The sequence below is a fragment of the Phyllobates terribilis genome, unplaced genomic scaffold (genome assembly GCF_046119375.1).
Source record: "Phyllobates terribilis strain yellow unplaced genomic scaffold, ASM4611937v1 Scaffold_1__5_contigs__length_1240528914, whole genome shotgun sequence".
NCBI classification, from domain to species: Eukaryota; Metazoa; Chordata; class Amphibia; order Anura; family Dendrobatidae; genus Phyllobates; species Phyllobates terribilis.
Window position 1 is genome coordinate 1145395867 of NW_027362761.1, and position 144179 is coordinate 1145540045.

A 144179-nucleotide genomic window follows, 5' to 3' on the forward strand; every position below is an offset into this window, starting at 1 on the left:
AATCAATCAAAGACCATAAAAAATACAATGCACGAGAAACCATATTTTTTCAGATACATTCTACATTTACAGTTATCCATGCCTCCTGTCACTTGTAGTTCTCCAATGGTTGGAGTGCAACAACTTTCCAAGCAAAAATCACACCCATGAAGTATGAATGGCCTCATTCCTGCCAGGGAGAGTATACAGCACTGCTGGTGTTTATTCCCTGGATCAAGGTGGGACATTGAGACCCCCAGAGAAGTATGAGACAAGAATAACCAATCACGTATGTCATCATCTATATGGAGACCCCCGATGACCTTTATGCATTAATAACATATACAATATGCAGAATAAACAATGCGATAACAATAACAAAGCGCAATAATAAAAGTAACAATATGGGGGGTAACTTGTATCCCAACCAGTCCAGATATATCATATACTTTATACCAGATCATGAGAAACAATGGTGACCCCCAGGGAATGATCGGCAGCAGCACAGCGACATCCCCCTGTTATCTGGAGGCAGCAGATCATACATCAAGTCTGACAAGTGTCACCATAGATTGATGGGCAGCGAGTGTAGAAGTACATAGTAGTGACCAACCAGCAGCAACGTCAATGATGGCAACCACAAGGGAGCAGGTCAGTCACACACATGCCACAGGGCACCACTGTACTGCAAGGGCACCTAGGTGGGCATATTAATGAGTATATTGGTGGATAAGTTTACTGATGTGGTGAATGGGCATGAACATTTAGCTCTCCAACTATATAGTCAAAGCAGGCATATGGATAAGGAAGTGAGTATTCCTAGATATGTACAGTAAGCAGGCATTTACAGCTGGAAACAACATATACATATAAGTGGGCAACATCTCAATGTGTAAGTGAGCTGGTAGCCCTGGCAGTACATAGGCATCTATCAGGGCACATAGCAGAGCATGTACAGTATATGTACTCAGGACATCAACTCATTTAACTCTGCACAGACCTGTGCCAGGACATTTAACTCTGTGCACACACCTATACCAAGGTACTTAACTGGCAGTGCTTGTATATATGCCAGGGTATTTAACTGGCAGTGCTTGTATATATATATATATATATATGTGGCATTATATGGACCTGTACCAGGATAACTCTGGCAGTATATATAGATGTACATGGCATTTATATGGCATTATATGGACCTGCACCAGGATAACTCTGGCAGTATATATAGATGTACATGGCATTTATATGGCATTATATGGACCTGCACCAGGATAACTCTGGCAGTATATATAGATGTACATGGCATTTATATGGCATTATGTGGACCTGTACCAGGATAACTCTGGCAGTATATATATATGTACATGGCATTTATATGGCATTATATGGACCTGTACCAGGATAACTCTGGCAGTATACATAGATGTACATGGCATTTATATGGCATTATATGGACCTGTACCAGGATAACTCTGGCAGTATATATAGATGTACATGGCATTTATATGGCATTATATGGACCTGCACCAGGATAACTCTGGCAGTATATATAGATGTACATGGCATTTATATGGCATTATATGGACCTGTACCAGGATAACTCTGGCAGTATACATAGATGTACATGGCATTTATATGGCATTATATGGACCTGTACCAGGATAACTCTGGCAGTATATATAGATGTACATGGCATTTATATGGCATTATATGGACCTGCACCAGGATAACTCTGGCAGTATATATAGATGTACATGGCATTTATATGGCATTATATGGACCTGCACCAGGATAACTCTGGCAGTATATATAGATGTACATGGCATTTATATGGCATTATGTGGACCTGTACCAGGATAACTCTGGCAGTATATATATATGTACATGGCATTTATATGGCATTATATGGACCTGTACCAGGATAACTCTGGCAGTATACATAGATGTACATGGCACTAATGTGGCACTGTATACACCATGGCATCTAACTGTTTGCAGTGCACATACTAGAGCATCTAACTGTGGCAGGGCATACACATGCCAGTGGGCACTGATATCTTGGCATGCCATAGTACTACTGATGGCTATAGGGAGTGACATTTGTCAGGTGTCAGGTAGCCTTAATCCCATGCAGAGGTAATGCTGGCTGTGACTCACGCTGCTGTTCTCTCCGGTCCAGTGCACCATGGCTTGGTTGTGAGATGCGTCCCCCTTGAGCACAAACGAGGTGCTGAGCATGGCGATGTGATCCTTGCTTGCAGCCCTCCCGGAGCGGCCAGCTGGAGCAGCAGCATCCTCACTAACCCCATTCCCATCAACTCTGCTCGCAGCCTCCTGTAGATCCCGTGCACTCCTCCTGCTCACCCAGCCTGTGCCCTGGACCAGCTGCACCAGCAGGGAAAGGCTGGCAAAGCACAGGATGCCCATAGGAGGAGGAAGAAGTGGTGCCCTCAGTGCCATGCTCCTCTTCTGATGTGGCTGGTGACAGGCAGGGGATGTGTATGCCAGATAGATAGATACTGGAGAGAGAGGGTGGGATTGCAAACAAAGCAAGGTTTTCCTCCTTACATTGGATAACACTGAGCTTTCACAAGTGGAGCTGTCAGTGGAAAAGGAATGCGGGCGCCATCTGCTGGTGAAAGTGTGCAATGCCTCTGTAGTGTACATTGTAGCAGATACCAGAGTACAGTAGTCCTGGTAGTGCTATGTACATCCCCAACTCACATGATATAACATATACTTAGCAGTACAATAGGAACCCTTCTGTGACCAGGCTTTAAGGCAAAGCTTCACCTTTCACCTGCTGCACCTAAAGGAAAGATCTCAAATACCTAAGGGTACAATCTCAAGTACCTAAGGGTACGATCCCAAATACCTAAGGGTACAATCCCATGTACCTAAGGGAACAATCCCAAGTACCTAACGGTACAATCCCAAGAACCTATGGGTACAATCCCATGTACCTAAGGGAACAATCCCAAGTACCTAAGGGAACAATTCCAAGTACCTAAGGGTACATTCCCAAGTACCTAAGGGTACAATCCCAAATACCTAAGGGAACGATCCCAAGTACCTAAGGGTATGATCCCAAGTACCTAAGGGTACGATCCCAAGTACCTAGGGGTACAACCCCAAGCACATAAGGGTACAATCCCAAGTACTTAAGTGTACAATCCTAAGTACCTAAGGGTACGATCCCAAGTACCTAAGGGAACAATCCCAAATACCTAAGGGAACGATCCCAAGTACCTATGGGTATGATCCCAAGTACCTAAGGGTACAATCCCAAATACCTAAGGGAACAATCCCAAGTACCTAAGGGTACGATCCCAAGTACCTAAGGGAACAATCCCAAATACCTAAGGGAACGATCCCAAGTACCTAAGGGTATGATCCCAAGTACCTAAGGGTACAATCCCAAATACCTAAGGGAACAATCCCAAGTACCTAAGGGTACGATCCCAAGTACCTAAGGGTACAATCCCAAATACCTAAGGGAACGATCCCAAGTACCTAAGGGTATGATCCCAAGTACCTAAGGGTACGATCCCAAGTACCTAAGGGTACAATCCCAAGTACCTAGGGGTACAATCCCAAGTACCTAGGGGTACAATCCCAAGCACATAAGGGTACAATCCCAAGTACTTAGGTGTACAATCCTAAGTACCTAAGGGTACGATCCCAAGTACCTAAGGGCACAATCCTAAGTATGGTATCCATAATATCTACAAAACCGCAGCAAAATAACTATAAATAATAATTAGTTGCAGAATAAGTTGTGAATCCGCAGCTGATTTTCTGCACTCAAAGGGTAGGTGCAGGTGAAGATGGTGTATATGGAGCTGTTTGGACCACTACTGGAAGCCAGTGAGCCAATGACCACTTCATCCCTCATGCTGAATCGGTAACTCTATTCCCAATGCCAGATGATCAGGCCACAGCCACCACTACCTGACAATTGGCCTACAAGAACTTTTTGCAACAAGCACGAGAAAATCAGAGAAAAGTCGAATAGTTGGTCAAAACTCTGGAAGACTGTTTCAGTAATAATAATAATCTTTTTATTTATATATTCTGCAGCACTTTACTATTCAGACAATTTTAGGAACTACAGTTAGGTCCATATATATTTGGACAGAGACAACATTTTTCTCATTTTGGTTCTAGACATTACCACAATGAATTTTAAACAAAACAATTCAGATGCAGTTGAAGTTCAGACTTTCAGCTTTCATTTGAGGGTATCCACATTAAAATTGGATGAAGGGTTTAGGAGTTTCAGCTCCTCAACATGTGCCACCCTGTTTTTAAAGGGACCAAAAGTAATTTGACAATTGACTCCAAGGCTATTTCATGGACAGGTGTGGGCAATCCCTTCGTTATGTCATTCTCAATTAAGCAGATAAAAGGCCTGGAGTTGATTTGAGGTGTGGTGTTTGCATTTGGAAGGTTTTGCTGTGAAGTAAACATGCGGTCAAAGGAGCTCTCCATGCAGGTGAAACAAGCCATCCTTAAGCTGCAAAAACAGAAAAAACCCATCCGAGAAATTGCTACAATATTAGGAGTGGCAAAATCTACAGTTTGGTACATCCTGAGAAAGAAAGAAAGCACTGGTGAACTCATCAATGCAAAAAGACCTGGGCGCCCACGGAAGACAACAGTGGTGGATGATCGCAGAATAATCTCCATGGTGAAGAGAAACCCCTTCACAACAGCCAACCAAGTGAACAACACTCTCCAGGAGGTAGGCATATCAATATCCAAATCTACCATAAAGAGAAGACTGCATGAAAGTAAATACAGAGGGTTCACTGCACGGTGCAAGCCACTCATAAGCATCAAGAAGAAAAAGGCTAGACTGGACTTTGCTAAAAAACATCTAAAAAAGCCAGCACAGTTCTGGAAGAACATTCTTTGGACAGATGAAACCAAGATCAACCTCTACCAGAATGATGGAAAGAGAAAAGTATGGCGAAGGCGTGGTACAGCTCATGATCCAAAGCATACCACATCATCTGTAAAACACGGCGGAGGCAGTGTGATGGCTTGGGCATGCATGGCAGCCAGTGGCACTGGGTCACTAGTGTTTATTGATGATGTGACACAGGATAGAAGCAGACGAATGAATTCTGATGTATTCAGAGCCATACTGTGTGCTCAGATCCAGCCAAATGCAGCCAAACTGATTGGTCGTCGTTTCATACTACAGATGGACAATGACTCAAAACATAAATCCAAAGCAACCCAGGAGTTTATTAAAGAAATGGAATATTCTTGAATGGCCAAGTCAGTCACCTGATCTCAACCCAATTGAGCATGCATTTCACTTGTTAAAGACTAAACTTCAGACAGAAAGGCCCACAAACAATCAGCAACTGAAAACCACCGCAGTGAAGGCCTGGCAGAGCATCAAAAAGGAGGAAACACAGCGTCTGGTGATGTCCATGAGTTCAAGACTTCAGGCAGTCATTGCCAACAAAGGGTTTTCAACCAAGTACTAGAAATGAACATTTTATTTACAATTATTTAATCTGTCCAATTACTTTTGGTCCCTTTAAAAACAGGGTGGCACATGTTAAGGAGCTGAAACTCATAAACTCTTCATCCAATTTTAATGTGGATACGCTCAAATGAAAGCTGAAAGTCTGAACTTCAACTGCATCTGAATTGTTTTGTTTAAAATTCATTGTGGTTATGTCTAGAACCAAAATTAGAAAAATGTTGTCTCTGTCCAAATATATATGGACCTAACTGTATATTCAGGTTCAATGTGGAGGCTTTGGTTTTATACATATAGTCATATATGTAGGCTTATATACCAATGCAGACATATAGACAGCCTGACATACAGACGTACACACATATACAGGTCTTATACATACTTACACACTTACATACACAGGTAAACACAAGCACATACATACACACAGAACCATATATGTATATAACTGGGAATGCGTGTCTCTGTCTGAAGCCTTTGTAGACTGCGCATGCGTGACGCGCAGTCTGGCTCCAGAAAGAAGACCGCATCCAGCCGTTACAGGTAAGAGGAGTGTGCATGGCACTGGAGATCGCAGCATGCGTAGACACTGAACGCATATCGCGATCTCTGGCACCATACTTAGATACTTACCTGACCGGGAGGAGCGTTGCTGCAGCGCCTCTCTTCACCGGAGACCGGGGCAGGAGTGAGGCGTCGGATCGGCGCATGCGCATAGCGCTACATTTGCAGTGTGTCTTCAGCAAAATGGCGCCGGACAGCACAGAGCTCCGGCGCCGGCAGAACAGGACGCAGCAGCGCTGGAGCACAGGGAAGAAAGGAGAGTATAAGTGTTTATTTTTTTGTATGTGTGTACAGCGTGAAAGGGATGAGGAGGCCACACATACCAGGATTGGGGGGTGAGGGGACCATGCATACCAGGATTGGGGGGTGAAGGGTACCACACATACCAGGATTGGGGGGTGAGGGGACCATGCGTACCAGGATTGGGGGGGGTGAGGGGACCATGCATACCAGGATTGGGGGGTGAGGGGTGCCATATGTGGCACCCCAGGGGTCCGGTTGCCACAGTGGCATTGCCTCCCTCACAAAAGGTGATGCCATGCCTGGAAGCAAGCATGGGTTCCCTAATTAGGTTTTGCTAAGCATGCAACACTGTCCTGGCTCCAGACCAACAAGGGGAGCACCTCCCCTTGGCAACTGGGATATGGGGACGGGGTTAGTTTGACTTAGTGTGAGGAGTTGAAGTGAGGACGTCGACGAGAGAGTAGCTGGGGAGTGGAGCTGTGCGGCAGTTCACCCCAGAAGGAACCACCACAGAGGAACCGGACACGGGAGTCCGAGGCTGTGGGGCACTGAAGGCCCAGCAGCAGAAACCGGAGGGCAGGAAACTGCAGGTCTCCTGGCCCCATCAGACGCCCGGAGGTTCAGCAGCACCGCAGGGCCCAGCACCGCCACGTGGGAGCAACACATCAGCAAGGTCCGAGCTGCCTGCCACACGGGTGAGCACAAAGACGTTGCACTCAGGGACGAGGGCCACAGCACAGCTACAAGCAGCAGGGCCAAAGAGATTAGTGGAAAGGGAAGGCCTCCAACTTCATCTGGTGAGGTGGATTCCTTACTTGCTTCCAGGCTGCCCGGACTTCCACTTCTAGCCAGTACCCTAGTCCCGGTTTGCCTAATCACTGCCAGTAAAGATAAGAGGAAACCGCCATTAAGTTGTGGACTGATTATTGCTGTGCCATCAAACCCTGCACTACAACGCCCAGCATCACCTATAACATCTACACTGCCCTGGAGCTAAGCTCTACCTGTGGAGAGCCACACCAGCTTTGCTGCACTAACATCAGCTCCAGAGGACTGCTCCGCAGCGGTGGCTCCCTTTAGCCGCATACCACAGATGGCATCACGAACTTTGTACATAAAAACTATAAAATCCCCTTTTTACTGACTGCCCTGGGTCACGGACCGGATCACCGCCACTGTGACATCTCCCCTAGCAACGACCGGCCCGGCACCGAGTACCCCACAGCCCAGGGGGCGCGTCACATATATACCAGGATTGGGGGGTGAGCTGTGCCATACATACCAGAATAGGGATGAGGGGTACCATACATACCAGGATAGGAATGCGGGGCACCATGTATACCAGGATGAGGGGTACCATGCATACCGGGATATGGATGAGGGGTGAAATGCATACCGGGATTGGGGATGAGGGGTGTCATGCATACTGGGATTGGGGGTGGGGGGTGCCATGCATACTGGGATTGGGGGTGAGGGGTGCCATGTATACCAGGATTGGGGGTGAGGGGTGCCATGCATACCAGGATTGGGGGTGAGGGGTGCCACACATACCAGGATTGGGGGTGAGGGGTGCCACGCATACCGGGATAGGGGTGAGGAGTACCACGCATACCAGGATAGGGGTGAGGAGTACCACGCATACCAGGATAGGGGTGAGGAGTACCACGCATACCAGGATTGGGGATAAGGGGTGCCACGCATACCAGGATTTGGGATGAGGGGTGCCATGTATTCTAGGATTTGGGATGAGGGGTGCCATGCATACCAGAATTGGGGGTGAGGGGTGCCATGCACACCAGGATAGGATGGTGGAGACAGGATGGAGATAGCGCAGATACCAGGAGGGGGGCAGCACATACCAGCATGGGAGACCATATACCAATAAAAATGCTCGCCACCTGGGCGTAGAACGGATTCAATAGCTAGTATATTTATATCAAGCCAGTGCAGCCTGAACAAACAGTGGAGAGCAGGAACAGGAAATCAGAAGGAATCAGTAGTTCCTTTGCCTTGCAGAGCATCCCCAGGACACCATCACTGAGGGACTCCTGAGTCCCGCACTCAAGTCTCCTCTGAGTGAGTGCGGCCTTCCACAGCTAAGTGTTTGCAGCTGTCGGCACTGCATCCAGACAAGTGAGTGGTTTGGACATCCATAAACCCTCTGAGCGCTTCGATCCTGTGCAGCCGCCAAACCACTTATATCATTCAGGACCATCAATGGAGGGACCAGCCCAGGGGACAAATGTGCCCGGCCTAGCCCACCCTTGCTGCCCTGCGTCAGACATAGTGACAGAATTAGAAACCAAAAGCAATGAACTGAAATATAAGTTGTTGTGCATGCAGCGTGTAAGCGCATGTTCACACTGGCCACTAAACAGACCAAACTCAAGACAAAACCCAAATGAACAAATACCTGCAGTAAATAAATAAATAGCAATAGTGCATGGCCCTCACACACAGTATAATGGCCACACAGTAGGCCCCACCATACAGCATGAAGTCCTACCCAGCTCCGCCAAAATGGGGAGAGCTGAATTGGGATGGGGATGCGGAAATTCATTAACAGAAATGGCATACCTAAGATTTCTGGAGAATTACATGGAGCCGCACGCCACTTGTAAGATGTGCCTGATTCATTAAATGGTGTGTATCTCTGACTCTGCTTACCCGTTCATTCACACTGGCGTGTACTACACCAGTCTTAGTAAATTGGTGCCCCTATACTCACCTAATCCCAGATCCTGGGTACAGTCAACATCTCCAGCACTGTCAGTGTCTCGGCACAGGCAGAGCCATGCATTAATGACATCATGCCACTGGCGGCAGGACTCTGACATCCTGTGCGAACTCCAGCCATTCTGTAAGCCAAAGGGCTAAAGTGATCTTCTACCTACAGAATGGATGCGGTAGGGCAGGGAGACCATGTCCCTCTGCTATACCGCAGGGTTAACTGTATTGTCTGTTGTTCACGCCGATATAGTTAAGACTGGTGAATGCTCTGGTTGGGCCCCTCTTTGTGAATGTGCTGAGGGCAACTGCCCAGTCTTGGACTGGTCCACAGGAGAACAGGAGAATCCTCCGGTGGGCCACCACCCTCTTATATGAGCAGTCGTTGGCACAATACACTTGAATTACTATGTACAGACAAATGCAGCAACTTATTCATTTACCAATCTACCCAGTTCATTGTTATATACATTTGTGATTGAGGATAATGTCACATTTGCATGTAGCTGAAAAGGGGGAGCCCTGGAGTTGGTTGCTGGTGGGTCCTTGGCACCCCAGTCTGACACTGCAACCACCCCTTCTGCTACTCCCAGTGGCTACGCTACTGTTTAGAAGTAATAATAAATGGACACTGCATAAAAATACACTGCTCAAAAAAATAAAGGGAACACTTAAACAACAGAATATAACTCCAAGTAAATCAAACTACTGTGATATTAATCTGTGCACTTAGGATGCAACACTGATTGACAATCAATTTCACATGCTGTTGTGCAAATGGAATAGACAATAGATGGAAATTATTGGCAATTATCAACACACACTCAATAAAGGAGTGGTTCTGCAGGTGGGGACCACAGACCACATCTCAGTACCAATGCTTTCTGGCTGATGTTTTGGTCACTTTTGAATGTCGGTTGTGCTTTCACACTCGTGGTAGCATGAGACGGACTCTACAACCCACAGAAGTTGCTCAGGTAGTGCAGCTCATCCAGGATAGCACATCAATGCGAGATATGGCAAGAAGGTTTGCTGTGTCTGTCAGAGTAGTGTCCAGAGGCTGGAGGCACTACCAGGAGACAGGCCAGTACATCAGGAGACGTGGAGGGGGCCGTAGGAGGGCAACAACCCAGCAGCAGGACCTCTACCTCCGCCTTTGTGCAAGGAGGAACAGGAGGAGCACTGCCAGAGCCCTGCAAAATGACCTCCAGCAGGCCACAAATGTGCATGTGTCTACATAAACGGTTAGAAACCAACTCCATGAGGGTGGTATGAGGACCCGACATCCACAGATGGGGGTTGTGCTCACAGCCCAACACTGTGCAGGACACTTGGCATTTGCCACAGAACACCAAGATTGGCAAAGTCGCCACTGGCACCCTGTGCTTTTCATAGATGAACGCATGTTCACACTGAGCACATGTGACAGACGTGACAGAGTCTGGAGACGCCATGGAGAGCGATCTGCTGCCTGCAACATCCTTCAGCATGACCGGTTTGGCAGTGGGTCAGTAATGTTGTGGGGTGGCATTTCTTAGGAGGGCCGCACAGCCCTCCATGTGCTCGCCAGAGGTAGCCTGACTGCCATTAGGTACCGAGATGAGATCCTCAGACCCCTTGTGAGACCATATGCTGGAGCGGTTGGCCCTGGGTTCCTCCTAATGCAGGACAATGCCAGACCTCATGTGGCTGGAGTGTGTCAGCAGTTCCTGCAAGATGAAGGCATTGAAGCTATGGACTGACCCGTCCGTTCCCCAGACCTGAATCCGATTGAGCACATCTGGGACATCATGTCTCGCTCCATCCACCAACGTAACGTTGCACCACAGACTGTCCAGGAGTTGGTGGATGCTTTAGTCCAGGTCTGGGAGGAGATCCCACAGGAGACCATCCACAACCTCATCAGGAGCATGCCCAGGCGTTGTAGGGAGGTCATACAGGCACGTGGAGGCCACACACAATACTGAGCCTCATTTTGACTTGTTTTAAGGACATTACATCAAAGTTGGATCAGCCTGTAGTGTGTTTTTCCACTTTAATTTTGGGGGTGACTCCAAATCTAGGCCTCCATTGGTTAATAAATTTGATTTCCATTGATGATTTTTGTGTGATTTTGTTGTCAGCACATCCAACTTTGTACAGAACAAAGTATTCAATGAGAATATTTCATTCATTCAGATCTAGGATGAGTTATTTGAGTGTTCCCTTTATTTTTTTGAGCAGTGTATATTATTTAATTTCACATTGTTATTGTTTTTAATAAAAAAAATGTGATTGATTTCAGCTAAAATTAGAAGTGAGCGAGGGTCTAATAAATAAAGTATTAAACATATGTATCTTGTTCAGAGCAGCAGATCAAAGCTGCAGCTCTGTACAATTAGTGTGATCGATATGCCGTGTATTCTGCTCATTGTGAACGGAGAGAGCGCAGCTGACTCCCGAAATGCTACATGCAGCACCAGCATGGCAGCCATCATCTCTGACCCTTGTGTTGGCAACTCGGATGATTAATTTTTATTCATGAAATTCCTACCATGGTGGGTGCAAGATAAACAGAACACGGCACTGAATATATTAACCGTAAGCCTTTATCATAATGGAGTCTTTATCAGAAAAGGTACAAAGGAATTTCCTAAATTTAATGTGGCTGACCACAAACTCTTGGCATGAATTTATATGGGATCTTTTACCTGTCTTCAATTACTTCACCGGTTCATATGGCCTCATCAATGTCAATACATGTGCATTGTAGTTTGTCTTTATGGACAAATTACACTGGGGTTTAAGATTCAGTTTATAAAAAGAGAAAAAAAAATTGATACTGTAGAAATCAAGTTCAGTAACAAAAATTTTTGAAATTCGTCGAAATTTGTGAATTGTGCACAATATATACCCAATGGGAGTAAAAAAGCTAAAAGTAGGAGAAAACCACCAGAGCTAAATAGAGCTGTAAGGGGCACAAAACTGACAAAAAAAAGCGTTTAGGCAACTAAAATAGGAGGGTAGAGACGAGGCATTAAATAATTATAGAGAGAAAAATAAATTGTGTAAAAAATCAAATCAAGGAAGCAAAGATTGAGACAGAGAGACTCATTGCTAAAGAAAGTAAAAATAATCGAAAAATATTATTCAACTATATAAACAGTAAGAAACTAAAAAATTATAGTGTTGGCCCCCACAAAAATAATCTGGCAGAAAGGGTGGAAAAGGAAGAGGAAAAGGCACATGTACTAAACCCCTTTTTCTGTACAGTATTTACAAGCAAATCCCATAACAGATGACACGATCAGGGATACCATAACTTTTATATTAAATGTCTCCTGTTTAAATAGGTAGTATGGCGTCGCCTCAAAAACGCTTAACGTAGATAAATCACAGGGTCAGGATGGTATACAACCCCGAATACTGCAGAAATTATGCACCGTGATAGACAGACCATTATTTCTAATATTCAATGAACCCATAATAACAGGTTCTGTACCACAGGACTGGCGCATAGGAAATGTGGTGCCAATATTCAATAAAGGGACAAAATCTCAGCCTGGAAATTATATGCTGGTAAATTTAACCTATACTGTGATTAAAATCCTCTAGGATCTCCTAAAACATGCTAACCTGGAGTATATCAAGAAAAAAGCCTCATGACCCAACATCAAGATGGGTTTATGAGGGATCAGTCCTGTCAAACTAATCTGATCAACTTCTATCAGGAAGTAAATTTCAGACTGAACCAGAGTAAGGCTGTGGATGTTGTCTGAACTTTTCAAAGGTGTTTGATACAGTGCCACATAAAAGAATGGTACATAAAATGAGAGCATCCCATTGCTTACCAAGGGGAAAATATGTGTAATTGGGTTACCATCTAGATCGGTGATGTGAAACAGAGGGTGGTTATTAATAGAATACTCTCTAATTGGGTCTCAGCTAACAGTGGGGTATTACAGGGGTCAGTATTGGACCGTCTTCTTTTTAATATATTTGCTAATGACCTTGCAGCAGGCATACAGAGTAAAGTTTCAATATTTGCAGATGATACTAAACTCTGCAAGGTAATCAACACTGTGGAGGGGATAATTTAAAATTACAAAAGGATTTATGTAAGCTGGAGGCTTGGGCTGAGAAATAGCAATTGAAGTTTAATGGAGATAAATGTAAAGTCATGCACCTGGGCCAATAAAATAAAATGTACATTTATATACTAAATGGTAAAACACTGCGAAAAACTGCCACTGAAAAGGACTTGGTCATATGGGTAAACAACAAAGTCAACTTTAGTGGCCAGTGCCAGGTGGCTGCTGCCAAGGCAAATAAAATAATGGGATGCATTAAAAGAGGCATACATGGCAAGAACATAGTTTTGCCTCTATAGAAGTCACTAGTGCAGCCACACTTAGAATACTGTGTACAATTTTGGGCTCCAATGTAAAAGAAAGGCTTAGCTGAACAAGAGTAGGTGCAGAGAAGAGCAACCAAGGTTATTATGGGAATGGGTGGACTGCGATACCAAGACGGGCTATTAAACTTGGGACCATTCACTTTGGAAAAAACAAAGGGTTAGGAGAGATCTTACTACTATGTACAAATATATGAGGGGACAGTGCAGACAGCTTTCTAATGATCTTTTTACTCTGAGGACTGCGACGCTGACAAGGAAGCATCCTCTACGTCTAGAGGAAAAAAGTTTCAATCATAATCACAGACAGCGAATCTTTACTGTATGAGTAGTGAGAATATGGATTCTTTACTATACGTGCAGTGAGATTATGGAACTCTGTGCCTCATGATGTAATGGTTGATTAACTAAAAAAGTTCAAGGAGGCCTAGATGCCTTTCTTGAAAAATATAATATTACAGGTTATGGGTACTAGATTCTGTGACGGATGTTGATCGAGAGAACTAATCTGATTGTTGTATGTAGAGTTGGGAAGGAATTAATTCCCTAATATGAGGCAATTAGCATCTGCCTTGTGGGGTTTTTGCTTTCTTCTGAAACAATATGTTAGGGTTTTGGCTGAACTCAAAGGACTTACGTCGTCTACCTTTAACTGTTAAAACTCTGAAACTATTAATTCAATTGGATTCAGACCAATGACCTAAAAAGGCTGTGGCCATGTTACAGATAGCACAAGACAGAGGAGAAGGATCACAGATTTCAGAAAATTATAGACAAACTAAGTATTATTTCGTTCAGGCACACCTATCATGGAATAACACATGGACACTGTAATGCACACGCCCGGGCTGAGCGGCGTGTGCGTGTGATTCCACTGGACCGTGCCGGAGAGTGAATGCCTGGAGGGGCGTAACTAGGTATTCACCCGATCCGACCAGGGTCGCACGACGGCATACGACGCCAGTGCACCAAGGAGGAACCGAGCAGAGGGACCAGGTGCTACTCCAGGACAGACCCCGGACACGGCTGTTGACCCACACAGGGGAATACAGGAACAGACAGGTTAGGCTGGCACACAGACTGGTGGGAATAGGCAGGCACGACTGATATGCAGGCAGGTGGGCATGCAGGCAGGGGGGTACAGGCAAGCACGGCTAGAGTGCAGACAGGAAGGCACTAGCAGGTAGGAACACAGGCGGGACAGGACCCAGTACACACTGGGACTCAGGAACAGAACCACAGATGTGGCGGACAAACACAGCAGAGTGAGGCCGCCCAGAGAGGTGAGCGAGAGCAGGGCAGGACGAGACCGCCTGGAGCAGTGAGCAAGAGCAGAGCAGGACGAGGCCGCCTGGAGCGGTGAGCAAGAGCAGAGCAGGACGAGGCCGCCTGGAGCAGTGAGCAAGAGCAGAGCAGGACGAGACCGCCTGGAGCGGTGAGCAAGAGCAGAGCAGGACGAGACCGCCTGGAGCGGTGAGCAAGAGCAGAGCAGGACGAGACCGCCTGGAGCGGTGAGCAAGAGCAGAGCAGGACGAGGCCGCCTGGAGCGGTGAGCAAGAGCAGAGCAGGACGAGGCCGCCTGGAGCGGTGAGCAAGAGCAGAGCAGGACGAGACCGCCTGGAGCGGTGAGCAAGAGCAGAGCAGGACGAGACCGCCTGGAGCGGTGAGCAAGAGCAGAGCAGGATGAGACCGCCTGGAGCGGTGAGCAAGAGCAGAGCAGGACGAGACCGCCTGGAGCGGTGAGCAAGAGCAGAGCAGGACGAGACCGCCTGGAGCGGTGAGCAAGAGCAGAGCAGGACGAGACCGCCTGGAGCGGTGAGCAAGAGCAGAGCAGGACGAGACCGCCTGGAGCGGTGAGCAAGAGCAGAGCAGGACGAGACCGCCAGGAGCGGTGAGCAAGAGCAGAGCAGGACGAGACCGCCTGGAGCGGTGAGCAAGAGCAGAGCAGGACGGACAGGGCTCTGTTCACACGGAACAGACAGGAAGGGAAAGGCAGAGCCAGATACCCACAGGGTACTTGCAGTGAAGTAGCGAGTGGACCACAAACTCACAAACGGGAGTACAGAGACAACAAGCAGGAGTTAGGTACGAGTTCAGACTCTGCAGAAAAAGGAAAGGAACGGACATAGAGGCAAAACAGGTTAGGAGAGAGTTCAGACTGGAACTGAATGTACGGAAGAGACCGACACTGCAGCGGGATACAGGAGCGGGTCTGGGAATACGGCCCCCAGAGAGATGGGACGAACAGGCAAGGAGCGTGTTCAGACAGGACAGACAAGATACAGGAGCGGGTCTAGGTAATCGGCCCCTAGAAGGCGGGAGGAACAAGCTAGGAGCGTGTTCAGACAGGACAGACAAGATACAGGAGCGGGTCTAGGTAATCGGCCCCTAGAAGGTGGGAGGAACAGGCTAGGAGCGTGTTCAGACAGGCCTGGAAATACAGCCTCCAGGATAGGCAGACAAGAGAAACACAGAACGGGACCTGGCACCTTCAGAGTGCAAGCACACACTGAATGAAACACAATGCTCAGGCAGGGATTGATTGGAGCAGCTGGGTTATATACCAGGTGACAGACAGCAATAGGCTGAGGACGCACAAGGGGTGTGCCTACAGCAGGTACAAAAAGCAGGAAGTGATCGGGCGCTGCCCTTAAGCAGCAGAAACAGACACAAACAGACAGCATGGAGGGAAGCCAGAGAGACATTCTGGACTGGAGATCAAGTGCGCGCTCTTGCACAGTGGGAGATGGACCACCATGCAAGGGCGCCGCCAGGTATGTTACAGACACGATTATTCTTTTTCCTGCGTGTCGGCCACAGCATTTATTTATTACCGTAACACAGGGGTACACAACATTTTTTGGTCCAAGGGCCACATTGCCATACTGAACCAATCACGAGGGCCGTATTTGTTTCAAAGGGGTAGTTACATGAATACATCACCAGAACCAACATCAGTGCATTAATACATCACCAGAACCATGAGTATTTGAGAAGGATTTGGAGAGTTTCTGCTAAAAAAAAATCAGTGTGAACACATGCTAACTTAAACTGAGTTTTTTGGAGCAGAATCTCGCCAAATCCTCCTCGTAATTTCAAATTACTAACTTTTGACACTTTGTAAGTTTTAACATAGCCCTCAAACACGTTATGGATTGCTACATGTGTACAAGATGAGAACCACTGTTAGCAAATGAGTGCAGCCCCAGAACCACCATCAGTACATGAATGTAGCATCAGAACCATCATCAGTACATGAATGCAGAGCCAGAACCACCGTCAGTACATGAATGCAACATCAGAACCACTGTCAGTACATGATTGCAGCACCAGAAACACCAGCAGTACATAAATGCAGCACCAGAACCACTGTCAGTACATGAATTCAGCACCAGAACCACCCTCAGTACATGAATAAAGTGCCAGAGCCACCGTCAGTACATGAAAGCAGTGCCAAAAACACCCTCAGAACATGAATGCAGCACCAGAACTACCATCAGTACATGAATGCAGTGCAAGAAATACCGTCAGTACATGAATGCAGTGAAAGAAACTTCGTCAGTACATAAATGCAGCACCAAGGTTAGTACAGTAATCAATTGTAATGTCAGGTCAGACCCATTTACATTTGTATTGCATGAACCTACAATTCCCAGTATGTCCTTAACAATAGTGAGGAGATGCTGGTAGTTGTTATTACAAGCCATTATCAGACTAAAGATCATACAGGAACCACAGCACTGATGAGACGTAGTCAGTATCACAAAAAAAATTACATCCAGGTACCTTATAAGTGACATCTTCTCTAATTGGAGTCATTCCCATCCCTTTTGTCTCCAAGTAGCACAGACGCCATGATGAGACTTTATGCCCAGAGCTTCTCTCTCTAGACTTTAAACTTCTTTGTTTTCAGCAGCACATCCCGACATGGTGCTCTTAAATATAAAAGCATCATTATACGTCTCCATAAATACAAATATCTCCCATGCTCTGCAACTGAATAAATCATTTCCACTCACTGTGCTCACTGCACAAAATTCCCCCCCACACACATTGCACTTCTCCAAAATAAACCCCCACACTGCCCCGTTTCAAAATATCCCACACACACTGCCCCTCTCCAAAACATCCCCCATACTGTCCCTCTGTATAATATCCCCCCCACACTGCCCCTCTCCAAAATATCCCCCACACTGCTCCTTGATATATCTCCCCCACACAAGCCCTCTCCCTAATGTCCCCCACATACTGCCCCTTTCCAAATCTCCCCCAAAATGCCCCTTTCAAAGTCCTCCCCACCCCACTGCCCCTCGCCATATTATGCCCTCTTTCACAATCCCCCCTAATTGCCCCATAATGCCCCCTTAAAGTCCCAAATTTCCACATCATGTCTCAAATTTCTCTATAATGCCCCCCATAATTTCCCAAATTGCTCCATTATGTCCCCATAATGTCCTAAATTACCTCATAATGTCCTCAATTGCCCCATAATGTCCCAAATTGCCACATTATATGCCCTCGTAGTAACACTACCCTTTCCTCCCACGTCCTCTCATCTAAAATAACATGACATTTCATTTTCGGCTCCTACGTGGAGCGCTTAAAAGTGGCCATCGTCTCCTCTGCCTGTGCGGCCCCGGCAGCAATGTGATTACGTCAGCAGCGTGCTGAACTCATCACGCTGCCGCACGTCCGGGCGAGGGCTGACGAGCGCATTCTCTGCCCCAGTCCTGGCGCCGCAGTGTTCAAATGTATTCACGTCTTTCGGATGCAAATGCATATGAATATGGGAAGAAGGAGCGGCACCTACCAGATAGCTCCGTAGGCAGCACAACATTGTTTGGCAGCCGCATTCGGCCCCGGGCCGTATGTTGTGCAGGCCTGCCGTAACACAATCACTGAGCTGATTTCAACCTTGGTCATGGCATCGAATGTCCGAATCCAGAGAACTCTGAACGTGGGCCAACAAATAAACCAGGGTATACAGCCAGGAGAAGCGCATGTACTGGCGACTCCCACCCAACAGAGTGCATTGTCGGGCCCCGATCCTGATTGGCCCTTATTCACAGGATATGCTCCAAAACTTTTGTAAGCAAAAATTCAGGACTCAATTCATCATTTGCATTTTATTGAATTAATTTTCCTTTTTCTTCAAAATAGTGCACGAGTTTCATGAATTTGGTGCAAAATCAAAAATGCTCTTTATTTTTGACTTTCACCATTTTTGCAATTTTTCAGCACCAAAAATCCTTTAAAAAGTGTCACCTTTCTTTAAAAATGTGTCACAATTAAAAACTTCACCAGAAATCTTACTCCAGGCAGGGACTGGAGTGAGATATACCAAATAAAATGCGACATTTGGAAAAAGTCGCATTTCATGAATCTGTCTAAAACATCTGGATAAGTAAAGTTGTTAAGTAATAATCAAAAAAGACTTAAAAGTTTAGAGACTAAGGTGTAAATAATAAAGCCACAAAAAAACGAGCAAACTAGACCAGAATACTGGAGCAACAGCAATGGTGAATTGGGGGCCTCAATGTGAACATATCCTAAGGTCAGGGGTGGGCAATTAATTTTCCCGAGGGGCCACATGAGAGACCGTGACTGTTGGGGAGGGCCGAACCAATAGGCTGAAATTAATTCTGCTCAATATTAATATTAACATGAGCATGAGCCCCACACAGCCTCCCCATGTCCAGCATGAGCCCCACAAAGCCCCCCATGTCCAGCATGAGCCCCACACAGCCCCCCCATGTCCAGCATGAGCCCCACACAGCCCCCCATGTCCAGCATGAGCCCCACACAGCCCTCCCGTGTCCAGCATGAGCCATACACAGCCCCCCATGTCCAGCATGAGCCCCACACAGCCCTCCCAAGTCCAGCATGTGCACCACCCACCCCCCCATGTCCAGTATGAGAGCTCGAGAGCCTCCTCATGTCCAGCATGACAGCCCTTCCAAGTGTCCAGCATGACAGCCCCCCAGTGTCCAGCATTAAAGCCCCCCAGTGTCTAGCATTAAAGCCCCCCATGTCCAGCATGAGAGCCCCCCCTGTGTCCAGCCTGACAGCCCTCCCTAGTGTCCAGCATGAGAGCCCCCCCTGTGTCCAGCATGAGAGCCCCTCTGTGTCCAGCATGACAACCCTCCCTAGTGTCCAGCATGAGAGCCCCCCTATGTCCAGCATGAGAGCCCCCATGTGTCCAGCATGACAGCCCTCCCTAGTGTCCAGCATGAGAGCCCCCCACTATGTCCAGCATGAGAGCCCCCCTGTGTCCAGCATGAGAGCCCCCCCTGTGTCCAGCATTAAAGCATCTCTTGTGTCCAGCATCAAAGCAAAGCCGTCCCTGTGTCCAGCATTAAAGCCCCCCCTGTGTCCAGCATATACTTACTTCACTCCCCGTTTCCCTGCGCTCCTGTCTCTGATGCACTGACTCTCCACAGTGTGCAGGCTGATGCCATTGTGTCAGCTGTTTCTAACGCTGATTGGTGGAAGAGGGAAGTGGCGGCCCCTCCTCCACCAATGCATTCACCGCGGATTGAGACCACGGATTGAGACAGCGGTGACGGTGTGCAGGCGGGCAGTGACGGCGAGCGGTGACGGCGTGCGGTGCAGTGCGGCCCGTGGGCCACTGTTATCAGCCCTTCGGCTGTCTCGGTCCGCGGGCCGGACTGGAACAGCCAGAGGGCCAGATGTGGCCCGCGGGCCGCACGTTGCCCAGATCTGCCTAAGGTGATTTTCTATGCTAAGGTGATTTTTGTAAGCCATTTTTTGCAGCCATTGATTTGACAGCGTCAGACTTGGAGCTTATTCCACAAGGAATCCACATCTCTATTACTTGTCGGAAAAAAAACTCATATGAACAGAAATGTGGATTTCCCCTTGAAATCAACAGGACGAGTATTCAAAAAGTAGACATAATTAAAATTATAGAAGAGGTATCAATAAAATGATATGTTTTAGACTAGAGATAATTAAGCTCTCATATTGTCGTTTTTTGGTGATATGTAGGGGCGTAACTACCGCTGTCGCAGTGGCTGCCACTGGGGTCAAACCCGGCGGGTGAGGGGCCAGCCGACGCCAGGAAATTCTTCAGCTGGATGTGTGTCGTCAGATCCCATCCTTTAACAATGTACCCCATCATGGGCTCCTTCTTGGTATAATGTCCCCCTTCCTAGTATAATGTTTCCCTTCCTAGAATAATGTCCCCCATCCTGGGTCCCTTCCTAGTATAATGTCCCCCTTCCTAGTATAATGTCCACCTTCCTAGTATAATGTCTCCTTTCCTAGCATAATATCCCCCATCCTAGTATAATGTCCCCCTTCCTAGTATAATGTCCCCCGTCCTAGTGTAATGTCCCCCTTTCTAGTACAATGTCCACCGTCCTGGGCCCCTTCCTAGTATAATGTCCCCCTTCCTAGTATAATGTCCTCCTTCCTAGTATAATGTCCCCCTTCCTAGTATAATGTCCTCCTTCTTAGTATAATGTCCCCCTTCCTAGTATTATGTCCTCAATCTTAGTATAATGTCCCCCTTCCTAGTATAATGTCTCCCTTCTTAGTATAATGTCCCCTTTCCTATTATAATGTCCCCCATCCTAGTATAATGTCCCCCATCCTAGTATAATGTCCCTCTTCCTAGTATAATGTTCTCCTTCCTAGTATAATGTCCCCCTTCCTAGTATAATGTCCTCAATCTTAGTATAATGTCCCCCTTCCTAGTATAATGTCTCCCTTCTTAGTATAATGTACCCTTTCCTATTATAATGTCCCCGTCCTAGTATAATGTCCTACTTCCTAGTATAATATCCCCCTTCCTAGTATAATGTCCTCCTTCCTAGTATAATGTCCCCCTTCCTAGTATAATGTCCCCCTTCCTAGTATAATGTCCTCAATCGAAGTATAATGTCCCCCTTCCTAGTATAATGTCTCCCTTCTTAGTATAATGTACCCTTTCCTATTATAATGTACCCCATCCTAGTATAATGTCCTCCTTCCTAGTATAATATCCCCCTTCCTAGTATAATGTCCTCCTTCCTAGTATAATGTACTTCCTAGTATAATGTCCCCCTTCCTAGTATAATGTCCTCCTTCCTAGTATAATGTACTTCCTAGTATAACGTCCCCCCTCCTAGTATAATGTCCCCCCTCCTAGTATAATGTCCCCATTCCTAGTATAATGTCCCCCATCCTAGTATAATGTCCCCCTTCCTAGTATAATGTCCCCTGTCCTGGGCCCCTTCCATTCTTCTCCAGCACATTTTAAAAAGAAACAAAAGATTACTCTAACCTTCCCTTTCTCCCATGATGTGCGGCGTCCTCCTCTACAGCCGACACAGAAGCCAGCAGTTGACTTCGGTGTGCCGGCACGGACAACGCATGACGGCACTGCCACAGGCAAGCCGACGTCTGCTGCCAGCCTCTGATTGGCCGCCAGCTTCTATTGCAGTGCAGGGAGCGGGAGGGTCTCTGCACCGCAATGCATTTTGCCTTAATGAAAATCCGAGGACATATATCCGGGAGAAATTGGCATCAGCGCCCCCCCCTCCCCCTTCACCCCTACATGGTCCCGGTAGTGGTCGCTCCTTTCCGACACTACGATCATTACGCCTCTGGTTATATCTTTGCAAAGAAGCATTTTTTTTTAAATGATACCAATTGAAAACTGATGTTTTGTATAGTTAGAGAAATTGGGTTTTCATTATGGGATGCCATTTTTCCTGTGCACGTCTTATTCTCCTTTCCCTGTTATATATTTGTTTTCCCCGGGCGTGGGTCTCACTAGGAATAAATGTAGTTTTAATTTCCTTTTTTTCCTGGAAGTTGTCATTTTTATTTATTTATTGTTTATCCAGAAATTGTTACATAGTGAACTTATTGTTCTCATTTCACATGTAAATGATGTTTGATCCGATATTCTGTTGCAGCGGGTGTGTTATAGTATTTATTCAGTATTCGCTTGTAGCATTATATGTTTTGTAATAATAATAATAATAATAACAGGGATAAAACAAAACACTAAAATATTTCCAACTTGTACACATTGAATAAGGATGCAAAGTAGTAAAGTCTAGACAACCTTTATTAGGAGTAGATATATGTAAAGAATTGAGACTAGTACATAGAAATTCAGGGAGCCTTATAGCAAAGGTTCAAATTGGTGACCCTACGTCCCATGGGCCCCTAGCTGAGATCCCAAGATCACGGGCCCAGTAGAAGTCAAGTGGCCGGTACATCACTAATAGTAAATGGAGGGCTGCTGATATCATTGTCTTGACAGCCAGGAGCCTACTGAAGGTCCCCATGTCTGCCATGATTGTACACATATGAAGCTCAGCCCACGGCTGGTCATCATAGGAGAGCAATAAATAAAAAATGTAAAAAAAACAATTAAAATTATTTTTTCAATGTCCATTTCACCCCCTTTTATTGGAACTTTATTAAAAGTTTATTACTTTTTTTATTTTAGTTTCATTAAACTTTATTACTTCACATGTAAAGAGCCATGGAATAAATGGCACTAGAATAATAAATAATAATAATAAAATATACAAAAAAAAACCTATATGGAATTATAATGGCATCAATAAAATCTAATGCTTATACTGCCAAAAGGCCTGATACAATGTTCTCAAAAAATATGAAAAAATTGAAAATATAGAGGGGTCCACTGTCGCCCAAAAGCCTGTATGATCTTGGGGCTGGCCTCCTCTTTTTTGATCATTCAACTAACCGGGAGGTTGCATGCAGATACAGCTACTGGATGGTAATTGCTACTATTGTCCAGCAGAGGGCATCATTGCACAGAATATGGAATATAGGACACCTGACAAATCAATAGTAAAGCCCTGCTCTGTTCAGACATGGAGAATCTGCCCCACATTTTTGTACATATCGATTAGCGTTTACATTTTTATTTTCTAATAAAAGAAATGTAGTTTTTATTCTTTTCTACTGTAAACTCCAATCATCCTGAATGATATTAGAAATTTATGGTACAGGTTCAGTTGTGACAATACCCAAAATAATATTCTGTATCTGTATTAAAAAATATGTCCTTTTTTTTAAAAAAAAACAACATATCACTGATGAAAGCCTGATAGTAAAAACTGTCACACTGACCTAAGACTGTATTCACACTGAGTTGTTTTTTTTTTTTTTTAAATGTTTTCTTTTTTTGAGCGGTAATTTTCCAAAAAGCTTGCACATATATATTTTCTTCTGGTTAGCCAATAAAGGTATTACTTCAAGAAGAGATTTTTTTTTACCTTTCTTTTTTTTACCTGAACAGGTTTTGAAAAACACCAGGTGGGGGGAAAAAAAAGTCACTTTGAGACAGATCCTGAAGGAAACTTCTACAAACTAGGCACTGTCCAATCAAAAGGCTGCAAATAACTCTTTAGGAAAAGAAACGCTCCCCCAGAACCTTCCACAGGCGGAGTCTTTTTTTTTTTTTTTGGAGCAGAAACTGCACCAAGACTTGCTTTTTCAAGGAGATTTTTGGGATGGATTTGGAGAAGTTTTTGAGATGGATTTGGTGAATCTCCCCTTAGTTTCTGTTCCAAAAACTCTGTGTGCGCAAAACCCCTCTCAATCTCTGCTTCAAACAGACTATGTGATCCACTGAGAGAAAACTCTCCAAATCTCAAAAACTTGGAGTTTTTGCTCCAAAAGCTTAGCAATAAGACTCTGTGTGCACATAACTTTAGGGAGAGTTTCCAGAAGCAGTTTTTTTTTCTTGAAAACTTGAGGTTTTTGAACTGCTAAAAAAAACCAAAACATGATAACCTTATACTGATAAAATCCTGATCCAAAATACTAAGTTCATGTTCAGTATTCGGTCAGTATTTTACATCAGTATTTCTAAGCCAAACCAGAAGAGGAACAATCAGAGGAAAAGTATAGTTCACACATCATGTTTTTTTCAGCGTTTTTTTTTTTCTGCAGCAAAACCTGATCTCTTGCCAGGAGATTGTTCAGGATTTTTCTTGCTTTTTTGCTTTTTTTTTTTTTTTTGCCTTTTTTCAGCATTTTTTTCACTGTCCTTTTGTTTCTTTTATGCCTGTACCTAAAGTTCAGTGAAAAAAAAAAAAATCTTATTCTGGTTTAGGCACAAAAAACGCTGAAAAACCTGACACCTGCGGGTTTTTTTCACCACCCATTACTTCCAATGGGTGAAAAAACGCTGAAAGAAGTGACATGCTATATTCTGCGAAAAAAAAACAATGCAAAGCACAAAATAAAATAAAAAATAACAAAAAAAAAACCATGGTGTGTGCATGAGATTTCTGGAATCTCATAGACTTTGCTGGTACTGTAAAACGCTGCTGAAAATTAGCATAAAAAAAAACACTGAAAAAAACATGATGTGTGAAAGCCTATAAGAAACACATCAAAACTTCTGCATTTATCACCCATTTTTGATTTTGGCTTACAAATACTGATGAAAAATACTGAACGTGTGAATATGACCTTACGAAAATCAGTTTGAGAAAAATCAGTGAGGTCTGAATGAGCCCTTACTGAAGATTGCCGACCGGTAGAGAAGCTGGGTTATTTGTGAAGGATTCTCCAGAGGAGGGGGAGGTGCGCATAGTGGTAGGGAAGGAGCCCTTGATGTGTGTGATTTCTGTCATCCTCCCCATATAGTCATGTAAATGAGGCCAGCTCTGTATACACAGGCGGCTGAGGAAGAAGAAACCGAAAGCTGCTCTGGAAGAGAAACCTGAAGACTCATTCCAGGTCACAGATCTGCTCCTCACTTCCTGGCTGCAGATACACCATGGCTCTGGGGTTCCCAGTAGTGAGTATACAGCTGTATACGCTGCTCTATGGCCGGACGCTCAATGTAGCCCAACAGCCAAAGTTATAAGAGCTTAGATACATTCCTCAGCTGAGAGCAGTGGGGGTGTACTTATATATACAGAGTTATTGCCTCTGAATGTCATTCACTGGCAGCGAACATATGTCTTGGAAATAGTGAGGAATTGAAACAAAGTAGATTAGAAATCTTAGGTTGTAGCTGAGACTAGTGCAGAAAGTATTGTATCAATGTTATTGTAACAAAGTATTATCCTAATTGTTGTCCGTGTATTGTTATATTGTTACTGTGTCTGTGTATACGGGAGGATAGATGTTATAAGTGATACTATTTAATTCAACATAATTCCGTTCCATACATTTAATGCATCGATTTAAAAAGTAATTCTGATCCTCGTTTATCGTAAATCTTCATCAAATATATATATATATATATATATATATATATATATATATATATATATATATATATATATATATATATATATATATTTTTATGGCTGTGTTCCCTATGATGTTGCAGCATTTCTGCACCCATTAGGGCTCGCTCACACTCACGAATAAATCGGACGAATGCAATCCGATTAAAAAAAAAATCTGAATGCATTCGGTCCAATGTTATTCTATGATCGTGTGCATGCAGAATTCAGATTGCACGCACCCATATAAGCCTACGGGTGTGTGTGAAACATCGCACTGCACTCAGATGTCACGCCGCAGAAACGCATTAAAATCTTTTGTTAAGAGGTCTGGGATGTTCCCCAATGATAATCCGCATGTGCTGTGCACATGTTATGGAAATTTCCGCTGCGGATTATCATTGCGGAAAAATCCGCAGCTCAACTAATTTGGCTGCAGTTTCGCGGCGAAATCGCGCCCATTGACTTGCATTGAACCGCAGCAAACCCACGTATATACATGCGGATGTTATGCGGTTCAATGTGCGGTTGGTACCCGGGTCTGGAGAAGAGGAAATTCTCCTCCAACCCAGGTACCATGGTACCTGCAAGTTAAAAAAGAATTATAAAGTATAAAATAAAAAAAAATATTCATACCTCTCCGGCGGCCCCCGATCTCCTCCCGGCTGCGTCTTCTCTCCTCGGCGTCCCGCAGTGTACTGGCAGGACCTGCAGTGACGTCATTTAGTCAGCTGATGGTCACGCGACCGCTGACATCAGGTGATGGGCCGCCGAGGAGAGAAGACACCGCCGGGAGGAGACCGGGGGCCACCAGAGAGGTGAATATAAGGTTTTTTTTATTTCTTTTTACTTTTTAATTCTTTTTTTTACTTTAGATGCAGCATTTGAAGTAGAAATTTCCTTTAAGTTGGTCACACAATATAAATCCATGCCAGTTGCATGGATTTATATTGTGTGACCAACTTGTCAAGCTTTATCCAAGTGACGCTCAAAATCACTTGAAAAAAACGCATGTAAAAACGCATGTAAAATCTGCATGCATTTTTTCTGCCAAGGAGATGCAGAAATGCTCAGGAAATTTCTGCTTCAAATCTGCATCGTGGCCACATAACCTTAGGCCACGGCCCCACTATCAGTATTTGGTCAGTATTTTTTCTCTGGAGTGGGAGCCAAAACCAGGAGTGGGTGATAAATGCAGAATTAGTGACTTGTTTCTATTATACCTTTTCTCTGATTGTTCCTCACCTGGTTTTGGCTCCCACTACTGAGAAAAATACTGACCGAATACTGACCAAATACTGATAGTGGGGCCATGGACTTAGTCATGTGCTGACTAGCTGCTCTTCCTAGTTTTCTCAATGTTCAGAGAAAAACTGAGAGAAGCAGGAGGAGAAGTTCATTGTCACATGACCCTAAGTATGAAAATCACATCTGAGTGCAGTGGCCATGTAATGACTGCTGGAACCAGCAAGCAGAGCTGAATCCTGACAATGAGGATATTACATACTGTTAGGATCGGCTACAGGGCTTCAAGGTCTTGTCCAGGTTTCAGATGAAAGTCTGCAGTCACTTTGTGACTGCAGGCTTCTGAATTCTCACAGCGCATGCACTGCACACTTTTAGGATTCTCCCTTGCATAAGAATGTGATTTGTAAACTTCTGGCCACATTCCGACTAGACTTCTCCAGCCTCACTCAATTCATTTTCATTTAGTATGGGCGACACGGTGGCTTAGTGGTTAGCACTGTTGCTTTGCAGTCCTAGGGTCAAATCCCACCAAGGACAACATCTGCAAGGAGTTTGTATGTTCTCCCTGTGTTTGCGTGGGTTTCTTCCAGGTTCTCCGGTTTCCTACCACAGTCCAAAGACATACTGATAGGGAATGTAGATTGTGAGCCTCAATAGGGACAGCGATGATAATGTCTGTAAAGCGCTGTGGAATTAATGACACTATATAAGCAATGCATAATAAATAAATTGAGTGAGGCCACGCATGTCTAGTCGACACGAGAGAATCCTGACAATGTTTATTATCAACCGTATTCCGTCTCGTGGCACTAAAAAGAACGTTGGAAGATGAATCTGAACATCACAGAATAGGAAATATTCTGATTGGATGCTCAGGCGAGCTAATAATATAGTCAGGAAAAGCATGCTAGCAGATAAAAACAAAGTCTGAACAACCTTGAGACAATATTATTTTTGTCCAACTATAGCCCTAAATTTGCTGCTATAAAAAACTTTGTTAAAAAATATATTCCCATGCTATATCAGGATACTAATTTAAAGAGAATACTTTCCAATCCTGTTAGATTTATAGCTAAAAAAAGCACCCACTCTGGGCAATATTTTGTCCCCCAGCTTATACCTCAATAACAACTCACTTCCCAAAAAAACATGGCTACATACAAAAGGTTTTTATAAATGTGAACATTCTATTTGCACATGTTGTAAACATGTTGAGAATACCCTGAATTTTACATCCTTTGCTTCTAAGAAAACCTATAGCATATCCCACTTTATCAACTGTAATACGTCCCTTGTGGTTTACCTTATCTCTTGTAACATCTGTAGTATTCAATATTAAAAACCGTTAAAAACGCGCGTCAGACGGCACTTGTCTGATGCTGCTAATAAACTTAGAAGAAAATGCACGTCAGCCGCCACAAAACAGTTCACGATGAAACATGGAGGAGATACTGCATGAGGTCACGTAGAGGAGGAGACCACTGTAGAAAGCTACTTAAAAGGGAGTCCTGGTGGATTTATATTTTAAACACGAGAAGGACACAAAGCATAAATATCAGACATGATCTTATTTATCATTATGATTGACTCTGTCCTGTGTTTTTCATGCACATTTCTGATAATTTTCCTATTCGTTTTGTTTTTATACAGTTTTCATTGTTTTTATATGTGTTCACATGGTGTTTTCGGATGGGTTTGGTTGACCATGTGGTCCTGATAAGATATGACATATAACGCTGACTTGGTTGTCTCTTTCGTATATGCAAAGATTAAAGACACACAGTCTGAAACGCGTTTGCCACGCTAGCATTTCCTGTGTGGTTGTGACATGATTGTTATATTTTTTTTTATTTTGTTTGTACCTAATAAGCTTGTTGGTTGTATGAAGATCCTGACACTGGAATAATCCTTTATCTCATTATTAAGTAAATTCGGTTACTTGTGATTTTTTTTCATGGCATTTTTTAGTGCATTTTTATACACGTTTTGAAATTTGCACATAAAACTCAGCGTACCCGCAAGAGAAATTGACGTGTTGCAGATTTGAATGAGATTTCTAGAAATCCAATCCACTCTACTAAAATTCTAAAATTCATTTTGGTAACTTACCCTTTGTGTTTCAGAAAGAGATAATCCTCAGATGGGGCCAATCAGGAGAATATGGCGGATGATCCACAATTTCATTGAGTATTTGCAGGGCAATACCAGACTCTTGGAAAAATTTTCCTGAAGGTCCAATTTTCATCTGCATGGTTAACTTTTCTTAATCACAATTTCAATATGACATAACCTTTTTTTTGCTAGAATTTAGCAACGGGATTTATTTTTGTTTGCAAGAAATAATCACGACCAACTATTTATCAATACTTCCCACGAGCATATAGTGTGTGATTATATGTATAATGTGTATCGTGAAAAGTGAATCAAGAAAATCTAAAATTAATCAATATTTGGTGACCAAATATCATCAAAGAATAATCTTTTCTTGGTACACTTGCACACAGTCAGGGATTTTGTAGGATTATAATCAGGTGTATGAGTGCCCAATTATACCAAACAGGTGATAATAATCATCATTTTTATATATAGGTTGAAACACCATCATTAATTCTACATTGTGCTGATCTAAGATAAACTGGCAAAAACCTGGTGACAGATTCCCTTTAACTGAAAATAGAAACAGCTGTGCAGGAGGCATAAAACTGGGTGGGCAACAGACAAAATCTGCTAAGGTAAGGTTGTGGGAGACAGTTTCATGTCACAGGTCAACCACCATTACAAGACTGATCACAGCAACAAGACACAAGGTAGTTATACTGCATCAGCAAGGTCTCTACCAGGCAAACATTTCAAAGCAGACTGGAGTTTCAAGATGCCTAAAAAGTTAAATTTTAGTTTCATCAGACCACAGGACATGTCTCTAAAAATTAAGGTCTTTGTTCCTGTGTGCATTTGCAAACATTAATCTGGCTTTTTTATGTTTCTTTTGGAGTAATGGCTTCTTCCTGGCAGAGTGGCCTTTCAGCTCATGCTGACACAGTACTCGTTTCACTGTGGATATTGACACAATCTTACCAGCTTCCACCATCGTCTTCACAAGGTCTTTTGCTTTTGTCCTTGGGTTGATATGCACATGTCGGACCAAAGCACATTCATCTCTGGGACACAGAACCTGTCTCCTTCCTGAGTGGTATGATGGCTGGACATTCCCATCTTGTTTGTACTTGCATATAATTGTTTGTACAGATGAATGAGGCACCTTCAGGTATCTTGAAATTGTACCCAAGGATGAGCCAGACTTGTGCAAGTCCACAATTATCTTCCTGATATCTTGGCTGATTTCTTTAGACTTTCCCATGATTCTACACAAGAGGGGATTGTAGGGAGAGAGAATAGGAAGCGCAGGCTTCTAAGTGTAGTAGTTAGATTCCAAGGGTATATACTCAGTATTAATCCACTCACCTATTTGGTGTCTTGAGGTACTGCATGTAAAACCAATCAGTGGATCACTCCATTCCTCTTTCCATCCAGTTTGCAGCAGAAATCTGGGAGCTGATGAGAGCACTGGACAGTGTTTTCATGGGCGATACCACTTTGTAAATGTTTTTCCCAGCAATATGCGCTCCTGAAGGATGATGATGGAACTTGATATTCGGATTCAAAGATAATTTTTATTTCAAACTAAAATACAACCGGTTTCGACTTCTTTGAGTCTTCCTCAGGTAGAACATCATGCATATAAACACACATTTTATAGCAGATATCCCTGCTTGTCATTTTGGGTGGGGACTGAAAGATCTGTTTTTCGGACACACCCAGATACTCAGATATGCAGGATTTTGCACTCTCAGGAATCTAACAAAACCCATATACTAAATTGACTTTCATACAGTTTTTTTCCATAAAAAAATTTTTGCACAAATTTTTTTCACACAGAAAGTATTTTCTTTTCTAAAAACACTATAAATATAATTTTACCATATATAAAATATCTTTTAAAATGTTATTAAATATACTAAAAGTGTGAATTCATACAGAAATGTAATGTCCTGCTAATATGTGCATTATGACAAAATTTAAAACCCTTTCTTTCTTCATATTATAGCCATTTTCAAATACAATTTTGTAAAAAATAAATAAATAAAAAAATAAATAAAATGAAATAAAAAATATATATATAAAAACAAAAATAATAATAATAAAATAATAAATAATAATAAAAAATATATTTATGTGTGTGTGTGTGTGTATATATATATATATATATATACAGTACAGACCAAAAGTTTGGACACACCTTCTCATTTAAAGATTTTTCTGCATTTTCATGACTATGAAAACTGTACATTCACACTGAAGGCATCAAAACTATGAATTAACACATGTGGAATTATATACTTAACAAAAAAGTGTGAAACAACTGAAAATATGTCTTATATTCTAGGTTCTTCAAAGTAGCCACCTTTTGCTTTGATGACTGCTTTGCACACTCTTGGCATTCTCTTCATGAGCTTCAAGAGGTAGTCACCGGAAATGGTTTTCACTTCACAGGTGTGCCCTGTCAGGTTTAATAAGTGAGATTTCTTGCCTTATAAATGGGGTTGGGACCATCAGTTGTGTTGTGCAGAAGTCTGGTGGATACACAGCTGATAGTCCTACTGAATAGACTGTTAGAATTTGTATTATGGCAAGAAAAAAGCAGCTAAGTAAAGAAAAACGAGTGGCCATCATTACTTTAAGAAATGAAGGTCAGTCAGTCTGAAAAATTGGGAAAACTTTGAAAGTGTCCCCAAGTGCAGTTGCAAAAACCATCAAGCGCTACAAAGAAACTGGCTCACATGAGGACCGCCCCAGGAAAGGAAGACCAAGAGTCACCTCTGCTTCTGAGGATAAGTTTATCCGAGTCACCAGCCTCAGAAATCGCAGGTTAACAGCAGCTCAGATTAGAGACCAGGTCAATGCCACACAGAGTTCTAGCAGCAGACACATCTCTTCAACAACTGTTAAGAGGAGACTTTGTGCAGCAGGCCTTCATGGTAAAATAGCTGCTAGGAAACCACTGCTAAGGACAGGCAACAAGCAGAAGAGACTTGTTTGGGCTAAAGAACACAAGGAATGGACATTAGACCAGTGGAAATCTGCTTTGGTCTGATGAGTCCAAATTTGAGATCTTTGGTTCCAACCACAGTGTCTTTGGGTGACGCAGAAAAGGTGAACGGATGGACTCGACATGCCTGGTTCCCACCGTGAAGCATGGAAGAGGAAGTGTGATGGTGTGGGGGTGCTTTACTGGTGACACTGTTGGGGATTTATTCAAAATTGAGGGCATACTGAACCAGCATGGCTACCACAGCATCTTGCAGCTGCATGCTATTCCATCCGGTTTGTGTTTAGTTGGACCATCATTTATTTTTCAACAGGACAATGACCCCAAACACACCTCTAGGCTGTGTAAGGGCTATTTGACCAAGAGGGTGTAGAGAGCATGTACGTCTAAGGTTATGAACATGTAATCTTCTTCCCATACAAAATTTTCACATTTTTATTAATTGACTGGAGTCTAGGAGAAAAGAAGGTAATTTTCTAACTAGATCCTGTAAGTGCAGATCGATGTAATGTGACAGTTGACTGGTTAGTGACCCTATACCCAAAATGATCGTTCGTCCGGGAGGTTTCACAGGGTTTTTATGCACCTTTGGCATACTTTTCTGTGTGAAAAAAATTTGTGCAAAAAAATTTTTATGGAAAAAAACTGTTTGAAAGTCATTTAGTATATGGGTTTTGTTAGATTCCTGAGAGTGCAAAATCCTGCATATCTGAGTATCTGGGTGTGTCCGAAAAACAGATCTTTCAGTCCCCACCCAAAATGACAAGCAGGGATATCTGCTATAAAATGTGTGTTTATATGCATGATGTTATACCTGAGGAAGACTCAAAGAAGTCGAAACCGGTTGTATTTTAGTTTGAAATAAAAATTATCTTTGAATCCGAATATCAAGTTCCATCATCATCCTTCAGGAGCGCATATTGCTGGGAAAAACATTTACAAAATGATTCTACACAAAGAAGCAGTGTGTTTCAGGTGTGCATTAAAATACATCCACAGGTGTGTCTCTAATTAACTCAGATGTTGCCAAAAAACCCCATCAGAAGCTTCCAAACACATAATATCATCATATGGGCAGTCCAGAATTGTTTAAAGGTATAGTAATCTTAGTGTATATAAACTTTTGACTTAGCAGTAAGTAATAAAAATGCCTTTAAACATTCTCTCTCATTATTCAGAAATTTGGCAAATATTAAAAACTATGGCAATCCATGTCATTTTTTACATGTGGAAAATGGACAGATGCAAAAGTTTGGCCACCCTGCATGGTTAGTAGCACCCCCTTTTTGCAAGTATCACAGCTTGAAAACACTTTTTTGTAGCCAGACAGGCGTCTTTCAATTCTTGTTTGAGGGATATTCTTCCATTCTTCCAGTTATGTGATTTTCCTAGATCGTCTTGCATGCACTGCTATTTTGAGGTCTGGCCACAGATTTTCAATGTTGTTCAGATCAGTGGACTGTGAGGGCCATTGTAAAGCCTTCAGCTTGCGCCTTTTGAGGTAGTCTGTTGTGAATTTTGAAGTATGTTTATGATCATTATTATCCATTTGTAGAAGCCATTCTCTTTTTGACAGATGGTGTTATGTTTGCATCAAGAATTTGTTGAAATATCATTGAATCAATTCTTCCCTCTATCTTCCCCGTGCTATTGGCTGCAAGACAACCCCAAAACATGATTGATCCACCCCCATGCTTAATGGTTGGCGATATGTTCTTTCCCTGAAATTCTGAGCCCTTTTTTTTTCCACACATACCTTTGATCATTGTGGCCAAAGAGTTCTATTGTAACCTCATCGGTCCACAGGACTTGTTTCCGAAATGAATCAGGCTTGTTTAGATGTTCTTTTGCATACTTCCGACTCTAAATTTTTATGGTGAGGATGCAGGAGGGGTTTTCTCCTGATCACTCTTCCTTGAAGACCATATTTTACAGGTGTCTCTGAACAGGAGAACAATGTACTACAACTCCAGGGTCTGCTAAATCTTTCTGAAGGTTTTTTGCAGTCAAGCGGGGGTTCTGATTTGCCTCTCTAGCAATCCTACGAGCAGCTCTCACTGAAATTTTGCTCGGTCTTCCAGATCTTATCTTGACCTCCACTGATCCTGGTAACTGTCATTTGTTAATTTACATTTCAAACTGAGGAAAGGGCAACTTGAAAAAGCTTTGCTATCTTCTTATAGCCTTCTCCTGCTTTGTGGCCCTCTACCATTCTCAGAGTGTTAGGCAGCTGCTTAGAAGAACCCATGGCTGCTGTTTTTTTTTGCACAAGTTTAAAGGAGGCTGGGTTTTTATAAGGGTATGTGCACACGATGCAGAAATGCTCAGGATTTTTTCCTGAGCGTTTCTGCATCTCTCTGGCAGGAAAAAACGCATGCGGATTGTACATGCGGTTTCCTGCCAGGGACATCCGGATGTGAAGCGGTCTTCACTTTCATTTCCGCATGCGGGTTGACAAGCGCTTCCCAAGCGATTTTAGCATCACTTGGAAAGTGCTTGTCAACTTCACACTATATAAATCCATGCAACCGGCATGGATTTATATAGTGTGTGATGTCAAAAAATAAAAAATAAATCTATACTTTACCCTCTGATGGCCCCCGGTGTCCTGCTTCATCGGTCCCGGCTGCCGGCAGTGAAGACTTTAGGACCTTCCGACGTCAGCGTCACGTGACCCGTCACATGACTCTGACGTCAGCGAAGGTCCTTCTTCATTCAAACGCGAAGTGCCCGGGAAGCCGGCAGGACGCAGCGCGGGCCGTCAGAACGTGAGAATATATATATTTTTTATTTTATTCTTTTGGTACCTGGGTCTGGATGAGAGTTCTCTCATCCACACCCGGGTACCATCCGCACATTAGACCGCATGAAAAGCGCATCAACATATACAGTGATGCGGATTCCATGTGGTCTAATGCAAGTCAATGGCGGCAAAAGAGCAGCGTTTCCGCAAAATTAATTGACATGCTGCGGATTTGTGGGCACAGCACATGCGGATTTCCATTGGGGAACATTGCTGCCCTTCTACCATGCGTTTTTCATGCGTTTCCGCGGCGTTTACGCAACTGCAAAAACGCCGCGGAAACGCATGAAAAACGCATCGTGTGAACTCAGCCTCAAGCTGGGAAATTTGCATCACCTGGCCTTCCCTAACAATGATGGTGAACAAGCCATAACCCTAACAGGCTAATTAAAGTCTTAAACCTTGGTCAAAGTTATCTGAGCACACAAATCTCCAAGGGTGCCCAAACTTTTGCATTGGCCCATTTTCCTTTTTGTAATTTTTAAAATGTAAAAAATGACAAATTTTTTTGAGACTGTGTATTGAGATGCTCTATATTAAGGAAGAAATGTGCGAGAAGTTGGGTACCCGCTATCCTGTGTACATAGTTGCCATTCAAAGGCAGTGTAGTAAAGCTTCATTTGTTAAGAACCAGTGGTCTCCTTTCATGAACTGGTTAACTGGTCCTGGCTAACCACCTTTATCGGTTACATGAGGCCCTACGACACTAGTCCACACACCCAACCAGGACCTCCACCTTCACGTAAAGTGCAGGGCGCAACAGATGAGTGCCTCATCCACTGTTATCACTCTGTGCCACATTACATGACCATTGGAAACCACACCGATCAAAAGAATAGGAAAATTTTATGCCTATTTCAAAATCGAATAGCAGGTCGGGTGTCTGACCGCTGCTCCATTCATCCTGTATGATGCTGCTAGGGAAAGCCAAGTGCAGAGCTGGAATACATCGGTAGTCTACCATGACACTTCATTCTAATAAGCATAAAAGTTCCCCATTCTGCCAATTAGTGCCTGTCCCAGCAGTCGGACCCCCACCAATAAATAAATTCTCATTTATTCTATGAATAGGTGCTGTGGCACGATTTTCTATCTGGTGTCCCAATACATTTCTATGGATTTAGAATGGGACGTCATCCTGAACTTATGTCTAGCAGGAGAAAAAAACGATCAACATTTGCATTAAAATCGCCTGATTCTTATCTTACGCCGGGGGCAATGGGACTGAATAATTAATGGAACTTCATAATTAAAGGGGTTGGGACTCAAGTCTGCAGTCACGATATGTGACTACTGACTTGTGAATCCTCACAGTGCGCAGTGTGGGCACTGTCAGGGGTCTTCGGCTCCAAAAGCAGGCCAGTGAGTGATCACAAGTTTAAGATTTGTATACATGCAGTCAGGTGCAAACTAGTCATATGTGACTTCACTCAATATAAATGAACTGAGTGAGGCCGGACACGTCTAGTTGGACTGTGGCAGGGAGTGTGCAAATCACATTCTTGCGGTCAAATAATAGCCCACTCCTGGTACTGGAGAATCCTGACCATGTGCGCTGTGCGGATTTACAAGTCTGCAGTCATATAGAGTGACTGCAGACATAAGCCCCAAGCCTGGATAACCCCTTTAATAGGTGTAGCCAACACTTTTCTCCATATAGCGTATATTTATTGTATAATATGGTGCTCATTATCTTCTATGTCGGTCGTCACTCAGCTTTTATGGAATCCTTTATAGTTATTCAGCAATTAGTAAAAGGGATATAGAATATATTAATGCATAATCAGGCTGATTAGGATTTTGGCTGAGAACCCGTTGTGTATCTATTTTTTTTAACTTAATTATTTTTTTTTTTAATCAGAATGATGTAATTTATGTAATATAATATTGCCACATTACAGACCATAATATCTCATTGTTTCAGATATGACCCTGCAGTCCAATTAAATTATGAATACATCAGGACACTTGCCAGGATGGACGCAGTATACGGTAGGTGCTTATGTGTCTGTAACTAGTACATGTATAAAGTGCTGGCGTAATTTTTGGACTGCTGGAATTTCCATTGTTCTGAGAATGAAGATGTGCTGTTTTAGGGTTGTCTCCACACCCCCCACCTTCCACCTCCAATAAAGTGGTGGTAAATGCTAGTCCCCTAATAAAACACATAAGCTTGTGGAGCTGGTTTGTCCTTTACTCCCTTCCTGCTGTGGCTAATTTTTTAATTTTTGCGCTTTCATTTTTTCCTTCCCTTCTTCTAAGTGTTATAACTTTTTTTTATTTTTCCATGACATCGCCATATGAGGGCTTATTTTTTGTGGGACGAACTGTAGTTTTGAATGAGACCGTTCATTTTACCTTACAACGTACTGAAAAACTGGAAAAAAAAATTTAAGTGCGGTGAAATGGTGGACAAAAATTTTTTTTAGTGTACATATAATGTTTTCATCCTCCTTTTTTTCTTCTTTTTTTTCTTTTTTTTTTTTTTTTAAGTGTGGCGACCGAAAACCAGCAATTTTGGCATTTCCTTTTTTTTTTTAATACTGTATAGGTTAAATAATTTTACATTTTGATAAATTGGAGTTTGTGGATGTGGAGATAGCAAATCTGTGTAATTTTGTACTTTTCAATCTTTTTAATATTTTAGTCCCCATAGGGGACTTAAACCTGTGATGATTTGATCAATCTGCAATACCACAGTTCCATTTAAGTCCGTCTTTGAGTTACTGTCCGAACAATTTTTCTCTAAACGTGTACATAGTTTGCCTACTGTGATAAATCTACCCCAGAGCTTATATAAATTCATTCAGTCAGAGCCGTGTCGAAAAATCCCCTTTGGCTAAACTCTTCATATTTTTTTTTTTTTTATATTTTTAATTTTTTTAGAAAAGAAACTCTAACCCAGGATAAGGCACATGTTAAAAACAAACACTATTAAAAATTACAATGAAGTGCCCAAATAATTACAGTTATCTACAGTGCCTACAAGTAGTATTCAACCCCCTGCAGATTTAGCTGGTTGACACATGCGGAATTAACTTGGCATTGTGACATTTGTACTGTAGATCAGCCTGGAAGTGGGAAAAGCACTGCAGCAATTTTTTTTTTTTTTTTTTTTAAAACGTTAAAAGTTAATTCAGAGTGTCATTTATTATTCAACCCCTCAAACCACAAGAATTCTGTTTGGTCCCCTTAAAGTATTAAGAAGTAGTTCAGGCACCAAGAATAATGAGCTTCACATGTGTGGATTAAAGATCTCTTTTGCCAGCCTTTTCTGACTATTTAAGACCCTCCCCAAACTTGTGAACAGCACTCAGACATGGTCAACATGGGAAAGACAAAGGAGCATTCCAAGGCCATCAGAGACAAGATCGTGGAGGGTCACAAGGCTGGCAAGGGGTACAAAACCATTTCCAAGGAGTTGGGCCTACCTGTCTCCACTGTTGGGAGCATCATCCGTAAGTGGAAGGCTTATGGAACTACTGTTAGCCTTCCACGGCCTGGACAGCCTTTGAAAGTGTCCTCCCGTGCCGAGGCCAGGCTTGTCCGAAGAGTCAAGGCTAACCCAAGGACAACAAGGAAGGAGCTCCGGGAAGATCTCATGGCAGTGGGGACATTGGTTTCAGTCAATACCATAAGTAACGTACTCCACCGCAATGGTCTCCGTTCCAGACGAGCCTGTATGGTACCTTTACTTTCAAAGCGTCATGTCAAGGCTCGTCTACAGTTTGCTCATGATCACTTGGAGGACTCTGAGACAGACTGGTTCAAGGTTCTATGGTCTGATGAGACCAAGATCGAGATCTTTGGTGCCAACCACACACGTGACGTTTGGAGACTGGATGGCACTGCATACGACCCCAAGAATACCATCCCTACAGTCAAGCATGGTGGTGGCAGCATCATGCTGTGGGGCTGTTTCTCAGCCAAGGGGCCTGGCCATCTGGTCCGCATCCATGGGAAGATGGATAGCACAGCCTACCTGGAGATTTTGGCCAAGAACCTCCGCTCCTCCATCAAGGATCTTAAGATCGGTCGTAATTTCATCTTCCAACAAGACAACGACCCAAAGCACACAGCCAAGAAAACCAAGGCCTGGTTCAAGAGGGAAAAAGTCAAGGTGTTGGAGTGGCCTAGTCAGTCTCCTGACCTTAACCCAATTGAAAACTTGTGGAAGGAGCTCAAGAATAAAGTCCACATGAGACACCCAAAGAACCTAGATAACATGGAGAAGATCTGCATGGAGGAGTGGGCCAAGATAACTCCACAGACCTGTGCCGGCCTGATCAGGTCTTATAAAAGACGATTATTAGCTGTAATTGCAAACAAGGGTTATTCCACAAAATATTAAACATAGGGGTTGTATAATAATTGACCCACACTTTTATGTTTAAAATTTAATAAAATTCAACTGAGCAACATAACTTTTTGGTTTGTAAGATTTATGCTTCTGTTCATAAAACCTACTCTCGTTTGCAGTTTGAAGGCTCTAACTTATTTGCATCTTATCAAACCAGCTAAATCTGCAGGGGGTTGAATACTACTTGTAGGCACTGTATATAAGACCACCATACAGTACTTAAACAATATCACTGTATGAAGTCTGAGTAATAACATCATAACATTCTTAAAGATGACCTGTCACTTGCCATGAATATGTATTTTTTTTTCTCCCTGGTGTAAATGCCGATGTTCTTTAGAATCTGGCTTGGTTTTTCTTATGTTCCTGTGCCTCTCCGTACCTGAGATGTGGTTCCTCTTTCTTGTAAATAAATCTAGTCTTGTTAGCCAAGTGGGCGTGTTCCTCAACTCTTTGTGGGAACCATTTGAGGACCACACCCACTTGGATAAAAAAAAATTATATACAGGAAAGAGGGGACCATATCTCAGAAATGAAGACGCACAGGAACAAAGGGAAAATCAATGCCAAATTAAGGAGAAGTATTTGTGCCAGGTCAAATAATATAACCATTAACTGATAAAGCCATTTCATTATATTACTTTGTGGAAAACCATTAATTAAAAGCGTAAAATTAGTTAAAATTATTTTTTATAAATCAATAGTACAGAGAGTAGACAATTAAAGGAACATAAGGCTGCGTGCCCACTATGCGTTTTTCAAGCTTTTTTGCCGCGGAATTTCCGCAGCGAAAACGCTTGGTAATACGTGCCCCATGGTTCCCAATGATAATCAGCATGTTCTGTGCACATGCGGCGTAAATTTCCGCTGCGGATTATCATTGCAGAAAAATACACAGCATGTCCATTAATTTTGCGGACACGCAGCGTAATGGCCGCCATTGACTTGCATTGGACCTTGTGACATCCGCATCACTGCATCTGCACATGCGGATATCACACGGTTCAATGTGCGGATGGTACCTGGGTCTGGAGGAGAGGAGACTCTCCTCCAGACCCGGGTACCATAGTACCTGTTAAAAAAAGAATTTAAAATAATAAAGATTATACTCACCTTCCGATGGCCCCCGGTGTTTTCTCCCCTCCGTCTGGTTTTCTGTATGGGTCGCGATGTTGTGAAGGACCTGCCATGACGTAATTGAGTCATGTGACCTGTCACATGACTCAATGACATCACCGCAGGTCCTTCACAACACCGCGAGCCGCCCAAGACACCAGACGCAGCGGAGAAAACACCGGGAGGACATCGGAAGGTGAGTATAATCTTTTTTTTTTATTTTTTACCATTCTTATTCTTTTTTTTTTTAACTAACTTGGTCACACTACTATAAATCCATGCCGGTTGCATGGATTTATATAGTGTGACCAAGTTGTCAAGCACTTTTCCAAGTCATGCTAAAATCGCTTGGAAAAGCGCTTGATAACCCACATGCAGAAATGCAAGTGAAGAACGCTTGACAAACGCTTCTACCTGGCAGGAAAAACGCATGTAAAAACCGCATGCGTTTTTCCTGCCAGGGAGAAGCGGAAAAGATATGCAGCATTTCTGCATCGTGGGCACTTAGCCTTAGGCTCCTTATCAGACTCGACCCTTCCTCTCCCTCATGCACTGATCATTTCATCTGGATTCTACTGATCCAATCTCGGTGAATATAAATTACCAGCTCACTGAGGGATCAGATAACAGTTAATGCGCATAAAGGTCAATGGAGAGGAGAGGGATTAGAAGAGAAGCTGTAGAGTGAAATAGACACACAGACCTGTGTTGCTGTTTTCTAGTAAGTGCTTTATCTGAGCCCAGAGCTGGGTTCACAGATACACTGCTTAGTCCTGTTATATAATATCCTTCACATTGCTGTTGCTTCTGAAGTTGAGCTCCAGAGACACAGGAGAAAAAGTATTTCTGAGTATGAAAGACATAATAGGAGCTAGTCTGCACCCACCAGCTCAGAGACAACTGACAATTAGAGACTAAGAGCCCATGTCCTCAAGATGTTTCTACCAGAATTCTTGCAACAAAAATCTTGAAATGTTGCACGAACGTTTTGCAGCATTTGCTGTTTTTACACCAGTCACTGACAGCTTTGCCAAAGTGGTTGGAGCTTGGAAGTGTCATGGTGAAGCCCACCCAGAAAAATCATCAACATTTTTGCCAGTTTAGTGGTGTAAATTATGCCAGAAGTGTGTTATTTTTGCCAAAGCTATGAGATGCACGTAATGCATTCAAGTGTCATGTGCCTTTTAATGAATTAAGAGCATCTTACTCCAGTAGTTATTTCATTGAGACTAGTGTACAAAAAGTTAGTCTTAAAGGGGTTGTCCACTTCTCAGACAACCCCTTCTCAATCTGTATCTTTGCCCCCAGTAAAATAACAACACTTATACTCCTCTCTGGTGCGGGCAACGTTCCAGTGCTGTTAACATTGTCTTTCCCGTGTCTTACTTGCGGCTTCACGGTCTCTGCCTTCGGACAAATCACATACATCAGGAGGAAGTGAGAGCTGCTGCTTTCTCGCTTCTCCTGATGAATGTGATACGTCTGAAAGAGAGGAGAGTGAAGCCAACACTGATTGGCAGCAGGGATCATGTGACGTAACAGTATCACGTGAGCCCCGGGAGAGACAATGTTGACACTGCTGAAACATTGCTGGCACCAGAGGTGAGTATAAGTGTTATTTTACTGGGGACAAACATGAGGATTGATAGGGTGTTGTCCGAGTAGTGGACAACCCCTTTAATGAATCAGGCCCAGAACCTACACAAGGAAAAACTGGTGAAAAATGCAGGATACAAGGATACAGCTCATATAATGGCCATAAATAGTGTTATTCCCCATGTATATACACAGTACAGCTTATTCTGAAAAGTCACCTGAAATGACAGGTATACGTACAAAAAACAAATAGTTGAATCTTATTTTTAATTTCTCCAACACATCAAAAAATGAGGTTTTGCAAGTACAGACAAGTGTGGGCAGGAACAGAAAAGTGCGGCTGCCAGCTAAAAAAAACAAAAAAGAGGCTTGGCAAATATCTTTTACCTTAATCACGTATTTGTGTCTACAGCTCCTAACCTAACATGGTCCTCTCCACAGAATGCAGCCAGGTCTCGGACAATGTAGCCATGGCGGACATCCAGTGGTTTTATGCCAAGTCAAAGGTCCCCATTTGTCTAGCAATAACTGATAGCTTTCACTTTCTGAGGGAACTGAAGGACGCCAAAATCCTGACCGGAGAAGAGTCGCTGGTAAGAATAATGCTTTATTATCAACGAATATGATAGATAATAGAACGCAATACCCCAGGGGCGGACATCCCACCATTGATGCATCCTGGGGCCACTTCTGCCTCCAAAGCAGCAAACAGCTTCTATCACAGACATATACTGTTTTAGCACAAGGACTCTCTAATGCCTGTGTCCCCTCCATGCATCTCCCAATACGTCCAGAGTAGATGTAGCCACAGCGTTTCTTCAGCTTTATATTGTGTTTTATGTTTAGATATTACCTACTACTTTTAGGAGCTCTACTTATTGTCACTGAATGGAAGTCATACATTGAAATTCCTTTTTGAACCTCATTAAGTTTTTTTTTTCTCGTACATGAAAAAATCAACCGATCCATGAGTGTGCTGGATCAGAGTTTTCGTCAGTGTGTCCATTTTTACCATCAGTGATTTTTCTCACATGCAAAAAAAAAGTGCAGATGTCCTTCTACCCATTGAATCATGATTTTCCCAAACCCACAGACTTTTATGAATGCAGTGGCTTCAGAAAATATCCACACCCCCTCTCCTTGGCATTTTCGTGTTTTGCTAACTCACAACCTCGAATTTCACTTTTTTTTTTTTTTTTTACTGTTTGCATCAGTTCATGTAAAAGAATATGCCTACAATTGTAAACATTTGGTTATTTTTTATTGTGAAGCAAGCAACAAATATGCACACTGAAGTTTTCAGTTATTTTGTCCTAACTATTCACCCCCCTATTCGGACCATTTTCCCTGTCGCCGAAAAATATCCCAACAGCATGATGCTGCTACCACCATGTTTCACTGTGGGGATGGTGTTCTTGGGGTGATAAGCTTTGTTGGTTTGGTGCCAGACATAACGTTTAGCTTTGGTAGACAAAAAGTTCAATTTTGGTTTCATGTGTCCACAGCACCTTCCTCCATACATTTGGGAAGTCTCCCACGTCTTTTGGCAAACTCAAAACGAGTCTTACAATTTTTGTGTGTAAGTAAAGACTTTTTTTTCCCAACTCTTCCATAAAAGCCACCTCTAGGGAATGTGCGGCTTATTGTGGTCATATGGACAGATACTCCAGTCTCTGCTTGGGAACTCTGCAGCTCCTTCAGGGTTACCTTTGGTCTCTGTGCTGCCTCTCTGATTAATGCCCTGCTTACCCGGGCTGAGCGTTTTGGTGGGTGGTCCTTTCTTGGGAGGTTTGTTGTAGTACCATGTTCTTTCCATTTGATGATAATGGATTTGATGGTGCTCTGGGGATCATCAGAGACTGGGATTTTTTTTATAATCCAACCCTGACTTGTACTTCTCAACAACTTTGTCCCTGACTTGTTTGGAGATATCCTTGGTCTTCATGGTGTTGTTTGGTTAGTGGTGCCTCTTGCTTAACGGTGTTGCAGCCTCTGTGGCTTTTCAGAAAAGGTAAAGTGTATATACTGACAGACATGTGACACTTAGATTGCACACCGGTGGACTTCCTGTCACTGAGCATGTGACTTATGAAGGGAATTTCTTACACCAGACATTTTTAGGGGGTTTATAGCAAAAGAGGTGAATACATATGCACATGCCAATTTTTAGTTATTTGATCCCATAAATTTAATTTAGGCCTATATTTTTCTCACTTCACCAACTTAGACTATTTAGTGCTGATGCATCACACACACATCAGATTACAAAAATATTTAAATGCAGGTTGTAGTGTAATAAAATAGGTAAAAAGCCAAGGGGGTGAATACTTTTGCAAGTCACTGTACATTGTGTGAGTCCAGACAATTCTCTATGAGCTCTAGACTCTTTTTCAGGAGTCCAAGTCGATATATACAGGAGAAATAATTGCTCTACTGCGGGGTTTACCGTATTTTTCGGACTATAAGACACACTTTTTTTCCTCCAAAATTTTGGAGGAAAGTGGGGGGTGCGTCTTATAGTCCGAACATATGTTCTGTGGGTGGTGGGGGGGCTTGGGGAGAGCGGCAGCGGGAGATGAGCGGAGCACAGGAGGCTGCAGCCACCTGCTGCAGCCTACGCTGTGCCCGCTGCTAAAGAAAATGAATATTCCCTGCGTGGGGAGCAGCGAATATTCATTTTCCTTTATGGCGCGCACACTGTAGCTGCAGCGCGGCTCCTGCTGCGGCCAGCGGTCAGTGTGCCCGCTATTAACCCCTTTACGACATAGGGCGTATTTGTATGTATGTGTGCCCTGGGACTTATGGACCAGATACGTATTTATACGCCCTGGCGATTTCGCCCGCACACAGGCTGTGCGGGCGCGATCGCCGCCGGGTGTCAGCTGCTTGTCACAGCTGACACCCGGTACTATGTGCAGGGAGCGGTCCCACACCGCTCCCGGCACATTAACCCCCGCAATGCTGCGATCGAAGTCGATCGCAGCATTGCGGTGGCAAGGGGTGGTGATCGGGATACTCACCTCCTCTTCCGGCCGTGGCTTCCAGGATGTTGCCATGTTAACCCGATGTCGTCATGACAACATCCGGGTCACCAGACAGCAGGAAGATTTTTTGGACATGCGCAGTGCATCTCCAAACTATCTTCTCCCTGTCCAGCGCTGACAGCCTGCATGGCACAGGGATGGTGCTCCATTCCTGTGCCATGCAGGCGATCAGAGAAAAAAAAGTGAAAGTCCCATAGTGGGACAAAGTAAAAAAGTTAAAAAACTGTCATAAAGTGAAAAAAAAAAAAAAAAAAAAAAATTTTTTTAAATATTTAAAAAAAAATAATCCACCAAAAATAAAAATATAATGAACCAATCAATAAATATTAGAAAAAAAAACAATAAAAGTACACATATTTGGTATCGCCGCGTCCGGAACGACCTGACCTATAAAACTGTCCCACTAGTTAACCCCTTCAGTGAACACGGTAAAAAAAAAAAAAAAAAACGAAGCAAAAAACAATGCTTTATCACCATACCGCCAAACACAAAATGGAATAACACGCGATCAAAAAGACGAATATAAATAAAAATGGTACCGCTGAAAACGTCATCTCGTCCCGCAAAAAACAAGCTGCCATATATCTCCATCAGCCGAAAAATAAAAGTTTTAGCTCTCAGAATAAAGCGATGCTAAAAAATTATTTTTTCTATAAAATTGCTTTTATTATGTAAAAGTGCAAAACATAGAAAAACGATATCAATGTGGTACCGCTGTAAATGTACTGACCCAAATAATAAAGCTGCTTTATCAATTTTACCACACGCGGAACAGAATTAAAAAAAAAAAAAACAATTCCTGAATTGTTGTTTTTTGTTTATTCTGCCTCCCAAAAATCGGAATAGAAAGCGATCAAAAAATGTCACGTGCCTGAAAATGGCACCAATAAAAATGTCAACTCATCCCGCAAAAAACAAGCCATCACATGACTCTGTCGGCCAAAATCTGGAAAAATTATAGCTCTCAAAATATGGCGATGCAAAAACTAGATTTTACAAAAAATGCGTCTTTTTAGTGTGTGACAGCTATCAATCATAAAAACCCCATATGATTCTGGTATCGCTGTAGTCGCACTGACCCGAAGAATAAAGTCGTCTAATCACTTATACGAGGAACTGCGTAAAAAATAAACTCTCGGGTTAGGTTTGTGCTAGGGTTAGGGTTGGGCTAGGGTTAGGGCTGGGTTTGGGGTTAGGGTTGTGATGGGGTTGGGATTTTTTTCAAAAGTAAGAAAAAAAGATGACGATATGGCGACTAGTGTTGAGCGCAAGTGCTCGCTACTTGAGTTTGCATCGGGTGCTCTGGTATGCATTGAGTATTGTGGGTATTTGAGTGACATGCTCGAGTCTCCGCCCCATATGCTTCGCGGCCAAAAAAACTTTGCGGGGATTGCCTGCCATGCACGAGCGATCCCCGCATGTTTTTTTTTGGGTGTCTAATAACTGTGAAACATGCGGGACAGGGACTCGAGCATGTCACTCGAGCACACGCAGTACATGGTGCATACCTGAGTACCCGATGCAAACTCAAGTAGCAAGCACTTGCGCTCAAGACTAATGACAACTTATTCAATATGATGACCTAATGTTATCAAATTCTGTGTCGTACCTCTGGGTTCAAAATGTTCACTATACCCCTTAATAAAATCCTTGAGGGGTATAGTTTCCAAATTGGGGTCACTTGTGGGGGAGCTCCACTGTTTAGGCACAGAGGGGCTCTCCAAACGCGACATGGTGTCCGCTAACAATTTGAGCCGATTTTCCATTCAATTTGTTAGCGGACACCATGTCGCGTTTGGAGAGCCCCTGTGTGCCTAAACATTGGAGCTCCCCCACAAGTGACCCCATTTTGGAAACTAGACCCCCCAAGGCATCTATCTAGATGCATAGTGAGCACTTTGAACCCCTAAGTGCTTCACAAATTAATCCGTAAAAATTAAAAAGTGGAAAAAAAACACTTTTTTCTTTTTACGGATCAATTTGTGAAGCACCTGGGGCTTCCAAGTGCTCACTATGCATCTAGATAGGTGCCTTGGGGGGTCTAGTTTCCAAAATGGGGTCACTTGTGGGGGAGCTCCAATGTTTAGGCACACAGGGGCTCTCTAAACGCAACATGGCGTCCGCTAATTATTCAAGCAAATTTTACAATCAAAAAGTCAAATGGCGCTCCTTCCCTTCCGAGCCCTGCCGTGCGCCCAAACAGTGTTTTTTCCCCACATATGGGGTATCTGCATGCCCAGGAGAAATTGCACAACAAATTTTGGGGTCCATTTTTTCTTATTACCACTGCGAAAATAAAAAAAAATGGGTCTAAAGTAACATTTTTGTGAAAAAAGTTAAATGTTCATTTTTTTCTTCCACATTCCAAAAATTCCTGTGAAGCACCTGAAGGGTTAATAAAGTTCTTGAATGTGGTTTTGAGCACCTTGAGGGGTGCAGTTTTTAGAATGGTGTCACTTTTGGGTATTTTCTGTCATAACGACCTCTCAAAGTGACTTCAAATGTGATGTGGTCCCTAAAAAAAATGGTTTTGTAAATTTTGTTGGAAAAATGAGAAATCACTGGTCAACTTTTAACCCTTATAGCTCCCTAACAAAAAAAAATGTTGGTTCCAAAATTGTGCTGATGTAAAGTAAACATGTGGGAAATGTTATTTATTAACTATTTTGTGTGACATAGCTCTCTGATTTAAGGGCATAAAAATTAAAATTTTGAAAATTGATAAATTTTCAAAATTTTCGCCAAATTTCCATTTTTTTCACAAATAAACGCAAGTGATATCGAAGAAATTTTACCACAATCATGAAGTACAATATGTCACGAAAAAACAATCTCAGAATCAGGGGGATCCGTTGAAGCGTTCCAGAGTAATTACCTCATAAAGTGACAGTGGTCAGAATTGTAAAAATTGGCCTGGTCATTAACGTGCAAACCACCCTTGGGGGTAAAGGGGTTAAAGCTCATGAATATTCTCTACAACCCACTCCCATTGGTTGTAGTGAATATCCATGGTCTTTAATAGCAGGCACACTGACCGCAGAGCGGCAGCAGGAGCCGCGCTGTGGCTTCAGTGTGCACGCTATTAAGGAGAGTGAATGGTCACTGCTCCCCACGCACACAGTCCCGGCGCGGGGAGCAGTTACTATTCTGGCACAGCACTTCACTGTGTGAGGACGCATGCAGGGATGCCATTGTCGGCTCACACAGTGATAGTGTCGGCAGCAGAGAGAGGAGGTGAGTATGATTGTTAATTTTTTGTCTGGGCTCGTGATGGGGGCTCAAGGCGTGCCATGCATACCAGAATGGGGGGAATCAAGGGGTGCCATGCATACCAGGATCAAGGGGTGCCATGGATACCAGGATGGGGGATCAAGGGGTGCCATGCATACCAGGATGGGGATGAGGGCCACGTATACCAGGATGGGGATGAGGGCCATGTATACCAGGAAGGAGGGGCCATACATACCAGGATGGGGGATATTAACAGAATTGGGGGACATTACCCCTATACCAGTGTCAGCAGCAGGCCCCCTCCCCCTTAACATTGCATCATGATCACATTTTTTGCTTACATTTTTTTTTCTATTTTCCTCCTCTAAAACCTAGGTGCGTTTTATGGTCCGAAAATACTGTAATTCACAGAGGATCTTTTTTAAAGTAAAGCAATGTAGCAAACCCTCAGGTGTGAGTGAATTTTGCTCAGGCCGATTTGGTTATTCCACTCCCAACTGAAGATATATACAGTATATCTATTTTCAATTCATTGACCACAAGCAGAGATTTTTTCATTAAAACACAAAATGCATTAGAGGCTTGTATACGTTTTATAATACAATGATTAAGCTTTATGTTAATATGACTGGACAAATGTTAAACCATTTCCATTTTTGCGCTTTCGTCTTCTCCTCCCTTTCTTCCAAGAGCCAAATTATTTTTTTTTTATAAACAACCCATATGAGGGCATGTTTTTTTGCGAGAAAAAATTCCAAGTGTTGGAAAATTTTGAGAAAAAGAAAAGTGCAATTCTGCAATTTTTTGGGGGGGAGGATGGGGGGTTCTTTTTGGACTATTTTTTTTTTGTCCACATAGCCCTTTGCAGGTTTATTTTTTTGTGTGTGAAGGTGTATTTTTGAATAACACTAAATAATTTAATTTATTTTAACTTCTAATTGTTCTGTAAAATGAGGAAAAAAATTCCAAGTGCGGTAAAATGGTGAGGGGAAAAAAAAAGCAAACATTTCTGTCATTGCTTTTTGTTTTTTTGGGGGGGTATTCCGTTGTTGCTTTTTGTGTTTTATGGGGTGTTAACTGTGTGAAAAAATGCGGATTATGCTCCATGTTAATAAGATTACACGCAATAGCTTAAAGGGAACCTGTCATGTAAAAAAAAAAATTCTATTAACCTGCAGATATGTGGCTTAACCGCTTCCCGACCGCCCACTGTACATAAACGTCGGCGCTGCCTGGGCTCTGTGCAGCGCCGACGTTTATTAACGGTCGGTGGTCCTGCAGCCCTCAGGACCCCCAGGGTCCTGCAAGTGCTGCGGGTGCGGTGCAGAGTGACAGCTCTGACAGGGGACATCATCGGGACCTGATTGGATCAGGTCCCAATGATGTTAACCCTTAGCTATAGATCACGGCATATAGAAGATAGCAAAGGGTTAACATCATTGGGACCTGATTGGATCAGGTCCCAATGATGTTAACCCTTTGCTATCTTCTATATGCCGTGATCTATAGCTATCGCGGCATTTAGAAGATAGTGAGAGGAGTGGGGGTCGTCCACTTACCTTTCCGACGGCCCCCTGATGTCTGACAGAACCTGCCGTTGTCATGGCAGCCGGAGGTCACATGACCGCCTCTGGGTCTGCCATGTACGGTGTCCTGCTAGACTTCAGCCTGCAGCTGAAGTTTAGCAGGAGACAGACAGTGTGAAACTGTCAGCAAAGCTCTCATGCAATGCAATACATGTCTATTGCATTGCATGAAAACAGTGATTAGAAAAATAAAAATTAATGTCCCATACAGCACTAAGTAAAAAAAAAGTCTAAAAAATGTTTTCAAACTGTTAAAAAAAAAATCACGAAATAAATAAAAATAAATAAATAAAATATTAAACCAATAAATCCGTATATTTATGCAAAAACAAAACAAGTACACATATTTGGTATCGCCACGTCCGAAACAACCCGATCTATAAAACTGTCACACTAATTAACGCCTTCTGTGCACACCGTAATTAAAATAAATAAAAAACGGAGCAAAAAACTATGCTTTTTCATCATATCGCCAAACAAAAAGTGGAAAAAAATGCGATCAAAAAGCAAAATGGAAATAAAAATGGTACCACTGAAAACATCATGTTGTTCCGCAAAAAAAAAGCCGCCATACAGCTCCATCAGCCGAAAAATAAAAAAGTTATAGCTCTCAGAATAAAGCGATGCAAAAAAAATATTTTTTCTATAAAATTGTTTTATTGTGTAAAAGCACCAAAACATAAAAAAAAATATACGGTAAGTGTAGTATCGATGTAAACGTACTGACCCGAAGAATAACGCTGCCTTATCACTTTTACCACACGCGGAACGGCATAAAAAAAAACCTCAAAAAACAATTCCTGAATTGTTGCTTATTGTTAATTTTACCTCCCAAAAAACGGAATAGAAAGCGATCAAAAAATGTCACGTACCCAAAAATGGTACCAACAAAAATGTCAACTCGTCCTGCAAAAAACAAGCCATCACATGACTCTGTCTGCCAAAATTATAGCTCTCAAAATATGGTGTTGCAAAAACTAGATTTTGCAAAAAAATCGTCTTTTAGTTTGTGACAGCTGTCAGTCATAAAAACCCGATATAAATCTGGTATCTCTGTAATCGCACCGACCCGAAGAATAAAGTAATCTCATCACTTATACCTCACGAGGAACGGCGTAAAAAATAAATAAAACCAATTCTTCACCTGCTACTGATTTGTTTATTATGTCTCCCAAAGATCGCAGTATGGCTCGGCACACATTTATCCTGCTCTCTGCGCTGAGCACTTACACCAGAGTTTCCGTGTAAATCTCTGAAATACGTGATTCAGACGGGACCCATGACGGAAGATTCCCTGTAATGAGGCAGATATAGGCCACTGTGGATGCCGTCTGGCCTGTGATCCCACGGTGTCAGTTTATTTAGGTGTGCATAAAAGTGCGGTTGGCCACAGTTTTGTGCGCTTCTGAAAAAAAGGACACCGCTAAGAGTGTGCAAAGCAGTCATCAAAGCAAAAGGTGGCTACTTTGAAGGACCTAGAATATAAGACATATTTTCAGTTGTTTCACACTTTTTTGTTAAGTATATAATTCCACATGTGTTAATTCATAGTTTTGATGCCTTCAGTGTGAATGTACAATTTTCATAGTCAAGAAAATACAGAAAAATCTTTAAATGAGAAGGTGTGTCCAAACTTTTGGTCTGTACTGTGTGTATGTATGCGTATATGTGTATATATATATATATATATTAAATATATATTTTTTTTTTTTGCACTTTTTCTTAATCTCCTTAAGTGACTTGGGCCTGCAATCGATTGAACGTCCATTTTTCCAGTTGAAAAGTTTTTTTTATTTTGCAGGAGTTACAAGGAGACAGTAGGACGGACCATCGAGTGGTGTATGAGAGCCTCTGCTGTATAGAGGAAAAGGACATCAGTCCAGAAGTGTTCTTTGATTTCTTGTTCCAAAAATCTTTCCTGAAAAAGTATCCAGATCTAAATCCTGTTCATGAAGGTGGGTTACATCGTCTGTAACTGTTGTATTCAGCCATGTAAACTAAGGGGGTATTCCCATCATATGACGACTTGGTATATCACTACTTCATGATCCATCCTTTTCAGAGAAAATCTGGGAAGGAGCAGCAGAACTTAAAGGATTCTCTTGAACCCAGGGTCGGCATTAAGGGGGAGACAACTGGGCAATTGCTCAGGGCTCCCCACTGCCTTGTGTGCCCTCAGCGTCTACAGCAGGAGCTACACAGATAATGGCATTACAACATTTAAAAAAATTAAAAAATACACATATTTGGTATCGTTGACTTCGTAAAAGTCCGATCAATCAAAATATAAAGTAAATAATCCGATCAGTAAATGGCGTAAAAAATCAAAACTCCAGAATTACGTTTTATTGGTCGCCGCAACGTTGCATTAAAATGTAATAAGAGGCGATCAAAATATTGTATCTACCCTGAAATGGTATCAATAAAAACGTCAGCTCAGGGTGCAAAAAAATAGGTCCTTATAGAACCCAAAATCCTGAAAACGTTACAGGGCCACACTTTGTCTAAAACCGGCCCTGATTGGACCACTTGCTTCCAAATCGGGAGGTAAGTAATACAGATGATGTAGCATCTACGGATACCTGCTATGATGGATTCCCAATTGGCAATCTACTCCAATAGGAAAGGTGTACAATACCTGCCGACTGTGCACGCATCCTGGTAGACGTATCATACACCTGGTCTATGAGAATACAATGCCAATTGTGCATAGGTCATGGCAGGTATTTGTAGACTCGGCGTCATCAACTTTGCTTACCTTCTGATGCAGAAGTGTCGCCAGACAACCCCTTTACATAGCATTGCCACTGCTGGGGTCCTGGCAATTAAAAGCCAAATGATCAAAAATTAGCATGCCATCCTATTAGGGTGCATCTGCATAAAACAAAAATATTGTGGAGTTTGCCGCAAATTCGAGGACAATCTGCAGCAAAATATCTGCATGGAAAATTTTGATGTAGATTTTACCGCATGCAATGCAAACGCCGACATCAACACAAAAAATTAACACGCTGCGGATGTAAAATCAGCACTGCAGGTGAAGTAGCAAGAAGCGCTAGTGTGACGCCCTCCCTGAGCGTTGGGGTTTTACTCGGAGCCGGGCCTTGCAGATGTTGGGGGGTGGGGAATGCAATCGTGGCCGTCACCCGGTCCGTGCCCAGAGCTGTCACATAAAAAATGGGCTTTTGGTTGAGTGGTTGTTCGACTACGCCACCTGTGGTTTCTGGTGAGGGCCACCAGCTCTGCCACAGTCCTCTGAGGCTGATGTTCTGGCAGCTCGGTTGGTACTACTCCCCACAGGCGGAGTAGGCCTCAGGGCAGTGTTAGATGAACTGTGTGGAGGGATGGTGGGTGCAGTGTCGCGCGGGAATAACCAAGCGGAGGCAGTAAATGAAGTCATCCTGGTTTTTTACTCACTTTAGATGAACTTTAGCCGCAAAGCTTCCCTCTGCTACACACGGCGTCCTGCGGCCACCAGGAAGGGGGTTCAACACTTCCCAGGTAGATCAAGAGCACCTATCAGGACCCCGTTGGTGTATTCCTCTCCTTCTCCTTCTCCTCCCGCTTGTGTTCCCCCTGGGATCCACTAAGCCGCCGGGCTTTTCCGACAGTGACGTGAAGTACACAGTCAGATATCGGGGGCCGGTCACCACTCTTGCAGCAGGAATCCCTCTGGCTTGGCCAGAGTGAAGAATACAGGTGGCGACTCCGCTCTGTCCGTATCCCCCTGGGATCCTTTTGCCTGTGCAGCCTATCTCCTCTGCTCCCCTCCAAGGCCTTCTTAGAACGGGACCCTGACCGGGCAGAGACACTGGTTAACTCTGACCCGCTCCTCGTCTCGAGGCCTGAGAACGAGGACCGTGAATCTTCAGCCAGCTACAGACTCTTGCTGGACCCTGACAGAAGACCACAATCAAAGGACCTTGAACTAAAGATGGCCATGGATTTTATATGTTGCTATAAGTGCTTCCTGTAAGTGTTTCCTCCACCCTCACCCACTACATGGTTCCCCCTATCTTTGGTTCCCCCCCCATCTCCTCTATCCCGGAACGGGGCAGCACCCTGGTGCATTTAGGCCCCCTGCAGGACAGGAGTGGTGTAGTGTTGAGTGTGAAGTGGGGTCCTGGGTGATGCTCCATCCTTACCTGGAAGAGGAGATACCACACCTCAATCTGAGGTGCAGTACCCCTGTGGCGACTGAACCCTCAGGGGCGCCACACTAGCACAGAAGTGACTAGAGGGAGAGCCTGAACAAACGCTGCCGCCTCGTCCTGTCACTGCGGTCAGGCACCAGCTGGAATAGGCGATCGTGGAGCCTATGTTCTGGAAATTGGTTTGGGTGCAAAAGGCAAAACACCCCCCTTCAACATATAAGGTTGTCTGAAAAGGGACACTGTATTAATGATCTGAAATTGCTTCATTAAAATTCGAATTAACTCTCTTTTGGGATTTCCACAGAATACACAGAGGGAAAATACCGGTACGGCATACACAGTACGGCTGATACTGAAAAAGATCCGCTGATATTTGCACAAGAAAAAGTTCAGATCTGTTTAACTATTACAGATCGATTTCCATTTCTGCATGGACTGCAAGATCTTACAATTCTCTCGGAATCCGAGTCTCTGGTAAGATTTTATATTTCTGTGTATATTTTTGTGTATTTTGTGTTTGTTATTAAGGATTAAAATGGTTAACCTACTTCTAAAAAAAATGTAAAACCAACTGAAAATTTGATCAAATAAACACTACTTGCCTCTTCTTGCCCCTGCTGATCCATCAGGGGTGATCGATTGGTCCTTCCTTCCTCCCCTATATACAGTATGATGGCCCCACAGCTCCCTATACACAGTATGATGGCCCACAACTCCATATACACAGTATGATGGTCCCATAGCTCCCTATATACAGTATTATGGCCTTACAGCTCCCTATATACTGTATAATGGCCCCACAGCTCTGATATATGCAGTATGCTGTCTCCTATCTGCAGCATGAGAACCCATAGCTCCTCTATAGGCAATATGATGGCCCCCACAGATCCTCTATATACAATATGATACCTACACAGTCCCTTATCTGCAGTATAGGAGCCCTACAGCCCCCCCTATTCACAGTATGTTTACCACAGTTCCCCTATATACAATATGATGCACCCACAGCTCCCTATATACAGTGTGAAGGCCCCAGACCCCCTTATTCAGTTATGTTTACCACAGCTCCCCTATATGCAGTATTCTGCAATTCGCCCCTGCATGCTGTTTATCAGCTTCTATAACAAATCCTGACTGATGACACCGCATTATTGCCTAATCACTGCTCAGAGTTTATCACAATTTCTGTGTTTTTGTTTCCCATTCCGGAACAAGCTCTGCATTGGTACAGAACCGATCCCATAGTTGAAACTATTTAGGAGATGGTCATGACACTTGCTGGACTTTCTTGGGCTCCCTGAAGCCCTCTCCACAGCAAATGAACCAATCTGTTTGCTGCTTGTAAGATTACCCCTAAATCTACCATTTACTGGATTATCAAGAACTTCAATGACCTTACCTGTAAAGCCCTTGTGATGCGAAACAATGATGACTGCGCGCATTTCCATGATTAACAGAAGAAAACAATGATTTCGAACTCCAGCCCCATTTTAAAGCAACCTGTCTGCTCTTATCACTCTTATCATTCAGAATGAATTATATCAGCTGCCTTGTCCCCGTTAACACTTTCTCTTGAGCTAATGAAAAGATTACTGAAATGATGTAAACAGACAGTGATGATAATATCTGTAAAGCGCAGTGGAATCTACTGGCGCTATATAATAATAAATAAGGAATATAATATTTAATAAATAATATAATAATAAAAATATATAATAATACAAAATGGGATCACTGTTCATAACAATCTTAAATTAATGCAAATTGCCACTTAAAGCAGCAAACTTTTGTAAAAAAAAATTAATTTGTGTCAGTCTCAAAACATTTGGCCTTGACAATATTCACTGCTCCTGATGAATGCAGTGCCAACCAGAAATCCATATGCAGTGGTGCCACCTATTGGTGGCTGCAGAAAGAAAAAATATTTCTAATTTGCATCAGACAAAGGGAGCAGCATTTCTTTAAAAAACAAAACATATAGTCACATTCAAACAAACACTTTTTTTTCTTTTTGGGTGGTGGAGGGAAGATGAAAGGCTGAGGGGCATTTAGAGTTTTGCTTTGGAGTCCTATGACTCCTATATATGCTGCGATACCAAGGAGGAGATGTATCAATGTAATGAAGTTGTACATAGCAAGAAATGGTTTTAACGGAGAATTGATTTTTAAATGTTATACTTGCTATCTTTTACAGAAACTTCAGGCAGACGAGCGGCCCGTCAGTCGTGTCATATATGAATCCTTATCATTAATCGAGAAGAAAGACATGAAATTAAATATCGTATTTGAGTATATATTCCAGGAGTGTTACCTGAAGCTGTATCCTGGTCTACAAGACATACTAGAAGGTACCGTAACGTCCATGTTCTACGTATACCTGACATTAAGGAGACGCTACAGGCACCGACAAAATCTCTCGGTGCCCAAAACTGGAATTTGAGAAAACGCTCCTCCATCCTCAAATCCATGAAATCTGTTGGATGGGCAGTCACTTATTTTTTTCACTGCCCCCTTATGTTCCCCACCTAACTACTAATTGCTCGTCACCATACATATTGTACAAAGCAGTACATATGGACACTCCGGGGCCCCTGAAGCAGGCTTGGACTGGCCCACGGGAGAACAGGAGAGTCCTCCGGTAGGCCGTCCCTGTGATTGATTCACAATTTGCAGAAATAGGAATAATCTAATCATTTATTAAACAAGCTAGCCAAGTGAATATTACACATAAACAAAAGTAAATTTGTGTACTAGGGTCAGGTTATTTTTGTATGTAGCTGAAAAGTGGGCCCCAAGAATCAATATTACTGGTGAGCTATTGCCAAACCAGTCCGACACTGCCCTGAAGAGAGAGTGGTTGGTCACATCCTCATTGCCATTAGAATTTGAGAAACTGTAAATGATTGTCCTCTCTATAGGCACTAGCACCATGCCCATATATCCAGGTTGGCCATTAGGTTGGATTCCTGCATGGTGGATTTGTTCCAGGGCAAATAAAGTTCTGCAAGCCCCATTCAAGAAGCTCTTCCATTAAAGTTTTTATCCTCTTAATCCATTGCAATCATCATATTATATAGCACTGTGTACTTACAATTGCTCATTTTGCCTTTCTACCCAGATAATTCTTCTCTTTTCTCTGCTCTATGTAGAATCAGTAAGTCTCTCGTCTCTGCATTTATCATTCCCATCTTCAACTCCTGACCAAGCTGTTCCGCTCCTCATCCTGCCATAGACTTTTGCAGTGATTCATGACTCGTGCAGATAATATTGACCTCCTATTTCTACATAGAGCTTAGAAGGATTCAGCTAGTCAGTTTTTAATCATGTGATGTCATAGGCCTAATGGAAAAAAATAATTAGCTGGTAGAAAGGCAAAATGAGCAATTGTAAGTACACAGTGCTATATAATATGCTCAAAACAAAAGGTAATAAAGCCGCACTCTCCTTCTTCATACAATAAGAAATCCGTTATTTCATCATATTAGTAAGAAACAGTGGAGAGCAGTGAGTGCGGGGAGGAGGAAAGGACTTCTCCATTGTTCTATATAATATGATGACTGCAATATATTAAGAGGATAAACTCCATTACGAAGTATTGAATAGGGTGAAATCCAAAATGAAAATTTTCACAAAAATTAGTGTGCTGCAGATTCTGGATTCTGCCGTGTCAGGGTTAAATGCCTTTGTTTTTGTGAGCATTTCTTTTTCAATATGTGAGTTACATTTTGAAAATCCCATTTACTTGTATTGTTCCGTAAACTGCTGCATACAGTATTTGGTGGCGCCGAATCAGCACTGCAAATCCTGAACGTGTGAACTCTGGTCTTTATGCGGCAATTTTTTGTTGTTGTTGTTCGCTAAGCCTAAGAGCAATATTACCGCCATACATTGTCCGCAGACTGGTAGATACCAGACCATATTACAGTACAGTTTTATATAATGACTCACAGATTATATCCTTTTTGATTGTAGTCAATCTTTTTTCCTTTCTTTTCCATCTGGCCCAGACCTCCATGATGACTTCTTCCAGACAAAACTCACCTGCAGAGTTTGCTTCACAGATGCATTTGATTTCCCATATTTCCAGCACCATTCACACCTACTCCCAACCTTCATAAACTCCTCAATGTTGCTACCCCCCAGCCTATTGTTGCCCTGCCCTATTTTCTCCTAATACAGCCCCTGCTCTGAGGCACAAAACTCCCAAATACAAACTGCACCCTGAAAACAATGAGTGAGCCATAGAAAGTAATAGTACGTTCTTTTTGACCGTTTTCCTTTCTTAGAAAGCAATAGTGCCCCTTTAAAATGTAATTATGCCTGTGGGTACCCCTTTAAAAAAATCAATAATGTTCCCTTAAAAATAATTATCTTCCTTTGCACTTAATGCACAATTAACGTTGTCACTTTTGTGCACCAGGAAAAAAAAAAAAGAAACTTATACTCGTCTAAGTGGGATCCCAGTCGGAAGGTGCAGGGATATTATCACACCACCTACGCAGGGAGGTTGATGGCCCCAGTGTCCTGTGGCTTACAAGATGGCAAATGGGTGGTTAGCCCCATCGGCTTCATTGGTATGGGCATTTTGTAGATGAATGCAGTTTTTTAAGTGGCACTTACCAGTGGATCTTGGACACTGACTCTGTCCCATCTAACTCAGGTACTCTACTGGCTAATACTGATAGACCAAATTGAAACGTCAGTGTATTACCGTCCAATGCAGGAACAGGTTGGGGGTCTCCTCATCTGAACTTGACAACTTCATAGAGCCATGGCCGAAAGTGTTGGCATCCTTGAAATTGTTCCAGAAAATGAAGTATTTCTCCCAGAAAATTATTGCAGTTATACATCTTTTGTTATACACATGTTTATTTCCTTTGTGTGTATTGGAACAACACAAAAAAAGAGAGGAAAAAAAAGGAAAATTGGACATAATTTCACACAAAGCCACAATAATGGGCCTGACAAAATTGTTGGCCCCCTCAACTTAATATTTGGTTGCACACCCTTTGGAATAAATAACTGCAATCGATCGCTTCCTATAACCATCAACAAAGCTTCTTACATCTCTCAACTGGAATTTTGGACCTCTCTTCTTTTGCAAACTGCTCCAGATGTCTCAATTTCGGCCATGACTGTATTTGTTTATAAGGCTGTAAAGTTCACATCAGGAGACCTGTGGCCAATCCATACTCTGAATGTGATATTGTGATACAAGGATACCAATACAGCATTATATTGTATGAAGCACATTATACGAAACGCGCGTCGGGCTGGCTGGGCATCTTGACTCCACCCTTCCCTTTGGTTGGTATTATTATATCTGACTGCAGTATATATGCATATGGTTTCACTATATATGTGCTCTCATTAGTATGGCTGCCTCCATGGACCATTAGACTTATGCTTAGTATTTACGCTATACTTTCTGCACTTGCATGCATATATATTTTGTGTGTGTGTATGTGTATATATACAGTACAGACCAAAAGTTTGGACACACCTTCTCATTTAAAGATTTTTCTGTATTTTCATGACTTTGAAAATTGTACATTCACACTGAAGGCATCAAAACTATGAATTAACACATGTGGAATTATATAGTTAACAAAAAAGTGTGAAACAACTGAAAATATGTCTTGCATTCTAGGTTCTTCAAAGTAGCCACCTTTTGCTTTGATGACTGCTTTGCACACTCTTGGCATTCTCTTGATGAGTTTCAAGAGGTAGTCACCGGAAATGGTTTTCACTTCACAGGTGTGCCCTGTCAGGTTTAATAAGTGGGGTTTCTTGCCTTATAAATGGGGTTGAGACCATCAGTTGTGTTGTGCAGAAGTCAGGTGGATATGACGCGCCCCCAGGGTCGTGGAGTACTCGGCAGCTGGGCCTCTGTGTATGCCGGTAGGGAAGTATCACGGTGGCTGGCCCGGTCCGTGACCCAGGGCGGTCAGTGCAAAAAGGGGATATACTTATATGGGGTTTTTGGGATTGTTCGTGACGCCACCTGTGGATTGCGGCCAAAGGGAGCCGCCGCTGCGGAGCAGTCCTCTGGAGCTGGTATTACGGCAGCAGGGATGGTGTGGCTCTCCACAGGTAGAGCTTGCTCCAGGGCAGTGTAGGTAGTGTAAGTTGCGCTGGGCGTTGTAGTGCAGGGGGAAAGATGGCGCGGACGAAATAATGGACAGAGGCGGTGCGGTGCAGTCATCAGAGTCTTTACTCACAATTCTTTAATTCCTCAGGGTGCACTGTCAGTTTACAGCCTTCCGCGTCGCGCTGCGTTCACCAGGCAGGGGTTCAGCTCTTCCTCAGGCAGATTAGGAGTACCTGACAGAACCCCACTTTCTCGTGTTTCTAGCCAGACCGACTTCACGCTGGGTCTTTCTCCCTCCTGCCCTGCGCTGCCCACTCTCAATCCTGCTTCGATGCTCTGAAGTCCCTCCTGTCCGTCGGAGTTCACAAACCTGCTTGACCGTCACGGGGATTAGAATGCGGCTTACGATCCCTCTGTCTTCTGACAGATTCGGGGCGTACGGGTGCCGTCCTGCACTCGCCTTACCCCCTAGGATCCCTTCTTAGAACGGAGCCTACTCCCTGCTCTCTACTTGTGGAGCAGAGCTCCTACTGAGACTCTGCTCCCAGACTGTTCTTCTGAACTGTCTTCTACTACTCAACTGCCACCCTAAGATGGCTTCCCTATTTATATCTCCTACCAAAGTGCTCCCCCTAACTACTTCCTCCACCCACACCCACTACTGGTTCCCCCTACCTCTGGGTTCCCCCCACTCCAGCCAGGGTCAGGGCTCAGCAGGAACATACATTGCGTCTTGCCCTTCCAGCCGGCCTGGAGCAGTGTAGTGTTGGATGCAGGTGTTAGGGTTCCAGGCAGCACTCCCTCCTTACCTGAGAGAAGGAGATACCACACCTCTGGGTGAGGTGCAGTACCTCTGTGGCGACTGAACCCTCAGGGGCGCCACAGATACACAGCTGATAGTCCTACTGAATAGACTGTTAGAATTTGTATTATGGCAAGAAAAAAGCAACTAAGTTAAGAAAAACGAGTGGCCATCATTACTTTAAGAAATGAAGGTCAGTCAGTGCGAAAAATTGGGCAAACTTTGAAAGTGTTCCCAAGTGCAGTTGCAAAAACCATCAAGCGCTACAAAGAAACTGGCTCACATGAGGACCGCCCCATGAAAGGAAGATCAAGAGTCACCTCTGCTTCTGAGGATAAGTTTATCCGAGTCACCAGCCTCAGAAATTGCAGGTTAACAGCAGCTCAGATTAGAGACCAGGTCAATGCCACACAGAGTTCTAGCAGCAGACACATCTCTACAACAACTGTTAAGAGTCGACTTTGTACAGCAGGCCTTCATGGTAAAATAGCTGCTAGCATGGAGGAGGAGGTGTGATTGTGTGGGGGTGCTTTGCTGGTGACTCTGTTGGGGATTTATTCAAAATTGAAGGCATACTGAACCAGCATGGCTACCACAGCATCTTGCAGCGGCATGCTATTCCATTCGGTTTGCGTTTAGTTGGACCATCATTTATTTTTCAACAGGACAATGACCCCAAGCACACCTCCAGGCTGTGTAAGGGCTATTTGACCAAGAGGGAGAGTGATGGGGTGCTACGCCAGATGACCTGGCCTCCACAGTCACCAGACCTGAACCCAATCGAGATGGTTTGGGGTGAGCTGGACCGCAGAGTGAAGGCAAAAGGGCCAACAAGTGCTAAGCATCTCTGGGAACTCCTTCAAGATTGTTGGAAGACCATTTCCGGTGACTACCTCTTGAAGATCATCAAGAGAATGCCAAGAGTGTGCAAAGCAGTCATCAAAGCAAAAGGTGGCTACTTTGAAGAACCTAGAATATAAGACATTTTCAGTTGTTTCACACTTTTTTGTTAAGTATATAATTCCACATGTGTTAATTCATAGTTTTGATGCCTTCAGTGTGAATGTCCAATTTTCATAGTCAAGAAAATACAGAAATTTCTTTAAATGAGAAGGTGTGTCCAAACTTTTGGTCTGTACTGTGTGTATATGTATATGTGTGTGTGTGTGTGTGTATATATATATATATATATATATATATATATATATATATATATATATATATATATATATATATATATATATATATATATATATATATATATATATATATATATATATATATACACACATACACACACACACACACACACACACACACACACACACACACACACACTGCGCAAAAAAATAAAGAGAACACTTAAACAACAGAATATAACTCCATGTAAATCAAACTTCTGTGAAATCAAACCGTCCACTTAGGAAGCAACACTGATTGACAATCAATTTCACATGTTGTAGTGCAAATGGAATAGACAATAGATGGAAATTATTGGCAATTATCAAGACACACTCAATAAAGGAGTGGTTTTGCAGGTGGGGACCACAGACCACATCTCAGTACCAATGCTTTCTGGCTGATGTTTTGGTCACTTTTGAATGTCGGTTGTGCCTTCACACTCGTGGTAGCATGAGAAGGACTCTACAACCCACAGAAGTTGCTCAGGTAGTGCAGCTCATCCAGGATGGCACATCAATGCGAGCTGTGGCAAGAAGGTTTGCTGTGTCTGTCAGCATAGTGTCCAGAGACTGGAGGTGCTACCAGGAGACGGGCCAGTACATCAGGAGATGTGGAGGGGGCCGTAGGAGGGCAAGAACCCAGCAGCAGGACCGCTACCTCCGTCTTTGTGCAAGGAGGAACAGGAGGAGCACTGCCAGAGCCCTGCAAAATGACCTCCAGCAGGCCACAAATGTGCATGTGTCTGCACAAACAGTTAGAAACCGACTCCATGAGGGTGGTATGAGGGCGTGACGTCCACAGATGGGGGTTGTGCTCACAGCCCAACACCGTGCAGGACACTTGGCATTTGCCACAGAACACCAGGATTGGCAAAGTCGCCACTGGCACCCTGTGCTCTTCACAGATGAAAGCAGGTTCACACTGAGCACATGTGACAGACGTGACAGAGAATGGAGACGCTGTGGAGAGCAATCTGCTGCCTGCAACACCCTTCAGCGTGACCGGTTTGGCAGTGGGTCAGTAATGGTGTGGGGTGGCATTTCTTTGGAGGTCCGCACAGCCCTCCATTTGCTCCCCAGAGGTAGCCTGACTGCCATTAGGTACCGAGATGAGATCCTCAGACCCCTTGTGAGACCATATGCTGGTGCGGTTGGCCCTGGGTTCCTCCTAATGCAGGACAATGCCAGACCTCATGTGGCTGGAGTGTGTCAGCAGTTCCTGCAAGATGAAGGCATTGAAGCTATGGACTGGCCCGCCCGTTCCCCAGACCTGAATCCGATTGAGCACATCTGGGACATCATGTCTCGCTCTTAATAAATTTGATTTCCATTGATGATTTTTGTGTGATTTTGTTGTCAGCACATTCAACTTTGTACAGAGCAAAGTATTCAAGGATCTAGGATGTGTTATTTGAGAGTTCCCTTTATTTTTTTGAGATGTGTGTGTGTGTGTGTGTATGTATGTATGTGTGTATATGTGTGCGTGTATATATATATATATATATATATATATATATATATATATATATATATATATATATATATATATATATATATATATATATATCTCTTTCATACCATATACATTAAGATAAGTCATCTCTAACTTTTTGGTTTATTCTGGGGTTCTTGAGTTGCACAGTCACCTCAGTTTCGAGCTGTAATACCCGGACGTCTGAATATTATTAATCGTTCAGATACGGGAGCCCTAGTTCACTTTGATAAATCAATGATGACACTGTATATTTCCCCACAGAACCAAACGGAGAGTTTGTTGCACCTTTCAATGGAGGACAGTACCCGTCCTTCAACATCGCCACGGATCTACTTGAATTCTTCGAACACAATAAAATGTATATATGTGAAGCTGTAAACGAGCGGTTTCCTTTTCTACATGGATTACGTGATGTTGAGCTGCTTTCTCACATACAGTTGTTGGTAAGTTGATATCTTCTCCTTAGGACTATTTGGATTTAGGGAGAAATAACCACCCAACGGAGGACTAAAGAACACAATATTTTGCTCTCCACTTATGGATACGCTTGGGGCTTTAGACGCTAAGTGTACATGACAGACGTGATGGCCTAATCCGGGCCGATATCAGTGACTCTATGATTGCTATCAGTCCACACATCTCTACAATAGTTTGCCATTTGCTTACACCCTTGGTTGGAGGGTGAGACCCCAGTTAGCTCCATGGCTTATGTATATATGATTTATTTTTATCTTGGTTCTGAAAAACTTCAATCCTGTAATTCTTATTATGAAATAATCTGTTTCTTTGCAGGAACTTCTGGCAGATAGAAGGTTGACTAAAGAGGTGCTATACGACGCGCTGTGCGACTTTCAGGATATCAGAGATGTTGAAAGCTTCTTTGCCTATCTCTTTCAAGAATTCTACCTCAAGCTGTACCCCAAGCTCCATACAATCCTGAACTGTAGGTCACCTTTTTAATGAAAAAGTATCTTGGATTTGTACTACTATTTGCATGCTGCAACCATTTATTATTGTTCTAATGTACTCATGTCAAACTCTGGCTCACAGGGTAATTATATTTAGCCCGCGATGCCAGCAATGCCCTCCCACCCCGCCCGGCACCACACTTTCAACTGTATCAGGATCCTGGTTGTGGGGGCCATTACACTGTATGGAGGACTATGTGGGGCCATTATACTGTATGGAGGACTATGTGGGGCCATTATACTGTATGGAGGACTATGTGGGGTTATTATACTGTATGGAGGACTATGTGGGGCCATTATACTGTATGGAGGACTATGTGGGGCCATTATACTGTATGGAGGACTATGTGGGGCCCATTACACTGTATGGAGGACTATGTGGGGCCCATTACACTGTATGGAAGCCTATGTAAGGCCATTATTCTATATGGAGGACTATGTGGGGCCCATTATACTGTATGGAGGGCTATGTGGGGCCCATTATACTGTATGGAGGACTATGTGGGGCCATTATACTGTATGGAGGACTATGTGGGGCCATTATACTGTATGGAGGACTATGTGGGGCCCATTACACTGTATGGAAGCCTATGTAAGGCCATTATTCTGTATGGAGGACTATGTGGGGCCATTACACTGTATGGAGGACTATGTGGGGCCATTACACTGTATGGAGGACTATGTGGGGCCATTATACTGTATGGAGGACTATGTGGGGTTATTATACTGTATGGAGGACTATGTGGGGCCATTATACTGTATGGAGGACTATGTGGGGCCATTATACTGTATGGAGGACTATGTGGGGCCCATTACACTGTATGGAGGACTATGTGGGGCCCATTACACTGTATGGAAGCCTATGTAAGGCCATTATTCTATATGGAGGACTATGTGGGGCCCATTATACTGTATGGAGGGCTATGTGGGGCCCATTATACTGTATGGAGGACTATGTGGGGCCATTATTCTGTATGAAGGGCTATGTGGCGCCATTATACTGTATGGAGTGGGGCCATTATTCTGTATGGAGGGCTATGTGGGGCCCATTATTCTGTATGGAGGGCTATGTGGGGCCCATTATTCTATATGGAGGGCTATGTGGGGCCCATTCTTCTGTATGGAGGGCTATGTGGGGCCCATTCTTCTGTATGGAGGGCTATGTGGGGTCCATTATACAGTATGGAGGACTATGTGGGGCCATTATACTGTATGGAGTGGGGCCATTATTCTATAAGGATGGCTATGTGGGGCCCATTTTACTGTATGGAGGGCTATGTGGGGCCCATTTTACTGTATGGAGGGCTATGTGGGGCCCATTTTACTGTATGGAGGGCTATGTGGGGCCCATTTTACTGTATGGAGGGCTATGTGGGGCCCATTTTACTGTATGGAGGGCTATGTGGGGCCCATTTTACTGTATGGAGGGCTATGTGGGGCCCATTTTACTGTATGGAGGGCTATGTGGGGCCCATTTTACTGTATGGAGGGCTATGTGGGGCCCATTTTACTGTATGGAGGGCTATGTGGGGCCCATTTTACTGTATGGAGGGCTATGTGGGGCCCATTATTCTATATGGAGGACTATGTGAGGACATTATACTATATGGAGGACTATGTGGAGCACATTATACTGTATGGAAGACTATGTGGGGCCTATTATTCTATATGGAGGACTATGTGGGGCCCATTATACTGTGTGGAGGACTATGTGGGGATCACAGTTGTGACATTATACTATGATGGGTCACCATACTTTGCTGGGGGTTACAGTAGGGTCATCATACTGTGCGTGTGGAGGAACTCACTGTGGGGATATCATACGGTGTTTGGGGGGGCACTTTTGTTGGCATCATAGTTTATTATCTGTATTATTTATTAATTCAAGGATTTTTATCCTAAATTATTACAAATTTAAATTAGGCCATTGGGCCATATATACTTTTTACTACTCTTATATAACATATTATATTATTCCAGTATGCCCCTTTTGTGATTGTGTTTATTATGTTCTAAAATCTATTAATTAAAATGTACTTTGTTCATGGAACAACCGCTTTAAGTTTGTTTCCATACTAAAAGGTTCTTCGTTATATTTGATGAAATAGAAAAACTTCCTCAATTGTAGACTTTTTTTTTTTTTTAATAAATATCAAGGTTGTCCTGCGACTTTGTCCAAGTTCTTAATTTTGGCCCTCTGTGTGTTTGAGTTTGACATCCCTGCTAATGCATTCGACGTAGGAATCGAGCAACTTTGCAAATGGACCACAATTTGGTGTACGCAGCTCCTACGCAGATCTATGTGCATCCACAGTTACAGACTTCAAATCCTGTGGGTAGTCTGACCCTGAAGTAAAGTTATTTGCCTCTTCTTCGATTATCTATAAGTTTGCAAGAAGCAGCCTGAATACGTGAACGCGGAATCAGGATCGAGCACATTGGCTAGTAATACATTTGCAACCATTTCTTATTGTTCCAAAGCACCTAAACTAAATAAATAATCAACTTTATGAATATTCTTTTTTTTTGTGTGTTTTTGTGTATACAGCTCCTACGCGAGCCTATATTTCTCCATGGTTACAGACTACAAACAAGGCCTCTAATTATCGGATAGTATAGTCATGAGTTACTTCACTTCCTCTACCCAATCTTTATCGTAGCTGTCAGTACAAGTGGTCTATAAGAGTATCGCATAATAGCAATGGTATGTTTAACGAAGTAACCATGGACACACACAGGTCAGTAAAGGAGCTGCATACACCAAACATTAGAACTTTTTTTTAAGGCTTCATTGATTATTTTATATTTAAAGGGGTATTCCCATCTCGAAGATCCTATCCCAATATGTAGTAGGTATAATAATAATATTAGCAAATACCTCCAATTAGAAATGTAGTATAGTTTTTCTGATTCGCTATGTCTCATTCCTCATGTGCAGGTATTGCAGGACCTTTAGGTATCCATGGTTACGGCCACTAGCAACTAGCTGTCACTATATCCTTGATCTTATCCATGGAAACCTAAGGTCCTGCATATGAGGAAAGCATCATAGCGAATCAGAAGAACTATACTACATTTCTAATTAGAGGTATTTGCTAATATTATTATTATTACACCTACTACATATTGGGATAGGATCGTAGAGATTGGAATACCCCTTTTAACATGGTTGCAAAAGTATACATACCCTTAAAAGGTACTCCCGAATCACCACCATCATGTATTTATTGATTCTTTTTATAACTTTCTTTACAAGCCATTTTATTGTCCTATTGATTTATGCATATGCCCCTAAAAATGTTTATGTCACAGAAGTAAATCCAGCTCGCCAACTGCAGTCCCACACTTCTGGAGCACGGATAGCACCAATCCAATAGAGAAAGCAGAAAAATCCAGCTCACAGATGAAGTCCAAAAAAGTGCATTTTATTTTCCAAGATACATGAAGCAAAGATTAAAATTGTGTATTCACAAAAAAGAGAATGCAGGCATCTTTCGACGCGTTTCGAGCTTTTATTTAGACTTTATCGGTGAGCGGGATTTTTCTGCTTTCTCTAAAAAATGTTTATACCTTTTGGTCGCAATATGCTAACACTGAGTGACTAATTGTGAGATTAGCAGATCACCACCCAGTTATCGAAATGATTTTTGGCATATGAAGAAATAAATAAGACAATAATAAAATGAGCTTGTTAGGCAGGGTATAAAGATAACCATAAATGCATGGTGGGGAAGATGTTAGGTTTCCTTTAATAAGGCTGAGTTCAGGCAAAGTTATGAAAAGAAAAATTGGCTCTTTTATGTCCTGAAAAAAACACGATTTCTTCTCTTTATGGTGATTTTTGTTTTGTATGTGCTGAATTTTCAGCTGCACTTTGTCTATGCATCAGTTTATGACATCCATATGACCGGTTGCACCAAAACCACCAAATTGGGCACCAAAGTTGGGCACCAAAAAGGCCCAATTTTCTGTCTAATTTTTTTAATGGATTCATCAAAAAAACAAGTATTTATATAGTGGGGTTTGTTTGTTTTGTTTTTTTTGCACTTAATCCATTGAATTTGATGAGTAAGTCTTGTCTGAAAATTGGACTTAATTGGTGCAATTTTTCACGAGTCTCTTTGGAGAAACGTCCCTCTGAATTGTGTAATTGGATTATAACAGCCTGCAGACAGAAAATACATTACTTTTGATCAATATGGGCACGGTCACTGCTGATTTTTTGGGGCTCACCACCATTTGTTGAAAACTGTGGATTGTCATAAGATAAAGAAATACATCTTGCTTACCTTTCTGAACCTCTGATGCTCTTGTGGTCTCCACTGGGGAAAAAACTGGTAAAATTATGTCCATTTGGCCCAGTTCCTGCAAAGATTACCAGATATAGGGGTTATCCACATTTTGGGACAATGTGTTTTTTTTTTTTTTTCTTTACTTACATGCATGTATTTGTTGCTAAAAATTATTTTTGCCATTCAGTTTAATCAGATAACTTGCATCGTTTGGCTCTTACAGGCTCTTTTGCTTTCTTGCACATTCAATTTTGATGTCTGTGATCATAAATAAGTTGTGAGGAGTTCAGAAAAAGACAAATAAGAGTTACAACCTCACGGTCAGACTTTCATTGGGAGCTCACCGACAGATTCTTAGATGACTCATTCTGCAGCCAGCGATAGATAGTGTAACACAGCAGCTACAGGCAAACGGTGCAAAATTTTTAACAAAAAAATATTTTTAGTCTGAAATGTATGCATTTCATAAAAATAAAAAAAGTCTCCAAATGTGGACTACTGTAGTAGAAAAAAATTAAAAGGAAGGAATAGTTTTGTGAGTACTTATTCATATTTATGCATAAAGTAGAAAAAAAACATGCAAAAGGCCTAAATATGAAATGTCACATATGTTTTATTAAAATTAATTTATTGCATTTTGTAGGTTTAAACGCAGCGTTGACCTTAGATGTCTGTCCACCTACTCCAGGTATGTACCCACAAATTGCCTACTATCCCATGTTTATATATAAAGATATACTGATAGGGAACCTAGATTGTGAGCCCCGATGGCGACAGCGACGATAATGTATGTAAAGCGCTGCGGAATATGTTAGTGCTATATAAAAATAAAGATTATTATTATCTATGTCTGAACACAAACCTACGGATATTCAAGGGATGCCAAACGCAACGTCATTTCAACGTTCATTTTACAAAGGAAAAACATGATGTAGTTCATGACATATTAGAGATTCCATGGCTGTTAAGCACCTATACCAGTATTTTATGCTGCTCAGAGTGACAGTGATGGACTTGTGTGGACCATTCGTTCCTCAGCAGGAGAAATGTGTGTCTCAGATAACTGATTGCAGCAAATTTCCAAAAAAATTTAATAATAAATTCCCTTTAATGGGGTATTCTCAAGTTTGAAAGTTATTCCCTCCATGGGAAAGGAGATAATTTCCTGATCACGGAAGGTGATCGCTGGAACCCCCACCAATCCCAAGAACCAAATTCAGCGGTGGTCGATCATGCATGCTGTTGCTCCATTAATTCTTAATGGGACCACCAGATATTGGCAAGGCTGGTCTTCAGCACTCCCATAAGAATTAACGGAGCGGCAGTATGCATGACTGACCATCACTCCATTCACATGGTCCTGTTCCTAGGATCGGTGTGGGTTCCGTTAGTGATCTGGAAGTTCTCCTGTGTTCCATGGATAGTGGATGACTTTCAAGCTTGGGAATACTCCTTTATGTCCCATCCCACCATGAATGACCCACGGTCAAGTGTTGTCTACATAGACCCTGCCTCTCGTTCTGGCCCAAAATAACTCGGGATTTGCCAAGATTAAGTCTCAAAAATTGGGAAAATCCCAGCAAATGTAGAACTGTTGGCAGCTACACAATCTTCTGATCATGTTGTATAAACTTATATCTACCCTTGTACTTTTCAAAGCTGTAATATTAACACTTTAATATTCTGTTTTAGTATCCTGTTCAGATAAAAGCAATGAAGCAGTCAAAGCACCAATCACAGGTTTTTATGTCATCCTATTTGTTACTGTAATTTACTTAATTCCTTATATTTCATTATCACTTGTACAGCAGACTCTACCTTAACATGGGGGCAGAGGAAGTTCTTGCATAAAGGCTCAATTCACACTGGATTTGCCGCATTTACTTGGCATTAAGTGTATCCATAGATCTCCATTTGTCAAATCTGAGGCCAAAAGACTGTCCTTTTGGCCTCCATTTTGGCGATCAAAAGTTCTGATGTGTTGCCATGGCCATAGTGAAGTATTGTAGTATATTGTACAAGTGATCAGAAGTCCCCTGGAAAGACTAAAAAAAAAAAAGATTAAATCGCTCCCTTTTTATCCATTGAAAAAAATATATATATATAATTTCCAAAAATAAACACATTTGATATCACCATATCTGTAATAGTCCAGTCTATTAAAATATAAAATTATTTAACCCATAAGGTAAAAGCCATAAAGAAAAATCAAAATGAAAATTGACAGAATTGTCTTTTTTTGGATTGCTGTACCTTTTCCAAAAAATACAATAGAAAGCATTCAAAATTCTGTATGGTTCCCCAAATTGGTGGCAATTACAGCTGAGCACAAAAAAAGAGCCCTCGCACAGCTCCATCAGAAAAATAAAAATGTAATGGGTCTCAGAAAATGGTGACACTAACCAAATATATATATGTGTGTGTAATATATATATTATATTCTAAAAAAATATTTTTTCAGTATTATATTGTTGTGTGAACGCTTGTTAAATTGGACTGGTTAAAAAAAAAGTTGTGAAAAAAAAAAGTATATATACATAAAAAAGTTATCTTTTTTTTTTTTTTTCCCACTTTAAATTGTCCTTCCCTTCAAAAAAATATAACATAACCCTAAAATGCTACATTGCGGAGCAGCTACACCTAGGTTCATGCGATTGTTAAATTGGACTGTTAAAACTGGTATTCAAAAATGTAAAAGTTTAAAAAAATAAATACCACCACCCCCTGGGACTTTACCAAAAAGGACAGGACATAAAAAGGTAGGAGGTTCACATCCCAAAAGTCAGCTCCTGCAGCAGGCCACTGTATTTGGGTGGCATCTATGGGTCTAATATTGGATTAATACAACAAAAAAGTGTGCAAAAAATATATATATTTTTTTACAACATGCATACTTTGTGAGGAAGAGAGTTGAGCTAAAATTTCTGGAATGTGGAGATTTTTATTTTGTCTTTACCCAAAAAAATGGCTTGCCCATCTCAGAAGCCATGTAGCACACTTTCTCTGACACACAAGCCTTGATTTCAGGATTTTTTCAGTAGCAAAATTAGGACAAAGTAGTATTCAATTGCCGTCCTTGTTTACATTGTGCCAGGAATAAAAAAAAAAAAAAAAAAAAAAATTCTGTTAAGGTGGTATTATTGCAGTATATCACAGATCAATTAATTCAGTCACACTGACTCTACAGGTCCAGCACTTCTCTATATCACTTGAATCTTTGGATTATTATACACAGACTTAGACTACCACTCCAATTTTCATTGTCTTTGCTCATTGCAGTAGTTTTTCTATCCCTATGTGAAAAAGATGTGCTTTGACCTCCAATCCCTAAGCTGTAAAATCCTTAAATGGCCGCTGCTTGCCCTGCCCTCACCTTTTATAGTGGCTTTGATAGTCACCCCTGATTGATGGCGCTGAACCATGTGATAGCTGCAAGGCATTATGGGTATGCCTGTGAGGCTGCACTGGTTGATGCAATCTACAGCAGTGTGTGAAATGGTGCCGGGCATTTTTTATTTTTTTGTTTTTGGTATTCAATTTAATCGCAAACTGTTCAAATTTGTCGGTATTCGGATTCTCAGCGGATCAATTCACTCATTTCTAATATGTAGAAAATATATTCTATCATCTCACAATAGACACTATATTTTCATTATCTTTAAGACCCTTAAAGGCACGGCTGTCTAATCTATCAAACAGATCTTATTGGAATTTAATATTATTATTTTTTTTACCTTTTTAGATTCTCTATTTCCAGTGATGGTGAAAAATGAAACTATGGAAGAATTTGAGCAGAATTGCACTGAACCATCCATAGGTAAATTCTCATCAATAGATGAATCTTCAAGGCTGACACAGACTTCATCTACAGTTGTGCTCAAAAGTTTACATCCCCCGGCAGAATGTTTCCTTTCTTGGCCTTGTTTTAGAGAATATGAATAATAACAGAAAACTTTTTCTCCACTCATGGTTATTGGTTGGGTGAAGCCATTTATTGTCAAGCTACTGTGTTTTCTTTTTTTTTTAAATCTTAATGACAACCAAAAACATCCAAATGACCCTGATCAAAAGTTCACATACCCCAGTTCTTAATACCGTGTATTTCCCCTCTAACATTAATGACAGCTTGAAGTCTTTTGTGGTAGTTGTGGATGAGGTTCTTTATTTTCTCAGATGGTAAAGCTGCCCATTCTTCTTGGCAAAAAGCCTCCAGTTCCTGTAAATTCTCGGCTGTCTAGCATGAACTGCTCGCTTGAGATCTCTCCAGAGTGGCTCAATGATATAGAGGTCAGGAGACGGAGATGGCCACTCCAGAACCGTCACTTTGTTCTGCTGTAGCCAATGGCCGGTCGACTTGGCCTTGTGTTTTGGATCTTTGTCATGTTGGAACGTCCAAGTACGTCCCATATGCAGCTTCTGGGCTGATGAGTGCAAATTTGCCTCCAGTATTTGCTGATGACGTGCAGCATTCATCTTTCCTTCAACTTTTACCAAGTTTCCTGTACCTTTGTAGCTCACACATCCCCAAAACATCAGCGATCCACCTCCATGCTTTACTGTAGGAATGGTGTTTCTTTCATCATAGGCAGGGGTGGATTAAGAGTAGCAAGGGCCCCGGGCAGTTTAGAAGGCCCGCCACACACACACACCTGATTTATCACGTGACATGTCACATGATCCCCTGTGATAGATCATGTGATAGTTCACGTGAAATTAATTTGGCACAATATTAATTATAATATTTTTTTTTAGGCTGTGTGCCCACTATGCATTTTTTATGCATTTTTTAAGCGTTTCCGCAGCGGCAATTCCGCTGCAGAAACGCTTAAAAAACGCTTGGTAGAAGGTCAGCCATGTTCCCCAATGATAATCCGCATGTGCTGTGTACATGCTGCGGAAATTTCCGCTGCGGATTATCATTGCGGAAAAATCCGCAGCATTACCAATTATTTTGCTTAAGCGCGGCGTTTTCGCCGCCATTGACTTGCATTAGAACGCATTGAATCCGCATCCCTGCATCTGTAGATGCGGAATCCATGCGTTTCAATGTGCGGATGGTACCCGGGTGTGGAGGACAGGAGACTCTCCTCTGGACCCGGGTACCATAGAACCTGTAAAAAAAGAATAAAATAAAAAATAAATATTATACTTACCTTCTGATGGCCCCCGGTGTCTTTATCCGATGCGTCCTGGCTTGCTGGCAGCTCGCGATGGTCTGAAAAGGACCTGCCGTGACGTCATTTAGTCATGTGACGGGTCACGCGACCGCTGACGTCGGCAGGCCATCAGAAGGTAAGTATATATTTTTTATTTTTTACCATTCTTTTACGGTCACACTATATAAATCCATGCTGGTTGCATGGATTTATATAGTGTAACCAAGTTGTCAAGCACTTTCCAAGTGATGCTAAAATCGCTTGGAAAGCACTTGTCAACCCGCATGCGGAAATGCAAGTGAAGAACGCTTCACATCCGCATGTCCCTGGCAGGAAAACGCATGTACAATCCGCATGTACAATCCGCATGTAAAATCCGCATGCGTTTTTTCTGCCAGGGAGATGCATAAACGCTCAAAAAAAATCCGGAACATTTCTGTATCGTGGGCACATAGCCTTACATTAATTGTATGACTCAATATTGAGCACACGTAGCCATCTATACACAGCGGGAGGCTGCACGGTGTCATCTATACACAGCGGGAGGCCGCACGTAGCCATCTATACACAGCGGGAGGCCGCACGTAGCCATCTATACACAACGGGAGGCCGCACGTAGCCATCTATACACAGCGGGAGGCCGCACGGCGCCATCTATACACAGCAGAAGGCTGCACGGCGCCATCTATACACAGCGGGAGGCCGCACGGCGCCCCCCCAGAGACAGCAGGAGGCCGCACGGCGCCATCTATACTCAGCAGGAGGCCACACGTAGCCATCTATACACAGCAGGAGGCCGCACGGCGCCATCTATACACAGCAGGAGGCCGCACAGCGCCATCTATACACAGCAGGAGGCCGCACGGCGCCATCTATACACAGCAGGAGGCCGCACGGCGCCATCTATACACAGCAGGAGGCCGCACGGCGCCATCTATACACAGCGGGAGGCCGCACGTAGCCATCTGTACACAACGGGAGGCCGCACGTAGCCATCTATACACAGCGGGAGGCCGCACGGCGCCATCTATACACAGCAGAAGGCTGCACGGTGCCATCTATACACAGCAGGGGGCCGCACGGCGCCATCTATACACGGCAGAGGGCCGCACGGCACCATCTATACACGGCAGAGGGCCGCACGGCACAATCTATACACGGCAGAGGGCCGCACGGCGCCATCTATACACGGCAGGGGGCCACACTGCGCCATCTATACACAGCGGGAGGCCGCACGGCACCATATATACACAGCGGGAGGCCGCACGTAGCCATCTATACACAGCGGGAGGCCGCACGGCGCCATATTTACACAGCAGGAGGCCGCACGGCACCATCTATACACTGCAGGAGGCCACACGGCGCCATCTATACTCAGCAGGAGGCCGCACGTAGCCATCTATACACAGCAGGAGGCCGCACGGCGCCATCTGTACACAGTAGGAGGCCGCACGGCGCCATCTATACACAGCAGGAGGCCGCACGGCGCCATCTATACACAGCAGGGGGCCGCACGGCGCCATCTATACACAGCAGGGGGCCGCACGGCGCCATCTATACACAGCATGGGGCCGCACGGCGCCATCTATACACAGCAGGGGGCCGCACGGCGCCATCTATACACAGCAGGAGGCCGCACGTAGCCATCTGTACACAACGGGAGGCCGCACGTAGCCATCTATACACAGCGGGAGGCCGCACGGCGCCATCTATACACAGCAGAAGGCTGCACGGTGCCATCTATACACAGCAGGGGGCCGCACGGCGCCATCTATACACGGCAGAGGGCCGCACGGCACCATCTATACACGGCAGAGGGCCGCACGGCACAATCTATACACGGCAGAGGGCCGCACGGCGCCATCTATACACGGCAGGGGGCCACACTGCGCCATCTATACACAGCGGGAGGCCGCACGGCGCCATCTATACACAGCGGGAGGCCGCATGGCGCCATCTATACCATCTATACACAGCGGGAGGCCGCACGGCGCCATATTTACACAGCAGGAGGCCGCACGGCACCATCTATACACTGCAGGAGGCCACACGGCGCCATCTATACTCAGCAGGAGGCCGCACGGCGCCATCTGTACACAGTAGGAGGCCGCACGGCGCCATCTATACACAGCAGGAGGCCGCACGGCGCCATCTATACACAGCAGGGGGCCGCACGGCGCCATCTATACACAGCAGGGGGCCGCACGGCGCCATCTATACACAGCAGGGGGCCGCACGGCGCCATCTATACACAGCAGGGGGCCACACGGTGCCATCTATACACAGCAGGGGGCCGCACGGCGCCATCTATACACAGCAGGGGGCCGCACGGCGCCATCTATACACAGCAGGAGGCCGCACAGCGCCATCTATACACAGCAGAAGGCCGCACGGCGCCATCTATACACGGCAGGGGGCCGCACGGCGCCATCTATACACGGCAGGGGGCCGCACGGCGCCATCTATACACGGCAGTGGGCCGCACTGCGCCATCTATACACGGCAGAGGGCCGCACGGCGCCATCTGTACACGGCAGAGGGCCGCACGGCGCCATCTATACACGGCAGAGGGCCGCACGGCGCCATCTATACACGGCAGGGGGCCGCACGGCTCCATCTATACACAGCGGGAGGCCGCACGGCGCCATCTATACATAGTGGGAGGCCGCACGCAGTCACGCATGCAGTCACGCACACACACAAACATATACAGACATATACATACACGCATAAACACATCTGAAACACAAAAATACATAGAAACAGACATCACACAATGATATCTGCCTGCACACACACACACATACATACATACATACATAGACTCACCATCCCCCGGCTCCATTCCTCCTGCCTGCTCTGCCTTCTCCGTTGCAGCAGTGCAGGCCGGGCGCGCACTGCGTGACGTCACAGCTAGGAGACACGGCCGCGCACAGGGCCGTGTTTCCTAGCAGTGACTCGGCCGGGCCAGCACAGGGAAGTTAACTGCTGCAGTGCTGGCCCGGCAGATGAAGAAGTAGCGGCCGTGCGCCGCTGTTGGGGGAGCGGTCCGGGGCCCCCCCTCCCGCCACTGCTACCGGTATGTGCCGCGGCGGCCCGCACATATAATGAGGGCAATCCGGCATTAGACACCCCGCCCGGAGCCGCGGGCCCCCTGCAGGCTCGGGGCCCCGGGCGGTAGCCCGGATTGCCCTCATTATAGTCCGCCTATGATCATAGGCCTTGTTGACCTCTCTCCAAATGTACCGTTTATGGTTGTGGCCAAAAAGTTACATTTTGGTCTCATTACTCAAAATTACCTTGTTCCAGAAGTTTTGAGGCTTGTCTCTGTGCTGTTTGGCGTATTGTAGGCGAGATACTGTGTGGCATTAGCGCAGTAATGTCTTTCTTCTGGTGACTCGACCATGCAGCCCATTTTTCTTCAGGTGCCTCCTTATTGTGCATCTTGAAACAGCCACACCGCTAGTTTTCAGAGAGTCCTGAGTTTCAGCTATTATTTGTAGGTTTTTCTTTGCATCCAGAACAATTTTCCTGGCAGTTGTGGCCGAAATTCTTGTTGGTCTGCCTGACCATGGTTTGATTTTTAAAGAGCCCCTGATTTTCCATTTTTTAATCACAGTTTGAACACTGCTGACTGGTATTATCAATTCCTTGTATATCTTTTTGTATCCCTTTCCTGTGTTATACAGTTCAACTACCTTTTCCCATAGATCCGTTGACAATTCTTTTGCTTTCCCCATGACTCACAATCCAGAAACGTCAGTAGCTGGATGAAAGATGCAAGAGTCTGTCTGGATCCCAGAAACTCATACAGCTTTTATACACACACACTGATTACAAGCAAACAGGTCACAGGTGAGGGTGTTACCTTTAGTAGCCATTCAAACCCATTTGTGTCAAATTCTGTGCATGTTATCAGGCCAAAATCACCAGGGTATGTGAACTTTTGATCAGGGTCATTTGGATGTTTTTGGTTGTCATTAAGATTTAAAAAGAGAAAACACAGTAGTTTGACAATAAATGGCTTCAGCCAACCAAAAACCATGAGTGGAGAAAAAGTTTTTTTGTTATCATTCATATTCTCTGAAACAAGGTCAAGAAAGGAAAAATTCTGATGGGGTATGTAAAAGTTTGAGCACAACTGTATGTTATTTCCCTATAACTCAAGTCTTCTGCAACCATACAGACACATATCCCAGGGTGCAATGTACAATTGTTAACAGGGACCTATCATCTGAAAATTACCTTTTCCTTTAAATAAGGTTTTTGTGCGTAAATGTAATTTTGTTTTTAATGTGGAGGTGGATAGGGTGCAATTTTTTCCGTTCCATATCACAATCTGTATTAAAAAATTATATATATAAAAATTTTACATTTTTCACACTGAGGCTTTCTTTAGACTCTAAGGCCCCGTTTCATTAAGGCTGGCTTCTCATACACCAGGCTAAATGATGTTCGTGCAGGAATAAGATGCGCACGCCACTCAAGATGCACCAAATTCATTATCGATGTGCTCCTCATAAGAAATGTTACTCCAGTCAGGGACTGGAGTTAATTTGTTATTTATTTTACTTATGTAGCGCCAATAATTACACAGCACTTTACAGCCATCATCATCACTGTCCCCATTGGGGCTCACAATGTAGATTCCCTATCACAATGTCTTTAGAGTGTGGGAGGAAACCGGAGAACCCGGAGAAAAACCCATTCAAAAATGGGGAGAACATACAAACTCCTTGCAGATGTTGTCCTTAGTGGGATTTGAACCCCAGACCACAGCGCTGCAAAGCTATAGTGCTAACTACTGAGCCACCGTACTGCTAGAGTAACATTTCCCGAAATACAAAATGTCTGCACTTTTGCTGAATTTGATGGGAGAGCATAGCCATGCCCCATCCCTGCTCCTCAAACTGGCGTAAAAACTCCAAAAGTTGCAAAAGTTTTGAGCAACTTTGTGTTGCGCCAAAAAAATACCAACTTTTCAAAGTGATTTACGACAGTGATATTGGCAAAAAAAACACTTTGATTAATCACACCTCATGGGTGCATTTGCACATATAGATATATGACCAATTTCTGTCCAATCAAACCACAATGAATGAGTATGGAAATGACCATGTGATCTGATTGGAATCTGTCAGAAAATTGATCTGATGTGCTTAAAAATCTGTGTGCCAGACGGAAAGATAACTCCATTATAAGGAATGGGACGATTTCGTTTTTGGATGATTACAAGAGATGAGGAACACGAGAATGTCTGTCTGGCCACAGCCCCACTATCAGTATTTGGTCAGTATTTTTTCTCAGGAGTGGGAGCCAAAACCAGGAGTGGTGATAAATGCAGAATTAGTGACTTGTTTCTATTATACCTTTTCTCTGATTGTTCCTCACCTGGTTTTGGCTCCCACTCCTGATAAAAAATACTGATAGTGGGGCCGTGGCCTTAGTGTAGATGGCTAAAGGCTCCCATACACATTATGCTAATGCCGACTGAACCTGCCAATATCGATGGGTTTGGCCGACACTTTAATGTATATAGGAGCGTCAACCAAACAATCGTCATGGTAGAAGCCAATTGGGCATGTCCAATTTCGGACTGCAGATTGCTTTGCTCTGTTGGAGCAAAGCCAACGACAGGCTTCTCTGCCGGCGGCTTTCTCATGGATAACACAAGAGCGTTGAGCAGAATAAGTGCTGCTTTGTATGGGAGAGACGACCAAGAAAGCTGCCTGCCAAATAATCAGACAAAGCATCGTTCGTCTGATCATCTAATGTGTATGGCTGGCTTAACTCTGACCAATTTTATAACCTGTAACATTGATTTGATCCGTCAGAAATCTGTATATGTAAATGCAGCTTAACTTCCTGTTGTTTCAGGAAACAATACATGTACATAGCCACAATGAACAGATCCTGGCCCTATCTTTTGTTTTGAAGCATCTAATGAGCGTGTGCAAATCTCATTGTGAAGGGAAGCGAGTTGTGACACTGCCTATTGTTATTGATGGATCCATTGTTATCAGCTGTGTATAGGGGTGATACCTGTCATTCTAATTCTGCCTGTGCTGATAACAAGCCTGCTGAAAACTCTTCCTGAAATGACATGGAGTGTGAGTCTAAACAATACCTAGTGGCCAGTGTGTAAATTGTGAGATTACTAATTTTGTTTGTTTTTTTATGATAAAGATTGTGATGTGGGAAAAAAAGGTTGCCCAAATATTTTTTTTTAGAAATACACAAAACACACAAAAAAATAATTTAAAAAATAGGTAATTTTCTGATGATTGCTTCTGTCTAAGTTGATTTTGGACCCTTGGAGACCATGTGAACAATGTTTCTCCATGATGTCCTGGCTTCCGTGTGGGTCTTCAGGCTTCTTAGAGACTTAATCTTGGTTTTTATGATTGTCTCCTACCATCTTGTTTGTTAAGTTGTCATTTGCTTGAACTCTTCCAAACGTGATAATCTTTTCCAAAATTGTCTTTTGGTTTGATCAAAATCCACTTGTTGGTCTTCCTAGATCAAAAGGATCAAAATCAGTGACTTCAATGACTTTCTGGTCTGTCTTCTACATCACACCCATACATCGTCTCACAATATACCAAAGACTGGACAATATAAATCTTTCTTTCCATAGGAGCTTCCTGTGCAGATCTTATTCATGTGTTTCGTCATTATGAGTACCGAGAAAATCGGACAGATTATGCGAATCATACTCTGATCATAGTGGGCTCCGATTTTCTCAGATGAGGAGAAGATGAGAAAAAAAGTCTCAACCTTCTCCATTCTGCCAGGCCATGAAAATCGGACAAAATCGGACATGTGCAGGGCCCCATAGAATAACATTGGTCCGAGTGCGATCTGATGTTTTGTCAGATCACACTCAGACCGAAAATACGGTCGTCTGCATGAGCCCTTAGCATCACATTTCTTTGTCTTCACCATCACATCATATCCAATCCTACACATTTACAACGTATTCCATCTCCTCACTACCTTGCAGAACTTTCCTTGTGTCATTAGCTTTTCATTTGCCTAAATATTCCAATATTGTGCTTGCAGTGTTATATGGAGATGAAACCAATGACGTCCAGGAGAAGGATTGCAATGAGCCTTCCAGAGGTGGATATCTTTTCTTTTACGGGGTTATGGTTGTATGACTTTCTTTTTTCAGCACTTTAAAACAATTTAAAATAAATCTACCACTGCCGTTCTTCCTGGTAGAAAGCATTTATATATAGATATGCCTGTGTGACTACAATATAAAGACAAAGTGATAAATATTCTTCTAAATAGATCTGTTTTGAATGGAAGACTATGATTCTAGTGCACCCAGACTACAAGCGTTTTGTTAAAGGGTTATTCCTAACATTGCAATTTACCAGCTATCCACAGAATAGTTGATAAGTTGCTGATCGGTTAGGGGTCCGACCATTGGGACTGTCGCCAATCCCCAAAACAATGCCCCATCTGAATGGAGCAGTGCACATCAAGACTGCTTCCACCCCTTAAATACCAACCATCACATGACATACATATACACTTATAACAAGAAAAAACACAATTCACACATATGTTGGGTAAACGAATGGCCACAGCTTTTATTATTCATTTACAAACATGTCGAATAACCTTTTTTGACCCTGTTTTTAAACTAACATAAACCCATTGCTCATGTCGAGTAACTGTACAAAACAGTGAGAATGTACTACCTCAAGGTCAAAACAACCACCACGGGAGGAAGTCTAAACAACTATTCGACCCTCCGACCACCGCCTCCCAACAATACTAAAGCACTCTCTATTCCATCCTGTAGGCCTGACAGAAAAATATCATTCCCAATGAGATTTAAGTAAACTCCATCCACCAACAGCAAATCATGGTTGTCGCCTTCCAGCATGTGATGACGCACAACGACCTCCCAATTTGATGTAACAAAATGTGAAACCTTCATGTTTGGCAACCTACGAGCTTGTTCTACATTCTCCATGCCCGCCTTGGCTCAATCTCAGACCACACCAAGATACATTCCTGGGAGAACAAACTTCAGCATTTTGCCAAGTGGGCTTTAATTGTGCAATAAGATCAGCCAATTTTATTTTATCCAAATCATTTCCCCCTGCATGTATCACCAATACTGCTGGACGGCCCCTTAAGTTATTACTAGCCATTACCTAACGTAACACCTGAACCCATCATAAACCTCTGAATCCTAGCCAAACTACAGTACTTCCTTCTGATTCTGCCCACCAGCCGACATTCCACTCTCTTCTTAGCCCAAAATATATAAGAATGTCCCAAGATCCATATTTGCGGAGCTGGCGAATCTGAAAAGATATAACCAATAGACACCCCTGAAATTTAAATACTAAATAACAAGTCCGGCCTGACATATGTGTGAAAACAAGAATACTTCCATCTGCCCAACTGCTTAATTACATCCTCACTTAGCCCCAAACGGCTGGCCTCCGTTGCGGCACAAATCCAAAATGAATGTGCCCCAAACTCATCAATGCTGATGCCACCCAATGATCATTTTAGAATAGATTTAAGCTGATAGCTCGTTAGCGAAAAAACGGATTTGTGCACCAAAAACTGCGGAACAGAAGGGCGAATTAACATAAAATCTTTTACCGCTTGAAATAGGCAAAACCGACCCCCAATTTTTTAACCGTTAGCCAAAAACCCTTACCCGTATGATCCGTTTTTGACTTACGAACACAAATTTTTAGCCCCCTGTTTACTACTAATATGTCGGTGAACTGCAGACCTCCGACCCGTTTTGCAATAGGTGCAACTAATTCGCTAACGCGTCATGCCGCGAAAAAGATGAGTGAAAAAGCCGCCTCGAAAAGTTTAACTTCAAAAGCACTCCTAGCTACTGTAACTAGTGCACCTAATATACCCAAAGAATATTGGGCGCCTCTGATCTTGAACCAGCGTCTTTTTTCCAGCACTTTTACAATTTGGTTTACCATAAAGTATTTTATAACATCTCGTATACTCCACAATTTAAGCATGAAACCAATACCCGGAAGCCCTTTTTGTAGTACCTGACATACCCCTAGCCCTCCAGAACTCAAGTAACAACAGTGTAATATCCAAAATTTCATTGCACGGTGGAAGGAAATTTTCCTATGGCTATACTCAACCAAGTATCCCAGTTGTACAATGACTCCACCATGTGGACTGTGCTACAGACCCTTCCACTAAATGCAATAGCTCGGATCTACCAGGGCCCAAAAGTACTCCAGGCATTGGAAACCTACATTCAACGCTTTTGGATGAAGGTCCCTGAAACGTCCATCTGTGAACGAGATAAGACTTCAGCAATCTCATTAATACTACCCGGAACATGATGCTTCCTAAACCAAATGTTAAACTGAAGATACTTTAAAACAAGATCCCGCAATAAAGCCAACAGTGACGGGGAGGCGCTGCATAAAGAATTAATTGCATATACAACAGACATATTATCTGACCAAAGTGAATCAGATTGTTTGCCAATTCTGCATCCCATATTGCAACTGATGCTATTATCGGAAACCGCTGAAGAAAAGTCAAAGTGCCAATTAAACTAGAATTGCACCACTCTGAAGGCCAACACGCCATTTTTTACCCAGGATGGCCCCAAAACCTGAACTACCTGCAGAGTCAGTGAACTGCTCCAGATCAACCCTGGACTTCTCCTGACTGATAACTCTTCCGTTGAACGTTTTTAAGAAACCTTGCCATACCAGCAAATCATCCCTTAGGAACACGTAGGAAATGATCCGGACTTTTAATACACGTTGCTAAGGACAGACGTCTAGAAAAAAACAGACCAATTGGCATTACACGTCACGCAAAATCTAATAGCCCTAGTAATGAGTGAACCTGCCTCAACTTGACCATTTTTGCCATTACAAATTGATCTATAAGGGACACCAGTCTCTTTTTTTTGTCCGGAAGGCGAAAAACCATAGAGAGCGTGTCAAGCTCAATACCCAAAGAGGAAAGTTTAGTCCCTGGGCCTTCTGTTTTACTTTTGGCAATGGGAATGCCGATATGACCTATCAAACGCCTAAATACGTGTAAATGAAAAGATACGCACATGCATTGTCATCGCTAGGACCAATAAATAACAAGTCATCCAAATAATGTACCACCGATGGGATGCCCACCTCGAATCTGACCATCCATTCAAGAAATGATGCAAAAACCTCAAAATAATAACATGATATAAAGCAACCCATTGGTAGGCACATATCAACAAAAGATATGTTGACCAGGCCAAGGGAGGACACCCTTAGATTCTCAAATGGAGGATCAACAAAGGGACCCACCATACGTGACCAACAAACTTCCTTAAACAGCTTTTCACATACGACCTCCTGAAGTTCAGCCACTGACTTCAAATTTTTTTACAATTGTAACCCCGAAGCCGGCTGAAAAGGAATCCATATACCAGAGGAAAAACCTTTCAATTAGAAGGTTTGCTTCCTATTTCCTGGGGTACTCCTCTAATCACTGAAGCATCACGTGAATTTGCATCGGAGTTTTCATCTGCACTGAGCAACATAGCTTCTTCAGGTTGTCTATTTCTCCTGAAGCATCGTGCTGCTGAGTGTGCCCCACCGCAGAGTGAACACTCATGGCGAAGCTTACACATGGCAATATATCTGCAATGGCCCTCGTTGTAAAGTCAACCGGCTCCAGTTGGGCGCTGTGCCGTCACAGCAACTGATGCTGCTCCCATAATGGCACTCCCATGAAAGGAAGCCCGTGACTGGGGTTTTTGAGAAAGCATTAACTGTATCCACACGTCAGCTGCGTTTGCCGCCCTACTGGTGGAAGAGGACAAAGCCAAGCGACGACAAAATTCTTCTTCATAACGCCACCGAGCCGAAATTCCATGCAGCTTCTAGGTGGCATAAATTGTATCCATATACACAATCAATTCCACACCCTTCTCTGTAAAATGCTGACACAGGATATATGCCACAGAAGAAAAACCCTTGATCCAGTTGCCAAACGTATTCGCCACCTTAACTTTTTTTTATCCAAACTACACTCTCGTACCCGTTCTTTATCGACTGGCATATGCAGGCACGGGAACGAGGGACCAAAGATCAACAAATTCTGGGGCTACCCCACAAAGCTAAAGGCGAAATTGGCACAGAAGTCAGACCACCCAGGGTGAGACAGCTACTCCCGCTGTTGGTTCAAGTGACATTGGGTTACTGACCCTCTGTTCCAAGCTTGCCAGAAACACTTTCAAGGTTCTAATAAAATCTTCATTTCCATTATATGTACTATTACCAGCTGCCGTGGGCCAAGCATCACTGCAGGTCAACTCACCACCAGCAGGCATCACAGAAACATCAACAGGAGCCCCAAGCTGTGGTGGTGCTAAGGGAACCGCCAAGTGAGGAATGGTGTGTCACGGGCTGAGACTGGTCTTGACTAGAGTCTGTGTGTTCTTTGGTTCATGGTGACATGAATCATGACTACTCCTGCTGTAGTTCTTCTTTCTTTGATAACCGGAAAATAACGACTCATCTGTTGAAAAGGGACTAGGATCTGGAAAAAGTTATTTTCTTCTGCTCAACACTTGTCCTCTTTGCCCAGGCCGGCTGGAAATCGACTAATCTCTTCGGCTGTGGTGGCAGTCATGGAGCCTCTAGCGACACTGAGGAGATCTGTCACTGTCGCTATCTGCAAAAGAAATAGGAGAGCGAGCAACCGTTCTCCTGCTGGCACGCCTGGAACACTGACTTTTTGTACTTTTGGACCTTCTGTCCCTACTTGCTTCAGCTCCAGTGAACATAAGGGTATTGCACAGTGTACTGCTGGCCAACGTGCTGTGGGACACACCTTGTTAATTTTTCCCTCCTAACCACTCTTGGTTGAGGGGTTGCAACCTTTTTCATGCCACGTGACTTCTTTTGTTGATTAGCTTTGCTGTGTATAGAGTCTACGGACTTTTGTGCCACTCCTCTGCCTTGCTGCTCACCTGAAGGAGGGTTAACCCGAAGCTCCGATAGCAGGGCAGGCCACAACCATCATGGCTGCAGGATCTGGAGCGCAGTTGCATGAAGTTTCTCCCTTTCTGCTGGCGCTGACATCATCTTCGGGGTTGGGGTCATGCAGAGGCCCCCGGGTGACATAAGCAGAGGCGCCGTCTGGAACGTGAGCGTGGCTTACACCGGCAGACAGCACAATTTGTGCAGGGGAGCTTGGGGAGAGACGCTAAGGTGGATGCACCTTCCAATGTAGCCTCCCTTGTAGGGTTGGGGGGCTCAGTCTCAGTGCAGTCACCAGCTGGCATGTCTTCTTCTTGCTGCTTGCATCGGGCCAGCTTTTCCATTAGCCATGTGGACGCTTGTAGCTTCACCCGCTCCAGCACCAATCTCTCCAGGGCGTTGGACATCACTGCTCCTGATGATCCAGTATTTTGAATATGATGGCGGTAAGCTCTCTACCCGTAGCTGGTGTTGTATAGTTCCCTTTCTGATTTCAACATGCACTGTCCTTTAATCTCAAGAGAAATGAGCCACTAGCAAAGATGTTATGCAGCAGTATATTCCCATTAAAAAAATTATGTGCAGGGGCGCACCTTTCGCACCCAGGCCCTGAAAATTAGAGGGCGCCAAAAAAGCTCCCTTTTGGCCCATATGAGAAGACCGATACTATTCATAGCCAGCCCTTTTTGGAGATATTGCATTTTCTGGATAGTGCTGGTTTCTTGGATCGGCCCTTATTTGAATCACTGGTATATAATTCTACATGTCTGTACCTTGGCATTGCGATTAAACTTGGCTCATTATTTTTTGGACAAAACAGAATGATTCAGTATTATATCACTACATGTTTTTGACCTACATGTGTTTATTTTATAATGTTTTAATGTTTTTTATAATCTGTTTTAAAGTGCTTGTAAAAGAAGAAACTCTAGCCCTACCTGAGCCAGACTGCATGGATCCTTCGCCCGGTTAGTAATACTCACAGCAGGGTGGCTCTTGACTACCACGGGAATGGTGTTTTTTTTTTTTTGTCTCCATTTGGATCATCAGGCTTCCTAACTCGGTATTTAAGGTGTCTGTCATTGTCTCCATCCATCTTCTTGTTAGTTATCTCCTTCTTCACTTTCATACCTAATTACGTTTTCTATTGACCTGGATCTTCCTATTACGAATGATCACATTTGCTAAAAACTCATTGCATAACGTTGCTCTAAAGTCTAAAGTCCTACTCCCCCCAATGCCGAAAACGGACTCCTGAAATGCCCAGTTACAGTTGAGTGGTGGCTTCATTCATTGTCTTAACTTTTGAGACTTGGAGAGATGGCGGACAGTGCTCGTCTTTCTTCAGCAGTTTCATAGACGAGGAAAGAGAGTTGGAGCGCATGTGCGGCCACATCTCCTTCCAGAAGAGACTCATGCTCAACATTGGTGGGAGTCCAAGCCATAAGACCATCCACTGATCAACAAGCTATGGCCCCTCCTGTTGGTACCAATAGGATAACTCTTTGAATGCCAAACAATGTGCTTCTTTCATGAAAGATCACCACTTTGAGAAGTCCATTGCTTTATCAAGACCAGATTTCCAGCTCCATCTTCGTTTTGAGACCCACCAATCAAAAAGACCATTTTTCAATGCAATTTGTTTGCTTGTCTCATAAAGGTTTCAATATATTCTTTGTATGAGAGCAGATTATGAGAGAGAAACTGATGTCATAAATGATAATTTGTGTTTTTTTGTCATTAATGTTTTGCTTTAATTTTTCTGATTCTTGATTTACAGTGACCCCAAGTGATGAAACTCAAGAAATGTTCAAGCAGGACTCTGCTGTATCTCCCACAAGTATTTATATTCATTTCAAGCTTAAAGGCTATATACACTTCTTGCATATTTTCTTACTGTTCCTATGTCTGAATGCAAAGTTATACAGCTTTCTAAATAGTCTTCATTTAAAAAAATGTCTAGAATTTTGCTTCTTCACAGTGTCAAAGTCCTCTGCAAAAAAAATTTTACAAATCCATCTGGACGGTTCTCTCTGCACTCTGTTTTCCTTCTCTGTGCTAGAGATAGCAAATCTAAAGTGGACAGGGAAGAAAGTATCTAAAGTCTTATGGAGAGCAGATAAAACAGACTATAGCGAAGGAGGAAAGCACATGGAGTTAGAGCTGTGCTGATACATAAAAGCAAGTGAAAAAAGAATCATCCTGGACATGCACAAACCTCACATCCAGCCTATATTACTGGGAGGAACACTCCTAGAAGAGAAAAATCTAATACTTGGATAAGGCTGCAAATTGCATATCCAATGGTCCGAAAATGAATAAAGGAATTAACATTACAGGCTGAATTTTAGTGCAACTAACTAAAATAAATACTTATCATTTTATGATGTCAAAGGTGTTTATAGCCTTTAATGCATTAAAACAAGTGGACAGGATTAACCACGCTATCTTTACAAAGATAGGAATATGGTGACGCTCAGCTGTCATTAAAAGATTAATCTTTTATGGTATATAGTTATTTGGTATTTACTTTATATGGACAACCTCACGACCAGGAAGAAGCACCTGGATGGCACAAAATGGCTGTTGACCGTATGTATTCATGTACTCCATATTGTGCTTCTCCAGCTATATGGAATAAATTATTAATCTTTTGATTGACCGGTGAATGTCACCATATTTGTGGATTTGAAGATTATCTGTACTATTGGAACACTTATCTTAATGTGGTTGAGCACCATCGGATGTCTGGAATCCAAATAATGGAGTATAAGGTGCTGGTATTAACGTGAATGGGCTAAATAATCACTGTATCTACCCCATTCACTGGCCAATATCTACTGACCACCAGGCCCAGCCACTATCTGTTAATCCGATAACATTGAACCAATTTGCGCCCTTAGTGATGATTCTTTTTCCACCGATAGCGGCATTTAACACGAGCCAGCAGGGAACGTGTTGTTCCTTCGGCCAATCTGCGCACCCAAGATGAAATCGCGGGGTGTCGATGGGATGTCAAGAGTGACAGCCGAGGGTCTTCTGATGACCCTCGTGGCTGTCATTACAAACGCAGGTCCGTTGCCAGTGTTCGTAGGAGATTGTGATTTCTGCTATACATAGCACTGCTGAAGCCCTGCTATCTATAGCACAGGCGATCAGATAATCACAGCTTCAAGTCTCCTAAGGAAACTATTAAATTCAGTAAAAATTTAAGAAGAAAAAAATGTTTTCAAGCATCTGAAAAAAAATTAGAAAAAAACTTCAAATCACCCCCATTTAAAAATAAACAAAAAATAAAAATACACATTTTATATTGCTGCTTTCAGAAATGTCCGCTCTATAATAATATAAAAGAAATGAATCTGATCTGTAAATGGCAGAACGAGAAGAAAAATCAAAACTCCAGAATTACCGTATTTTTCGGACTATAAGACGCATTTTTTTCCCAAAAATTTTTTTGGGGAAAATTGGGGTGTGTCTTACAGACCAAATGTAGCTCATTGGGGGGGGGCAGCAGAAGTCGGGTGATAATGTGCGCGATGCTTCGGGTCCTGCGCTTGGAGGAGGGGGATGTCTGGAGGTGTGACGCTGCGTTTCCTAGGGTGGTAAGAGGGGGTGTCTGTTAAATATACTTATTTTTGTATATTTTTTATAGGGGATTCTTATCAGATGTGATTCTCCAAAAGGACATATCACAAAATTTTATAGAAAAAAGTAGCGGTTTATTCTTGGATTGCCCATTAAAAAGAATAATTGCAGTAGTTAAATAAAATAGTTGAAATAGTTACAAAGTGATTCATTCATGAGTGTCCATCTTTCCCCGAGTCCTGAATGGTAATCTCCATTTGTCTTTGTCAAGTACATGTCTGGATAGAGCCCATGTGCTCGGGCCTACATTGGCTGACCTCCGTGCGTAAATCCTCCGTCTGGTGTCGTGTGAAGTAAGAGAGAGAAAGAGCGCGAGCAGCCCCTCCCTGTCTGCTTACATGGGTTATATAGGCCCCTTATAGCACCTGTTCTTCTACATATGGCACTAACTTACACTGAGCTAAAAATACAAGAATAGCACATTGTCTTGTCAGCAAAACCTACCACGTGCAATCTATGTTAAAAATGAATAACTATAATTAATATTTAACAGTGTCTGACGGTCTTCGGCTTTGCGGGAGACGAGATCTCAGTGCTGAGATCTCAATCTGCGCAGGCGCCGCCTCCGGCGGCCATTTTCCCGGAGTGCACTTCATAGAGAACATGGAAGTGCGGGGGCTCCGGACTTTCATAAAATGCCGACGGAGCCCTTGTACAGCCGAGGACCGTCAGACATGGTCCAAATCCGTAAAAACATCAGCTCAAGGCGCAAAAAATAAGCCCTCACCCAGCCCCAGATCCATATAAATGAAGACGCTACAGGTCTCGTAAAATGGTGACAGAAGCAAATTTTTTTTTTTCACCACCTAAATAAAATAAAACTATATAAGTTTTGTATCTTTGTACTCATACTGACCTGGGGAATCATATTGCCAGATCAGTTTTACCATACGGTGACAATGGTAAATAAAACACCCAAAAAACAATTGTGGAATTGCACTTTTTTTAAATTTCACCGCACTTGGAATTTTTTCCTCTTTTCCAGTGCACTATATGGTAAAATTCATGATGTCATACAACTTGACCTGGAAAATACAAATACAATATGGCTATATGGCCAGAAAAATAAAAATGTTATGGCTCTTGGAAGGAGGGGTGGAAAACTGAACACAAAAAATTGCCAGGTAGTGAAGGGGTTAAAAAAAAATGTAATTTACCAATTTTCAAACAAGCCACTGGGGCTTTATTAGACCTCAAATTCTCGTTGTTTCAGGAGATTCACATGTACAGTTATAGCTAAAAATATTTGGATTGAATCTTCATGATTTCAGCTCTGCAGGCCAATATTTTGGATTTAAAATGAAACAACTCAGATGCAATTGAAGTGGAGACTTTCAGCTTTAATTAAAGGGGTTGAAAAAATATCCTGCGAAACATTGAGGAATTTCAACTTTTTTTCTACAAAGCCTCCTCATTTCAGAGGCTCAAAAGTAATTGGACAAATTAACTTCACCATAAATAAAATGTTAATTTTTAATAATTTTTAGAGAATCCTTTGCAGGCAATGACTGTCTGAAGTCTGGCGGTCATGGACGTCACCATCGCTGGGTTTCTTCCTTTGTGATGTTTTGCCGCCTTTACTGTTGTGACTCAGTTGTTGCTTGTTTGTGGGTCTTTCTGCCTTTAGTTTTGTCTTCAGCCTGTGAAATGCTGCTCGATGGGGCTGAGATCTGGTGATGTCTCGGCCATTGCACAATATTCCCCTTCTTTGCTTTTGCAGGATGTTTTGGGTCATTGTCCATCTGTCGTGTGAAGCGTCGTCCAATCAACCTTGCTGCATTTGGATGAATCTGAGCAGAGTATAGCCCTGTACGCACAGGATTCATCCGGCTGCTTCTGTCTCCAGTCACATCATTAATAAACACTAGTGACCCTGTGCTATTGGAAGCCATGCATGCCCGCACCATCACAATGCCTCCACCATGTTTTACAAAGTATGTGGTGACCTTTGGGTCATGAATTGTTCCAAACCTTCTCCATACTTTCTTCTTACCATCATTCTGGTACAGGTTGATCTTAGTTTTGCTTTTCCAGACCTGGGCTGGCTTCTTTAAATGATTTTTTGGCAAAGTCTATTATAGGCCTTTCTATTTTTAAGGTTCATTAATGGTTTGCACCTTGTGATGAACACTCTGTTTGATCTCATGAAGTCTTCTCTTTATGGTAGACATAAGATGCTGAAACACCTACTTCCTGGAAAGTGTTCTTCACTTGGTCGGATGTTGTGAAGGGGCTTTACTTCACCATGGAAAGGATTCTGCGATCATCCGCTACTGTTGTCTTTTGTAGACATCCAGGTCTTTTTGCGTTCCCAAGTTCACCGGTGCGCTATTTTTTTGCAGAACAAACTGTTGATTGGCCACTCCTAGCATTTCTGCCATCTCTCTGATGGATTTCTTAATTTTTTTCTGCCTAATGATGGTCTGTTTCTTTTCCATCGAGAGCTCCTTTGACCGGATGTTGTGGGCTCACAGCAACAGCTTCCAAATGCAAATGCCACACCTGGAATCAGCTAAAGACTCTTTACCTGCTTAATTGATGGTGGACTAAAGAGGGAATAGCCCATGCAGCCCATTAAAGAGCTTTTGAAATAATAGTCCAATTACTTTTAGTCCCTTTATAAAGAGCTAGCTACATATTAAAGAGCTGTAATTTCTGAACCCTCACTCCAATTAAGATGTGAACACCCTCAAATTAAACTGAGAGTCTGCACTTTAAGCCCATATTGATTATATTACTGTTTTTTTTTTTAATATGTATTGGTAAACAGCTAAAAGGACAAAACTTATGTCACTGTCCAAATATTTCTGGACCTGACGGTACATTAGCCACAATGGTCAGACCCCGACCCTATCCTTTGTATTGAAGTGACTACTGAGCGTGTGCGAAGGTCATTGTGAATGGAGGGGGAATAGGGTCAGGTGTGACATTGCCTATTTTGATTGATGTATCCTGTGTTACCTGTCATTGTAATCCTGTCTCTGATCAGGGTGGATAAAAATCAATGGTTTTTTTTTTAAAAATCAAAAAAATCGGATTTTTTTTTATTTAAATCGGATTTTTTTGATTGAAATCGGATTTTTTTCAATAAACTGCTTTTTGAAGAAAATATTTTACCATCCAAAGGTTCTTCCATCATGAGATAAAGCTGAGTTGTTTAACTCAGTAGAATAAAGGCTGTATATGTGTAACATTCACAATGCCATGCTCTTCCAGAGGTTTCTGTAGGATTAGTGGGCAGTTTCTCTCCTATATTATCACAGACGCTCGCTTTACTTACGCAGTTCTCAAAACTGAATTTGACTCCGCAGAGGTCCCAGCCTCTTCTTCACGGCAAAAATGTTACACCATGAACAGAGTTGAGAAAAAGACCTTAATCCTATTGTTCTACAAACCTATGAATACAGAATCAACCCCTTCAGTGCCAAGTCCAAGAAGTTAGACAATATGTTTCTGATTGTTTGGAGTGGAATAGATCTGCACAACACAAGAAGAATGTGAATCTAAGTGTGAGGAGGAAGAAGGGCAAGCAGACAAGAAAATGAAAGTGAAACTTTGAGCACAATACTGCAGCATAGCCACAGACAGACAAGTCTGGATCTGTTTGTGTGTACGATCTGAGGTTTATTACATTCTTTCCTTATAATGGCAGCAGGCCGTAAAAGAGACCCAGTTTGGGAATATTTTAATGAAGCTCCTTCGCCTATCGGTAAGGCAGGCATGCATGCAAAATGCAAACGATGCAACAAAGAGATGCAAGGCCTGGTGGCGCGAATGAGGCAACATCATGAGAAGTGCGGTGATGAAGATGACCAAAGAAACACTTCTGAACAGGCAGGATCTGTTGGGACCCAATAAAGCAGGAAAGCTTGTTTTTCTTTTCCAGATTATGAATAGGAACAAAGAAGAAGATGATGATGAAGATAACGACGAGTGAGCTACAGAGGACAGCAGGGACAGTAGTATTTAAGTTTTTCATGTGTCGGCTGGGCTGACAGTCTAAGTTTCTTAAAATATATATATATTTTGTTTAGCCAAATTAGTTAACAAACATGGATGTTTGTTTAAGCAAATAATTTATGCTGTAATGTTGTTATTGTTTCAGTTGAATAAATCTATTTAAATTGTTATTAAGGTCAGGATTATTTTTCTCCTTCCTAAGTACAACAGAACAGTTGTGTCCAAATATGAATGATTAACCCATTAAACTGGGGAGAAAAAAGTAATATAAAAAGTGATTCTAAAAATCTTCATCTACTTGCATGTTAAAGTAGCAAGAACTAGTTTAGGTAGAAACTTTGATTTAAATCACTGATTTAAATCAAGCCTTACTGACTAGTGATTTAAATCGTGATTTAAATCAGTTAGATTTAAATCAAATCCACCCTGTCTCTGATGATAATGAGAATTCTGGAAACTCTTCTTGAAAGAACAAGAAGAATGAGCATAAAAAGCCGTAGTGGCCAGTGTGAAAATTGCAAGATTGGACATTTTGCTTTCTGATAAAGATCATGAAATAAACACAAAACATTGACACAAATTTGTAAAAAAAATTAATGGAACAGGAAGACTTGATTTAAACAATAGGTAATTTTCTGATGAAAGCTTCAGAAAAGATGAAAACCCACTATAACCATGTCCCTTCTTACTCCTTTCCAAGTAGTAAATAATGTACATATATCATTTATTGTACGTGTGATGGTGCATAGTTGTGTTTATAGTCTGTACTTGTTTGAGGAAGTTTCTTTTCAGTTTTAGATTGATTTATTGCCCTACACTCTGCTATTCCACAGGTTCAGATGACGCATTACCAACTGCAGTCAGAAAATGCAGATTGCAGCCTATTAGTTATTCTGAACCACCGGATCTTGATTTGGAAGTTAAAGATGCAGAAATGAAACGCAAAGGTTTGTATTCTGTAACCTGTAAATGAAGATGATGACCATTTATGGTCCGGACCGAACGCCGCAGGTCTCTTGACCCAAACTCAACAGCCTCGTATATGAATATGAGGCTGTTGAGTTTGGGTCTGGAGACCTGCGGCGTTCGGTCCGGACATTGCAGTCCGTACTCGGACTGTGCATCTTGGACTTGTGAAACCGTCCTTGTGCATGATTTACAACTGAAGTTATTGATCAGGAAACAGTGCCGCCCATGTCCGCGGGTTGTGGGTGGTTTTGCAATTTAACTCCATTCACCATAAGTGTTTGAATCCTAGAATATTAGAGTTGGAGGGGACCTCCAGGGTCATAGTGTCCAGCCCCCTGCTCCATGCAGGAGTCACTAAACCATCTCAGACCGATGTCTGTCCAGCCTCAGTTTGAAGACTTCCATTGATGGAGAACACAGTGTCTTCTTCAGGAGGTTCCACCTGAAAAAGCGTTAACTAAAAATTCAAAAGAATGTACATTTTTCATTTGTATGGAAAAATAACTTGCAGATCATAAGTCTTTTACCTGCTTCAGGTTTCCAAAGAAGCCATAATAGGCATTTTCCGGTCTGACGACGCTCCATACTTTACAATACAAGTTGATGGGAAGACTTACAAGAAGGCCAGGCGTCTTTTTGAGTGTTTTTCCAGCGCATTTGCCTGAAAAAACTGTATTCATTTCTTCATTGTTGAATGAAGTTAAAAAAAATGCGGAAAAAAAGTGCTCCGGAAATCAGAGGAGGAGTACGGTTAATTATTGCCGTGCAGGCACTGTAGAATTACATAGGGAGATGGATCAGGATCCAGTGGCTAATGTTATATCATATGTGCTAATATTGAGATATTTAATTCTTTATTGACATCTTAAAGTTTCAGAAAACTCAAAAGGGCACAAATATGGAAGAAGCAAAACCCAGCAAAGCGACATCTCTTTCTTTACACAGAGAATTCATCTAAACGACAAACTTCAGGCCGTACGAGGTTTGTGCCTAATTTCTAACTCCAGAATAAACATTAATGATTGTTACACGTCACTTATGGGTCGTCCTTATTAAGACCTCCCATTATTAAAGAGAATGTGTCAGAAAATAAACTATTGTTGTGTTTCAATGTACTTTTTACAAATTTTGGCAATTTTATTTTAAGATTAAGATCAGTATAAAAGGTAAGAAAATTAGTAATTTTGCAATTTTCACTCTGGCTCTTGGGACGTTTTTAAACTCCTACTTCCTGTCCTTTCAGTAAGCGTTTTCAGCAGGCTCCTTATCATCACAGGCAGGATCACAATGACAGGATTAATACTTCTACAACATAGGATCAAATATTCACAGTAGTTGATATTACAGCTCACCTCCTCCCCCTCCCTTCACAATAACATTTGTACACGCTCATGAGATGCTTCAATTCAAATGAGTGTGTGCATTGAGGTTAATGTACATGTGAAATAGGAAGTTAGAGTCTAAAAAAAAAAAAAGAGCCCTAGTGGCCGATGTGAAAATTGCAAGATTTATATTTTTTATTTTTAATACAGATTTTGATATTAGAAAAATAATCATTATAAAAAAAAAAACATTTAACACAAAAACCTGATTTAAACAATATGCCATTTTCTGATGATGTCACATTCTTCTGACATGTTTTTTGCTAAATACATGTCAGAAGACACGTATGTTCTATTAGAAATTTTTTTTGCATGTCTTCTGTTATTCTGCTCGGAAATGTATGAATAACTTAACACCTGTGTATTACAATCCTGATTGCCTTCTACTGACATTATCAGCAATGACCGTCCAGTTTCCTAGTGTGGACAGATAGACATCCTTCAGACAAAAAGCATCATGACACCCATGAGAGAGAAAAAAAAATATTTCGACAAAAAATACAAAAATTAGACTTTGACTCTCGCCTATCAGGGGGGATAGGCGCGAGTCAGACTCTTATTTTTGCACATTTTTTGGATTGGACTTCTGCAAATGTGGCATCGCCTACAATTTTTTTTTTACATTTTTGTAGCATGAAAAGGGGGTTTCCTACTACAAAAATAAAAAAACAACAACTAGTTGTTGATGCCACATTTGCAGAAGTACAATCTTTCAAAATATAAAATGATTTACTCTTAAGAAAATGAGAAAAAAAAACACCCGCCAGAGTATTTAGAGATTATTTCGGCACTAGCATGGAATCCTAAGTAATGGTGCGTTTTCTTATCGACAAGTGATCAAACCTGTGTCTGTAATGGTGGAGTTCCCCAAACAAGTTTTCAATGAAAAATTTCGAGTGCGGTGTGGTCACAAGATGGGGGTCTTCAAGAAGTCACTCTGGACTGGAGGTGAGTGTATAAGTTATCCATCTACATTCTTTTTTAGTTATCAGCAAGCCCTTATTGAGTCGTTCGTTTTTCACATATGTAATCGATCAATATATTCTATGGGTTTTTCACAATTTTTCATATGTGCATTTGTAATAGAGTACCAGCGAAGTAGAAGAGATAGTTAAAATCCAATCTATATACTGTAGAATTTTGCTTGTGATTTCTTTGGTTGGAATTCATTAACCCCTTCACAACATATGACATAAACTTGCGTCATATGTCGTGTCCCTGCCAAGCCGGCACCTTTGAGGGTGGTGCGGAGCTGTTAAATCCCATTGTTATCCTGTTAAATCCCACGGTCAGTTTATGACAGTGTGGCGCCCCTGAGGGTTCGACCGCCACAGGGATGCTGCACTTCTCTAATGGAGTGTAGTGTTCCTCCTCTGAGGTAAGAACAGTGTGATAGTCGGGACCCAACCTTTGCACCCAACACCACATTTCTCCACCAGAGGAGGCTAGTATGCACTAGGTGCTGCTCCCCTGGTTACAGGGAGACTGGGGAACCAAGAGTGAGGGGAACCAGTTGGTGGGTGAGGGTGGAGGACTTACAAGTTAGTTACACTTTAAATTTCATATTTAATAAAAAGCCATTTTGGTTCGTGGTCTTTGATTGTTCTTTGACTGACAGTGTAGTCAAGTCTTGGCACTGTGACCTCCCTCCCGGAGTGCAGATCCTGTGTGGGCCTGCAGAGGACGGAGACACGGCCCTCGTACCCCGGCCTTGGGACGAGGGGCAGGTTGTAGACAAGGAATGTCTCGACCCGGTCAAGGACCCGGACCAAGAAGGCCTGGAGCTTAAGAGTGTGGCTCCACAGCAAATGGATCCCAGGCAGGATGCAGACGGAGCGGTGTACGCCACCTGTCCTCGCCATGCTGATATATTCAGAGGGAGTCCGGCTGCAAGAGGGGTACCGGCCCCCGACACCCGACCTTGCTACTCTATGTCCTGGTCGGGAAAGCCCGGTAGGCCCTGAGGATCCCACCGGGTATCGGATGGAGCGGAGCTGCCACCCGTGCCCTTGTTCTGAGAGGAGCTCAGAGGGAGACCTGGCCTATTCGCACACACACGGACAGGAAAGGATTCGGTCTGTAGTTCAGGAACACTCTGGTGTAGGGTCCCGACTGAATGCTGGACTTACTCGGAGGTTGTCGGACCCCGTCCCTGGTGACCGCAGGACTCCGTGGGGAGCAGGGAGTCGCCTTCCTTCTGCCATCTCTAAAGTGAGTAAAGCCTTGGAAGTTCACCCCTATGGCCTCCGGACTGTTTATTCTGCGCTACACCGCACGACGCGGCGCCCGTCTCCCTCTACTACTACCCCCTCCATCCTGTCCCTCTGCCCTGAGGCCTTGCTCCACCTGTGGGGAGTAGTAAGAACTTTGGCCGCCATAACATCATGCCTCAGTGGACTGCGGCGGCGCTGGTGGCCCTCACCAGGTGCCACAGGTGGCTTAGTCGTAAATCAGCCACTCAACCCGGATAAGCCCACACCATCCTTTTTAATGTGACGGCCCTGAGCACGGGTCAGGTCCGGGCCACGGCTGCATCCCATCTTTACATCACAGGACCCGACTCAGAGTCCCCCATCTCCCAGGATAAAGAAAAGGGCTTTTCGAGTAGAGGCGTCACAACAGCGCCATTTAACACACGCCAACAGGGGTCACGTCGTTTGACGCTTCCATCGGCGCCTGTGACGTGATCGCAGGGCACTGATGGGTTTCGATGACAGCTGGAGGTCTAGTAAAGACCCCCTCTATGTGTTATTACGATCCTCCTGTGAAAGTTGGCCTGTGGCTGGCGTTCATAGGAGATTATGATGATGCACTGCGATGTATAGCACAAGCAATTGGATGATCCCAGCTTCAAGTTCCCTAAGGGGACTATTAAATACAGTAAAAAAAAAAAAGTTTTTAAAAATATGAAAAAAAAACGCAAGTTAAAATCACCCCCTTTTTACACCATTAAAAATAAAACAAACAAAAAATAAATAAAAAATACCAATATTTGGAATCGCTGCATTCGTAAAAGTCTGATCTATCAAATATAAAGTACATTAATCCGATTAGGAAACGGCGTAACGAGAAAAATATCTAAACGCCAGAATTACGTTTTTTTTTGGCCGCTGCAACATTGCAATTAAAATGGAATAACAGGTGATCAAAACATGTTATCTATCCCAAATGCCATCAATAAAAATTTCAGCTCAGGGCGCAAAAAATAAGCCATCACCAAGCCCCAGAGTCCGAAAAATCAAAACGATACAGGTCTCGGAAAATGGCGACAAAAGCTATTTTTTTTTTTTTTAACAAATTCTTGACTTTTTTTTCCACTACTTAAATAAAAAAAAAAATTATACATGTTTGGTATCTGCGTACTCGTAATGACCTGAAGAATCATACTGCCAGGTCAGTTTTAGCATATACTGAACATGATAAATAAAAAAAACTCAAAAAACTATTTTTTTTGCAACGCACTTGAAATTTTTTTCTCGTTTTCCAGTACACTGTGTGATAGAATGAATGATGTCATTCAAAATGACAACTTGTCCCGCAAAAAACAAGCCCTCATACGGCCATATTGATGGAAAAATAAAAAAAAGTATGGTTCTTGGAAAAAGGGGAGATAAAAACAAAAAAAAAAACAGAAAATCGTTATGTCATGAAGGGTTGTGAAATCTGTAGCAAAATCCCTATGTTGGTAACACATGGAGATTTTGCAGCTGATTATCCATGATTTTGCTCATTGTAATAGATGGGAAAACTTTTTTAAAAAAGGATTGCTCAGCCAATCTGACCTGGATTTTCAAAGTGAGTACACCTGCCTCATTGGGTCTAAAATATTTCTTTAATATAGTAGGCAGTTTGTAATGTGAAATCTGGTGACAGATCCAATTTAACTTCAGTATATGGAATTATTGCTGGACGTAGATGTCCATGTACGTAACTAGGGTTTTATCCATCCTATTTCTCATTATAATCGTAGACTCGGCCAAAGATCTGTGCATTCGTTGCGAAGGGAAGAAATTTTCAGTAATCACTTTTGAAAAATATGGAGGAAAAGCATCGAGCAAAAACTGGAAGAAATCTATTCAATGTGAGGAAATCAGAATCGAATGTTTATTTAAGGTATAAATCATTCTGTATTTATGGGAAAAGCTGTTATAATGCTGCGTCCTATGATGTCATTGTAAGACCTCACTTTTACTACAAGTATTATTACTGCTATGAGGCTGGTCGGTCAGCAACTGTGCATGTATTTTCAATTGGTAAAGAAGTAAGCTGCTGCCAGAAAACTGTAGCGGTAGCTCATCTCCCCTGTAAAAAAAAAAAAAAAAAGGATGGGGCATGTTGAATCCAACTGCCTGATCATTCTCTTTCTAGACATCTGGGAAGAGCCGAGAGGCTCCCATATACTTTAGCCAGTCTAATGTGTATAGCCAGTTTAAAGTAGTATTTCTATCTCAACCATTCATGGGTCTCCATGCGATGTCAACAGGCGTTTGGAGCTACAGAAACCGTGTAGCTCAGCCCACTCTGCTACAAGCTGCTTGTGACATCAACATTGGCAGAGCTGCAGAGCTCCGCAGTCTGCAGCGCTGTCAATGTGACGTGAGCACTACAAACAGCAGCAGACACTAGGAGCAGTCAACCGACTCTTAGTGCTGGACCTGGGCAGGGTTCTAAAAGGCGACAACTCCATTAACTTCAGTTTACTGACTTGCTGTTCAGACCACAGGGTGTAAAGTTCCCCTTTACTTTTGCTGACATTTTGGTCATTGCAACCGCCTAAATTTATAGAATGTAATCTCTGACATCATATACAACGAGCGATACTTGGTGCTTCTTGTCAACGTGACAGACGCATTCCAGTTAGGGTTCACCTGGTGAGGTGGATTCACCTCGCTGCAGGTCTGGGTGAACATATGACAAAGGGTGATGGCACAGCAGACTAGACTTGCCGGATGCCATGTTTTGCAGTGAGAACCTGGACAACTGGCTACCTGGATAGCAAATAAGTTGAAGCCACAAAGCTAGGAGTCTAGACAAACACAAGAGAGCAGATGAATGATTAAACAGCAGGTCGGAACCATGATATCGATGTAGGCTGCAGAAATCACAGGAGTTTGCAGAGATAATTGAAGCATGAAGTGAACAGGCTTTAGATAACAGTTCGAATCGTAAGGCCTTATTCAGACTTCAGACCGTTTTTTGCAGACGAGAATATTATCAGTGTCATCAGTGTTTTTGATCAGATTTTAATCTGAGTTTTCGCATAATAATTGCATCAGTTTTTCTTATTTGGAAAAAAATATAGTTTTTTTCAAGCTTCTGCTATCATCAAACCGTCCTTGAAAAAAGGACATCACATGGAAGTCAGCTGAATTCTGATATTTATTTTTTTTTTGCATGATTGATGCGAAACTTGTACCAAAATCGGACATGTCTCTGTGATCTTGCGCATAAACGAATATGTGAAGAGCACTCTAGACAATGACCGGTACAAGTTTTGTCCGTGAAGAAGACAGATAAAACTTGTACATGTGAAACCCGACGTGGAGCACAGCAAAGGGCAGCGGCCATAGGGTAAGGGAGCAGAGCCCAGCCCTGGAGATGAATAGGGTGCCTAACCGTTACTTCACCCATTACACTTGATTTACTGTATGATCAGTGATGACTGAAGTACTGAGAAGACCATGACTGCACATGTTGGGGTAGCTGGTTGTGAAGGGGGCTGGCTGAATTGCCACCACAAAGGACTATGGAAAATGTAGTCGGTGGCTCCGGACTGGAAGTGCCGCATGTAAGCAAACAACATTTGCTTTCTCAGGTCCACAAACAAGGAATATATTTTCAAGAAAAGCGAATACATAATCTCAATTATTGCATGAGCTGTACTTGGATTTTATCCATGAGTTAGGGCTCATTCAGACGTCTGTGCCAATCCGTCCGAGCACGGACCGCGTCCATGGGCCTGCCGACCCCAGTGACAGCTTCATATATTTCTATGAGGCTGTGACGCTCTGGTCGGTAGAGCTGCGGCCAGTCCGTGCATTGCGGACCAAAATCCGTGGAAGTCTGAATGAGCCCTAATTGTTGTGTTTTTTTTTTTTTTTTTTTTATGTCCCATTTTAATCATTCACAATTCTTGTTCTTGCTCCTTTTTAACTCGCTGTGTAAAACGTTTGTGCCAAACTTTTACTGTAGTAGAAAATCATAGTCTTGTCACTTTTCTTTAACAGGCTGGAATCCTAAAATCTCCCTTTTGGACAAGAAAAATGTAAGTGTTCCAGTTTTTAACCCTATAAAATTAACAAATGATGTACAGAATGATATCCTAGGCATGTCAGAATATATCATAGTTGGGGGTGGGGGGATTAATGAGAATCGCTATAATGAAGGATCCTCAATGTTATTCCAAGTGCACGTCTGGAGATCTCCAAAGAAGATGTGAATGGTTCTCCTATACCAAGATTTTAAAGGAGCTGTACTGTCTATGGGGCCACACACCAACCTTCTGCCATTGAGTATTCAGGGTCTAATTGCGTCTGCGTCCCATTGATGCAACCTGTGTATCCGCCCAAGAGATAAGGGGGCCATTCCTACCCCCTCTAGGACTGCAAAGGACCCATATATTGTTCTTACACTGGGGTCCTTTTCTGTCTGTGTCTGCCAGTGCTGCATCCCTTATAGCTACACCCCCGGGCCACACTGATTTAATCATCTTACATGTCTGTAGAATTGTTTTATGCCTGGGGGTTCACTTTGTAACCGGAATGTGTCATCAGAAAATGACTTATTGTCTTTAAATCAGGCTTTTATGTTAAATGTTTTTGGGTTTTTTTGTCATTTTTTTTTTTGTTTTGTTTTTAATTTTCCATACCATTTTTTTTAAATTATAGACACTTTCCCAAACTCCTTAAAATCCCATGATGGCTAAATTAGTCATGGAACAAATGCTGATTATTGGAGCAGGTGCATACAGGGGAAGTGACTGCTGTGTTATACAGTCTGCACCTGCCTCTTACAGCAGCGATTGGAACTAGCTGCAGTCGCTGCTGTTTTAAAGGGATCCTGTCACCATGAAAATGACGTCCAATCTGCAGGCACCATGTTATAGAGCAGGAGGAGCTGAGCAGATTGATACAGAGTTTTGTGAGTAAAGTCTCCATGTAACCTGAGTTTTCTTAATTTAATCCTCTGCTCTTTCTGGGATCTTCGGTTCAGTGGGCGGGACTATCAGTGAGTGACAGCTCTCTCCGCATGCACACTTATAGGCCCCCTTCACTCGTCCTGGTGTTTCCGGTGCTAAAAAAAAAAAAACAGTAATGGTGAGATCAATGATGTTTCTGTTGACCCTGGTTACCATGAGAATCGCCGCTTGTGACCTGCGGTAACCCTAATTACATCACTGCTCGTTACTGCAGCCGCATTCTCAAGCTAAACTCCGTGAGTTCCGGCAGCCGTGCTGAGCGGTCACATTACTGATGTCACCCCTCAGCACTGCATCTGGATGTAGCAGAGTCAGGGATCGTCGTGGGATGCATTTATGGGAGACCCCTTTGGATTATCTTATTTTTTAAAGGTAATCAATGGGTAAAAGAGGGTCAGGGAGTGCTTTTTACAATTAAAGGACTTTTCTCTGTGTGTGTGTTTATTACCTTTGACTGCGGAGTTAGTAATGGGGGTGTCTTGTAGTTGCCTTTCCATTACTAACCCCTGGGCTTAGTGTCAGCGGACATTACTCAGCTGATATCAACCCCAAGATATTACCTTACTTGCCAACGCACCAGGGCAAGCGGGAAGAGCCGAGACTAAGCACCAGAATTGGCACATCTAATGGATGCGCAATTTCTGAGGAAGCTGGTGTTCTTTGTCTGGGAGGGGGCCAATATCCATGGCCCCTTCCCAGCCTATTAATATTAGCCCTCAGCTGTCTGATTAGCCTTTGTTGGTTATTAAAAACAGGGAAGACCCCACGTCATTTTTTTTGGGGGGGGGGGGGTCTCCATTTTTAATAACCAGTAAAGTCTACGCAGACAGGTGTGAACTGATATTAATAGTCTGGGAACCTTTATGGATATTGGCCCCTTCCCAGGTGGTTCATAATAATAAGGGGGACTCCACGCCATTTTTTTAAATTTATTTATTTAATGTGCGCTATTCCCAGACGGTGATGCTGACTACAACATAATCAGCGCCGCTTGGTCTCGCAGATCGCAGGGAGATGATAGTTGTAGTCTGCAACCAGCGGCTGGGAACAGCGCTGACTGTACTGCTTTCCCCAGGCGTCAGAGAATTTCATTCGAATACATGTCACACAGATGTCACACGGATGTCATCAGTGTGCACGTGTGCGGCACGCATTTCTTCCGTGGTGCGAAAAAAAAGAACGTCTGCTGGTTTTTCACACTGACACACGGACCATGTGAAAAATATGACATCCACCACTGAATGCAATGAGTGTGACCATATTTGCGGTCCTTAAAAAACGGACCGCATACAGGCATAAAAATCTGATGTGTGAAAGGGGCCATATAAAGAGAGCTGTCAGTCACTGATAGGACCGCCCCCTGGATCCAAAATCCCAGAAAGTGCAGAGGATTAAATGACGAAAAATCAGGTTACACAGAGACTTTACTCATAAAACTATATATTAATTAGCTCCTTCTGATCTACAACAAGGTGCCGGCAGATTGGACGGCATTTTCACGGAGACAGACTCCCTTTAAGCAGCTGTACTGTCATGGTGCACCTACAAAGACCAAGTCATTGGTCTAAGTATTGCAGTATATATACCAAGTGATTCCACAGGCTCAAGGGGGGGGGGTTAAAAAGTTTAAAAAGGAAAAAAAGTCCCTTTTTCTTCACCCAAAAGCAGTAGGCATATTTAGTATCACCATGTCCATAAAAGCCTGATCTATCAAAGTATAAAATAATCTAACCGGTAAATTAAACTCTGTGTAGAAAAAATAAACTGAAATGCGAGAAGAATTGACATTTATTTTGGTTGCTATCCTTAGAAAGGCAATGAAAGGCGTTGAAAATGTTGTATGTACCCCAAAATGGTGCCAATAAAAGATGCAGTTCCTGACACCACTCCAGCGAATGAAAAATAAAAATGCCATGAGTTTAAGAAAATGGCGGCACAAGTCGATTTATTGATTTTATTATTATTTTTTTTGCAAGTTTCTATATTGAAGCCATCAAAATGATGATAATAATAAAATATAATTTTGGTATCACTGTAATTGACCTGAGGAATCGTGCCGTCTGGTCATTTTGTCTGCATAATGAATTCCATAAAACCAGAACTCAAAAATAGAATGGCACAATTTTAATTTTTTTTCACCATTTCACACCATTTGGAATTTTTTTTTTCTCCGGTCTTTTCAATACATTTTATAGTAAAGTGAATGGTGTCATTTAAATCTAGAACTTGTCCCACAAAAAAAAAATCTATCTCTTCACTTGGCTGTATCAATGGTAAAATACACAAGTTGCGCCTTTTTGAAAGAAGAGGAGGAAAAAAACAAAAGGGCAAAAACGAAAAGCGAGATTAAGCAACGTCAGAACATTTGTTACATTTGCCGCATTGCCTGATACTGACTGATTTATAACATAGATCTTTTGTACTTATCCAGGAAACCTGCTAAGAGCGAGAATGCTGAGTAAAAAGATGGCGGACCACAGTCTTGGCACAACCGCGTGGGCCGTTTTGAGAAAAATGATGACCAGCAACTACTTAAGATTTTATATGCCTAAAATAATTTCTAAAAAGATACTTTTTAATAAGTGAAGAGATGTATATGCAGAGTGTTACTTTAAATATTGAAAAAGATTTTTATAGCTCATGTCCTGTTTCTTTTACATTTCTGTCTGCCGCACCTTTACTGTTTCACAGCAGCATTGAAGATTTTGGCCGGCGCCGCTCATTTCCACCATTAGGAGATGTCATATCTATGATGCATGCGCACTACTGATTGTACACCCGTTCCTGCAGGTATCTGTAGACGCAACATCCTTGGCACTGTTCACACCTCCCGATGTAGAAATGAGTAACCCCGTACAAACTGGACAATTTGGAGCATTTCCCTAAAATACTTTTAAGTTTCCTGTATTTTTATTTCTATGTTACAAAGCACTGTTTTGATGTTCGCTGCCCAAATGTAAAAAAAAAACCTCAACTTCCTATTCCCACCACTAGGGGTCAATCTGTTAAAAACAAAACCAAAAAACTTTTTCAGATATATATGGCCAGGACCCCTACTGGTGGTAAAAAGAAACAGATTTTTTTTTTTTTTGCATTATATTTGTGAGCGATAAAAATTATTGTATATAGACTAAATCTGTTACAGGGATTTTTGGTTCTTTAGTAAGTTTTTGTACTCTTGCTGTCTAATATATAACATATCATTTATCATGCTGTGCTTCGTAGTACGATTTTGTTCTACTTTACAGGTCGCATTGGAATAGATTAATGCCTTGCAATTTTTATCTTGGTTTTTTAGTTTTCCATTTCTTTTTTTTTTTGTAATTTATAAAGTTTTTTTTATTATAAGACATCAGTGTACGACATTTCATTTCATATTTTTAGGCTACTTTGCATTAAAGGTGTTTTCTCGTTTAAAAAAAGATAAATGATTGTCCACTATTCACAAGTTAGGTGATAAAGGAATAATAGCTGGGGGGCTGACAACTGGGACCCCCCCCCTTCATCATGAAAATTCCCTGTGTGAATGGAGCTTGTAGTGAGCATGTGCGACCTCTGCTTTAGTTATAGTTTATAGTGAGTGGTGGTCGCACATGTTCCCTGCTGCATGATTCACAATAGTGACTTTGGGCCTCCATTCTTGGGATCACTGGGGCTCTCAGCAGCTGGTCCCTCAACAATCATATCTTGATAATCTATTCTGTGGATAAATGATTAATATTGTCTATGGAACAACCCCCTAAAGAGGGTTAACCAAGAATGTAATAAGATGGCCTCCTTCACATAATTCAAACGGCAGCTTGTCCTAGTCACGTATCAGGATGGACTGCAGTTTGAAGAAACAAGGCTTCTGAGACCAGTGTCTCCACTGACAGAGGAGCAGTATCATAAGCACAAAAGTATGTGTGCTTACGATAGATATAGCTCCTGATAGGGAACCTAATGGATTCCTAAAGGGTACCTGAAAGTGGATACATGCTGCCCAAACAATGGCCACGAATTTCAGCCATGAATGTTTGACTATGAAATGCTGCGGCAGGCAGGTTCCTGGTACCTTCTCCCCACTCACTGCCCTTTAGTGATGGATCTCTCACTGTTTGTGTGGCGCCCCTGCGGGTTCAGTTGCCACAGAGGTACTGCATCTCACCCAGAGGGGTGGTACCCCACTCTCAGGTAAAGATGGAGTACTACCGGGACCCACACACCCACACCCACATACAATACACTCCACTTCAGTGGGGAAGGGCGAGATTGCTCCTACGGGAGAGCACAGTCCCTGGTCCCTAGCTGGAGGCTGCAACTAGGTAGAGGAGGTGGGTGGAGGAAGTAGATCAGGAGAGCACAGACAAGAAGAGTATAAGAAGAAGGGGAACCATCTAGAAGCAGTCACAGTTGAGGACAGTACAGAGGAGAGAGAACTGGGAGCAGGAGCTCAGGAGGAGTGGAGAAAGGAGCAGGGCCCAGTCAGAGAGGCCCAGGAGAAAGAGTGAAGAGAGGAGCAGTGAGGAGGGCTCCAGGAGGAACCGAGGGGATCCCAAGGGCACAGATGTCACACGTGCGCCCGAGTTCACACGGACATGGAGGGATCAGGCCGCAGAAGGGGATCGGCCCCTAACTAGTGGAGAACAACCAGGCTCAGCTAGACAACCAGAGGCTGCTGCATTTTCAAGGTGCTGCAGCCAACAACCACAATTACATCACCGAAAAGGTGGCCACATAGGGTCCAGGGGACTGTAGGTCGCCTGACAAGGCCCGAGGCCACTGGCTAAGGACACTGATTGTGAGGCATAGGGCAGAAGGGTGAGAGCTAGCACAATGAGACGACCAGGAAAGGCACATAGAACGGGGCCCTGTTTAAGTACTCCTGAGATACTTGAGAGATTGCTGAACCCCTTCCCCGGAGGACACAGGATGACGTGGGAGGTTACACACTGGCCCTTGTAACCTGGAGGAATTGAACAACTGTGAGTAAACCCTGAAGACTGCACCCCACTGTGTCCTGGAATTATTGCTGCGCCATCACCATCCCTGCATTATACAGCACCAGCAACATCTACCTCATAAAATCTCTATATCCTGCCCTGGAGCTAAGCTCTGCCTGTGGAGAGCTGAACGAACTCTGCTGCGTCACCATCAGCTCCAGAGGATCTGCACCGCATACCACAGGAGGCGTCTTGAAAATTATCTCTAAAAACTTTATTCCCCTTTTACTTTCCCTTTTAATTGACCGCCCTGGGTCATGAACCGGGTCTCTGCCACCGTGACATCCCCCAGCATCGACCGGCCCGGCTACCGAGTACCCCACGGCCCAGGGGGCGCGTCACTTGCATGTATGGGGAGAGACCTGTCAATTATTGGCAGTGGGTGAGGAGAAACCAGTAAGGTCCAAGCTACACGGGAGACTTGTGTGGATCCATCTGTCCGACAACTAATATTACAAGTAGTTTCTCTAAATTCATCACAAAATGCCACTTTCACTGACTACTGAAGTCTCAGCACGGCTGTTAACCATTTAGATGCTGCTGTCAACCACTGACAGGGATATTTAAATGGCCTTCTTGCCAGGGCGATTGCATGGAACCTGTGGGATATCATGGAAGCCGGGGACCTGCTGAAGGGTCCATGTGGCTGCCATCTTAGGTCTTTGGCTGGGCTTCAAACACTATATACTGCAATGTTATAGGACTGCAGTATATATACTATGAGCTGTGATATGATCCCAGGTTCAAGTACCCGAGGGAGGCTAAAAAAAGTAAAAAAAAAAAAAAATATTTTAAATCATTCTCATTTTCCAAATTCGAAAATAAAATGAGAAATGAAAAAAAAAAAGTTTGCATCGTAGTGTCCATGTCTGCTGTATCCAAATTTAACTCCCCACCCCCTCCTCCCCCAAAAAAGCATTCAAAAGCTATTGAAATGTTATATGTATCCCATATGGTATTAATAAAAAATATAGGTTTTCCACTTTTAGAAAAGTGGTGCCCAAATATATCTTTGAGCTCAGTGATTGGTTGCAGCGATAATGTAAATACTATCTGATTTTGTTATTTTCCATTACAAGAAACATTTGAGGTCTGCGATTAGGAGGGGGATCTGTTTTTATGGCACCTCTACTAGGGCTGTCAGAGTGACTCTATTGCTGGCTTGAAGACGAGCGTATGAAAAATCGTCCATGTTTCACAATCGGATGATCATTGTAAACAGATTTTCATCCATGTGCCATCCGTGGGTCCATTTTCTTGTGTGTGTGTGATGTCCGCTTGCGATACGTTTTCATACATCTTCGTTAAAAAATGTACCGTATTTTTCGGCTTATAAGACGCACTTTTTTCCTCCAAACTTGGGAGGAAAATGGGGGTGCGTCTTAAAATCCGAAGTGAGCTTACTGGGGGGTGGCAGCGGTGGAGCGGGGTTGCTGGAGGCAGGGTCACTGCTTCAAGAGGACGGCAGCGACAGGAGTGGGTTGATGCTGCAGCGCCGATGAGCAGAGTCCCCTCTCCTGTAGATCTGTAGATTTCCGTGTGGAGGGCTACGGGAAAATGGCCACCGGAGGCGGTGCAGGCGTAGATTGAGATCGTCTCCCATTTGAACAGTCCCATTGAAAAACACTGGTCTGATTACATTTTCACTGACAACACTCGGACTCTCGACACGGTGGTGTGAACAAGCCCTAATGGTGGTAACACTGATGTCTCCTTTATCAAGGATCAATTGTCCTCAAAGAACTTTCTCCTGAGGTAGTCCAGAATCTCTGCGTCCTGCACAATTATCTCCTTGGCTAACGTTCTCTACTGCTGTGCGTTTTTTTTTTTTGGCCATCTACAGTGGTGGCCAAAAGTATTGGCACCCCTGCAATTCTGTCAGATAATACTCAGTTTCTTCCTGAAAATAATTGCAATCACAAATTCTTTGGTCTTATTATCTTCATTTAATTTGCTTGCAAGGAAAAAACACAAAAGAGAATGAAGCAAAAATCAAATCATTGATCATTTCACACAAAACTCCAAAAATGGGCCAGACAAAAGTATTGGCACCCTCAGCTTAATACTTGGTTGCACAACCTTTAGCCAAAATAACTGCGAACAACCGCTTCCGGTAACCATCAATGAGTTTCTTACAATGCTCTGCTGGAATTGTAGACCATTCTTCTTTGGCAAACTGCTCCAGGTCCCTGATATTTGAAGGGTGCCTTCTCCAAACTGCCATTTTGAGATCTCTCCACAGGTGTTCTATGGGATTCAGGTCTGGACTCATTGCTGGCCACCTTAGAAGTCTCCAGTGCTTTCTCTCAAACCATTTTATAGTGCTTTTGGAAGTGTGTTTTGGGTCATTGTCCTGCTGGAAGACCCATGACCTCTGAGGGAGACCCAGCTTTCTCACACTGGGCCCTACATTATGCTGCAAAATTTGTTGGTAGTCTTCAGACTTCATAATGCCATGCACACGGTCAAGCAGTCCAGAGCCAGAGGCAGCAAAGCAACCCCAAAACATCAGGGAACCTCCGCCATGTTTGACTGTAGGGACCGTGTTCTTTTCTTTGAATGCCTCTTTTTTTTTCCTGTACACTCTATGTTGATGCTTTTTCCCAAAAAGCTCTACTTTTGTCTCATCTGACCAGAGAACATTCTTCCAAAACGTTTTAGGCTTTCTCAGGTAAGTTTTGGCAAACTCCAGCCTGGCTTTTTTATGTCTCGGGGTAAGAAGTGGGGTCTTCCTGGGTATCCTACCATACAGTCCCTTTTCATTCAGACGCCGACGGATAGTACGGGTTGACACTGTTGTACCCTCGGACTGCAGGGCAGCTTGAACTTGTTTGGATGTTAGTCGAGGTTCTTTATCCACCATCCGCACAATCTTGCGTTGAAATCTCTCGGGAATTTTTCTTTTCCGTCCACATCTAGGGAGGTTAGCCACAGTGCCATGGGCTTTAAACTTCTTGATGACACTGCGCACGGAAGACACAGGAACATTCAGGTCTTTGGAGATGGACTTGTAGCCTTGAGATTGCTCATGCTTCCTCACAATTTGGTTTCTCAAGTCCTCAGACAGTTCTTTGGTCTTCTTTCTTTTCTCCATGCTCAATGTGATACTCACAAGGACACAGGACAGAGGTTGAGTCAACTTTAATCCATGTTAACTGGTTGCAAGTGTGATTTAGTTATTGCCAACACCTGTTAGGTGCCACAGGTAAGTTACAGGTGCTGTTAATTACACAAATTAGAGAAGCATCACATGATTTTTCAAACAGTGCCAATACTTTTGTCCACCCCCTTTTTTAGGTTTGGTGTGGAATTAAATCCAATTTGGCTTTAGGACAATTTTTTTTGTGTTTTTTCATTGAAGACAAATTAAATGAAGATAATTCTACCAAAAAATTTGTGATTGCAATCTTTTTCAGGAAGAAACTGAGTATTATCTGACAGAATTGCAGGGGTGCCAATACTTTTGGCCATGAGTGGAGGAAAAGTTTTTTTGCTATCATTCATATTCTCTGAAACAAAGCCACGAAAGGAAAAATTCTGCCGGGGTATGTAAACTTTTGAGCACAACTGTGTGTATACAGGCATGGTCAAAATTGTTGGTACCCCTCGTTTAATGAAAGAAAAAAACACAATGGTCACAGAAATAACTTGAATCTGACAAAAGTAATAATAAATTAAAAATCTATAAAAATTAACAAATGAAAGTCAGACATTGCTTTTCTGCTTCCACAGAATTAAAAAAAAAAAAAAATGAAATTCATGAAATAGGCCTGGACAGAAATGATAATACTCTTAACTTAATATTTTGTTGAACAACCTTTTGAGGCAATCACTGCAACGATTCCTGTCAATGAGACTTCTGCACCTCTCGACAGGTATTTTGGCCACTCCTCATGAGCAAACTGCTCCAGTTGTCTCGTGTTTGAAGGTTGCCTTTCCCAGACGGCATGTTTCCGCTCTTTCCAAAGATGCTCAATAGGATTTAGGTCAGGGCTCATAGAAGGCCACTTCAGAATAGTCCAATGTTTTCCTCTTAGCCATTCTTGGGTGCTTTTAGCTGTGTGTTTTGGGTCATTATCCTGTTGCATGACCCATGACCTGCGACTGAGACCAAGCTTTCTGACAATGGGCAGCACATTTCTCTCTAGAATCCCTTGATAGTCTTGAGATTTCATTGTACCCTGCACAGATTCAAGTCACCCTGTGCCAGATGCAGCAAAGCAGCCCCAGAACATAACAGAGCCTCCTCCATGTTTCACAGTAGGGACAGTGTTCTTTTCTTGATATGCTTCATTTTCCATCTGTGAACATAGAGCTGATGTGCCTTGCCAAAAACTTCCATTTTGGTCTCATCTGTCCATAGGACATTCTCCCAGATGCTTTGTGGTTTGTCAACATGTAGTTTGGCAAATTCCAGTCTGGCTTTTTAATGATTTTTTTTTCAACAATGGTGTTCTCCTTGGTCGTCTTCCATGAAGTCCACTTTGGATCAAACAACGACGGATGGTGCGATCTCACACTGATGTTCCTTGAGCTTGAAGTTCACCTTTAATCTCTTTAGAAGTTTTCCTGGGCTCTTTTGTTACCATTCGTATTATCCGTCTCTTTGATTTGGCATCAATTTTCCTCCTGCGACCACGTCCAGGGCAGGGAGGTTGGTTACAGTCCCATGGATCTTAAATTTCTGAATAATATGTGCAACTGTAGTCACAGGAACGTCAAGCTGCTTGGAGATGGTCTTATAACCTTTTACCTTTAACATGCTTGTCTATAATTTTCTTTCTATTCTCCTGAGACAACTCTTTTCTTTGCTTCCTCTGGTCATGTTGAGTGTGGTACACACCATGTCACCAATCACCACAGTGAGTATCTGTAGCCCTATATACAGGCCCACTGACTGATTACAAGATTGTAGACACCTGTGATGCTAATTAGTGGACACAACTTAACATGTCCCTTTTGTCACATTATTTTCAGGGAACCATCATTTCTGTCCAGGCCTATTTCATGAGTTAAATTATTTAAAAAATTCTGTGGAAGCAGAAAAGCAATGTCTGACTTTCATTTGTTCATTTTCATAGATTTTTCATGTATTATTACTTTTGTCAGATTTAAGTTATTTCTGTGACCATTGTGGGTTTTTCTTTCATTAAACGAGGGGTACCAACAATTTTTTCCACGTGTGTGTGTGTATATATGTATATATATATATACAGTACAGACCAAAAGTTTGGACACACCTTCTCATTTAAAGATTTTTCTGTATTTTCTTGACTATGAAAATTGTACATTCACACTGAAGGCATCAAAACTATGAAATAACACATGTGGAATTATGTACTTAACAAAAAAGTGTGAAACAACTGAAAATATGTCTTATATTCTAGGTTTTTCAAAGTAGCCACCTTTTGCTTTGATGACTGCTTTGCACACTCTTGGCATTCTCTTGATGAGCTTCAAGAGGTAGTCACCGGAAATGGTCTTCCAACAATCTTGAAGGAGTTCCCAGAGATGCTTACCACTTGTTGGCCCTTTTGCCTTCACTCTGCTGTCCAGCTCACCCCAAACCATCTTGATTGAGTTCAGGTCTGGAGGCCAGGTCATCTGGCGTAGCACCCCATCACTCTCCTTCTTGGTCAAATAGCCCTAACACAGCCTGGAGATGTGTTTGGGGTCATCGTCCTGTTGAAAAAAAAATGATGGTCCAACTAAACGCAAACCGGATGGAATAGCATGCCGCTGCAAGATGCTGTGGTAGCCATGCTGGTTCAGTATGCCTTCAATTTTGAATAAATCCCCAACAGTGTCACCAGCAAAGCACCCCCACACCATCACACCTCCTCCTCCATGCTTCACGGTGGGAACCAGGCATGTAGAGTCCATCCGTTTACCTTTTCTGCGTCGCACAAAGACACGGCGGTTGGAACCAAAGATCTCAAATTTGGACTCATCAGACCAAAGCACAGATTTCCACTGGTCTAATGTCCATTCCTTGTGTTCTTTAGCCCAAACGAGTCTCTTCTGCTTGTTGCCTGTCCTTAGCAGTGGTTTCCTAGCAGCTATTTTACCATGAAGGCCTGCTGCACAAAGTCTCCTCTTAACTGTTGTTGAAGAGATGTTTCTGCTGCTAGAACTCTGTGTGGCATTGACCTGGTCTCTAATCTGATCTGCTGTTAACCTGCGATTCCTGAGGCTGGTGACTCGGATAAACTTATCCTCAGAAGCAGAGGTGACTCTTGGTCTACCTTTCCTGGGGCGGTCCTCATGTGAGCCAGTTTCTTTATAGCGCTTGATGTTTTTTGCAACTGCACTTGGGGACACTTTCAAAGTTTTCCCAATTTTTCGCACTGACTGACCTTCATTTCTTAAAGTAATGATGGCCACTCGTTTTTCTTTACTTAGCTGCTTTTTTCTTGCCATAATACAAATTCTATTAATCTATTCAGTAGGACTATCAGCTGTGTATCCACCAGACTTCTGCACAACACAACTGATGGTCCCAACCCCATTTATAAGGCAAGAAATCCCACTTATTAAACCTGACAGGGCACACCTGTGAAGTGAAAACCATTTCCGGTGACTACCTCTTGAAGCTCATCAAGAGAATGCCAAGAGTGTGCAAAGCAGTCATCAAAGCAAAAGGTGGCTACTTTGAAGGACCTAGAATATAAGACATATTTTCAGTTGTTTCACACTTTTTTGTTAAGTATATAATTCCACATGTGTTAATTCATAGTTTTGATGCCTTCAGTGTGAATGTACAATTTTCATAGTCATGAAAATACAGAAAAATCTTTAAATGAGAAGGTATGTCCAAACTTTTGGTCTGTACTGTATATACATACATGAGGCATGGACGTGCTGAAAATAAAAATGGAGGGATACTCCCCTCCCAGCTCACCAGCGGATCTAGTGCAGGCAACTCCGGAGGTTCACCTGCTTCTGGAGAGATGTCTGCTCTGTTGAGAAGTTAGAGGGCTGCTGAACCCTGTGATCGGCTCCAGTGCTCGGGTGATTAGAAGAGATACATGTGACTAAATGTTCTTCTAGTCACCTGAACGCTGCAGCCGATCATAGACTGCAGCAGCCCTCTAACTTCCGAACAGAACAGGCATCGCTTCCAGAGCCGGCAGAGACCTTCGGAGCGGACTGCCCTAGATCTGCAGGGGGGACTAAAAGAGGAGTATGTCTACTACCTATTATATTAAGTGTCTCCATGCCTAAAAATGTTTTTCTTCTATATTAGACAACCCCTTTAAAAATTATCAATTTTCGAATTTTTAATAATTTTTTGTAAATTTCAGATTAAACTGGACACAGATCAACCTAAATTTATTATTAATGTAAAATATTATGTGTCACGAGAAACTATATCAGAATTACCTTAAAGGGGTTGATTACCTCTGGAGACATGAAGGTATTTGCGGCTAAAACTCATTTTAGCAATTGATTTTTTTTTTTTTTTAAATCGCACCTTTTGCTTTTGTTTCCTGCACATTCAGCTGTGATGTGGTCTGTGGTCATAAATCTGCTGAGTGGAGCTCAGGAAAAGACAGATAGAGTAGTTAGGCCAACCACACACATAGATGGCTGTCGGGCAAATGATGCTTTGGCCGATCGTTCCGCAAAAGCCATCTCAGCCGACTCTCCAGTACGCAGGAGTGCTACTGTGCTATCAGAAAGCCGCTGACTGACACGTCGGCCGCTAACTCATCTCTGCGAGAACAATATGATTAGCAGTCCGAAATCTGACATGAGCGATCGACATTTCTCCCGATGATCTGTCAGCCCTCGTCCCCATAAACGTTAGACTGTTGGCGGTACCCCTCAATATCAGCCTTTAGAAACTCCCCAGAATGCGCTCACTGATAGCTTCTCAGTTAATCCATTCTGCAGCCGACAATACAAGGTACAACCAAGTAGAAAAATGATTTTAGCAAAAAAATACATGCATTTATTTCATGCAAAAAAAAAATAAAAAATTTCCCTGAGATGGACAACCCCATAAAAGCTAAAGCTACTGTCAACTTTAGCCATGATGCCGGTAGCATGCTGATCTCTGTGTGTGCAGCAGCTACACTGCATGTAATGCCGGGCATGGGGAAAAAATGGTGAGAAAGAGAAATTCTGGAATACAGCGATGAGAAAATAGTGAAGGGGGAGAAAAAGACGCGCAGACATTGCAACTAATGACTGAGGACGGAGATCTGCAGACACGGCTTTTATAGTGCAGGGAATTACACGAGATGTCATCTCAGCCCCGCCCACTGTCGTCTCCAGCCAATCACTGCGCATCCTCACTCTCGACTTCATAGTTGACATTTCAACTCCTCTACAACCTACCTTGACTAGGTTGGCAGTATGACCTTGTCTCTTCTGCGCATGCGCAACCCTATAGTCCCGCCGTCTGATTGGTCGGAGTAGTAATTTGTTCGGTTGTGATACGGCTTGTCCTCTGCGTGCAGTGAGCGTGTGAGTGCTGAGAGGGGTCAGACATGGCGTCCAGGGGCCTGCGGATACTGGGGCACAACCTGAGCATCGTGCTGCGGGCACACAGGGCGCCGCTGCGGTAAGAAGGAAGACACATTGCCCGCTGTAGTCGTCGTGGTAACGTGCTTTTCTCCATAGTGCTTGTAGCGGGAATGGAGGCATGCTGGGACTTGTAGTTCTCCAGGCACCAGTCCTATGCAGTGCAGTAGAGCTGTGTGCAGGCACCTGACTTTTATATAATGTACACACATTTATTTGTCAAAAATATAAAAAAATCATAGTTCTAAGCATTAGTAAAATGTCAGAAAAAAAACAACTTTTCATTTATATGGTTTTCAACTTTTTTTTGGAAGTGATCATAAAACCATGATTCTTCCTCTTCGATCTCCATCGTTTTGGCGTTCTTCATATGCCATAAATCTGATATTTTATTACTTATGACTGCTACGTACACGGCGATACCAAATCTGATATTATTCATTACTTTATAGAGTTTATTTACATTCCAGGAAAAGGGTGATGGGAACTTCTTATAAATCTTTATTTTACCATTTCTATTGGTTCCCATAGAAGACATTAAACAGCAATCATAATGTTATACAAGACACTGTAATACTGTAAGATCCCCTGTGACGTCCAGCGATATAAGGGTACAGACATGGTGGTCTTCAGTAGGCGCCCAGCTGCAATTACAATGCGCATTGACACTACAGTCATATTGCAGAGATGCCCATAGGGGGCAGAAGAAGGGGCACGTTTAACTGTTTCCGCTTGTATGTTGCTGTCATGACTGACAGCTGCATCTAAGGCATTAAACTGTAATGGAAGCTAGACTCTGGTGCTAGCTGTGTAACACAGCCGGCACCTGTGCTGTAGGTAGTCTGCTCTGGAGTTCCAAACTTGCAGTGGTACATCTGCTGTACATGTCCAAAATTGCAACCTGGGCAGAGAGCCCTGCATCCCCCAGCACTGGGCTACTACCTGCTATTGGCAAAGTCTAGCCTACATCAGTGGCCGCAGCTTCTGCATTACCTGACGTTCGGTGTGATGGGCGGTGTATGGTATTCGCACACATGACGGCTCACTGAGCTGCGTAGCCGCCTCCGTTCATTATGTGACCCCTCGTCCTTGGATGCTGCCAGTGTCTGGTAATAGGCTGTGCTTGTACAGGGTTGCATCATCCCTCAGTTTTGGCCGGGGAGACTAATTCTCCATGATTGCATCAGTGCTTGCTTTATGGCCAGTAAATATTTCTAAAACGCGCACACACACACGTCTCATCCTTCCTTCTGTCTGGGGTTTTGAATATAAGGCAATCTGAGAATGTGCGCAGAATTTACCATGTATCTTATTTCCTCACCATTTTCAGGAACTCTGTTGTCCAATAATTGGGACCATTGTAGACTTAAAAGACCTAAGCAGTGCTCTGTGATCACAACTGCTCATACTCTGGCTTGATGCCCGCAATCTGCACCCATACACTGTAGCAAACTAACAGAACAAGGCAGCAATATGTGCAGCTAAAGTATGCGTCTCCTAGATGATTGCCTAGACTTAAAGGGGTTGTCCGGCTTTAGGGTACAATTGTGCAGTCACTCTGCAGACTTGTGAATCCTCACAGCGCACAATGTGAGGATTTTTCAGTGCCAGTGCTGATTTGCATACTTCTGGCCACATTCCCACTAGATGTGTACTGAGCGAGGCTGCACACTTCTAGTCGGCATGTGTCCCCATGTATGCAAATTACATACTTGCGGTCAAACACCTGGCACCAGAGAATGCTCCCAGCGCGCAGTGCATGCGGTTTGAGGATTCACAAGTCTGCAGTCACATAGTGACTGCACACTTGTACCTTAAGGCCCGATCACCCTTTTAACATAATGGTAACAGAATTGTCTATTCTAATGCTGCAAAATAATTTCAAGTTAAATGCATTTTTAGCAAAAATAGACTTTAACACTATAATGATAGGGTCGGGCAATAACCTAGTTTCTTGCTTTTTGTACATTAGGACGTGTCCACAGCTGATGTGCACAGCGGCTCAGCAGCCACATAACCCGGTACCGGAGAGCGAGGAGGAAAAGGGTAAAAAGCAAGGAGAGGAGAGCACAGAACAGCTGAGCGCAGAGAAGGCGAAGCTGGAAGATCAAGTGAAAGAGGTTACGGTAAGAAAAAAACCCATCTGCAGAACACTGGTCTGGCTGCCACATCAGTGGTCCGTGGCCACCAAACTAGAGCCATGCAAACCTCCAACTCCCTGCAAAAATCCCCGCCACCTCTTCTGATTCTTATGCCCTCTGCCACATTATGGGCGCTCCTGCTAATCAGATGAGGCTCCAGGGATGCAGGTAGGAGAAAGTTCAGAGCTCTGGTCCGGCAGCCATGGTCCTTTTTGATCATCTTTCAGCAACCTATGGGTATCTAATAAACTGCTTGTCTTTGTGCCTCCAGGATAAATACAAGCGGGCCTTAGCAGATACAGAGAACCTGAGGCAAAGGAGCCAAAAAATGATGGAAGATGCAAAATTGTACGGTGAGTAGCCAGCATCGCTTGTCGCTCACACAGCCGGCTGACTTAACAGACATTTATGGCACAGGCTATAGATGTAATGGAGACCGATTTTATATTTTTATGTCCTTATATCTGAAGGAATACAAGGATTCTGCAAGGATTTACTGGAAGTGGCGGACATCTTGGAGAAAGCGACTCAGAGCGTCCCCAAGGAAGAAATCAAGGATGAGAACCCTCATCTGAAGAACCTCTACGAGGGGCTGCTGATGACCGAAGTCCAGATGCAAAAAGTTTTTAAGAAGCACGGAATAGTCCAGATCAACCCAGTGGGCGCCAAGTTTGATCCGTACGAGCACGAAGCCTTATTTCACAGCCCGGTGGAGGGCAAGGAGCCGGGCACAGTAGCCTTAGTCACTAAAGTGGGCTACAAGCTGCATGAACGTACATTGAGGCCGGCCCTGGTAGGAGTCGTGAAAGGAACATAAGTCCGTTTTTAATATCCATGTTGTATCGACGCTAAGAAGAGTATTTTATTAGTTCATTCCACCAATTTTAGGAATATTAACGCCCCTTCAAATTAGGCTGGAAATGATTAATGTCGCAGGAGAAAAGCTGATGACTATCATCATATACCGGAGGCCAGAACTGGGCTCTGCCAGCAGCGGCTTTTACTTAGACTTTCATTCCAATATTGTGTTCCTATCGGACAGCAGATGATGCTGTCGGACTGAATGTTGCATATAATTATTATTCTGATGATGTCTGGTCTGTACGCTGCAGTTACAGCCTGTCTGTTCTCTTGCAGCTCGCGTTTCTGGGATATATTACCCTGAATAAATATTTTTCACAATATATCATTTATTAGTGCTATAAACAAGATGCTTTCTCTGCCGTCCTCTTCTCTAAAGTCCAATATCTACATCATTTAAGGTGCAAATTTTGTACTGAGAAATATCCTAATCTTTATAGTGATCAGATCCAAGCACAAAGGAAGTTAAAGGCAATAGGCACATTCAGGGGATTTTTTTTTTTACTTAAAGGAAACCTGTCACCAGGTCAAAAGTCACCTGTTTTTGCTCGTATTTTATTCTCACGCCTCTCCTGAGTATTCAGTTTATCTTCTAAAAATCCCCCATATGGTTCCAGCCTTTTAATTTAGTGCTTACTTTTATGATCTTTACAAGGGGGCGTGGCTCAGTGTAGTGATGCAGAGCAGCTGTGAGGCACGCCCCTGGGGGATCCCGTGAGGCACGCCCCTGGGGGATCCTGTGAGGCACGCCCCCTTGTAAAGACCATCCAATTTAACACTAAATAAAAAGGATTTTTTGGAATCTGCCATATTGGTACCAGAGATTCCAAAAAAGATCAAATCAGAATATTTAAGGGAGAATAAAATAAGAATAAAAACTGGACACTTTTTTGGCAATGTGCTGGGTCTTCTTAAAAGGATTATTCCCACAATGGCATCTTTTTTTAAAGGCACATGAGTATGTTTAAATCCCTTCATGACTTTGCAATTTTTTTGTTTTTCCGTCAATATGGCCGTATTAGGGCTTGTTTTTTGCGGAACGACTTGTACTTTTGATTGACACAATTGATTTTACCATATAGTGTACTGGAAAATAAAATTCCAAGTCTGTTGAAATTGCAAAAAAGTGCAACTCCACAATTGTTTTTTTTTTTTTTTTTTTACCATGTTCACCATATGGTAAAACTGACCTGGCAATATTCTCCATGTCAGTACAAGTACACCGATAAACATATACACTGTGTGCAGAATTATTAGGAAAGTTGTATTTTAGAGGATTATTTTTATTACTGATCAACAACTATGTTCTCAATCAACCCAAAAGACTCCTAAATATCCAAGCTTAATATTTTTGGAAGTTGGAGTGGGTTTTTTTTAGATTTGGCTATCTTAGGAGGATATCTGTTTGTGCGGGTAACTATTACTGTGCAGAATTATTAGGCAACTTTAATAAAAACCAAATATAATCCCATCTCACTTGTTTATTTTCACCAGGTAAACCAACATCAGTGCACAAAATTTAGAAATAAACATTTCTGACATGCAAAAACAAAAACCCAAAAAATTAGTGATGAATATAGCCACCTTTCTTTATGATGACACTCAGCAGCCTTCCATCCATAGATTCTGTCAGTTGCTTGATCTGTTTTCGATCAACATTGCATGCAGCAGCCACCACAGCCTCCCAGACTCTGTTCCGAGAGGTGTACTGTTTTCCCTCCCTGTAGATCTCACATTTTATGATGGACCACAGGTTCTCTATGGGGTTCAGATCAGGTGAACAAGGGGGCCATGTCATTATTTTTTCTTCTTTTAGACCTTTACTGGCCAGCCACGCTGTGGAGTAGTTGTATGCATGTGATGGAGCATTGTCCTGCATGAAAATCATGTTTTTCTTGAACGATACTGACTTCTTCCTGTACCACTGCTTGAAGAAGTTGTCTTCCAGAAACTGGCAGTAGGTCTGGGAGTTGAGCTTCACTCCATCCTCAACCCTAAAAGGGCCCACAAGTTCATCTTTGATGATACCAGCCCATACCAGTACCCCACCTCCACCTTGCTGGCGTCTGAGTCGGAGTGGAGCTCTCTGCCCTTTACTGATCCAGCCTCTGGCCCATCCATCTGGCCCATCAAGAGTCACTCTCATTTCATCAGTCCATAAAACCTTTGAAAAATCAGTCTTAAGATAAAACGTCAAGAATGGGCCAAGAAATATCTTATGTTTCTTGTTCAAAGGTGGTCGTTTCTCAGCCTTCCTTACCTTGGCCATGTCCCTGAGTATCGCACACCTTGTGCTTTTTGATACTCCAGTAACGTTGCAGCTCTGAAATATGGCAAAACTGGTGGCGAATGGCATCTTGGCAGCTTCACGCTTGATTTTCCTCAATTCATGGGCAGTTATTTTGCGCCTTTTTTGGCCAACATGCTTCTTGCGACCCTGTTGGCTATTTGCCATGAAATGCTTGAAAAGTTTGGAAATTTCAAGACTGCTGCATCCCTCTGCAAGACATCTCACAATTTTGGACTTTTCAGAGCCCGTCAAATCTCTCTTCTGACCCATTTTGCCAAAGGAAAGGAAGTTGCCTAATAATTAAGCACACCTTATATATGGTGTTGATGTCATTAGTCAACACCCCTCCTCATTACAGAGACGCACATCACCAGATTTACTTAATTGGTAGTTGGCTCTCAAGCCTATGCAGCTTGGAGTAGGACAATATGTATAAAAAGTATCAAAGTGATCAAAATACGCATTTGCCTAATAATTTTGCACACAGTGTAGTGTTTTTATTTTAAAAAAAAATCTAGAAATTTGAAGGAAACATTTTTTTTTTGCTTTTGTAGTTTTTTTTTCAAGACTTGTAACATTTTTTATTTTTTGGGGCAGATAAGATGTTTTGATGTCCTCCTTATTGCATTTTCAAAAAATAATATTGTAAAAAAATCTAATCTTTATTAATCCATCAGGAGACTATTAAAATCATTCAGACCCCACTAGAAATCCGTGAGACACAGACCGACACGTTTCATTAGAATGTTTTAATCGTGAATTTTATTGCGATTTTGTGGCAGACAAAATAACGTAATTCTGGCGTTTTGATTTTTTTTTTCTTACACTGTTTACTGATCTGATTAATTTACTTTATTGTACTTTAACTAGCACAGCGCTACCAAATAGGTGCATTTTTATTTATTTTTTTAAAAGAGTGGTGATTTGAACTTGGTTTTTATTTATTTAATATTTCTAAAAGGGGGAACTTGCGTCACAGGCACCCCGATGGGAGCGTAGAATGACGCCCCTGCCTGCCGATGTGTGTTAAATGCCGTTATCCGAGACGGACAGCAGGATTTAACAAGTTAATAGTCTCTGCTCCACCCGTAGCTGCTAAAGGCACATGATGGCTGATTAAATCATTTGCCGGGAAAGATGCGACCTTGGCATGTGAGCCATATGTCATGAAGGGGTTAAACAGGATTTCACACCCCAACCGTATGCATATGGTAGCTCTTTCAATGACAAGTCCAGCAATACCTTTACATGGCCAGTCCGGGCCTTTTATTATGGAGAATTCAGCTTTTGAATTGATATGAAAGATCCTCAACCTCATGTGCATATCAATTATAACACTAATTTCTCAGGAACGGATCGGCCATATAAAGGTATTGCTGGCCTTTTGTTTTCTTTTTAAGAGCTACATGCACATGTAAATAGTTTGGAGGATGAATCTTGCTGATTGTGTTTGTCTTATACCATATATTAAAAGGGAATCAATGTGTCTTACACTGCTAAAACCACACTTGGCGCAGCGCTCTGCTTCTCCTCAGTGCTGCAGGCCCCCGCCCTCTGCTCTTCTGTGGTTACTGATAGATGGATCTGAGCAGGGGCAATTTTTATTTCTATGGATGAAGGGATCATTGATTTGTTTTGAATGTAGTAACTGTGATTAAATATTTAACAAATATTCATCACTATTTGCAACTTCACATTTTATTTGGGTCCTTCGGAGCATGATCCTGTTCTCTTCTGCTTCCATAGCAGAGCTAAGCTTTACTGCAATGCAGCTGTCAGAGCAATGCAAATGCAGATAAATGGTGTAGGGTCATTAGGTGCATCTGAGCGTGCTCAACTTACAGCATTAGAATTACTGGAGATCGGATCCACTGGCAATGAAGGGTAAAGAGAGCCATGGAGGGCCATTATTGGGAGTTGTTTCACTTGATAATATTTTTGGTCCAAATGCTGTACATAAAAAAAACCAAAACGGACTGCACTCGGATCAATGTTATTCAATGTGGTGGTGCAGACATTAAAAATCCTTCCATTCTTGAGAACAGGATTTTTAATAGGAAGTAATTTGTATAGTTGCTTGTTTTTACTTTCTGTCGCCAAGTTTTTGCTACTCAATCTGAAACCCTGATTCCAGCGATGTCACTTACTGGGGGCTGCAGTTTTGATTAAAGAAAAAAAAAAACCAAAACCTTTATCTGCATCAGATCTATCAGTTCTCTGAAGGCTGAGCCCTGTATAACTCCACCCACATCACTAATTGTGTGGGCGGAGTTATAGGCAAAGTGTACACAAAGCTGCCAATCAGTGATTGGGGCGTGGCTGGACTACCTGGCAGCAGATTTACTAGTCCTCTAGTGATAATCTCCTGCTGATTTAAAACACTGATTTTTATAAAAACTACACCAAGCAGCCCAGGAAGTGACACATTACTGGAGACAATGTCTCTGTCCCTACATCATGCTGCTCTCAGGTTTTGTCTTTAGAAACAAAATGAACATATACCTGCCTATAAGGAAGTAAAAACAATAGTACCCTGCTACGTATATGCACTTAGGTAAGACTGGTTTGGATAAATTAAAAAAAGTGTAAAAGCCACCCCACCAGCGCCCTGCTGTACCCAATCTGGACATTTGCTTCCCATTGCTGGGTGTTCATAGTCAGGCCCAGGTCCTGCTCGGCCCTTATTCACATTGAGGTAGGTTTTTGATACATGGTAAGGTTTTAATATTAGGTTAGGACTGTCCTACTGGGTACACCTTGGCACTGGTGGGAGGGCTTTTATACTTTTTTTTTTCTATTAAAAAGGGTTTACTAAGTCCCCTTTGTTATTTAAATGCACTATTGTTTATTACTTACAGGGTATATGTTCATTTTGTTTCTATCTTAGGTTTTCTCTGTTTAGTGCTCAGTGTGAACATGCTTCTACACATTGCATGTATACCAACTTATACTGCAGTTCATTTCTTTCGGCTTGCTCTTGGATTAGGTAGCACATTCCCTTTAAAACAACCCCCTTTGGAAAATGTTGCCCCATTTCAGTTCTGTCCCCCTACTTATTGCTGACTGTGAAGTGAGGATACGGACAATCCATCATTGAGCTCGTTCTGATAGTTTGCATCTTTTATATGACTTTTTGACTACGTTCCCACGATGAGCGTTTGCTGCGTTTTTGGCTCTAATTTTTCTGTGTCAAAAACTCAGCGTCTTACAGCTGCAGCAGAGGATGGGATTGTACATGCTAAGCTGGCAACCTCTTAATGATAGATGAAGATCTGAATAAAATGTAAGGTGGTTTTTTTTCTAAGTCCTCATCTCCATTGCAGATATCCAGTTGTAAAGTTTATAGACCAATTTCCACTAGAACAAAGAGGGGTGGTAGTAGACATTTGTCTCTGGGGGCTGTTACTTTTTTCTCCTGCATGATGTTGCCCAATCCTAAGCTGGAGACATCATGCAGAAGGGAGGAAAAAAAATGCTTTTTCCCAGAGAATGTCAAACCCGGCTTTCTCTGGATGATATGGTCTACTACTTACTTACAGCCAAAGCTATTGGACAATTCTCTATACTCCTCCTTCTAGACCTGTCCTCTGCCTTTGACACAGTTGACCACTGCCTCCGACTACAGATCCTCTCTTCCTTTGGCATCAAAGACCTTGCCCTATCCTGGATCTCCTCATACTTTTCCAACTGTGTCCCCACTCCCACACTACCTCCTCATCCCGCCCTCTCTCTGTTGGAGTCGCTTAAGGCTCTGTCCTAGGACCCCTACTCTTCTCCAGCTATACCCTTGGCCTGGGGCAACTCAAAGTCCCATGGCTTCCAGTACCATCTGCACACTGATAACACTCACATCTACCTCTATGGCCCAGACGTCACCTCTCTGCTGTCCAGAATCCCAGCATGTCCATCAGCCATAACCACCTTCTCCTCTCGCTTCCTCAAGCTCAATGTGGACAAATCTCAACTCATCATCTTTCCTCCATCTCGCGCATCTTCCCCATCTGATCTATCACAGTAAACATCACGCTTTCCCTTGTACCAGAAATCCACTGCCTTGGTGTAGCCCCTTGACTCTGCCCTGTCCTTCAAACCGCACATCCAAGCTCTCACCACCTCCTGTTGCCTCCAGCTCAAAAATATTTCCAGAATCCGTCCTTTCCTCAATCTACTAAACTGCTTGTGCATGCCCTCATCATCTCCCGCCTCGACTACTGCAACATCCTCCTCTGTGGCCTCCCTGCTAACACTTTCGCACCTGTCCAGTCCATCCTTAACGCTGCTGCTGGACTAGTTCATCTCTCTCCTCCTCTGCTCCCCCCCTTTACAAATCCTTTCACTGACTCCTAATTACCCAGCCTATCCAGTTCAAACTATGCAAATTGTCTCTTCAGAGAGGAAGAGAACTAGAACTCTAGCGCCACCTACAGGAAGTAGCAATCCTAAAAGTCAATATTGACCCTTTAACATGACTTAGGATAAAAGCCAAGACCAGAAACTCAATTTGCAGACACTGTTTCGGGGTACTGCCCCTCATCAGTGCAAAGTGTGAGATCTGGTTTGGCTGGGTGAAAGGCGTCAGACCGGTATCTAAACAGTAACGTTTCTTCTTGCGGAGAGCAACATGCTAAGCACGTCAAGGTGAGGAGACTGAGCCACAATGCTCCTCTGAGAAATATGAAAATTGTCTCTTCAGAGAGGAAGAGGCCTAGAACTCTAGTGCCACCTATTGGAAGTAGCGATCCTAAAAGTCAATACTGACCCTTTAACGAGTTTGAGCCCGTTTAAACTACTAAACACTAACCTACAAAACCATCCATAACCTTTGTCCTCCGTACATCTGTGAACTAATCTCTCCTTCTTTCCTCCACACTTATTGGCTCCTCACCCAATCGCCTCCAAGATTTCTCCCGAATATCCCCCGTCCTATAGAATTCTGTGCCTCAACACGTCCGATTATCCGCCACATTTGGATCCTTCAGACAGAACCTGAAAACCCATCTCTTCAAGAAAGCTTACAACCTGGAATGACCCCGCTGCCACCTCACCACCACCAAAGCTGCTGCAACCCCCCAACCTACTGTCTCCTTCCCCATCATGTAGAATGTAAGCCCGCATGGGCAGGGTCCTCTTCCCTCTGTACAAGTCTATCATTGTTAGTTTGTTTACTGTAAGTGATATCTGTATTTTGTAAGAAATTCCTGTCTCATGTACAGCACCATGGAATCAATGGTGCTATATACTGTAAATAATAATACGGTAAGACTGATGTTTCTACCCAGGTCACACTGAGATCTCACTCCCGCCATTTACTGTTATTACTGGTGCAGGGGGTAAGACAGTTGTGCGGCAATAACATTAAATATTCTGCTATGCATCTATTCCAGACACTGGAGAATAATGCCCTGCTACTTAGAATAGATGCAGAATAGTGTGTATAACACACTGCAGCTCTCATCTCACAGCACTGACAGTATTGGGGGAGGAGAGCAGTGCTGTGTGTCATTACATACAGCAAGCTGTATCTATCCCAGAAACACAGCTCTGCTCTCCTCCTGGATCTAGGACTCACAGATAATGCAGAGCGCTGTAATAACGCACAGCTCTGCTCTCCTTCCTCACACTATCAGTGCTGTGAGATCAGAGCTGCAGCGCGTCATATACAGTATATCACTCTGGATTTGTGCCAGCTGTTACAGCAGTATTCCACGATGCCTGTGATGGATGCATAGTGGTATACGTAATGACACAGTTCTGCTCTCCACCTGGCACTTGAAATCATAATAGTTGCTGGCAGTAAGATGAGTGAACTGGAGAGGAAAGCAGAGCTGTGTGTCATTGTCTTACTAGATCACTGAGAAAAACCTTTTCTGGGGGCATTTTCTTTTTCTCCCGCATGACGTCTCCTGCTCATGATTGGGCACCATTAAACAGGGGGGAAAGTAACCACCCCCATCTCTGCTAATACCTCCTTGGTTATAACAGAAATTAGCTTGTAAAGGTTAGCATGTAATCTCTTTGCAACCAAGATGAGAAATAAAATTAAAAACTACGTTTTGTTCAGATCTTCAACAATTTTATCACAATGTGGTTAGCATGTAAAAACGCAACTATGTGGCTGATAGGAATGACTTTTATTTTTTTTTTCTTTAAAAAAAAAAAAAAGCAGCGCTCTGCAGGCCCTTAAGGAATGAAGAATGACTGTCGAGTATGCACACTGCTGCCCAATTCTTGCAGGAATAAAAGCTCAGCGGTACAATGTGGGTCCAAGTGATCAGACCTCCACCGATCAACAATTTATTGCCTATCCTGATGGAATCAGTTGCAAAGAAGGCAGTGTCCAGTTATAAGGCAGCCAAATAATGCTTCCAAGGGTGAAAAAAAAAAAAAAAAAGCGTGAACATAGCCCAAGATATATATAAAAAAAAAAACACAACAACCATAAATACTTAAGAATATCTGTGGATTTGGAGATCCTAATCATATGAGAGAAGTTCAACCACACAGACAGAAGTCAGTTTCACAGAAACATTTAATGTCATACAAAAATGGAAATAATGTCTTGTGTACAGAGACTGGATTTATGTCAGCTGCCGAACAAAACGAGGCCGGTGCGTCCGGAGGACGCGGCTCCACCGAACATCATTAGACCTCTGCGCTCCAGGGACGCCCTTCTAGAAAACACGGCAATATCCCAAACAATTGTGTAAACATTAATGTACAAAAGTGATACAAAACCAGCACAAGAATGAAAAAGAGAACCACACAAAGACAGCGAGGTACGCCGAGGAAGATCCAATCTGCCGGTGTCTTGGACTTGTTTTTGGTGGGGGGGTCACGATTACGGCACTTAAAAGCCCGGCATATTTCATGGTCCGTATATGACCAATAAGTCTGTGGTGACCCGAACTTATAGTCTTTGATGTGTCTCCAAGGCTACAATTTCGGGTCATTGTGGTTCGTATACGTACAATATGGCTCGTGTGAACCCAGCCTAAGAAGCCATTTCTCCTGACGCTCTCCCTACCGCCTCCAGCATCATGAAATCTCTGGTATCGTACTGGGGTTTTTGTTTGGCGCTTCTGTCGAGTTGCACTGTAATTTGGCACATCTGGGGGAGGTGGGGGGATCAGCACTGTAAGGGTGTATACAATTGGGTTTTGAATGATGAGATTTGTTCATTGAGGCTCAGGTAGAAAACATTTGGGGAAACCTTGCCCTACAAGTCAACATAATATGACCTTGCATCTCTGAGCAAAAGTAACCAAATACACCAATGACTTAGGGGTATTCCCATCTCCAAGATCCCATCCCAATATGTAGTAGGGGAACTAATAAGATTAGCAAATACCTCCAATTAGAAATGTAGTATAGTTCTTCTGATTCACTTTGTTGCTTACCCCATGTGCAGGTCATCCATGGTTATGACCACTAACAACTAATTAGCACTATATGAGTGGTCGTAACCCATGTACAGGGCATTGCAGTAGCTTAGGTATCGCTCATATAGTGACAATTACTTGTTAGTGGTCATAACCATGGATACCTAACCTACTGCAATACCCTGTACATCAGGTAAGTGACATAGCAAATCAGAAGAACTATACTACATTTCTAATTTGAGGTAATTACTAATTTTATTATACCTACTACATATTGAGATAGGAGGAGATGGGAATACCTCTTACGTGCACATCTAAAGATTCAGGATTGTACTTGCCCTTACTGAAGTGTGAAATTTAGTTTTAAGCATGAAAGAAGAAACCAATCAGGTCCCGAATACCCCATATTAAAATAATTGATCCCAAAAGAGTTAAAACATCAAACCGAAATAGCTTAAATTCCCATGTGCACTTTTTAGACACTCTAGACATACTACATTGAGGGAAAACTCAATCATAACCTGGGACACATCTAATTCACCATACCCAAAGACAAACCAAATGAAAGACAAGAACATGGTGGCTGTGACGAGGAGAAATATAGTAGAAAAAAAAAAGGGGGGGGGGGGGGGAGGTGGCGATTGTGGACGGCCACATGGACATGGTTGAAGGCGACCAAAACCCAATGCTGAATCCTGGCATTAAAGAGGGCAAGCAACAGTGTAAATAGTTCCTCAAATCAATAGTAAATTTATTAAACCAAAATATTAAAAAAAAAAAAGTTTAAAAATCCCTTAAATTGAAAAAAAAAAATAAAAAAAAAACTTAGCATCCAATAAAATCATTTAAAAAAATATATATATTTGAGAGTTGACAACTCCCTTAAAGTAGAAACTTTCCTTTTCTCTGGTAAACCTTGTGAGCCAAGATGAAATCTTTGAAACAAAAAAAAAAAAAAAAAAAAAAGGACGTGTTCCTACTTATTAAGTCCCTTATGGTGAAATAACATGAATGTAAATGGATTGTGCATTTTATCTTTTCTGCCAGCTGCCCGGTGATCACTGGTGTAAACTATTGAAAGCAGCACTTTCACAAAATACAATAAAAAACTATTTGTATCCTAAACTAACTTACACTATTACATAGAGAGGAGCAGAAAACCCGACCAACAAAGGGAAAAGAATAACCCTCACAAGGACATTGAATGGAAAAAGATGCCAAATAATCACAAATCTGCATCCTGGACCCAAGAGACTGTTTTGTCAATGACGTCCTATCACACAAATATCTCCATTAGCTTCCTGCCCACAGGAAAGGTGCACCAAGAGGCAGAAAGCCGGGTCCGTCCTTCTAAAGGGAAAGCATAATTAGAAAATCACCTATGTTTTAAAAAAAAGGTCTTTGTTTTAATTATTAAAATGTAATTTATTTATTAGACCAAAATCGTGCAATTTTCACACTGATCACTGGGACTTTAGATGACTTTGCAGAAGTCTCATTATCATCAGAGGCAGGATTGCAATGACAGATAATGCTTCTATACACAACTGATATAAACCAATATCTACCAACCATAATAGGCGGTCTCAGCTCCATTCCCTTGCATCTAATGAGCGTGTGCAAAGGGCATTGGGCTTCAATTTAAAAGACAGCGGTTGAGTCAGTCTATTGCTGCTAATGTGCATGTAAACAACAAAGTATGGGCCTAAAATAGTGTAAAAATTCCAAGATTTTTTTTTTTTTTTTTTTTTTAAACGTAAAGAATAGAATGAAACAGTAGATCATTTTCTGATGATGCAATGTCTTTAATGAGCACTGATGCATGGGGTAGAATATTAAGCCAAATCAAAGTCTTCTGCTAAATGAAAAGACACTTGTGCGCAGATTGCAGTTTCAGGGGTGAGAGGCCTTCTATGGAGGTCTGAGAGGAAAAAAAGCGACATGTCCAGGATATTACGAGCAAAGATCAATGGAGATGTTGTGTCAACTTAAAAGAATCCCATATAAAACACGTCTCTAGTTCAACAAATACCAATGAAGCTCCGAAAACTCAACCCACAGGAGACAAAAAAACGGAATAAAAAAAGACAAGCTGGAATATTCACCGACCTTCTCCTATCTCTTCCAAAGAATGGATAAAATATAGTCCTCCACTTGATTTAGAAGACAAGTCAAAGCAGAAGAGCCCGAGTGTTTTAATTCAGCAAGAAACACATCCCAAATAAGTTACAAGTGTTATTCAGTTGACCCCCCCCCCCCATCTTCATCCCACCTGAAAAAGTGTCCTTCAACATAAACCAGGCCAACACTCCATAGAGATCAAAGCAACTTTTAGAAACTTAAGAGCATGCCACATGCCAGTGGGCCACATCACAGGGGTCTCAATACTGTTTTTTTTCCCCCGAATCGGACAAACTTTTGGATAGAAAGTAGAATTGAGTGAAATGATTAACAGGACCCCTCTAGAGAGACCACCAGACCAGAGCCTTGCAAACCTTCTCCTACTTGTGGCATCTCTTCTGACTAGTAAGTCTGGCCAACATCAAAGGGCCAGGCCTACTAATCAAAAGTGGAGCTGGGGAAGCAGGCGGTAGCAGGGCTCGGGTTCGGCAGCACGGAGTACAGACGTGGCCGTTGGACCAGGGTCCTAGGAATCATTTTTCTCAAGTCTAAAAGAAAGTCCTGTATACCCTATTCTTCTGTCAACTGGAAAGATGGGCACAAAGCCAGACAGGAATACGCTGGGTAAACCTTTCCAGATCCCAGCAGTACTAAGTAACAAATGACACATCCAACTTTCATGATTAACAAGTCACCAATACATCAAAGCCAACATCTTCAAGTTGCACAAAATGACTGGTAAAAAAAAAACAAAACAAAAAAAAAAATAAATAAATAAAAAATTCTACAATTGATTTTTCAATCATTTCCATCATTTAGAATATTAAATCAATTGTCTATAGTGGGCAAAAGATAGAATGTATCGATGCATAGTATGAGTTTCCCTTTAATTTCACTGCCATGACATTTTGTTGCCCTATTAATATACTCCTCTTCATATTAAATAAAAAAAAAAAAATCGGAAGCGTAAGAACAAATTCTGTACATATAATTACGAAAGAAATAGGGTACGCACTCGGTGTACATATAATCTTTAAATTTATATAAAATTTGGGGTTTTTAGAGGGACAGGTAAGAAAAAACAAAAGTAATATCAAAGTGATATACAACAGGATCATAGTGGCCATTTCTAACTCCTCTCTTCAGTAAGGAGCGCACTTTATTTTATTTTAGGGTAGCGATAAGTGATGCCCTCATATGCCAATTTGTTAATCAAAAACATATGATGTTTCCAAGGTATAACCCTTCTAATATGGCCACAAAGCCAACCAGCGCCAGTACAAGTCACAAGACTGGGCCATAAAACGTCAGTGCGTGGCCAGCGTAAAGCTAGCCGCACACAAGAAAAGAAAAGCCAGACTGAGTACGTACGGAAGCCTCGCTACATTTATGGACAGATTGGTTTTCAATATGCCGATCCCTTAGATCACGTCTGGCAGTCGCTTTCTCTCCTCTCCCCATCGAAATAAAGATGAGCCCCAAGCGCTGCCTCTTCTGCGTCATCCCATTTTCAAGATGGGGTGGGCAAAAAAAATAAAAATCAGTGGACAAGAGAAAAAAAAAAAAAAGAATATGGAAAGTATTTTGGACTAAAAAGTTTTCTAATTATCCTTAAAAGTTTTTCACCTCTTCTGCACATTGATGTAATGGAGAATCTGTCAGCGAGTTCATTATGACAAGGGACAGTTTGTATCTCTTATCTGTCTCTTGCTGAACTGCTGTAGGAGCACAACAAAGTTGAGCTGAACACTCATTGGGTCAGAAATCAACCCAAAAAAAAACAACCAGATAATAGAGTAGCAAACTCTCTGTACGGACAGATTCTCAGTTTACTTATTCTGCAGCCAAGATGAGCAAGGAAAAAAAAAAGGGCCAGTAAAAGCCAAAACAGCAAACTTTTTTTAAGTGAAACTCAAATAATAAAAATTACTTTCTAGTAAGAAAAGGGAAAAAAAATAAATAAAAAAGTTTACACCCCTGAAGGTGTCCATGCCGTTTAAGATTTCCCCCCAAGCACCCATGTGGCAGCGTATGCTCTTGATAAAATACTTGTGTGTGCAATTAATAAAAAAAACACAACTTATATGGTAAACTTACAACAGACCTGATAACAATCTTCCCAAAAACTTTATAGAATTTTTTTTTAAAAGTAATAATTTTAAGGTTTTGTTAATCTCTAACAGTCACAGTGCAGAAGGTGGGATTCATCATGTAGAGCAGTGCAAAATACAAATAGCCACCCGTGGCCAATGAATTGTGTCTGGACGTAAAAGTGGTATACTCGGCCCACGTGCGCTCACTGGCGGGGGTCACACTGTGGACATGAAGTACCATTCGATGGCGGTATCACCATGAGGACCACCCAACCTATCCCGTCTGCATGGCCTGCCGGGTGCCACCACTGTCACAAATAATATACCCCTTGATATGTTACCATTTCCCGATCCTTCACAGCCAAAAGTTTTTTCAATAAATAAAATAGACGACACCCTACTTAGAAACAAGTTCTTGGCACTTTTGCTCATTAATTCCTTATTCCGTAAATGCCCCAATAAAGATAAACTTCTGTTGTTTTAGAAATTAGGTAGCACCTCTTTAGTATTGGAAAAGAGACCCGTGGCTTTCATTCTAACGCGTGTGAAAAATAAATCGCTGTACAAATAAAACAAAAGTGTGTATTTAAAAAATATATACAAGAAACGTCTCCGTCTGTACAAGGCTTTTATATATTATAGTTATTGTTTATATATATTAAAAAAAAAACAAAAAAACAACATTTGTGAAAAAAAAAACCCCTTCACGAAGCGTCCCGAGATATCCAGCCGCTCTCGGTCAAAAAGTTTAAAATCCTTTTTTTTAGGACTTTGTCTAAGTAGCTGGGAAGACGGCTCTTTGATGGGATCCCCTGTCTTTTCTGAAGGTGGTCCTTAATGATGATGGTTTTGACAGTCAGGTAACGGGTTGGGCTCAGATTCAAAGAACTGCACAGAACTTTCTCCCTGTCCGATAACATCTCGAAACCCTGAAGGTTTTCGATGGCAGCAAATTCTCCCTCTTTGCCGTCTTCCCTTCCTCTCTTGTTGCCTGCAGTGTTTTTATTCTCTTTCCGCTTTTCCCGCTTGTGGCGGGCGGCTTCGTACTCTGCCGACTCTTCCATCTTGGTGATGCCGTTTCGCCGATACCTCTGTAGTTCTCGAAGTTTTGCCCTCAGCATTCGCTCTTTGTGCATGTTCTCGAAGAAGTCCTCGATTTCCTTACAGGACATAAACTGATAGAGCGACCTTAGTTTTAACCGCAATTCCTTCTCTTCTTTCGAGACTTTCCTTTTGGCAGGCTTCTCTTTATCCTTTTTTTCTTTTCCCAAAAATGCTGGTACCAAGTTATAGTCCCGGGCGATGTTCTTCCTCCTTTGCCGTTCTTTCAGTTTCCGGACATACATATCCACACAAGATTCTTTAAGTTCTACTTCAACGTCGTCATCGTCGTAATTGACAGACAGGCCGCTGATCAGCGTTTCGGCATCCTGATCGTATTCGATCTCGTAGTCGTCGCGCAGCGGCATGTACCCCAGCTGCTGCTGCTCCTGCACGGTGATGTCTAAGGGAGGTAATGGAGTGGTCAGGCTGGGGGACAGGGGACCACCTGTAGGACAGGTGTGGTCCGTTACCCTGTTAGGAATATTGTCCGGTATGCAGGCCTTGCCGAGGTTCCCATGGATGTACATGCTGACGTAGTGCTCCATCACTTCCTGCGGAGTCCGGTTCGCACCCACATGGGCAGCCATATCCTCCTGATTGGAGAGACAAAATAAAAAAAATCACATTAGCCAAGTGGTATAATATATAAGGTACATAGCTGACAACACAACCAATATCCACAGATCATGAATTGGAACACAACCAGAAACGCCATGTTGGAGCGAGTCAAAAACATAGTTGAAGTCGCCAAGATCAAAGAGCTGCCAACAGGAAGCATGCACATAGACACACGTAAACTGCAATCATTATCAGGATCGAGCCGGGGTGATAGATCTGCAGGTCCCAAGATAAAAGTTTGCTTCTAGGTTCTGCAGTAACTAGGTACTAAGGGTCCATTACACACCAGATTTTGAGGTGGTAAATGACCGCTGATCGGTAATTATTTACTGATCGGTGGTTACTTAATAGTGTCTTTACACAAGTTGGCTGCTCTAACGCTGTGTGGCCACGAAGAATTTTTCAAGCCTTTATGCTGCGGAATTTACACAGCATAAACGCTTGGGAAACACTTGGTAATCCGCCCCCCATGGTCCCCAATGAGAAGCCGCAATTTCAATGCCCATGCTGCGGATTTTTCCACAGCGTTATTGATGCGCTCAAAAATACGCAGCATGTCCATTCATTTTGCGGACACGCAGCGTAATCGCCGCCATTGACTTGCATTGAAATGCATATTATCCGTGTCAGCACATTTGCACCCATGGATGATATGCACTTCTATGTGTGGATGGCACCCGGGTCTGGAGGACAGGAGACTCTCCTTCGGACCCAGGTACCATAGAACCTGTGAAAAAAAAGAATAAAATAAAAAATAAATATTATATTTACCTTCGGCTGGCCCCCACTGCGTTTGTCTTCACTTGCCGGCAGCTCGCGGTGGACTGAAGGACCTGCGCTGACGTCATAGTCATGTGATGGCAGGTCCTTCAGTGTGCTGCTAGCTGCCAGCAAGCCAGGACGGAGCGAAGCAAGACTCCGGGGGCCATCGGAAGGCAAGTATAGATTTATTTTTTTTTTACCATTCTTTAAGTTCACACTATATAAATCCATGCAAACGGCATGGATTTATATAGTGTGACCAAGTTCACAAGCACTTTCCAAGTGATGCTAAAATCTCTTGGAAAGCGCTTGTCAACCGGCATGCGGAAATGCATGTGAAGAAAGCTTCACATCCGCATGTCCCTGGCAGGAAAAACAGATGTACAATCCGCATGCGTTTTTTCTGCCAGGGAGATGCAGAAACGCTCAGGAAAAAATCCTAAGCGTTTCTGCATCGTGGGCACATAGCCTAAAAAAGGCACCCTGAACAATCAGTAATAAATCACTGTGCGCATAGGCTGCCATTTTCTCCCCTGTTTAAACAACACTATGTGCTGCCGAGAACAATGAGCACAAAAGATCACTTCACCCAAAGAACAAGTGCTTTGCTCCTTCCTGTGGGGAATAAATTGCCTATTTACATTGCGAAATTAACATTACCAAGAACTCTCATTCACAATTATGTTACAGGGTAAATAGACCTCAATATTTTGAGTGGATTTCACCTCCAAGGCTGGGAGGGCATTCATGGTTCTGCCATTTCCAAAAATTACACTTCGATAAGAATATTCTCATCTGGGACATTTATGGCATATATGTGTCCAGAAAGAAAAACACTGCCTTTCCCGTTTTAGGTCAATTAGGATTACCATGTTTAATTTGCCAAATGGCAGAATAATGAGAGAGAGAGAGCTTAGGAGCCGGTTATCACCCAGATGCAGGCTGCATATCAGCATGCTGGACCCCAGACCATGAGTCTCAACAGGGAATAGACCTCAGAGCGGGGGGTCCTCCTCTCCAATTAAGGTCTCACTTTTGGAGGACTGAGCTATATATTTTGTGCTGCGGCCCCTTCTTGTAAATCATCTGTCATGAGATAGCGATAGAGAGAAGATAGCGATAGAGAGAAGATAGCGATAGAGAGAAGATAGCGATAGAGAGAAGATAGCGATAGAGAGAAGATAGCGATAGAGAGAAGATAGCGATAGAGAGAAGATAGCGATAGAGAGAAGATAGCGATAGAGAGAAGATAGCGATAGAGAGAAGATAGCGATAGAGAGAAGATAGCGATAGAGAGAAGATAGCGATAGAGAGAAGATAGCGATAGAGAGAAGATAGCGATAGAGAGAAGATAGCGATAGAGAGAAGATAGCGATAGAGAGAAGATAGCGATAGAGAGAAGATAGCGATAGAGAGAAGATAGCGATAGAGAGAAGATAGCGATAGAGAGAAGATAGCGATAGAGAGAAGATAGCGATAGAGAGAAGATAGCGATAGAGAGAAGATAGCGATAGAGAGAAGATAGCGATAGAGAGAAGATAGCGATAGAGAGAAGATAGCGATAGAGAGAAGATAGCGATAGAGAGAAGATAGAGATAGAGAGAAGATAGAGAATGTTTAAGGCTGTGTGCCCACAATGCGTTTAAGCGTTTCCGCAGCGGCAAAAATGCTTAGAAAACGCATGGTAGAAGGCCTGCCATGGTCCCCAATAATAATCCGCATGTGCTGTGCATATGCTGAGGAAATTTCCGCTGCGGATTATCATTGCGGAAAAATACGCAGCATGCCCATTAATTTTGCGGACACGCAGCGTAATTGCCGCCATTGACTTGCATTGAAACGCATAATATCCGTGTCAGCATATTTGCTCACACGGATAATATGTGTTTCTATGTGCGGATGGTACCCAGGTTGTGTAGGAGAAGAGACTCTCCTCCGGACCCGGGTACCATAGAACCTGTAAAAAAAAAAAAAGAATAAAATAAAAAAATAAATATTATATTTACCTTCGGATGGCCCGCGGTGCGCTTGTCTTGGCTTGCCGACAGCGCGCTGTGGACTGAAGGACCTGCGCTGACGTCATTCAGTCATGTGACGGCAGGTCCTTCAGTGTACCGCGAGCTGCCGGCAAGCCAGGACGGAGCGAAACAAGACTCCGGGGGCCATCAGAAGGTAAGTATAGATTTATTTTTTACCATTCTTTCGGTCACACTATATATGCCGGTTGCATGGATTTATATAGTGTGACCAAGTTCACAAGCACTTTCCAAGTGATGCTAAAATCTCTTGGAAAGCGCTTTACAACCCGCATGCGGAAATGCATGTGAAGAACGCTTCACATCCGCATGTCCCTGGCAGGAAAAACAGATGTACAATCCGCATGTACAATCCACATGCGTTTTTTTTCTGCCAGGGAGATGCAGAAACGCTCAGGAAAAAATCCTGAGCATTTCTGCATCGTGGGCACATAGCCTTAAGGCATTTTTATTAAAAGTTAAAAGTTTACATACATTTCATTAGTATTTGATACCATTGCCCTTAAACTGAATGACTTGGGTCAGACGTTTGGGATACCCTTCCACAAGCTTCTCACAATAGTTGGTTGGAATTTGGGCCCATTCCTCCTGACAAAACTGGTGTAACTGATCCAGGTTTGTAGGTCGCCGTGCTCGCAGCCTTTTCAGCTTTGCTCATACATTTTCAATAGGATTGAGATCAGGGCTTTGTGATGGCCACTCCAAAACATTGACTTTGTTATACTTTGGCCACTTTGTTACCATTTTGGCAGTATGCTTCGGGTCATTGTCCATTTGGAAGACCCATTTCCGCCCAAGCTTTAACTTCGTGGCTGATGTCTTGAGATGTTGCTTCAGTATTGCCACATAATCTGCTCTTCTCATGATGCCATCTATTTTGTGAAGTACACCGGTCCCTCCTGCAGCAAAACAACCCCACAACTGTTGCTGCCACCCACATGTTTCACAGTTGGGATGGTGTTCTTAGGCTTCTAATCTTCTGCCTTTTTCCTCCAAACGTAACGATGGTCATTATGCCCAAAAAGTTCAATTTTAGTTTCATCAGACCACAGGACAGGTCTCCAAAAATTAAGGTCTTTGTTCCTGTGTGCATCTGCAAAAATTAATCTGGCTTTTGTAGGTTTCTTTTGGAGTAATGGCTTCTTCCTGGCAGAGTGGCCTTTCAGCCCATGTTGATACAGTACTCATTTCACTGTGGTTATTGACACAATCTTACCAGCTTCTGCCATCATCTTCACAAGGTCTTTCTTTTGTACTTGGGTTGATATGCACATGTCAGACCAAAGCACATTCATCTCTGGGACACAGAACCCATCTCTTTCCTGAGTGGTATGATGGCTGGACATTCCCATCTTGTTTGTATTTGCGTATAATTGTTTGTACAGATGAATGAGGCACCTTCAGGTATCCTGAAATTGTACCCAAGGATGAGCCGGACTTGTGCAAGTCCACAATTCTCTTCCTGATATCTTGGCTGATTTGTTTAGACTTTCCCATGATGCTACACAAAGAAGCAGTGTGTTTCAGGTGCGCATTAAAATACATCCACAGGTGTGTCTCTAATTAACTCAGATGTTGCCAAAAAAAAAAAAAAAAAAAACTATCAGAAGCTTCCAAACACATGACATTGTCATATGGGCAGTCGAGAATTGTTTAAAGGCATAGTAATCTTAGTGTATGTAAACTTTTGACTTTGCAGTAATAAACATTCTCTCTCTCTCATTATTCTGCCATTTGGCAAATATAAAAAATGATGGTAATCCTAACTGACCTAAAACGGGAAAAGTGTATTCTGATTTCATGTCAGAAATTGAGAAATACATGCAGATGTGTCTTTTTATATAGAGTATGGAAACTTCTGGTTTCAACTGTATATGCTGCATTTTACAGTGACAGCAAAATAGAAATACCATCCAAGATCTCAAAACTTCATTCACACTGCGTTATTTTCCTTGCGTTTTTTTCTTTTCATTTTACCTGTTTCATTTTACCTGCTTTCTTGTTTAGTTTTTTTTTTTATTACAGCATGTCAATTCTTTACAGCAGGTTTCACCCCCATCGAAATCAAAAATGGGTTGGCAGCAAAAACTTCACCAAAAATGTATTAAAAAAAAAGAAAAAAAAAGCGCACAACTTACATTGAGGTTTTATGGACCGTAGTCTGCGTTTTTCATGCAGAGTAATTTAAAAAAAAAAGCAGTTTGTGAACATACCTTTAGGGTTCAAACTTGTCTAGCATATCATCCAGATTAGTTTGGATCACTTTTACCCTGCAATGTTCATCAATTCCAGGCACATAAAGATACAGTTTACATCTACAGCCAATTGTTGCTCCTCTTACTGCAGATTGTAAGATGGCACCAGTGGCATAATGAAGAAAGCCGGCGTCCTTTCAATGGTTATGTGTACGAAGACGTTCTGCTATTAAGTCAATAAAAAGAAGTGAAAATCCCCAGACCTCAATCTCATCAATGGTGACTCCCCCACCCTGAGGAGGGGTCTGCCACCGATCTGTGTGGAGCCTTTGTCTTCTGAATAGAGATCTCACAAATGAGGAAAGTCTATTCAAAATGGCAAGATACAAGGCTCTTATGGGTGATGGCGACTGGCATCAGGGCAGGTGGCTCCAACCCCCTTCAGCAAAAAAATAAAAAAGGAGACTGAAAAAAAAAAAGAAGCTTTGTGCCATAATGGACTTCTGCCAGAATCAGCTCACTGACATGGGGATACTTTATTATTTTTAATTTTGTAAAACCCCCTGTAATTTTTCTGCTAAATGTTCCCAAATCTGCATTAATATCCCATTACATTGGCTTCTATAATCAGGAAGCCGCCATATACCGACTATCAGCCGATCTCGCCGTAAAGGGAATGTGTTATCAGAAAATGACCTTTTTTTTTTTTTTTTAAATAATTTTTTTTTTTATGTTTCATGTATTTAGAAACAATTTTTGGCAATATTTTTTTCCATAACAATCTTTATTAAAAAATAAAATCAGTAATTTTGCAATTTTGACACTGGACACTGGGGATATTTTTCAGACTCATACTTCTTGTCCTTTCAGGAAAAGTTTTCAGCAGGCTCCTTATCATAAGAGGCAGGATTACAATGACTGATAAGACCTGTATACACAGCTGACAAAGGATTCACCAATCACAATATTTGATATCACAGCTCACCTTTGCACACGCTCATTAGCTGCTTCATTACAAAACAACCTCAGAGTTTGTTCATTGCTACTAATGTACATGTGCATTTCTTGAAACAAAACTGGCTAGTGTGAAAACTGCAAGATTTATAATTTTTAATAAAGATAGCAATATGGGGAAAAAAAAAAACATTGCCAAAATGTTTTTTTAAAAAATACATTTAAATACAAAAAAACTTGATGTAAACACTAGGTCGTTTTCAGATTATATTCTCTTTAAAAAGAGGCTTTTTCCTTTTCAGGAAAGTTGTGTCCACAGCAAATTTTTTGTAGTTTAAAAAAAAAAAAAAAAAAAAAAGTAGTTTACCCACCATCCCTGGGTCCATTACCGCAGCAAATCGATGACCTCTGCCCCTGTAAATGCTGAGCTTACTGATGGGATGCTGCATTGTTGATCTAACACTAGCGCTGCAGACAACAGACTGAGGGCAGAGGTGGAGATTAGACTCTGGACCTGGGGAGGATGAGTAAAGTAATTTTTTTTTTTTTTTTCAACAAACTGCCCCTGGGAACACAATATTTCTGAAAACCCCTTTAAGATTGCAAGCACATGGTCATACTTTAGTGTTCTTAAGTATGGCCATCTGCAGGTAGAGAGTTCAACTTTTCTGAATACGAGCCTCCTGTGCGATGCTGCCATAGATTATGTTACAGGTAGGAGCTCCATCAACACCCTCCTTATATCTTATCCCCACGTAACATCAGCCTGGACAGCAGGTACGGGACAGTCCATTATTCAGTGCAGCTGTTGCCGTGACAATGGACAATTTTATTTTGGCTGCTATTGTTTCCACTCATGTCTTTGGGATGTACAATGGACAAGCAGGGACACAGCTGACAGCAGGACTTCAGTGACCCTATATGCAACATCAGGGACTGTAGGCTGCAGTGGTGGTAATGACGGACGTCTCCATAACTGTAGACTAGTGCCACCTTGTATGGGAAATACTGGTGTAGCCTTGCGCTGATAATGATCCAGGTCCATATTATTTCCTATTGGACAGCCAGACTATATCACCAGCGTTACAGCGGGAGGATGGGTGGAGGGGGCAAGAGGTCACCTTGATGGCAGATCTGACCAGTAGTTGCACCTCTATTGCCATTTCCCTAGTAAAGGTAAGGGCGACCTCTGGGGTCATCACTTTGTCAGATCTATTTTGGATTAACCAGAACTTAAGGAGTTCTCCGTTGCCGCTCACTTCCAGAACAGGAGTCTAAGGCCGTGAAAAAACAGACCATACTCCATCTGGAAGAATGAGCCTGACTGCCGTCTCCTCCGTCCTGCTTCATTTATGCCTATGAAGCATTTCCATCAGGTTCAAAAAGGCTTTTGGAACCAAAATTTATTTTTTTTTGCTAGGAAGTTATAAGGGTTAAAAGTTGACCAGAGGGTCATAAAGTCTTGTTTTTTGAAGACTATTCCATAGAGGTAACCAGAAAACGCAAGGCTTTCAGCCCCATTTGCACCAGACTCCATAAAGAAAAAATCCGCTTCCAACTCCGATACCCAGCCACATTATGATTGAAAGATTCAGATGGATCCTTCCGGGAATTTATTTCACCTGACAAGGCGGAGGTCTTTGTCAACAAGCTGTTGTGCCCAAGAGACAACCTAAAACGACCCCCACAAATGGACAACAGGTCCCACTACTCACAGACCCCAGAAGGATCTACGAACCGGGTGCGCAAAGGAGAACAGAAAAATAATAATAAGACGACAAGTAAAGTTAAATAAGAAATGATTTTCCTTCCTTGCAGACATACTGAGGTAGACTGTCGTCTTATTTGTCATATTATTATCGGAACTTTTGCCCCCTTCATCTCCGAATTTTTGGGGCTTTGTTGACATATTGCATTTGGTGGAAGGGGGAGAGGTGAGGGTGAGGCGAAAGCATGGACAAAGGAAAGAAATACAACATAATGGAAATGACGGAATTACTAGTAGTTATATACACATGGTCGGGCAGAAGTGAAGCCCAGGAAAAAGGTCCTTCCCGGCAAGATGGAGCAAAATGTTCCCACTCTTGCTGGGACTAATATGTTGTGTTATATATGTTACTTACTGTTCAAATTTAGTATATAAGGCTGAATTCTATGTTTGTTTTCTTGTTCGTTCTTGCTTTCTTTTATGTAATCTAACTGCATGCCATCATAGCCATATGATTGTCTCTCCAGTTATACTTACCTACTTCAACTCTGAATAGGACTATTGTGACCAGGAATGTTAAAGGACTGAGACCCCCCCAAAAACGCATGAAAATCCTTCGGCATTTAAAACGCCTAAAACCGGATATAGCCCTCCTACAGGAGACGCACCTTCCAGAAGTTGATTTCCCCAGGATGAAGAAACTATGGGTGGGTAGTGTCTATGGTTCCCCTTCAGTGGACAGAAGAGCTGGGGTCCTAATCCTCATTAATAAACATTACACACACCAAATCATTAGCCAACAGACAATGAGGGTAGACTGGCCCACCTAATAATATCTACGCTGGAGGGGGTTTTCTCTATCTACAACATATATGCCCCCAATGCAGGGAACAACTGGAGACTAAACTCCTACTGGACTCCAATCCTAATAAAGTAGCGGGAGGTGACTTCAACTCGGTGGCCTCAGTTCCTGAGGATAGGGAAAATATCACAGGTGCCCGTCAAACAATAACTATTCATGACAAAGAGCTTTTGCCCCTTATGTCTGCCTGTTAGCTGACGGATTCCTGGAGACTTCTCAACCCTAGTAACAGAGAATATACTCACTTTTCACAAGCAAATGATTCATGGTCTCGGATCGACTATATACAGTACTTGTCTCCCCCTCTATGGTATCCAAATTAATTACATATTACTGACATAGTCATATCAGATCATGCCCCAGTAACTATTCAGTTATCCAAGACCTTCCCCGGGGCTCTGACTTTCTTTGGAGATTTCCTAACTACTTTTGCAAAGAGGAATCGTTCATCTTCTCTCTCAAACTATGGTGGCAGGAGATCATCCCGGATAACTCGGTGCACCAGGA

General features: G+C 42.6%; 4 protein-coding genes across 7 annotated transcripts in view; 2 read left to right on the plus strand and 2 right to left on the minus strand.

Moving 5' to 3' along the window:
• The window catches only part of SORCS2 (sortilin related VPS10 domain containing receptor 2), a 1226315-nt gene extending 1223769 nt beyond the window's left edge, over nucleotides 1–2546 (minus strand). The window contains exon 1 of one of the 2 annotated variants that reach the window (XM_073647901.1): nucleotides 2140–2546. In XM_073647901.1, the coding sequence (XP_073504002.1) occupies nucleotides 2140–2442 (303 nt within the window). In that variant the 5' untranslated portion in view covers nucleotides 2443–2546. The remainder of the gene's footprint in view (nucleotides 1–2139) is intronic. The other variant, XM_073647911.1, reaches the window with a different exon arrangement.
• A 22513-nt stretch (nucleotides 2547–25059) lies between these two features.
• LOC141162142 (nuclear body protein SP140-like protein) lies at nucleotides 25060–106387 on the plus strand. 3 transcript variants are annotated; one of them, XM_073647923.1, is made up of 20 exons: nucleotides 25061–25209; nucleotides 36728–36795; nucleotides 42317–42468; nucleotides 51538–51691; nucleotides 54195–54364; nucleotides 56085–56238; nucleotides 63721–63902; nucleotides 64252–64402; nucleotides 69363–69407; nucleotides 70412–70459; nucleotides 72462–72536; nucleotides 80938–80997; nucleotides 86789–86848; nucleotides 87661–87720; nucleotides 94322–94435; nucleotides 95329–95439; nucleotides 96674–96787; nucleotides 99810–99952; nucleotides 102067–102104; nucleotides 105469–106387. In XM_073647923.1, exons 2-20 carry the CDS (start codon nucleotides 36780–36782, stop codon nucleotides 105497–105499), a joined length of 1878 nt encoding a protein of 625 aa, XP_073504024.1. In that variant the 5' UTR covers nucleotides 25061–25209; nucleotides 36728–36779; the 3' UTR covers nucleotides 105500–106387. The 3 variants fall into 3 exon arrangements, with proteins under 3 accessions (XP_073504043.1, XP_073504024.1, XP_073504034.1); XM_073647933.1 differs by lacking the exon at nucleotides 86789–86848; XM_073647942.1 differs by lacking the exons at nucleotides 86789–86848; nucleotides 87661–87720 and having other exon boundaries at nucleotides 25060–25209.
• A 10031-nt stretch (nucleotides 106388–116418) lies between these two features.
• On the plus strand, nucleotides 116419–119873 carry GRPEL1 (GrpE like 1, mitochondrial). Its single transcript, XM_073647953.1, has 4 exons — nucleotides 116419–116588; nucleotides 118521–118674; nucleotides 118961–119042; nucleotides 119160–119873. The coding sequence occupies exons 1-4, from the start codon at nucleotides 116515–116517 to the stop codon at nucleotides 119504–119506; spliced, it is 657 nt and encodes a 218-aa protein (XP_073504054.1). The 5' UTR covers nucleotides 116419–116514; the 3' UTR covers nucleotides 119507–119873.
• Nucleotides 119874–131518: 11645 nt separating this feature from the next.
• Nucleotides 131519–144179, minus strand: part of TADA2B (transcriptional adaptor 2B) — an 18362-nt gene continuing 5701 nt past the window's right edge. The window contains exon 2 of the mRNA XM_073647979.1: nucleotides 131519–135130. Within this exon, the coding sequence (XP_073504080.1) occupies nucleotides 134138–135130 (993 nt within the window). The 3' untranslated portion in view covers nucleotides 131519–134137. The remainder of the gene's footprint in view (nucleotides 135131–144179) is intronic.

Excerpts from the sequence above, each read along its gene's own strand:
- LOC141162142 (XM_073647923.1), top strand. Across the intron at positions 94,436-95,328 it reads TGCAGAAATGAAACGCAAAG|TTTCAGAAAACTCAAAAGGG; the intron begins GTTTGTATTCTG and ends GACATCTTAAAG. Across the intron at positions 99,953-102,066 it reads GAATCGAATGTTTATTTAAG|GCTGGAATCCTAAAATCTCC; the intron begins GTATAAATCATT and ends TTTCTTTAACAG.
- GRPEL1 (XM_073647953.1), top strand. The coding sequence starts at position 116,515 with ATGGCGTCCAGGGGCCTGCGGATACTGGGGCACAACCTGAGCATCGTG. Across the intron at positions 118,675-118,960 it reads ATCAAGTGAAAGAGGTTACG|GATAAATACAAGCGGGCCTT; the intron begins GTAAGAAAAAAA and ends TTGTGCCTCCAG. Across the intron at positions 119,043-119,159 it reads GGAAGATGCAAAATTGTACG|GAATACAAGGATTCTGCAAG; the intron begins GTGAGTAGCCAG and ends TTATATCTGAAG.